Here is a 141,223-nt window from a genome sequence, read left to right as displayed (position 1 = left end):
TGGGGGGGAGGGGGTGGGGGGGTGAGGCAGGGTGAGGTTATGAGAGGGCGGGAGCGGGGGTGATGGGGTGAGGGGCGGGCAGGTGAGGGGGTGGGGGTGATGGGGTGGTGAGGCAGGGTCAGGGGGCGGGAGCGGGGGTTATGGGGTGGGCAGGTGAGGGGGAGGGGGTGATGGGGTGAGGGGGCGGGCAGGTGAGGCAGGGTCAGGGGGCAGGGGGCAGGGGTGGTGGGGTGAGGGGGCGGGCAGGTGAGGGGGTGGGGGTGATGGGGTGATGAGGCAGGGTCAGGGGGCAGGGGTGGTGGGATGAGGGGGTGGGGGGGTGAGGCAGGGTGAGGGGGCGGGGTTATGAGGGGGCGGGAGCGGGGGTGATGGGGTGAGGGGGCGGGCAGGTGAGGGGGTGGGGGTGGTGGGGTGATGAGGCAGGGTCAGGGGGCAGGGGTGGTGGGGTGAGGGGGCGGGCAGGTGAGGGGGAGGGGGAGGGGGCGGGGGGGTGAGGGGGTGGGGGTGATGGGGTGATGAGGCAGGGTCAGGGGGCAGGGGTGGTGGGGTGAGGCAGGGTGAGGGGGTGGTGGGGTGAGGGGGGCAGTGAGGGGGTGGGGTGGTGGGGTGGATGTGGTGTGCATGAGGCAGGGTCCAGGGGGCGGGGGTGGTGGAGTGAGGGTGGAGGGGGCAGGGGGGGTGAGGGGGTGTGAGGACAGGGTGAGGGCGGCGGGGGTATGAGACGGCCGGGAGCAGGGGTGAGGGGGCGTGGGCAACGGTGAGGGGGAGGGGGTGGGAGGATGAGGGGGCGGGGGGTGAGGCGAGGGATGAGGGATGGCGGTGATGAGGCCAGGGTGTCAGGGCGGCAGGGGGTGGTGGGGTGAGGGGGATCAGGGGGGCAGGGGGGCGGGGTGAGGCTAGGGTTGAGGGGAGGTGGGGTGATGGGGTGATGAGGCAGGGTCATTGGGGCCAGGGGTGGTGGGGTGAGGGGGAGGGGGCGGGGGGGGTGAGGCCAGGGTGGGGGGGTGGTGGGGTGCCGGGGGCGGGCAGGGTGAGGGGGTGGGGTGATGGGGTGATGAGGCAGGGTCAGGGGGCAGGGGTGGTGGGGTGAGGGGGAGGGGGCGGGGGGGTGAGGGGGTGGTGAGGCAGGGTGAGGGGGCGGGGTTATGAGAAGGCGGGAGCGGGGGGGAGGGGGCGGGCAGGTGAGGGGGAGGGGGTGGGAGGATGAGGGGGCGGGGGGGGTGAGGCAGGGTGAGGGGGGGTGGGGTGATGAGGCAGGTCAGGGGGCAGGGTGGTGGGGGGGGAGGGGGGCGGGGGGGTGAGGCAGGGTGAGGGGGTGGTGGGGTGAGGGGGCGGGCAGGTGAGGGGGTGGGGGTGATGGGGTGATGAGGCAGGGTCAGGGGGCGGGGTTATGAGAAGGCGGGAGCGGGGGTGAGGGGGCGGGCAGGTGAGGGGGAGGGGGTGGGAGGATGAGGGGGCGGGGGGGTGAGGCAGGGTGAGGGGGTGGGGTGATGGGGTGATGAGGCAGGGTCAGGGGGCAGGGGTGGTGGGGTGAGGGGGAGGGGGCGGGGGGGTGAGGCAGGGTGAGGGGGTGGTGGGGTGAGGGGGCGGGCAGGTGAGGGGGTGGGGGTGATGGGGTGATGAGGCAGGGTCAGGGGGCAGGGGTGGTGGGGTGAGGGGGAGGGGGCGGGGGGGTGAGGGGGTGGTGAGGCAGGGTGAGGGGGCGGGGTTATGAGAAGGCGAGAGCGGGGGGGCAGGGGTGGTGGGGTGAGGGGGAGGGGGTGGGAGGATGAGGGGGCGGGGGGGTGAGGCAGGGTGAGGGGGTGGGGTGATGGGGTGATGAGGCAGGGTCAGGGGGGCAGGGGTGGTGGGGTGAGGGGGAGGGGGCGGGGGGGTGAGGCAGGGTGAGGGGGTGGTGGGGTGAGGGGGCGGGCAGGTGAGGGGGTGGGGGTGATGGGGTGATGAGGCAGGGTCAGGGGGCGGGGTTATGAGAAGGCGGGAGCGGGGGTGAGGGGGCGGGCAGGTGAGGGGGAGGGGGTGGGAGGATGAGGGGGCGGGGGGGTGAGGGAGGGTGAGGGGGCGGGGTGATGGGGTGGTGAGGCAGGGGCAGGGGTGGTGGGGTGAGGGGGCGGGGTTATGAGGGGCGGGGGCGGGCAGGTGACGTGGCGGGGTGAGGGGGCGGGGTTATGAGGGGGCGGGCGGATGACGTGGCGGAGTGAGGGGGCGGGGTTGCGGGGCGACGTGGGAGGCTGGGCGAATTGAGGGGCCCGAACAAGTGGACGGCAGCAGCTGGGCCGGCGCGTACGGCAGTGAGCGGTTTCCTAGGTGATGGGGGCAGCGTTGCGCGCAGGCGCAGAGCTTCTGGCCTCGCGGATTCTCACGTGCGCAGCCTGCGCTCTGTCTTGGCCCCTACGTGCTTCCGTAGAAAACACGGTGACTAATAACGGCCTGCGCCTGAAACCCCGCCCTCCCGTGCCCCGGGCCGTGCAGCAGTCCCATAGGTGGACGTGCCCAGCCGGGTTCGGAGGGGGCGGGGCACAACCTGCAGCTTCGCCCCCTCCCCCCCCCCCGTGTGTCGCAAATTCCAGTCCGGGCCGGCAAGGGTGGGCTCGGTACTTCCGGGGCGGGGGTGGTTGGGGACTTGCACCGCCCACCCCCCGCCCGCCGTGTGAGGCCGGAGAGCGACCGCCTCGGAGCGCATGCGCGGTGTGGGGCTGCAGCGAGGCGCTGTTTCCGGCTCGCAGGGAGCCAGTCTGGGAAGCTGCCGCTGCCGGGTAATAGCGGTTCTGGGGCGGGGCGGGGCGCGGGGCGCGGGGCGGCCTTTTCCTGCCGCCGGGCCGGGCCGGGCCGCGCCGCTCGGGGCGGGGGGCGAGGAGCCCGCGGTTTCCTGTCCAGGGAGCCCGGGGCTCCTGCTCCGCTCTCAGCGGCAGCGCCCGCCACCGCTCCCGTGTCCCGCGGTGGGTAGCGGCCCCGGCCCGCCAGGGTGCTCCTCGCTAGGCTCCTTGTCACCAGTCAGGCGAAGACTTTGTCTCGGCTAATGTTTAGTGAAAGTCAGGGGCGGGCCAGGGCAATAAACACAAATTCAGGGAAGCCCCTGGCCCGTCCCTGACTTTCACTAAACATTAGCCGAGACACAAGGGGGCTGGGGCTGAGCCCGAGCCCTGGGGAGGGAGAGGGGGTCCACCCCCACCCCCACCCCCACCACTCCGGCTGGGAGCTCCAGGGTCCCCCTTCGGCGCCCACAGCGGCGGGGGGCGGGAGGGGTCTGGCTGGCGGACAGCCCCAGCCCCACTGCCCTGAGGCTGAAGCGGGAAATGTCCTGGATTCTGCGACCTCATCTGAGTCTTAATCATCAACTCTGCGTGTCTGACCAGACAGCCTCTGCTCCTGCGTGTGCTCACTGGGCAGCTACTGAAACGTAACAACAAGGGGGTGAGGAAAGCTCCAAAGTGCCTATGTCTCGATTCAGGATGAGGCTTAGGCTACTTGAATCACGTAGGTATTTTTGAAAATGTTACACAGACTCATTTTTGATTTGGTAGCGCCAGAGGCATCTTAATTTAAAACAAGGACCATACCCAAACACACGAGACTGAGACACCATGGCACAGTAGGTCACAAGCAGAAAGCAGAGAAACACCATGAGACAATGACAGCACTTAGCATTGGCCCACGTTACATCAAATTGTTTTGTGGAATTGCATTGTGAGGGTGAATGTCATTCTGTCATCTTTTTTCCCCTTTCAGGTATTAACTATTCATCTGTGTACCTGATGCTGAAATTTGTTCCTCTTTAAATTGAGGAGACCATTGTTATGATTCTCCGTGACTAAGTACCATTCCCCCCATCGTTACGTTGCGTTACATTATATGCCAAGCTGATACAATGATGAATTCTCAAAGTTTCTCATTACCAACAATGGTACCCAGTAGCTCTGTTATTAATAGCTCCATGACTAGTAACTTATCAACAAACAATCCACCCAGCAAATCAGTTCTCATTAGCAAACCATTTAAATGCTCTGAATGTGGCAGGTCTTTTGCCCAGCTGACAGAGCTGGAGCTTCATGAGATGTCCCACGCTGCGGAGCGACCGTATCACTGCGAGCTCTGTGGAAAGACCTTTGCCCAGACATCAGCTCTGGTGAAGCACCAGCGCGTTCACACAGGAGAGAAGCCTTACAAGTGTCCCATGTGTGGGAAGACCTTTGCCCTGTCCTCTGGCCTGGTACTGCACAAACGCATTCACACTGGCGAGCGACCCCACACCTGCCCGCTCTGCGCCAAGAAATTCATCTCCTCCTCCCACTTGGCCCTGCATCTGCGCTCGCACACGGGTGAGAGGAAGTACAAGTGCAATGTGTGTGGGAAGCTCTTCCTACAGTCCTCGCACCTTGTGAGGCACAAAGCAATCCATACGGGGGAAAAGCCCTTCAAATGTGAGGACTGTGGGAAGAACTTTGGGCGTGCCTCACACCTGAAGACTCACCGACGTGTCCACACAGGGGAGAGGCCTTTCAAATGCACCCAGTGTGAGAAGGCCTTCACACAGAAGGCAGGACTGATCCTGCACATCCGCCTTCACACTGGTGAGAGGCCCTACAAATGTGAGAAGTGTGGGAAAAACTTCCGTTCCTCCGCTCACCTCATGTCGCATCAGCTCCTTGAGTCTGGGGAGAGGAATTTCAAATGTACCACATGCAGTAAGGCCTTTAAACAGGCCTCATCTCTCAAACAGCACCTAAAAACACATGAAGCCCGTGAGCCTCACCGCTGTTCTGTTTGTAGCCGAACTTTTTCTAGGTCCTCTTATCTCCAGCTTCATATGAGAACGCACAGTGGGGAGAGGCCCTATCATTGCATGGTTTGCAACCGGACTTATGCCAAAATGTCTACATTTGAGAAACATTGTAAAAAGCATCAGCAGGATGAAGAGGGATGTGACATCAGGCCCAGAGCAATGACTACAAGGGCAAAAGCACTGGCTGAAAAGAAAAGGCAGGAACAGAAACAGCAGCACCAAGATGACCGCCCAGAACAACAACATCATCAGCATGACAGAGAGCAGCAGCAAGATGGAGAGCAGTAAATAATCACTAAAATCAAAATTGGTTGTGGTTCCCTGTGTCCCCACCCCAAATGGGAGAGGGAGTGGCTGAGTTAATGTCTATCAAATAAAAGCTCTGTGTCACACCAGTGTTGTTCAAGAAAACATTCTGAAGTGGAATTCTGCATCCTAAAGGTGCAAGGCAAACACTTTTCTTTGTCACACCGGATATCTCTCCAAGAAGTCTCCCAATGCTCCATACAATCAGTGTTGTGTTCAAAATGTTACACGGTTATAACAGAGTTTCACAGAGTTCATCCTTACCTATTTTGTTTTAAATAGGTAGGATGCCTATTCTAATCTAGAGTCATAAGGATTACCATTCAGCCAAAATGATCAATTTTATAGGGATTGTTTTAAAAAAAAAAGGGGGGGGGGGAGGGGTGAGTCTTTGGATGCAAGATGTAAATTGAGATCCCGTGGGTGAAGATTAAAGAAAGTGACATTCCTGCCCAAATTGGAGTCCAACTTCTTGCTTACACTGGTACCAGAAATTGGGTAGGGAAAAATTAATGGAATTTTAACCTGTGAAGTGCAATTTGTTTCTAAAGCACTGTAAATATCTAGAAAATAGTGTCTGAGACTTTTTTCTTACTTTCCCAAGGAAAAGGAAAGTTCTGCTCAGCATCCGAGCACTGCTTGGTGTCTTGAGTGAGATATGTTTGAAGAGTGGCATGTCTTACTGTGTGATGTTGAAGATCAGCTTTTTTTCATTTCAAAAAATAAATAAGACAAGTGGGGCGAATCTGTAATTCAGGTTAATTTGAACAACTTTGAACTTCCAAAACATCATTTTGTATCAAAGCTGAAAGAGTAATTTTTTTTTTTTAATTTAAGCTTTTCAGAATAGAAAATTTGTTGGTGGAGAGAGATTCTAATCTCTGACGTTTTTTGGCCAAATCAAGTATACTATTAATGTATTGCTGTCTTTGGTTACTGAACCTATTACATTGGGAAAACTTGGAAATAACTTGATTTGACTGCGGTCATTATGGTATTTCATGTTAAATATGGCCAAGAGATCATCTTTAACAGAACTGAGATGACATTCTACAGATTCTGAGGAGCGTTAAACATAGTTTTAAAGTAAACAAAAACGAGGGGAAAATGTGGTGCCTTTATGAAAGCATAGCTCTTCTTAAACTAGTGCTTCATCCTAAATTCCTGTAAGTTTTAAATCATTTTAGCAACACCATTATAGAACCTGCTTTAAATGTTTACTTATCACTTATTATTACACAAAAAGTCACTTATGCCAGGGAAAAAAAGGAAGAAATGGTTTCCATACTTTGAGCATGTTTAAATGAATGTTCCTATTTTCTATACTGAGTGCATTGACTTTTTCAGACTAACTATATTTTCATGCCGTTGTGTGGAAACGCACATTTTGCACTTTAAGGATATATTTAGAAAGGCATGTGTCTTTGGTTCTCTGTTGCATACTCACAACTCCATGTTTTTAGGCCAAAAATGTACTGTTGCAGTTGGAATGAAAACTTATGCATTGTAAATATATCAAAGAATTGAATCAGATGAATTATGCTGTGGGGGAATTGAATTCAATTTAATAGCACGTTCACAGTTAACAAAGCTGATGAAAGAATCCTTTGACTTGTCTTCAGAATTTACTGTACAGTGGATGACCTGAGGTACAAAAAGTCTTTCGCAGACCTGATATTTTTATATAGCTGAATTGTGCACTTGCAGTATTCAAACAGAGAAATAGAACTTCTGATATAAGTCAGAGTTTATTGTCATCGTAACTTATAATGCAAACTTTTGCTACAGACTTTAGATTCATTCTGTTGTGAACTGTAATGTTCTTTGAGAGGGACCAGACTCACTGGGATATATCTGCAGTCGTGTCATGCAGCAGTGCCATACAAATAGAGTTTATCTTTTTGTACTTCAATATGCCTATTAAAATAACCAGTATAAATGGCTGTCTATTTTTCCATCCTGACACTTCTGATTTTACCCTAAACTATTTGCTGCCCAAAGTAAATTGGAAATCACTAGTAGTTTAGCTTCCTTTAAAACTTTTAAATTGTTTTAGCTAGCTACATAATGTTTCTCTGCTAGTCGTGGTATTCCTCTTACAAAATGTAGAAGTCATTGGTACGCTACGTTCTTTCTTGCAATGTAGTGTACTTCCATTCAGAATTCAAAGATGATGACAAAAGAAACTTTTTAAGGACTATCTTATTCCCTCCATGTTGCTCCTTTGTGCTTATTTATTTCCATTTTACATCTTCCCCCCCCCCCCTTTTCTTTTTTAATCTTCCCCTTTTGCTTTTTCAGTTTCCTGCTCTGTCAGCTGTCTTCTCCCAGTGACCAGAAGCCCAGGATGCAGGATCGACCCAGAAATTGTAAATTAAAAAAACAAGTTCCAGGAGTATTTCAGAGTGGAAAAATGAAAGTATGCTCTATTATGCCCTGAATGTTACACTAATGTAAGTAAGGCTGGGCAAATCATGTAGATTGAAATATAACTCTTAGGAGAGAGCAAGTTCAAAGATGTGATTAACAGAAATAATGCCAATCCCTGTATTTTTCAGCCTAATGCACAAAATTGTTTTCATGTCTCCTCCCTCCCTCCCTCCCAAAAATGAAAGTAACTTTCCATACTGAAGTAACTTGTAGTACCTGATTCTAATTACTCATGAATTTCAAGATCCATCCAATGGTGCAATGAATTGGGGTTTTTTTTAGGAGGGTAGTGTTTTCCCTGTTGGAGGTGGGAAAGCTTTTTTGATGAAGTGCCACCTTCCCCATGGAACGGATTCACCTCCTTCCTGCTTTCTCTAATCATTTGTGTGTTTAGAAGAGATTGGGTCAGTCCTGACACATGGCCCTTATCCTAGCCCCTTATCTTAGTCGTTTGCTGAGAAAATAGTAATGGGGTTATTTACAATAGAGCAGTTTCCCACCAAAGTAGGATTCAGATGTCCAAAGTGACACAAGCTTGGTCAGTCTCATTCATCACAATGCTCCTCTAATTCACTCATCAGGCTCTAAAAAAATTGCAGTTTGTGTTTCATTGTAAAGGAACATGGCTAAATAATAATAATAAAAGACCTTGTTTCCCTTAAAACAGTGGTTCCCAAACTGGGGTTCGCAAACCCCTGGGTGTTCGCAGAACGTTACAGGGGGTTCGCCAGAAAAATTTCACTAATGGCTGCCAGAGGACCCCAGACATTCGAGGCAGCAGGTGGGATCCAATTGCAGGGCTGGCAGGCCGAGCCCCAGGGAGAGCGGGGCCGGGCGATTGGGGCTGGCAGCCTGCGCCCATCATCGGGGGAGCCGGCCATCCGAACCCCAGCGCTCCATGCAGGGCTGGCAGCCAAAGCCCCAGGGAGAGCGGGGCCGGGCAGTTGGGGCTGACACGCTGAGCCCCGGCGGTCAGCGGGGACCTGCAGCCCGAGCTCAGTGGAGCTCAGTTGACCAGGGCAGTCAACGGGGTTTAGCAGCAGGAGTCCCGTGGAGTGCGGAGGAAATTTAAACTTAAATCCCTGGAAATATTCATTTTTAGGAGGGGGTTCACAAGATTTCACAATTTAGTGAAAGGGGTTCGCAGGCTGTTAAAGTTTGGGAACCATTGCCTTAAAACATTCTAGTAACATGCCTGAGATTGGAATGGTTTACAAACTGAAAGCCCAGTGACATACATCTGTAGCAGTCTCAGTGGCTGTTTACAGTGGGGGACACTGTGCTGCTGGAATGAACACTTAAATTGGAGCAAACAGCAAATACCAGCCTAGGAGAATGAGGGACCAACAGATGTATGGATTTAATCCTTTCCAGATTAATTTTGTTGCTATCAACGTACAAATTCATAGCTTTCCTTTGGCTCTCTCCTGAGTGCACATACCATTAACGATGAACAAAACCATGCATTTTTGTAAGAATGCTGTTATCAGGATACCAATACAAGACACTGCTTGAAAAAACATATTGATGTGCATAAATAAGAAACCTTCTACGGGTGCTGATAATTTCATGTCTAGGCTGCTTTAGTAAAAGGGGAGGGTTCTTAGTCCTAAAAATACTTGGTCTGTCTTTGAGGAGTGGGGGGAAGAGCTAAGATGTACAGCAACAATTCAGATAGTAAAATCACAGTGCAGAAAGCAGTGGAACCGTTTGAAAAGACAGAACTAACTGAAGAGAATTACAAAATAGTATCAGTGAACCAAACTGCTCCTATGTTAATGTTTCTTTTTCAATTTCTGCAATTTGTATGGAAAGTCCTTTTTATACCATTCACAATCCACATAATCTTGCTGTAATTTTGTCCAATTATTTCTCCTTTCCAATTAACTTATGATTTTGTTGATAGATAATGCTCCTCTCGGCAAGGTAAGGACTGTAACATCTGAGGACTAAAGCCACAGACACCTTCCTTTCTACAACAAGTTCTGTCTAATTTGCATATCTGGGCTTAAAATTGGGAAACCTTAAATACTTACTCCTCTTGGAGAGGTAGAGAAACTTATTTGCATTCTGTTCTGGTCTCTGATATCACTTTAGTATAAAAACACCAGCATTAAATAGGTTAGTAAAACTGTCTAAACAAGATGGCTTACCCTATTGTTCTGGAGAGAAGGGTGGCAGGAATCGTGTCTCCAGTATCAGTAGATAACATATTTTAAGGATAGGTTGGGTCATTCAATAGACTGGAGATTAAAATAAATTCACCTTCCTTTACCACCATAGTTTTTAGCAACTTTGCCTTTTTTCCCTCCTTTGAGAGAATCAGAGACATGAGAGGTAGAAAGGACTCATTAATTCATCTGATCCATCTCCCTGTCTCCCTACAGTATATTAACCTGAAAAACAAATTTTAAAAAGTCCCAAATGAGGAAGCTACCATTGCTTTCTGGGGATAATATCCAACTGCTCAATAATACATAGTCCTGTCAAGAACTTTTTTAACAAATGCTTCCCCTTTTAATTTCATCCTGCTGCTGTTAGCTGCATCTGTTGTGCAACCCTAAATAAGTTCTCTTTGCCCTTGGTATGTATCCCTTTCAAATGCCTGTAGATTTATCAGATTTTTCCCCCTCTTTTTGTCACCTTGTTTCTCCTTCTACTCCATCCAAAAATATCACCAAGCAATCACTTCCCTACAGTGCACTGCTTCCAGCACTTCCTCTGCACTATTCAAATGGTAGGACTGGATTTGTTTGACAGCCGTCGCTTCCTTCCCCACGTGGCTTCCCTGTTTCCTTGTAAGGTCTGAGCTCTGTTTGAAACTTTTGCCACAAAGTGTGCCTGTGCAGGTTTCACTTGTGTGAGGCAAGTGCTGATGAGCTGGTTACAGTGTGTCCTGGTGCTTGTGGTTCCTCTGGTGCCGTATCAGGTTGGAGTTCTGGCTGAAGGCCTTCCCGCAGATCGGGCATTTGTAGGGCCGCTCCCCTGTGTGCACTCTCTGGTGAGTGATGAGGTGGGAGCTCTGGCTGAAGCCCTTCCCGCAGGTAGGGCAGATATAGGGCCTCTCCCTGGTATGCACTCTCCGGTGTCTGAGTAGGGTCAGGTTCCGGTTGAAGCTCTTCCCACACTCGGGGCACTGGAAGGGCCGCTCCCCAGTGTGGATACGCTGGTGTTTCACCAGGAGGGAGCTGTCACTGAAGCACTTTCTGCACTCGGGGCACTGGAAGGGCCGCTCCCCTGTGTGGCATCTCTGGTGGGCGAGTAGCTTGGCAGGATTGGTGAAGCCTTTTCCGCAGTCAGTGCACTGGCAGGGCCGCTCCGCGCGATGGTTCCTCTGGTGAGTGCGGAGGTGGGAGCTGACGGCAAAGCGTTTCCCACACTCGGTGCAGTGGAAGGGCCGCTCCCCAGTGTGGACCCGCTGATGCGTGAGTAGGTTGGAGCTCTGGCTGAAGCCCTTCCCACAATTGGAGCACTGGAAGGGCCTCTCACCTGTGTGCGTCCTGCGGTGCTGGGCTAGTGCCGAGTGCACCCGAAATCTCTTCCCACAGTCTGTACAGGTGTAGCACTGCTCCTGTGCGTGGGCTCTCTGGTGCCTGCCCAAGGCCAAGGAGCTGTAGAAGCCTCTCTGGCAGACCCCACAGGGGTAGGGCTTGGCATGGGTGCGCTGATGCTTGAGGAAGTGGGAGTTGAGGCCAAAGCTCTTCCCGCACTCACCGCACTCGTAGGGCCGCTCCCCGGTGTGGGTGCGGTGGTGTCTGACCAGGTTGGAGCTCTGGCTGAAGCCTCTCCCGCAGGCAGGGCACTTGTAGGGCCTCTCACCCGTGTGGGTTCTCTGGTGGATGATCAGGGCTGAGCTCCAGCTGAAGACCTTCTCACAGTCTGCACATGGATAGGATTTCTTTCCCATCGGGGCTCTTTGGCAGCCATTGAGGCCTGAGCCCCTGTTGTACCTTTTCTCACAACACTTAGTGTTCATTGACTGCCTTTGGTGACAGCTCTCTGATGGACAGTGGTGCTTTGATATTTGTGAGGTCTCATCCTCATCCTTTCTGTTTTGGAGGGTTTACCCACTGTCTTTCTGGGCAGTTACAACTCTCATGGGCTCTTTCTTGATCAGGATTCTGGAAAACATTCTCTTCAGATCTCCCTGAAATTGTTCCATCTGGTTCCCCTCGCTCAAGTCCTTTCTGCTGGAAGGTTCTCTGCACTCTCATTCACGATCCAAACATCTGCTGGAAAAAAGAAAAAAACAGACACCACTCATTCTCTGTGTTCAGGAGAAAGGAAACTGCAGAGGGTTCATCATGATTTTTGTCTGTTTTAATTCAGATTGAAATTCAGGAGCCAATTTCTTTTAAATCCCTTCTCCAGAGGAGAGAGCATTGCAGTGCCAACATCCCATATCCTCAGCTCTACAAAGGCCGAGTGAAGGGAGGTTTTACTGGCTTCTGGAAAGATCTCCGGGACATCTATGAGGGACATGAGAGAACAGCTGTTTATAGTATTGAAATTGATGAAGCACAAACGTGAGAGCTCACAATGGCTAGGTTGGGACTTCAGCTCTTTTTTTCACTTAGTAATGGTTTCTGACTTGAATTTCCTCCTCACCTGTACAGGTATCACTGGTATCTTACTTTCCCCTGATTCCAGGGACCCATGGCTTTTCTCCTTGTTCTGTGCAGGAGATCTTGCCAGGTTTAGGTGTCGGAAATCCTGGTCACGGAAAGCAAAATGGGAGTTCCAGGTTGGTTACAAAGACTGTTCTGTGATTTTTAAACCCAGTGTCTTTCTTTACTGGTGCTTGTATTATCTAAATGGATGGGAAAGAGTTTGCTGAGTCTCTTGGGAAAGGCAGTGTTCTGGTGTGAGATGTGACCGAGAGAGATTCAGACTGAGTCTCCACCCGTTGCAGGACTCAGTGATTCAGCTGAGCTGCAAACATTAAGCCACTTGCCCATTACTAAACCTTCAGAGTGTCCAGAACACACTCAGAGGATGAAGTGGAGAAATACAGTGATTAATGTACATAAATGACTCTGGACAAATAAATATAATATCTCTTCCCTCAGTGCAAGCTCTGGCTCAGGGGAAATTAGCACTGCCATTGTGTTTCTGCAGCTTTTTTTCCCTAGGAAGAGGTGGGACTGTGGCATTCTCTCTCTCGCACAGTTTTGTGCTGATTGCCCAGAATTCTAAGGGACTTGGGAAGATCCCTGTCCAGAAACTGACCTATGTCCTTCATAGAGAGTGCAGCCTTCTCATAAGTGAAGGAGAACAAGCCCTTACCCAGGGAGATCAGAGTCTTGTAATTCTCCTGCACGACATCCCTGTAGAAGACCCTCTGATGAGGGTACAAAAGTACCTACTGCCCTTTGGTGCAATAGACTGTCACCTCTGATGCAGTGAGCTGTAGCTCACGAAAGCTTATGCTTAAATAAATTTGTTAGTCTCTAAGGTGCCACAAATATTCCACTTCCTTTATGGTCACTGGTACCTGAAAAAAGAAGCATCTCCCCCTCAATACCTTTTGCCCTTGAAACAATCCCACTACTGATCCTGAGAAGCCCCAGGCCAGCACTTCCTCTACATTCTCCCATATTTCACAGGCTTCAGAGATCTGCTGACCTCTCCCTGTTATAGCTGTAAATGCTGCCAGTACTGGGAAGCTGCAGCTGCAGCGAACCACTAGAGGAACAGATCTGTCTTTGTCCTGAGCGCCCTCTGTTTCTCTTTCTCTGCCTCACTTCTTGCAGGTGTTGTAGGGCCCAGGCTTGGGCCTCAGCAGGGCTGAGAGGTTCTCGCTCTCACTTCTTGGGATTGCCCAGACTATTATTTACATCTGGGGGGTGGGAAACAATTCCCAGAGGTCCCTGTCAGTCACAGCGGTGCTAAATCCCAGGCTAGAAGCCTCGGGCATTTCAGGGCATTAGATTCTTCAGTTTTGTGGATTTCCCCTCCCAAGGTGTCTGATCCTAAAAGGTCAGGTTCCAATAAGCCACCCCCACTGCTCTTCCAGGCCCCACTGCTCCTCCAGGCATATTGTTCAGGTGCATGAGCAAGGAAAACCCATTCTGATTCAGCTTCTCTCTCCAGCACCATCCTGCCCAGGAGCTGAGGTCAGTATCGGCTCATTTTTACAGACAGAAAGATGTGCCTTGCCTCCCAGTCCCATTTCTCCATCTCCCTCTATTTCGCCATCTGTTTTCTCTCTCCGTGCCAGTCTCTTCCATCTCCATTTTCCTCCTTTCTCTTAACACCTCACCTATCCCTGTCCTTGGGGTACTCTCCCTGTCCCGCCATGACCCCTTTCCCAATTTGTTCAGCTCATACGTTGTATCCCACCCACCAGGCCCCTCTTTTCTATAACCTCCCAGCCTTGGCAATCCCCTCCTAGAATGGGATTAGCTGCTGCTGAGGGCCACCAATGTGAATGTGCAGGGGTGCTGGTGGCCTCCCCACAGTCTGTCTTACCTCCCTAATGCTTGTCCTGCCATGCTGTCAGGAGAGGCAGAGTGGGGCCAGGCTAGAAGTGGGGCTCAGCTGCTTGCTTAGTACTCTTAGAAGCGGAAAGCAGAAGTTTCAGGATAGCCTTGATCACCACTGTCTGAATGGCATTTGAGCAGGGAGGAGTGATGGGTGGGGCCAGCATGTGGCTGTCTCACCAAGTGAGTGACTTGGCAAGTCTCTCCTCCCAGCAGGTTTAACAGACAGCTTCAGCCCCACAGTGTATTTACATCCCCTCCCCTCTGCAGGACACACCCGTCCCCAGAAATCCCCTACCTGAGCGTCTCCCCTGTGGTCATTTCCCATCTTCATCAGAGGAGGGTAATGGGGAGTGAAACGTGGACGCTATTCTGCAGCCTATCAGGGCAAGATGAGCACCTGGACATTCACGCCTGCCCCTTTCAGTCCCTCGTATTCCTGTGTCTTCCCTTCCCCTGGGAGAGCAGGTTATTGTCTCAGCTGTGGCTGTGCTGCAGCCTGGAAATTAAACCCAGGAGCTGTCCAGTCCCTGACCCTTGTGTTCCTTATCATCCACTTCCTGCCTCCCCTCCCCTTCTCCCAGCGTAGAGCTACAGACACCATCAGCTACTCCATCCCCTTCCTGTGTCCCCCATACCAGCTCGGGCTGCAACATTCACCATCTTCAGGCCTGATCTAGCCCCTAGAGAAGCCCCGTGGGCTCTACGGACATTCACCCAAGCCACAGACTCCAGGTAATTGAGAGAGGGAAAGGACGTGATTGCACAAGCCCCCTCCTTACCAAGTCCCAGAGCTGCTGCTGTTACTGACACAGGCTCTTTCTCCCTATAGCACTTGCAGGAGCTGATCCAGCTCAGGGAAAGAGACTGCTTCCAGGAATGGGACAGTGACCAAGTGTCCCAGCCAGAGAAACTTAAAGGGGCAGAAGAAGAAGGAAGGAGCAATAAAAGCTATCTAGGTAACTAAATATCCATCTATCTGAGTTTTACACTGCTGCCCATCACTGTAGGTCAGAGCATCTGCTGCATGTAGTGGCTCTCAACCTTTCCAGATAACTGTACCCCTTTCAGGAGTCTGATTTGTCTTGTGTACCCCCAAGTTTCACCTCATTTTAAAACTGCTTGCTTACAAAATCAGACATAACAATACAAAAGTGTCACAGCACATTGTTACTGACAAATGGCTTCCTTTCTCATGTAATTATAAAATAAATCCATTGGAATATAAATATTTTACTTACATTTCAGTGTATAGTATACAGAACAGTTAAACAAGTCATTGTATGACATTTTCATTTGTACTGACTGTACCTTCATGTTAGTGCTTAGACTGTTAGTGCTTTTTCTGTAACCTGTTGTAAAACTAGGCAAATATCTAGCTGAGTTGAGGTACCCCTGGGAGACCTCTGCGTACCCCCATGGGCACACATGTTCAGACTGCCAAATCATTATGGAATTGCTGTGACTGATGTATATGAATGTGGCAAGCATGAGTTCGGTGTGGCTTGTTATGTCTGAACTTGCTAGAGGATTCTGGGAGCAGGACTCTTAGCATTTGATAAATGGAGTGGAATACTACTGGAAGTGCTGAAACTGCACTGGAGTGGTTAACAATGGCTCGATGAGCATGTGTTTTTTAACCCCGAATTCGGGAATATTTCAGCAGCAAACCCGCTCACAAAGTAAAGAACACATAAGATCATGCAATCAGTGAGCCTGGTGACATGGCTGACATGGGTCAGTGTGAGGTTATCCAAAAAGGGTCATTCTAAGAGCTTAAGTGAATGATTTATGAGAGAGTAAACTATGGCTGAGCTTTGGTCTGTGTGTCTGCTTTGCAATCCCTTCCAAAATTATGAAGTAAACCAGTAATAAACACCTATGAGGCATAATTCTGGAACATGTGACTCCTTGGAGAGGTATATATAAAAGGTATATAAGTGCTAAGCAAAGTAAGTGAGTCAGATTAAGTCCCCAATTAATATCCGAAGAGGTTCGAGACTGTGAGATAGAAGTCATCGGGGTAACCAAAATCCCGCCTTGAGGGACCTTTTCAAGATCTTAGAACCAGAAGTCGTCAGGGTAACCAAGGTCCTGCTTCGAGGGACAGACCAAGTGCCTGAGAGGGGAAAGAAAAGAAGTCTCCATCTAGAGCTGGTAGTTATACCTGCTTTGTTGGCCAATCAGGATACTGTGCAAGGCCAATATAGTTCCTGAGGGTTTATGCTTGGGGAACTAAGGCTTATGGAAAAGAATGTATACCATGTAACCGTAACTGCTTGTATGATTCTCTCTCAAATAAATGACTGTGCATTAAGCATATTGGTTTCCGAATTCTCACTGGTATCGGTAAACACCTGCCCAGCAGTGAGTCGTTAAAAGATCCGTTTCAACACCACGTACCCCTAGTTACGAACCACCTAGTGGACTTCATGGAGTTCCTGCCACTTTTCCCTGTGGTGTATAGATCTGAAAGCTCTTAAAGGGAGAGGATTATATTTTGCTTGCGTGGCTTCTTTTGTTAAAGTTCCCAGACTCGTCTAGGTCCATTTACTGCATCATCTCTGGGGAGATTTACTTTCCTTTAAATAAGGTGAGAAAGAGAGAGGGAAAAACCAGTTGCTTTCCACTGCCTAGTAACTAAGGGAATATACTGTCCTAGGGAACACGCCAAAATGAGCTTCTGATTCTGCTCTTTCTAGCTTCTGAATCTGCTCTTTCAGAGATTCTGGTACTGGGAGGGTTTCAAAATGTCTCAGTGGGTTTAGTCCTGCTGGAAGGAGCCAATTAGGTCTGAGCTGTAATAAAGTTTGGAGAAGCAGGTTGCAGTGCCCCGGCATTAGTTAATATTAAACACAGGCTATAATTAAACCTCACAATGTGGTTGACGTTGTTCCATATACTGGACTGGACAGCTGAAACTAACAGTGCCTTCCTTTGTGTCAGTGTACAGCTTGTGCAAGTCTAGCGGGGGAGGCCTGTGGCTGCATTACAGAGCTGTTATGAGAACAATTTCATTTCTGACTGCAAAGCTATGAAGTCTGCAGAGGTGTGCAAACCATTGCTAATAAGACCACCTTGTAGCTTTCCTTTGCAAAAAAGTGAAAGACAGTGACTAAATGCTTCAGACGTGATATCACACAAGGCAAGAGGAGAGCAGTTGAGAGGAGAAAGGCTTTTTAGTCAAACTGTTTAAACGCTTTCTTTTTTGTTTTTAACACACAATTTAACTCTAGTGATGAATGAACATTTTGGATAAAGGAATCTTTGTTAAAGATTAAACACCCCATCAATTAAGGAGCTCATGAGATCCAGGGTCTGAAACATCCAGCAGGTTTCCCAGCAAAATTAGGGAAGGGCCAGACCGTGGGAATGTAGAAAACCAATAAACCCCTCTTTATACATCAAAACAGACCAAAAGAGGGCACAAGGCGGGAGGAGGAGATGTATTGCTGGTGGTAGAGTGGGTTTTTTGCAGGTCATATGGGATTTAAAATCTGGCCCTGAAATATATAGTGGCCTCTGAGGCTATGCAGAAGTGGTGAAGGGGCATTATAGATGTATCTAAACAACCAATGCTGGCCCATTGTTGGCCAATGATAGATCCAACCTTGCTGTAAATCTTTAGCCGATTCCCAGCTCACACCTGTCTTGTTGGACTCACTGGAGACAGGCTTTCAGGAGTAGTGCCAACTCTTCGTGCTCCATGGCCCTAATTCCATCTGGCAGAGGAAAGCCTTGCTCTAGCAACATATCAAAGCACGTACTTAACTTTATGCATGCAAGTTCTACTTAGTCACCCACACACTTACGTGCTTTGCTGGACTGGGGCCTAAATCAGGATTGGGACTTGTAGAACCAGCAATAATGGCAGGAGAAGGCCCATTATTTGCATTGAAAAGGGCAGCTACTAACAGCCGCATGTGCCAAAACAACTGCTGTCCATGGCTACCAGGGCTGGTGAAATAAAACATTGGTGTCTTTCCAAGAGCTCATCCTGCACCGCGAAAGGCCCATTTTTACTTGTGCTTTTGCAAAATAAAGACTACATTTGGCTGACATTACTCTTTATGGAAAGCAAGAAACAGCTTAGATCACAGAACGCAGCTCAGCACATCTCATTTCGGAATTAACCAAGAACACTGCAGTGAGTGGATCTTGCCATGGCAGGCAATAAAATCAAAGCTGAAGGAATCGTGCAAGCAACTGGAGAGAGAGAGAGAGAGAGAGAGAGACTGATGCGCCGTTAGATAAAAGGAAAGGATTAAACACTAGTAAGAATTCACAGACAAAAACTAAGCTGGAGTTAAGGCTGAGAATTCATACCACTGTGTTGTTATATCGCAGTTATCAAAATAGCACTCACTAGAGAGGCAGAAAATTCAGACTTCAGATTGCAATTAAAAGAAACAAACATTAGGAAGGTTGGGAACTCACAGCTAAGGCACCCAAAGGATGCCAACTTCCCAACATCCCTGTCTTTGCTCCCTTCATACCTATTTTTTCTCAGATGAGTAATTTTTGGTTCAGGGCTGTCATAAACCTTCCTCTCTCCCCTGTCTCTGGGAGTGGATGTTGTGAGTTTGGAGAAGTCCCTGGACTTCACCAGTTTTATCATGCAATGGTAAAAATGTGACCCACAGAGCTTTGGTTCCAGAACAGCTTCTCATAATAGGTTCTTCTGAGACTTTGTCCTCAGATAAATCTCAGTGAGTGTTATGATTTTATGGCCCGGGTTATATGTGCCCCTCCTCCCTTGTTGCCATGTGAGGCCCTGAATGGCTATTAAAATCCAAGGGACTTTTCACAGGAGCACAACACTTTGCTCTTCTCTAGCATCTCCCATGCAGGGATCTCAGTGCATGCTGTAGCTATTCATGACAATGTCTAAATGGAGCTAAGGTTGAAGCTAGGGTCCTTCAGCAAAAGAATTTCACTGGGGTTTGGATTAGAAAGCAAACTCGGGAGAGGAGCCTGCTGAAGGGCAGAATATAGATAGGCAATGAGAAATATGAAGAGGCTTCTCAGGATCAGTAGTGGGATTGTTTCAAGGGCAAAAGGTATTGAGGGGGAGATGCTTCTTTTTTCAGATACCAGTGACCATAAAGGAAGTGGAATATTTGTGGCACCTTAGAGACTAACAAATTTATTTAAGCATAAGGTTTCGTGTGCTACAGCTCACTGCATCAGAGGTGACAGTCTATTGCACCAAAAGGCAGTAGGTGCTTTTGTACCCTCATCAGAGGTGGGTGGGTTCTGGGGATGATAGGCCTTAATGCACCAGAAATCCTATAGAGCAGGAAAAAACCTGGGCTAATGCCAGCCTGGGCACTTCATGGACCTCACAGCTTTTAATGAATGAGGGAAAACAAGCCCTCATCGTGTGAGCTCAGCATCTCCTCATTCTTCTGTGACAGGGCCCTCGGTTGGATACACAACCTCTTTTTCGAAGGTCACTGGCACCTAACTCAAGAATCTGCTGCTCAGTTCCCCTGCTGCAGTGACCATCATGACGACCCGACTGTCACATTTGTGCTGTTCTCCCATAGTGCATGTTATGCCCTTTGGTGATGGTGACAGTTCTGTAGCCCTGTTTTAGACCCAGCTTCCAGGATGCTCCGAATTCTAGGACCCCCCCCCCCCAGCCCTGCTGCTGTCCCCTAGACATTGAGGCAAATTACTGTCAGCACCAGAAGCAGCACCAGCAATGTTGACTCTGGAAAGTGGGACCCCGTGTATTTACAGCTCCTCCCTCCTCCAGGACAAGTCCACCAACAACTCCTCCCAAGTGGCCTATGAGCCGGCTCCCGGGCGGCCGTTCCATGGGACGACCCAGAGCGAGACCTGGCTGTGCCCGCGAAAAGGGCAAGAGAGGAGTTTTCAGCATTTTGGGCCCTGAGCCTGTCCATTTATTCTTTTACATAGAGACTGTGCGGATTGGCCAATGTACATGGCAGAGGGGCATTGCTGGCACATGATGGCATATATCACATTGGTAGATGCGCAGGTGAACGAGCCTCTGATAGTGTGGCTGATGTGATTAGGCCCTATGATGGTATCCCCTGAATAGATATGTGGACACAATTGGCAGCATGCTTTGTTGCAAGGATAGGTTCCTGGGTTGGTCTATCCAGCTATACTCTTAGCCCAGCAGAAGAATCTGTCCTATCTTGGGGCCTCTCCGTCTGCTCCTCCACCCCCACGAACATGATACAGTTCTGTGGTGACCTAGAATCCTATTTTCGACATTTCCGACTCAAGGAATATTTCCAACACACCTCTGAACAGCATACTAATCCACAGAGACCTTCCTACCAATGCTACAAAAAGAAGGATTCTGGGTGGACTCCTCCTGAAGATCGAAACAACAGACCAGATTCCTAAATAGAGTGCTTCTGCCGACATGCAAGGGCTGAAATTGTGAAAAAGCAGCATCACTTGCCCCATAACCTCAGCCATGCAGAACACAATGCCATCCACAGCCTCAGAAACAACTCTGACATCGTAATCAAAAAGGCTGACAAAGGAGGTGCTGTTGTCATCATGAATAGGTTGGAATATGAACAAGAGGCTGCTAGGCAGCTCTCCAACACCACTTTCTACAAGCCATTACCCTCTGATCCCACTGAGGGTTACCAAAAGAAACTACACCATCTGCTCAAGAAACTCCCTGAAAAAGCACAAGAACAAATCCGCACAGACACACCCCTAGAACCCCGACCTGGGGTATTCTATTTGCTACCCAAGATCTATAAACCTGGAAATCCTGGACGCCCCATCATCTCAGGCATTGGCACCCTGACAGCAGGATTGTCTGGCTATGTGGACTCTCTCCTCAGGCCCTATGCTACCAGCACTCCCAGCTATCTTCGAGACACCACTGACTTCCTGAGGAAACTACAATCCATCAGTGATCTTCCTGAAAACATCATCCTAGCCACTATGGATGCAGAAGCCCTCTACACCGACATTCCACACAAAGATGGACTACAAGCCGTCAGGAACAGTATCCCCGATAATGTCACGGCTAACCTGGTGGCTGAACTTTGTGACTTAGTCCTCACCCATAACTATTTCACATTTGGGGACAATGTATACCTTCAAATCAGCGGCACTGCGATGGGTACCCGCATGGCCCCACAGTATGCCAACATTTTTATGGCTGACTTAGAACAACGCTTCCTCAGCTCTCGTCCCCTAATGCCCCTACTCTACTTGCACTACATTGATGACATCTTCATCATCTGGACCCATGGAAAAGAAGCCCTTGAGGAATTCCACCATGATTTCAACAATTTCCATCCCACCATCAACCTCAGCCTGGACCAGTCCACACAAGAGATCCACTTCCTGGACACTACGGTGCTAATAAGCGATGATCACATAAACACCACCCTATACCGGAAACCTACTGACCGCTATTCTTATCTACATGCCTCCAGCTTTCATCCAGATCACACCACACGATCCATTGTCTACAGCCAAGCTCTACGATATAATCGCATTTGCTCCAACCCCCAGACAGAGACAAACACCTACAAGATCTCTATCCAGCGTTCTTACAACTACAATACCCACCTGCTGAAGTGAGGAAACAGATTGACAGAGCCAGAAGAGTACCCAGAAGTCACCTACTACAGGACAGGCCCAACAAAGAAAACAACAGAACGCCACTAGCCATCACCTTCAGCCCCCAACTAAAACCTCTCCAACGCATAGAATCATAGAATCATAGAATATCAGGGTTGGAAGGGACCCCAGAAGGTCATCTAGTCCAACCCCCTGCTCAAAGCATCATCAAGGATCTACAACCTATCCTGAAGGATGACCCATCACTCTCACAGATCTTGGGAGACAGGCCAGTCCTTGCTTACAGACAGCCCCCCAATCTGAAGCAAATACTCACCAGCAACCACGTACCGCACAACAGAACCACTAACCCAGGAACCTATCCTTGCAACAAAGCCCGTTGCCAACTCTGTCCACATATCTATTCAGGGGACACCATCATAGGGACTAATCACATCAGCCACACTATCAGAGGCTCGTTCACCTGCACATCTACCAGTGTGATATATGCCATCATGTGCCAGCAATGCCCCTCTGCCATGTACATTGGCCAAACTGGACAGTCTCTACATAAAAGAATAAATGGACACAAATCAGATGTCAAGAATTATAACATTCAAAAACCAATCGGAGAACACGTCAATCTCTTTGGTCACTCGATTACAGACCTGAGGGTGGCTATTCTTCAACAAAAAACCTTCAAAAACAGACTCCAGCGAGAGACTGCTGAATTGGAATTAATTTGCAAACTGGACACCATTAACTTAGGCTTGAATAGAGACTGGGAGTGGATGGGTCATTACACAAAGTAAAACTATTTCTCCATGTTGATTCTTCCGCCCCTATTGTTCCTCACATGTTCTTGTCAAGTGCTGGAAATGGCCTACCTGGATTATCTCTACAAAAGTTTTTTTTTCTCTCCTGCTGGTAATAGCTCACTTTACCTGATCACTCTCATTACAGTGTGTATGGTAACACCCATTGTTTCATGTTCTCTGTTTATATAAAATCTCCCCACTGTATTTTCCACTGCATGCATCCGATGAAGTGAGCTGTAGCTCACGAAAGCTTATGCTCAAATTTGTTAGTCTCTAAGGTGCCACAAGTCCTCCTTTTCTTTTTGTGGATATAGACTAACAAGGCCGCTACTCTGAAACCATCTATTGTGAGACACGTGATTAAATCAGAAGCGTTGGCAATACTGGAATATTCCCTGGTCTTTGTGGGCCAGTGGGTGTTTTGCAGCCTGGCCAGGGCTGAGCTGGTGGGTTCAATGCTGAGCAGCCACTGAGTGGGGGATGCTGGATGTCTCAGGGGCCTGTGACTCCAAGGTGGTGGCCATGTAGACAGCAGAGCTTTCTGACCCCTCATTAGAGGACTCACTCCAGGGATGTCATGCAGGGGAAAAATGAGAGTGTGCAGAGACAAAGAATTCAGCTAAATTCCATGTCCCTGCCCCACTGCCTTTCTGCAGTGTAAGCACGTAGGTTACAGTAACATTTGTAACGAAGACAAGCCCTAAAGGATCAGGAAAACTCACTGAGCAGAAGCACCCCTGGCTCTTCAAAGACACCTCCGGTAAGGCCATGTCTACACTGCGCACTGCTGGGAGAGCTCTCCCAGCCACAAAATAAAACCACCCCAAATGAGGGCAGTAGCTTCGTTGACAGGAGCTCGGCTCCCACCAACAAAGCACTGTCCACACAGGTGCTTTTCATTGTTAAAACATTTGTCATTCGGGGGGTGTTTTTTCACATCCCTGAGCAACAAAAGTTTTAACGATGAAAGGGCCAGTGTAGAAAAAGCCTAAGATAGCAGGGCCGAAAACGTCTATAATATCTACACTTACAGCGGCATGGTACCGATACAGCCGTGCTGCTGTAAGATAGCTTGTGTAGCCACATTGTTCTGATGGGAGAGTGTGCTCCCGTCGACATAACAAGCGGTGGTAGCTATGACGGCAGGAGAGCCTCTCTCGCTGACATAGCGCTGTGCACACAAGTGCTTATGCCGGCAAAACTTATGTGGCTTGGGCAGTGGCTTTTTTCACACTCCCAACGATGAAAGTTTTGCTGACGTAAGTGCTAGTGTAGACAGGTCCTTAGTTAGAAGGGCCCTGAGGCGGGTGTGGGAGTTAGTGGACGTGTTCAGTAGCTGTTTTTGAAGCTGTACAGACAGATTCCGCTGAGGTAAAACAGTCTTACAGGTTTCCCACATTCACCATCTGCAGATGGCGGAGATACGATTGCAGTAAGAGCAGACGTCATGCTGACAAACCCTGGTTATCAGTGGGCGGGATCGAACTGGGGATCTCTGGAGCTTAGTGCATGGGCCTCTACCACATGAGCTAAAAGCCAACTTGCTGTTAGCTAAGGCTCTAGAGCAGACTCATTAATTGCTCTCGAAGGGGGTCTCAGTGCCACTAGATAAAACAGAACACCACACTCGGAAGGTGTATGGGTTACACACACACTCTAGCTTTACCACTGCCAGCATGGCTAAAAAGTGCAACAGTGTGGGCTGCACATCCATAACTTTCCTGTCTTTTCCAGGGTTCAGACAGAAGTCTTATTCCTGTAGTTGCAGCTGCTGTTTCTGCTTGCTCTGTGTTGACAGGGAACATTCCCAGACAAGGTGGCTTGAGAGAGGCTCAAGGGACTGCAAACAAGGGGTTGCTATTTCAGCACGCTAGAGGGAGTGCAGGAAGTTGTTAACCAGCTCAGGAGCTGTTTGGAAGCTGGTGTGGAAGTTTTCATTAAGGGCAGACCCCTTATGTGTCCCCTGCATGTGTCTTTAGGTAGAAGCTCAAAGCTCCTTACCAATCAGTAGTGAGTTCTATCAGGGATTGAAAACTGGCAACCATTTGAGCACCTGTAGATCCAGGCCAGCCCAGCAAGGAGAAGATGGAGCTGCCAGGGGTAATGTAGACTGAATCTGTGGGTTGGATCTCAATAGAATTTCCTGTAATTTTACAGGTTGGTTGGACCTTATTGGTCTGCAGCATTTATATGTTCACGTCTTTAATTCCAAGAACGAAAATAAGTAATTTCTCTTCCTTGAGTAGATGCAGCTATGTATTCCAATTAGGTGTGTGCGCACCTAGAGCCCGGAGCCAGAGAATTTTACCAAGCAGTATCTGTAGAGGGGCGGCCCGTCCCCCAGCTACATGAGGGCCTGACCCACCACAGTTCCTTCTTAGTGCCCATGAATGGAGTCAGAGGTCTGTGTGGTTTTCATCCTCAGAGTCCTCTATTCAGTGACTTTTCTCGAGTTGCATATAGTTCATTAATACTCCTAGTATAGAGTGTGTTAGCTGGAGTTTAAGTGTTCCTGGGTGACGCTCTCCCCAGGGGTTAAACATTGTTTGGGGCAGGGGAAGGATGGTCTCCACACCGGTGCTAGCTGAGGCCTACAGCCAGGAGCAGTGTTTGATTTGCAGCTCGTTCCCCAAACGGACTCATTGAACGGGCCATGCGGCCTGCTTCAGCACGAGTCCTCATTGGCTCGGAAGTTGCCTTTGGGGTCGGAAAGTGCTGCTGCTTCCCGTCCTGGGGCTGGCACCTCCCCAAAGAGTCATTCCCCATCAAGTATGCCATGGAAAAGGTCACATGAGACCAACTGAGGCCGCTCCAGGTCCCATGGGGACTCGTCTCCCTCCTCCAGAAGGAGCGTGGCTTGGCACAGCGTGAGTGCCAGTGTGCAGCATGGAGCAGGATTTGTCAACAGCTTCCCAGCACTGCGCAGGGAGGTCAGAGATCCCTTACCATTGACTCCGGTTCTGGCCCCAGGGTGTCCATTGACCCCGGTGCCGATGAGGGCGATGCTGGCCCTGACTGTTTTTGTATCGGGCAGCAGTGGACCTCCTCTGCCTTTCTGTCCTGACCTCCCACTCGGTCCAGGACTTTGCGAGGCTTGCATCGTTTACAGCCCTGCTGACTGGGCATGCTGCTGAACCTATGGGTCTGTCAGCGCCACACCCCAGAGTTTCCTTTCCACATTCAGTGGAAATGGGGCTGGTACGGGACTCCCTCCTCGGCACGGGGAACTTCTTCAGTATCCTGTGGCTGGCGCTGCCAATGTTACTGTGCCATCAGTCACCGCCCTCCTCTTCATCACTGTTAGATACTTCGGTACCGATGCTGACTTTGGGGTCAACACTGCTCCCAGCACCGCAAACCACGGAGGTGTACTCAGTGCCGGTGGTACCATTTCTACCATCGGCACTAGCCCCCTCCGTTTTCTTGGCTACAAACAAATTGGACGGGCTGGGATTTCTTGGTGTCTGAGTCAGGATCTTACTCCTATTCTCCAGGCAGCTAAATGTTTGATCTAGTTGTCAGTGTAATACCTAGGCTGAGCCTGCATGAAAGTAGATGATCTTTGTTTGACAAAAGTCCCAACCTCCCTTATTTTGTGAGGTTTAAATATAAATATTTTAGGGTGTAGGCTCTATGCTATATTCTTCATTTTAAAGAAAAATAATGCATCTCTCGTTGGTGATGTTAATCCAGCTAGGCTTCATTGTAACTGCTGTGCTGTACTGGTTTGTCTTTGGAGTGTTATTCAATAGAAAGAAACAAATGGGGGGAAAAGAAATTTGAAACTGCTAATTGCGTGTGTGTGTGTGAGTGAGTGAAACTGTCTTATGTTGAAAACCGGTACTGAATTCTTAAGAAGCAGAAAAAGGAAGCAAATCCTGTTACAATTTCCACTTTTTAGGATTTAGAGGGTTCCTATAGAAAACCCAGCTGTAGTCTCCAGCAAGGACATGAGTTCATGGTCTCTTCAAATACATTAAGGCAGAGGGTTCGTAGCACAGAGCTGGTAAGTAAATTGCAACCAATGCAAGCACGGACTCACCGCCTCTCTCTGTAGGCTGCATAAGCATAATACCCACGTCAGCACATCCTGCACCGCTACTTTCAGCCGTGCAGCGCGGGCTAGTTACGTCTAGCTGATCTGCCGTTACACACCTGATTGGAGTAAAGACATACCCAGTATTGCCAACTCTGGTGATTTCATCACAACTCTAGTGATTGGGGGGATGGGGTTCCTGTCTCATGAAAACATGGCAAAAGGTGCCAACTCATGACTTTTCCCTGATTCAAAATGCCCATCTCCCCTTACTGTCAGTGCAGCTGAAGCCTGCAAGATGGCTGCCATCTTCGAATGTGAGGCTACCCTTCATAAAATTAGCTGCCACCTCCCACTGTTTTCCGTGGGATTGAAGCCAGGCCCACAGGTTGAAGGGGCTGGACAAGACACAGGGACTGTGAGGAGCAGTAGAGACTCCGTGACAGGGGATAGGGAAAATGAGAGCGGCAGAAGGGCAGTTGAGGGAATGGGGGGGGGCAGGAGGGAGGCTGAAGGGGTGCAGAGAACACTCCCCTTCCTGCAGCCAGGGGAAGGCAGTGTTGCCATCTCAAACTCTCAAAAACTGATTGAGAGTCTAGGATCTTGGTCCCTGCAGGAGTTGTCACACTGACTCAAAAAGTCACTGCAAACCCACAGTCTTCTGGGCTGGGCATGTGGGCAGCGTTCTGTGTGAGTGCTGTAGGGCTGAGGATTCAGATCTGACCTGTATGGCCCTGGAACAGAGTGACGGGCCTGGGGGAATGGGAGGCAGGGAATGGCGAGATGGATTGTGCTGCTGGGACCCAGGTAGAGGAGGGAGCAGGGGGACTTGGGTAATACAAATTGGATGGCAGTTCCTCTATGATAGAGGTGAGAAGATGGTAAATGGAGTTGCTTGCATGGTTATGTCCATTAAAGGTTGCCTTTTCACGTGGAATTCTGACACCCCCAGTGGCAGAGGAATCGAGGAGAGTTAAAAGTCAAAAGACAGATGGAAAAACAGGGTTTGATATAAATAACCCCTCCTGATTTTTGGTTTCTGGAGGTTGGCAATACTGCGTATGCGGAGAGCTGAGCCAGATGGGGTTCAGGGGAAAAGGCACTGGACATAGCCAGGGGCTCAGCGGCTGGCTGATGCAGACCCCTATGGCTCTGAGCACTGAGAGCAAGCTCAGGAGTTCTACTGTTGTATAATATCTTGGGAGATTTTTGTGAGAGATTCCACAATCATGTAATTTACCCTGATGTGTTTTCTCCCTGCCCTGCCCAGCCCAGCACCGTGTCTAATTACCGATGTGATCTCTCAGATGGAACTAGGGGAAGAGCCTTCGGTCCTGGAAAGGGAGAACCGAAGAAGCACCTGTACAGGTAGGGAACATGGGAGACTGATGTCAGGAATCTGAGGTGAGGGAGTAGAAAGCTAGGATTGTATTGGCAGGTGCCGTATCCTTGTGATTTTCCAGTAATCCTGACTGCCACCTTCTGGTAATTCCCTCTTGTGGCCACCTGTCCTCCACAGAGTTTGGATGGCACGAGGTGGTAGAACCAGTCCCTCCTCATTCCCCTCGGAGGAATGGCTGGGGGGATTTTGCTCCAGATTCCTCAATGTCCCAAACAGTTATTTTGGTTTGCAACCTCCCTGCCCTGTCTGAGGCATCCTGGGAGCAACTCACTTCTGGCTTACTCTCTCTATTCCAGCAGGTCAGGGGACAGTGAGTGAGGATAAGAAGGAGAGTCCTCAGCAGGGAGATCCTGAGCAAGTGGAACTTCACGGTACGTTACTTGGAAGATCCAAAGAGAAGGGAAATTTCTGCTCTCTTGAGCAGGGCAAAGCTTCTGAGAGTCCAGGTAGGTCCAAAAGTGAGCAACGAAACCCTCCAGCAAAGAGACTGGGGAAATCCATCCGACTTGGGGGAGGTGACCTCAATGACCTCACAATCCCGGAGAGACCCCACCCAGGAGAGGGAAAGAACACATGTCCCGACTGTAGGAAAAGCTTCCGTGGGCGCTTAGGTCTTACTAGACATCAGAGGATCCACTCGGGCAAGAAGCCCTACAGGTGTCCTTTGTGCGGGAAAGGCTTCACTGTCAGCTCCACCCTGGCTAAGCACCGGCACATCCACACTGGGGAGAAACCCTACCAGTGCCTCAGCTGTGGGAAGAGCTTCATCCAGAGCTCGCAGCTCATCACCCACCAGAGAACCCACACGGGAGAGAAGCCCTACCAATGCCCCGAATGCGGGAAAGGCTTCAGCCGGAGCTCCCACCTCATCATCCACCAGAGGTTCCACACGGGAGAGAAGCCCTACGAATGCCCCCAGTGCGGGAAGGGCTTCAGCCAGAGCTCCAACCTGGCCACACACCAGAGAGTGCACACGGGGGAGCGGCCCTACCAGTGCTCCCAGTGCGGGAAGGGCTTCACACAAAGCTCAGACTTCACCGCCCACCAGCGGCTGCACATGGGCGAGAGGCCCTACCACTGTGCCGAGTGCGGGAAGAGCTACACAAACAGCTCTGCCCTCATCAAACACCAGAGGAACCACACAGGGGAGCGGCCCTACAAATGCCCCAAGTGCAGGAAGGGCTTCAGTCAGAGCTCCTCCCTGCTTGCCCACCAGCGGATCCACACAGGAGAGAGGCCCTACAAGTGTCCTGAGTGTGGAAAGGGCTTTTATGCGCGCTCCCCACTTATTGCACACCGGAGAACCCACACCAGCGAGACGCCCTACACGTGTCCGGAGTGTGGGAAGGGGTTCCGCAAGAAAACCAGCCTGAATGTGCATCAGAGAGACCACCCGGCAGAGGAACAATGCCCTGACCAGGGCTGTTCCCAGTGAACGGCATCCATGGCCACTCCCACAACACATGGGGGTATTTGGCTTCTCAGCACCATCCATCTGCACATCTGTTGGGTCAGCTGACTGTGGGAGCCACCCCTAAGCTGACTGGTGGTGATCCTCTAGCAAGTCCTAGGCAGAGGAGAAGAAGCCCGCATCATCTCCTATTTAACTGGTGCATCCCCAGCTGCAAAGCTGCCAAGCTCTCTGTCTCTTGTCAACATGGGAGGAGAGAGGAAAATCCCTCAAGGAGCCCCTTTTTCCTCAGGTGGGAGAGGCTGGGAGAAAGCTACATGGCTCAGGCCCTAAACTGACTCAGGAGACCTATCGCCACCCACCCCCAGACTTGGGCTGAGCTGGGCTCTCAAACTGATCCAGAACTGGAGCTTGATTTTGCCCAAATAACCTTAATCCTGGCCACTTGTGCAAATACATTGTGGTACAATTTTAATTTACACTGTCACATACCATTTTTCCCCTCAGGGCTCCTACCTCATTCAGTGCCCAGAACGGATGTGTCGGGCAACTTGAACTATAGGGTTCAGAGTAGCAGCCGTGTTAGTCTGTATTCGCAAAAAGAAAAGGAGTACTTGTGGCACCTTAGAGACTAACCAATTTATTTGAGCATAAGCTTTTGTGAGCTACAGCTCACTTCATCGGATGCATTTGGTGGAAAAAACAGAGGGGAGATTTATATACACACACACAGAGAACATGAAACAATGGGTTTATCATACACACTGTAAGGAGAGGTTTCAGAGTAGCAGCCATGTTAGTCTGTATTCTCAAAAAGAAAAGGAGTACTTGTGGCACCCCAGAGACCAACAAATCCATTAGAGCATAAGCTTTCCTGAGCTACAGAGCTTATGCTCTAATAAATTTGCCAGTCTCCAAGGTGCCACAAGTACTCCCTTTCTTTTTACTGTAAGGAGAGTGATCACTTAAGATAAGCCATCACCAGCAGCGGGGGGGAGGGGGGGAAGGAGGAAAACCTTTCATGGTGACAAGCAAGGTAGGCTATTTCCAGCAGTTAACAAGAATATCTGAGGAACAGTGGGGGGTGGGGTGGGGGGGAGAAATAACATGGGGAAATAGTTTTACTTTGTGTAATGACTCATCCATTCCCAGTCTCTATTCAAGCCTAAGTTAATTGTATTCAGTTTGCAAATTAATTCCAATTCAGCAGTCTCTCGTTGGAGTCTGTTTTTGAAGCTTTTTTGTTGAAGGATAGCCACTCTTAGGTCTGTGATCGAGTGACCAGAGAGATTGAAGTGTTCTCCAACTGGTTTTTGAATGTTATAATTCTTGATGTCTGATTTGTGTCCATTCATTCTTTTACATAGAGACTGTCCAGTTTGACCAATGTACATGGCAAAGGGGCATTGCTGGCACATGATGGCACATATCACATTGGTAGATGCGCAGGTGAACGAGCCTCTGATAGTGTGGCTGATGTGATTAGGCCCTATGATGGTATCCCCTGAATAGATATGTGGACAGAGTTGGCAACGGGCTTTGTTGCAAGGATAGGTTCCTGGGTTAGTGGTTCTGTTGTGTGGTGTGTGGTTGCTGGTGAGTATTTGCTTCAGATTGGGGGGCTGTCTGTAAGCAAGGACTGGCCTGTCTCCCAAGATCTGTGAGAGTGATGGGTCGTCCTTCAGGATAGGTTGTAGATCCTTGAGGATGCGTTGGAGAGATTTTAGTTGGGGGCTGAAGGTGATGGCTAGTGGCGTTCTGTTATTTTCTTTGTTGGGCCTGTCCTGTAGTAGGTGACTTCTGGGTACTCTTCTGGCTCTGTCAATCTGTTTCTTTACTTCAGCAGGTGGGTCTTTTTGCGAATACAGACCAACACAGCTGCTACTCTGAAACCTCTCCTTACAATGTGTATGATAAACCCATTGTTTCATGTTCTCTGTGTGTGTGTATATAAATCTCTCCTCTGTTTTTTCCACCAAATGCATCCGATGAAGTGAGCTGTAGCTCATGAAAGCTTATGCTCTAATAAATTTGTTAGTCTCTAAGGTGCCACAAGTACTCCTTTTCCTTTTGCGAATACAGACTAACACGGCTGCTACTCTGAAACCTGTAATTTCTTAGTTGCTTTTGAAATTCTATTTTGGCTAATAAATGGATACATTTACCATACTTCCCCGGTCTGTATTTTAGCTGAGGAACAGACATAAAAAGAACCTGAGGGCTTGTGTGCTGCTGTAGTGCTTCAGTGCAGATGCTGCCTGTTCCAATGGGAGGGGTTCTCCTGATGGCGTAGGTACTCCACCTCTTCATGTAGAAGTAGCTAGGTCGACAGGAGAATTCTCCCGTCGACCTAGCGCTGTCTACACCAGGGGCTAGGTCGGTTTAACTGCGTCGCTCATGGGTGTGGAATTTTCACACCACTGAGTGGTGTAGTTATATCGACCTAATTTTGCAGTGTAGTCTAGTAGATAATAGGTTAATTAAATTAATTGTCCAATATGGTTTAGAATGTGTATTTCTTACATCATGCATCTTAATGAGGGATGAAGTTCAAAGTCTAATCGCCAATGCTAATATGAAGTGCAGGCAAACATACTTGTCTTAAACCCAAATTAGTTATATATAAAAAGCAAGATTAGTGCAAAACTAAGGCTGCTTGTTTCAGATGAATGCAGAGAAGAAAGATGGCTCAGGGGTTAGGGTACTAATATAGCCCTTGGGAGAGACTGGTTCAAGTTCCTGCTCCATCATAGATTTTCTGCATGAACTTGGGAAAGTCACTTGGGCCCAGTTCCACAAAGGTGTTAGGAGCCTAAATCCCTTTGTGGATCTGGGATTCTGGGCCTCAGCTCCCCATCTGTACCATGGGGATCACAGCACTTTCCAACATCACCAGGGAGTTGTGAAGAGAAATACATTATCAAATGTATATTATTGTATAAATATTATTATACAAATACATTAAAGCTTGTGAGGCTCTTCCATATTGCACTAATGGGGACTATATAAGCACTTACGATAGATAGAACTGCAGAAGCTAAGATTTCTATAGCAGGGTTTGCTTAGCTATGTAAATCTGTATTTTATGATATAGTGATGTACAAGCACCAGAAGGGTTAAGGAAGCCTGAGAGTGTCAGTAACCTCAACCTCACTGATTGCACCTGGGGAGGGTGTGGTCCGAGGAAGGGGGTGGACTTAAAAGAGGAGAGAGAAGGCATTTGGGAGAGGAGAGTACGTAGTGTACTCCCTCCCTCCGGGAAGTAGGATGATAGATGGCTAGAGAATCATAGAAATGTAGGGCTGGAAAGGACCTCAAGTGGTCATCAAGTCCAGATTGATCTGCTAAGGACCAAGTAAACCTAGACCAGCCCTGACAGATGTTTGTCCAACCTGTTCTTAAAAAGCTCTAATGATGGAGATTCCACAGCCTCCATAAGAAGCCCATTTCAGAGCTTACTAGCCTTCTAGTTAGAAAGTAAAGGGGTACTTGTGGCACCTTAGAGACTAACAAATTTATTAGAGCATAAGCTTTCATGAGCTACAGCTCACTTCAGCTCACGAAAGCTTATGCTCTAATAAATTTGTTAGTCTCTAAGATGCCACAAGTACTCCTTTTCTTTTTGCGAATACAGACTAACACGGCTACTACTCTGAAACTAGTTAGAAAGTGTCTCCTAATATCTAACCTAAATCTCCCTTGCTAGAGATTGAGCCCATTACTTCTTGTCCTACCTTCAGCAGACATGGAGAAAAACAGACAGGCTGCCCCTGAGGTGAGCCAGCAGAAAGATCAGGAGCTACTGAGGGACTCTGGACCCCTGGGAAGGCAGAGAACTGTTGGGCCCTGACTGTGGCATGGAGTGAGGATGCTGATGATGAATGAGGCTTGCCTGCACAGGAACGGGATGGCCAGATGAGCCTGACTGGGGCTGAGGATTTAGTTATGATGCTCTGGGACGTGTTAAAGGACTCTGTGGTCCCAGAAGGGGTCAGACTCTTGAACATGGCATGGTCGGAGAGTCAGGCCACCCCTGCGGCTTGCGGCCAGAACAGGCTGAAGAACACGAGGGAAAAGGAAGCACAGCTGCTGCAATGCCAAATCGAGAGGTGTGTGTGTGTTGGGGCAGCAGTTTTGCTGCAGATATATATATTTACAACTATTAAAATCAGATTGCATCTTGAACAAGACAAATGGTATGGAAGTGTTCTAAGGAACCTAAAAGAATGGTAATGCAAAAGCTACCTTAGTGATGTAACTTTCATGTAGCCCTGCTGATATTTTGCAATGCCTATGACAGTTGCATTACATTTTTGTTCACATTTAACTTACTGAGATGATGTTGAATCAGTAATGGAAATGTAAAAATGTTAGTGACAATGGCAATGAAAATCTCGTATGTGCAACATTTTTGCTTGCAATGTGTTTTATATAGAAGTTTATGTTTGGTAGGAGGAATCTCACCCCCCCCCCACCAATGACAACAGTTGTTCTTGTTTTGCTCAGTTTAGGAATATAGGAAGCGCCATGCCGGCTCCGCCTAGCTCTGATAGCAAAATATCTGAGGCCCACTCTACACACAGGTTTTGTACCTGTGTATAACTATTTTGGTTAGGGTTGTTTTTCCCAATAATTGTACTGGTACAATCCTCGCATGGAAGATGCCTTATACTGGTATAGCTTCCTTCCCTTCCTATACAGGAATACACTACACGATTATCCTCATCTTTGTATTGGTATGTGGGTGTCCACACCAGGGGATTGCTACCACTTTAACTATACCAGTATAGTTGCACCTCCAAATATCAAAATATTGCTACATGGAATTAAATCTCCTGGTATTTGTGTAGCACTAATTTTTGTTTTCTAGTTTTGATAATTCTGAACTTTAGAGCATGATTAAAAAAGTAAAACTCCATTCATGCAAGACTATTCTGCTGACTAAAGGCATTAGAACATGATTATGTTATGTAGAGATGCAGAAGATGGCTATAGTAAGAGACAGAAACTAGATCCTCTTCCCATTTGTCTTCTGCCCCGAATATGTGAATCAATATAATTTACAACTGGCTCAGCTGTGAAGCGGTTACACTGAAATAAATGGAACTCTGAAAGGTACTGCAAACACCAGACCCCCAGCCCTGTTCTGTGCGATAGGGAATTTAATATAAACAAGTTCCAAAGGATTCGATAGATAAAGAAAGATGATTCTCTTTTTCGGGGGAAGGAAATGGACCTCGTCAGATCTCTTTGTAGCTAGATTATTTTGTGCCGTACTGCAGCAGAGCCATGAGAGGGAGCATGAGACCTAAAACACTGGCACCTCTTCTGAAAGCCTGAGAAGCACCCAGGGTTTGAGTCTCCATTGCTGTCCTTCATGCCCGTACAAAGTGAGGACAGGCCTCTGCCAGTGCTGATTTGGTAGTGTTTGCACTCCTCTTGCGTTGGTTTAAATATCTGAGCAGGGCATTGGAGAATGAGGCTCAGACGTAGAAATGCAGGTTAAAGCAGTGTTAGGCCTTGTCTACCCAGAGACTTGCTCAGGTTTAAACAACCATAGGTTTGTTTTTAAACGCATTATATAAGGGCTTTTATTTATTTAAACTAACCCAATGCCGACCAGATTTCAGATGATTTAGGAGGGTCCCAGTGTTGTCAACTTTGCCTAGTTTATTGCAAGTCTATTCATATTTGTTTTCCTAAAGTGTTCACAATGCCAGCTGCTGGCACACACCCAGGCCATAGGCGTGTTCCCTGGCTAGCCTGGGAGCAGCAACGTGGTCTTGTGCTACCCGCTGCACAGCCCCAGGGGCAGGCCTTGCTGGGGAGGCTTGTGACTGGTAAGCTCTGGCTTATAGGCTGTGGGAAACAGCTTTAAGGAAAAGCAGCCTCTGGGGCCCAGGATTTAAGAGATTGAAAGCTGATATAAAGCCACTTTTACCTCAACCCCCCACCAGGCTGCACCTCCCGAGACATGCAACTCAGAATACCCACTGCCAAGGTCTTTAGCTCCTAACCCTTCAATGTCAGAAAATAAAAACACTCAGTCATTGCCTTATCTGCACTTCTGCCCCCTGTGACAAGGTAGGGCCAGGTACTGTGCTCGACTGGAGGGTTAGGGAGAGCTCTATGGCCTGCCTGTATGCAATGGCAGGCCCAGGTGGAGGGGCAGGATGGATCTGAGCCCTTGGGTCTGAGCCCTGGCTCCACCCTTACCTTAGCTCTGGTTTTGTGTGTGCACCTTGAGGTGTTTGAGCACCGCTGTCTGTTCATCACAGACAGGCAGAGCCATTCCTGGGGTATGGCGAATCGGAGCGACTGCCCTGGGCCCCATGCTTTGAGGGGCCCTGCAGGAGGTGGGCAGGCGATTGGGTGAGGAGGGGGGAAGAGGTGCGACAGGCGAGTGGGGTGGAGAGGCAAAGCTGGGGTGGGAAGAAGCAGGGTGGGAGTGGAGCCAGGACGGAGCCAGGGGGAGCACCCCACGGCAGTTTAGAAACTTGGTGCCTGTGTCCCGGGGTCCCCCCGCCCCCAGGGACGGCCTGCATACAGGGCTCACAACTGCTTCCTTTGCAGCCTGGGCTTTGGATACTACTGCCTGGAGGGATTCGGATTCCTGGAGCCAGCAGCAGCTATCCTAGGCTGCAACTAAGGGCTGATAGGAAAGCACTCATTTGTAGAAATAGCATTCTCAGGTGACTGGCGCCTGAAGTAACTTTGGGGCTAGTCGGTTCCCTGGGTGGTGGCAATGCCGGGGGAGGCACAGGACCCGTTGCAAGGATCCCCTTCTCGAGTTTCCATCCTCCCCTGAGAGAGAGCAAGGGTTCTGCCCACAGACCTCCAGGCCACATCAGCATATCCATCCTTAAGGTGGAGTTCTGCCTATAATCCTCCCTGCTGCCAGCTGCTCTGGGACCCATTAGAGTGGGGGCTCCCCAGCATGGAAGAGGGCCTAGAAAAAGTCGCTCTGGCTGTATCTCTGCAGAGCTAGTGTGCGTTGCTCCCAGCCTCCCCACGTGTTTCTCCACAGAGCTGCCTGCGGGATGTAGGAGGGGAAATGCTACTACAGAGGAAGCAAAACCCCGACCTGCAGGAAGGGAGGGGAGATCCCAGGTGCATGACTGAGCCCTCAGTGAACAGGTGGGACGAGACGACCTCCTGAGGTCTCTTCCAACCCCAGCCTTCTAGGATTCTAACAGCACTGCACTAAGGAAGGACACGGGCAAGTGTTGTTTCTCCAGTAATTTAGGATTTGTATGTTATTGCTTATGAAACCTTCCCAGAAATGTGACAGTAATTCTTTCCCTATTGACTGGCCTTTTATATTTAACAAACATTTATTCCTCACGTCCCCATATTTTTTGCTTAGTTCTGTGGTCTTTGGATCAGGTCCCCAGCAAGGAAGAGAGTGAGTCGTTCCATTGATTTCAACGGGCTTTGGATCAGGCCCAGGCACGGGGGCCAGCCCATCAGCACGCTTACTATGGGTCCTTATAGTCCAGGGCGTCTACGTGGGAGTCAGCTGAGAATTCCACATTTGTTTTTCTGGTTTTGTATGTTTTAGAATCAGCCCGGCAGCTACAAAGGGGAAGATTACACAATGAAATTAGCTGTTAGCGGCAGCTGGATGTGTTCTGCCCTTGCAGAAGGTGTTTTTCCGGGCAGCTGTGTTTGCAAGTGAACCCCTGTGATTAAACTAGAAGCCAGTGGCACATACCCCTTCTCCCCAAGATCTCCTGCTCTTGTTTCTTTTCTCCCATAGCAGAGTAGACCTGCCAGTTACTATCCCGTTGTCAGGCAGAGCCTGGTGCGCATACGCTTATAGAGAACAAAGAAATAAATTGGCTCTCTCATCTGCGGCTGCTATAAAAAGGCCTCGTTGTATTTTTATCAAGAAGAGGGTGGGCTGCAAACAGAAGAGTGAAATATTTGACATAGCACAATTTCATGTACTGCTCCCTGTTCCTGTAACCATTAGGGGATGGATCCTCAGCTATACTGAATTTAGACTGTATTGAAGAAAGTGGGGTAGAGGGTGGGGACTAGCTCCAAGCCACCTTTCTGTTCCACTAATCCTGAGCACCCCAAACTTGAGGTCACTTGACAATGTTGGCCATCTATTTTAAAATAACATAGTGTCCCTTTAAAAAGCAATTAGGTATGTAATCCTGAAAGCGATGAAGTAATAGTGCTGGCCAGGCCAAGAATAGCAGTTTGGCAGTAAGCAATATTTCCGCACCCTCCCCCCCAACCCCCTTACCGTTCAGTCTGGACTGTACCCAAGCTCGAATTGCCAAATGTGCAGCAATGTTCAGTAATGTAGAAAAACGTTCATTAGTGATCTGGGGCCTGATCCAGAACCCAATGAGGTCACTAGGAGCTGCAGCAGGCCTAGAAATCCAACCTAATTTTTCATTCAAGCTGTCCAGAGGTAAAAAGTCAGAGCATTATCCCATAGTAACACCAACGCCTTCCCCTTACAAATATGCTTTCAAGACCAGAACACCCAGGACTCACTGCCTTAGGCTGCATACTGCCCACAACTGAGGCTGATGAGCCCAGTCCAAGTCAACATCCAAATTAATCACTCTTCAGAGCATCTTCATTCTGCAGGATAGTATTGGGGCCCATCTTTGCCTGAACCAGGCTGCTAACACTTCTAGATGAAACTTCTTAATAAATCTGTCTTTTTTCATTATTTTTTAAGAGTTATTTATGGGGCAGAACAGTTAGTTGCACAATGGGGATATATATAACTAATACTGCTGGCTGTTTTCAATGTGGTCCTGATCGAAAGCCTGTTGAAGTTATTGGGTGGCTTTGCCAGTAAGTACAGAAGCTAAGAACAATTCAGGGTGGAAAGTGAGAGTAAGTGGGAAGAAAATATATATATATCTATTTAAAAACAGTCAGTATCTGTTAAAATTCTCTTCATCTTGCTAGGAGTCTCAAACATAATGTTCCTCTAGGTTCTAGCTAATTTGACTATCTGGAAAGCAGCTTTCAAGACTACTCCATGCCCAGTCAGGAGCAGTCTATCCCCTCCTGCTAATCTGAGCTGTTAAAAGCCTAATGCCCAGGTGCTTTACAATGGCTTTACAACTGGTGCTTGTGAGCTATCGCTGCAGTAGTAAAGTTCTACCAGTGCCTTGTTTATGGGGTATGTGGGGTTTTTGCTTTTTTAAGACACGGCGATAACTGATCACACACAAGAATAAGAGGAACTGGAAGTGGCTGCTAACCTTTTTTTTTTTGGGGAGTGGGAGGGGGCTTTAAAATGACCTATAGTCAATCTATGATAGGATATATAAACCCCACCCTAGTTAATCCTGAGTTAACAGCAGCTTGAGCCCAGTTAGGCTTCTGAGTGGCAGCTGGAGATGTATTAGGCATAACTGGTGATCAAACCCCACTAGGAGGGAGCTGGGGCTTCAGAAAGGAGGGTGTGTAGGGCAGTGGGGGAAAATGCCAGGGAGGACTCAGCTGGGAGTTTCGTTCCTCTTTTGGGCTAAAGGTGAAGAGATGCATGGGAAGCCTGAAGCTTGGAGCCAGCACTAGAGGGTTCAGAGGCAAGAGAAAGGCTCTGGGCAGTGGAGGCTGGGGTGAGAGGTGTGTTGTCCTGTGCCAGGAGGAAGCTGGAGATGGTGACACCCAAAAGGCAGTGACCCTAAAGCCTACGGGGGTTGGACTGAGGTTTGGGGGCCTGGGGGGGCGGAGCTGCAGTAAGGGACAGGCTCCTGGGGCAGGGAGGAAGCACTGCTCTGAAATAAGAGCAAGAAAGAACTTTGCTGGTGTCAGGTTCTAAGAAGTCGAGCGGGCGCGGCCCGGGGAAGGAAGCTGAGGGTGCCAGGGAATGCTAGTCGAGGCAGGGAAAACCCTGGGTAGGGATAGTGCTACAGGCGATGGTGGTTTTTACTGCAGCAGACTAGTACAGAGCAGAGACTTAGGAAAGACCATGACAGGGAAATGAGAGTTCTTATGACAGTGGTGAGCCTGAGCCAGAGTATGGAAAGTATAGGGAGGGCTGAGTGAGACTTGAAGGCCTTGAGTTTTCTGTGAGTGGCCTTCACTGAAGATCCCGGGGGAGGACCCATGGGTCCTAGTAACCCCCAGAAAAGGGGCTGAAAAGGCTGGAACTTTGAGTATTGTTTTATGTGGTCTTGGCACTTGACTACCCTGACATGGGTGTGGAACTAACCCCCTGACCTGGCCAGCCGAGGTGGACCCCCACAGGTTTGGAGTGACCACTGAGATGGGGCACTAGACAGGAAAGAGCTGGTAGACTGTGCCTGGCCAGGAGGGGGCACACCAGCGGTGCATCCACCTTTCCATACAACGTAAGTGCAATAGCAAGAAAGTCCCACAGAGTATGTCTGACTTATAGCCCAGCACACTAACAGAGAATGAAACAGTATGTCTGTCTGCCTGCATTACTCCTGTGCATGTCCTGTTGAAACAATTCCCATTTCAGCCATTTTTAGGAAGGTGCAGTGTTCTAGACAGAGGTTTCTCTTGCAAGCATGGTTGGCTTGTTTGGGTCTCTGTACATTTTGCTTCATTGAACTTACTGGCAGTTGTGACCCAAACTAATCCTGATCCTGAAGGCCTTGTCTACATTTCTGCTTTCCTCAAAATCTCCCACCATTGCATTATCGCCACAGCAGGGGCGCTAGTGTAGACATGCTACACTGTTACACCACTATGCCATCTAACCCAGCTCAGAATCCTCGGATTAAGGGGCCCCCAGCCCTAGAAATGAGAGTTAGTTGTAAAGGTGCCATGAAGCATCTGCTACAGAGCATCCTCCACCTTTCCCTCTTCCATTCTGAGGAAGGGTTACCTTACCAGGAAGGTTTCAGAGTAGCAGCTGTGTTAGTCTGTATTCGCAAAAAGAAAAGGAGTACTTGTGGCACCTTAGAGACTAACAAATTTATTAGAGCATAAGCTTTCGTGAGCTACAGCTCACTTCATCGGATGCATCCGATGAAGTGAGCTGTAGCTCACGAAAGCTTATGCTCTAATAAATTTGTTAGTCTCTAAGGTGCCACAAGTACTCCTTTTCTTCTTACCAGTAAGGTCTGCATGGGGGAAGCAGGGATAATAGAAGGAAGGACAAAACAGGAAACTGGTTTAGGAATTTAAACCTTGTACATTGATGCATTGCCTGGCCAGTGGAAGAGAGAAAATAGTGAGATAGATTAGCTATGACTGAGGAAAAAATACAGTATTTTTTCCGGTTTTAGAGTAGCAGCCGTGTTAGTCTATATTCGCAAAAAGAAAAGGAGGACTTGTGGCACCTTAGAGACTAACAAATTTATTTGAGCATAATCATAGAATCATAGAATATCAGGGTTGGAAGGGACCCCAGAAGGTCATCTAGTCCAACCCCCTGCTCAAAGCAGGACCAAGTCCCAGTTAAATCATCCCAGCCAGGGCTTTGTCAAGCCTGACCTTAAAAACCTCTAAGGAAGGAGATTCTACCACCTCCCTAGGTAACGCATTCCAGTGTTTCACCACCCTCTTAGTGAAAAAGTTTTTCCTAATATCCAATCTAAACCTCCCCCATTGCAACTTGAGACCATTACTCCTCGTTCTGTCATCTGCTACCATTGAGAACAGTCTAGAGCCATCCTCTTTGAAACCCCCTTTCAGGTAGTTGAAAGCAGCTATCAAATCCCCCCTCATTCTTCTCTTCTGCAGACTAAACAATCCCAGCTCCCTCAGCCTCTCCTCATAAGTCATGTGCTCTAGACCCCTAATCATTTTCGTTGCCCTTCGTTGTACTCTTTCCAATTTATCCACATCCTTCCTGTAGTGTGGGGCCCAAAACTGGACACAGTACTCCAGATGAGGCCTCACCAGTGTCGAATAGAGGGGAACGATCACGTCCCTCGATCTGCTCGCTATGCCCCTACTTATACATCCCAAAATGCCATTGGCCTTCTTGGCAACAAGGGCACACTGCTGACTCATATCCAGCTTCTCGTCCACTGTCACCCCTAGGTCCTTTTCCGCAGAACTGCTGCCGAGCCATTCGGTCCCTAGTCTGTAGCGGTGCATTGGATTCTTCCATCCTAAGTGCAGGACCCTGCACTTATCCTTATTGAACCTCATTAGATTTCTTTTGGCCCAATCCTCCAATTTGTCTAGGTCCTTCTGTATCCTATCCCTCCCCTCCAGCGTATCTACCACTCCTCCCAGTTTAGTATCATCCGCAAATTTGCTGAGAGTGCAATCCACACCATCCTCCAGATCATTTATGAAGATATTGAACAAAACGGGCCCCAGGACCGACCCCTGGGGCACTCCACTTGACACCGGCTGCCAACTAGACATGGAGCCATTGATCACTACCCGTTGAGCCCGACAATCTAGCCAGCTTTCTACCCACCTTATAGTGCATTCATCCAGCCCATACTTCCTTAACTTGCTGACAAGAATGCTGTGGGAGACCGTGTCAAAAGCTTTGCTAAAGTCAAGAAACAATACATCCACTGCTTTCCCTTCATCCACAGAACCAGTAATCTCATCATAAAAGGCGATTAGATTAGTCAGGCATGACCTTCCCTTGGTGAATCCATGCTGACTGTTCCTGATCACTTTCCTCTCCTCTAAGTGCTTCAGGATTGATTCTTTGAGGACCTGCTCCATGATTTTTCCAGGGACTGAGGTGAGGCTGACCGGCCTGTAGTTCCCAGGATCCTCCTTCTTCCCTTTTTTAAAGATGGGCACTACATTAGCCTTTTTCCAGTCATCCGGGACTTCCCCCGTTCGCCACGAGTTTTCAAAGATAATGGCCAAGGGCTCTGCAATCACAGCCGCCAATTCCTTCAGCACTCTCGGATGCAATTCGTCCGGCCCCATGGACTTGTGCACGTCCAGCTTTTCTAAATAGTCCCTAACCACCTCTATCTCTACAGAGGGCTGGCCATCTCTTCCCCATTTTGTGTTGCCCAGCACAGCAGTCTGGGAGCTGACCTTGTTAGTGAAAACAGAGGCAAAAAAAGCATTGAGTACATTAGCTTTTTCCACATCCTCTGTCACTAGCTTGCCTCCCTCATTCAGTAAGGGGCCCACACTTTCCTTGGCTTTCTTCTTGTTGCCAACATACCTGAAGAAACCCTTCTTGTTACTCTTGACATCTCTTGCTAGCTGCAGCTCCAGGTGCGATTTGGCCCTCCTGATATCTTTCCTACATGCCCGAGCAATATTTTTATACTCTTCCCTGGTCATATGTCCAACCTTCCACTTCTTGTAAGCTTCTTTTTTATGTTTAAGATCCGCTAGGATTTCACCATTAAGCCAAGCTGGTCGCCTGCCATATTTACTATTCTTTCGACTCATCGGGATGGTTTGTCCCTGTAACCTCAACAGGGATTCCTTGAAATACAGCCAGCTCTCCTGGACTCCCTTCCCTTTCATGTTAGTCCCCCAGGGGATCCTGGCCATCTGTTCCCTGAGGGAGTCAAAGTCTGCTTTCCTGAAGTCCAGGGTCCGTATCCTGCTGCTTACCTTTCTTCCCTGCGTCAGGATCCTGAACTCAACCAACTCATGGTCACTGCCTCCCAGATTCCCATCCACTTTTGCTTCCCCCACTAATTCTACCCGGTTTGTGAGCAGCAGGTCAAGAAAAGCGCTCCCCCTAGTTGGCTCCCCTAGCACTTGCACCAGGAAATTGTCCCCTACGCTTTCCAAAAACTTCCTGGATTGTCTATGCACCGCTGTATTGCTCTCCCAGCAGATATCAGGAAAATTAAAGTCACCCATGAGAATCAGGGCATGCGATCTAGTAGCTTCCGTGAGTTGCCGGAAGAAAGCCTCATCCACCTCATCCCCCTGGTCCGGTGGTCTATAGCAGACTCCCACCATGACATCACTCTTGTTGCACACACTTCTAAACTTAATCCAGAGACACTCAGGTTTTTCCACAGTTTCGTACCGGAGCTCTGAGCAGTCATACTGCTCCCTTACATACAGTGCTACTCCCCCACCTTTTCTGCCCTGCCTTCATTGGTCACCTTTTCTGCCCTGCTCACTTCATTGGATGCATTTGTGAGCTGTAGCTCATGAAAGCTTATGCTCAGATAAATTTGTTAGTCCCTAAGGTGCCACAAGTACTCCTTTTCTTTTTAGTATTTTTTCCCCAGCTGACTGCTTTTCCCTTCACTTATATCCTGTACGTAAGTGAATACAAACACCCTTGAAAAATGGGTGGCATGCGGTTCCTGCCAAATGCTGACAGCTATCAAAACCCACTCACTAAAAGCACTCAGATATCCCAGAGGTCTGAGAGCATAGATGATGCTACATTTTACAATTCAATTAATGGATACAAGATCAATTTGTATAACAGACTGAATTATCGCTTCTGCTATTAAAAGAAAGTGTAGACTCGTTTAGTTTTGCAAGGATTTAGCTTTCCCAAAACCTGAGACCCTGCATGTGGGAACTGCACTAAGTTTAACCTCTGCGTGGTGAAACTGAAACAAGAGATTCGACTGTTACCTGCATGCTCACACCATGTCTCATCTGCAACAGAATGATCTAAAGGATTCTCCAGGTTTTCTTTTCCATCCATACATTCTATTTTCCCTATCTTTTCTGCACAAAAAGGAAGTAATTAGGAATTGAAAGCTTATAGCTCATAGCAATAAGGAAGCACTTTTTCCTGCAAGTTTTTTGTTCAAATCTAAATTCAGTAATGACCCAAACCATCTGAAGACTGTTTAGTGGGCTATGTGAAAGCAGATGGTGAATAGAGGCTATTTTCCCTTGGACAGGTATCTACATTATGAAAACCATTTCAAGCTCACCACTCTTCATATATTGCATTTAGATACCTCTTAAAAATCTCACCCAAGCGGCTCTAGGCACTCCAACAACATTTAAATATAAAACCCAGATTAACAAATGCATAATAAGCATCCCATACAAAGCAACCCAAACTAAAAAGTACTCTCCCCAAATCATCAATTTCCCCATTCCATATGACAGATGTTAGTCACATCACTTAATGTGCTATTGGAAGATGCCCAGATCCTACAGGGATGAGGGGAGGATAAGAACCATTATAAAATAGATTAAAATCTGTAATATGGGGACAAATAACACTTTCTTTTGCCTTTTGTCTCATCTGTTTAGATTGTAAACTCTTTGGGGCAGGGATGGTCTCTGACCATGTAACCTGGCTGGCACAATGGGGTCCTGAGCTCAGATTAAGTTCTTTTAGACTCAGGCCAATATGACCACATAAGCACTTTAATATCTGTAGATTTAATTGTCACTCTGGAATTAGGCATGAACCTTAGCTCTGGGGAACACAGGAATTGCTCAAGGTCCATCCAGTCCAGTATTCTCTTTCTGCCAGTGGAAGTTTGTTTTTAAATGAAGGGAAAAAAACCCTCCCACTTTTTCCTATCCCCAGTTATCTAATTAACTGCACTGATGTCTAACTCTACCAAATGCTATGGTGTTTCACCTTTGCCTCACTCCTTTTTCCCTCCATTTCTCATCCCTTCCCTTCTAGCAAACCGGAGAGGCAGTGGATGTCTCTCTGGCATACATTCATGATGTAGCCCCCCGAAGTACTTTTGCTCCTTTCCCCCCAACTTTTGCTTCTCTGGCCCCTCCTATTTCTCCTTCTGAATATATGGCTTTGCTCCCAGGGGCAGATTCTGACATCAGGTGAGGGCAAGAGCTTCCCTGTTTGTGCACATGCCCCAATCTCTCAGATGGGCACATTAACAAGGGAGGGGGAAATTAGGACCTGCCACCGCACGGCAAACACTGAAAACAATAAGAAAAGGAGTACTTGTGGCACCTTAGAGACTAACAAATTTATTAGAGCATAAGCTTTCGTGAGCTACAGCTTAGTGAGCCGTAGCTCACGAAAGCTTATGCTCTAATAAATTTGTTAGTCTCTAAGGTGCCACAAGTCCTCCTTTTCTTTTTGCGAATACAGACCAACACGGCTGCTACTCTGAAAACTGAAAACAATGGAAGTGAGACAGAAACCAGCGGAGCCAGAGCCTCTTACCTCCTGCTAGGCAAGAGGGGAATGAACTTTTCGACCCCTGAGCCAGCTGCAGGGGCTGGGGCCGGGAAATGAAGTCTCTCACTTACCAGCCCTCCTGTGTGTTATCTCATGACCACAAGGCACAGTGACACACACTGTGGGGGCAGGACGCTATTCCTGTGCTCCACGGCTGCTTGGGAGAATGGGTGAGAAAAGGGGCAGCAAATGAGCTGGGGCTGAGAGGGGTAGAGGGAGTATCACAGGGTGGGATGGTCCTATAAAAAAGTGGCTTAGTGGCCCCCCCCCCCCGACTGATTAGCTGCTTCCCATGTGCTGAGTTTGATGCCAGGGATCAGGTGATAGCTGCGGGGCACCTTGTCCTCAGTAAAAGGCCAGCTGGCAGCAGCAGTAGTTAAAGGAAGACTCCTGCAGGAAGGGGCCCCCGTTGAGGTGCAGTACCTGGCTGGGAAACCTGCTGGCTGGATGGGGCAGGATCCTCGTGAGGAAGAGACCGGAGGAGAGGGCAGGTGGGCAGGCAGCAGGCCCTGCTGCATGTACTTGATTTGTATTGGACAGTTTTGAAAAATAAACTAATCCCTAAGGAAAGAGACTGAAATGTGCTGCTGTGGGGAGCTTTATGTGCCGTGCTGCCGGGTGAGTCGGGCTTATGGGAGGCCTTTGGGTGCAGCTGGTTTCTCTATTTAATGCATCCGATGAAGTGAGCTGTAGCTCACGAAAGCTTATGCTCTAATAAATTTGTTAGTCTCTAAGGTGCCACAAGTCCTCCTTTCCTTTTTGCGAATACAGACTAACACGGCTGCTACTCTGAAACCAGATCTCTATTTAATGTTATCTGCCCTTAAAACAGACTTACAGCAATCTCTGCTCCAACCCCATCTGCACAGGGAGTCTCAGTCTGGCCTGAGGCTGTCACTTTGCAGGGCCTTCAGAATATTCTTAGTCCTCAAGGCCTTCTATCAGAGCCTTCTGTCTGTAGGGTCCCTGCAGTATCCCCAGGCCCAGGTCTTACCCTGGGGGGGTCCCCCAGCCTCACGAGTATTTGGGGCCTTGCAGACCTTCCTGAGGGTGACACAAATGTGGGGAAATGAGGATTATTCCCATGGGATGCTTATAAAAGCATGTGCTCTGTGAGGGAATTGAGATTAAAATGCCACAGGCTAAATTTCTTTTGCAGAAGGCGTATTGTCTGTAACCTCGGTTACTGAATCCTGCATTTCCCTTTTAAATACATGGGACATCTTGCTACGTGGAGAAGAATGTGTCTAAAATGAAAGACAGAGCTCACAATGAGGGATTGTTGTGTTGAATGCCCCATTTCTCTGCCCCATCAGTCAGGTGGGAAGGGGTGAGACTCCTTCCTCATTTGGTTTCAATTTCAGATATTTATAGTCTCTGCCTGGGGGGAACAAGGATTTTGCTATTTCAACAAGATGCTTACCAGGTGCAAGTGTATCTTTAAAACTGTCCTTCAATCTGAGTTAGCACAGCTTGACACAGGCAGCCATCAGAATGGGACACAGGGTGGCTCACAAGTTGAGAATAATACAAAAATCTTTAAAAAGTAATATTAGTGTCTTTAGTGCAGTTAGCACTCGTAACGCTGCTATTGGTTATGAGGACAAAGTGATTTGTTTGTTTTTCGCCTTCAGAAGACTCCAGAAGAAAAGAATCTTCATTCTCCCTGAGTCATTGTGACCGAAAGCACCCCTCTATTCACCCCTTACTCACTACTGTAATAATACTTGTAAAAAAAAAAACATGCCCTATGGGGTATCATTTGAAAACTAATACATTGCTCATCAGTAATATCATGGTGAAGTGTGTGTATATATAAGTAATAAACAGGGTCCTTCGGGCAGCAAAAGTGGGAAATGGCAGGAGACAAGGCAAATCTGCATTTCAGTGTGCAAAGGAAAGAAGAAAGAGCATAGGGCACCTCCATCATCAGACTCCATGTTGCCTTCTTTACTGTTTGAATAATCTTTGCTTTGAGGGTAAGCTGCAAAAGAATCCATTTCAAAGAGTGACTGGACTACAAAAGTGAGGGGCAAAAATTCCCCAAGGCATATCTTCCACCTTCCTCCAGCCCCTTCCCCTAAGAAGACAAAGGAACCAGCCCTTTGACTTCGAAAGGAGATCCTAACCTAAGAATTGAGTCAGCCCTTTTGCTGGGACCATCTGGTAAGGATATTGCCTTGAACCAAGTCTAGCTTGTTAAGTTTTAGTTACTAGAAAGTGTTTTATCTTTATTTCTCTTGTAACTATTTCTGACTTTAATACCTTATACTTGTACTCAAAACCTCTCTCTTTGTAGTTAAATAACCTGGTTTTATTTTTAAAATAAAAACTAATCCAGTGTTGTGTTTAAACTGAACTGTTTGGGTAACTCCAGTTAAAGTAGCTGATTGTTGAATATTGACCCCTTGCAGGGAGAACAGACCTTTAATACCTGAATAGCCCAGAACACACATTTTGGGGCAAATCCAGGACTGGGAGTGTGCTGGGGTCACCCTGCAAGTCGTAACCCAGGCTTGTGGAAGCCAGAATGGGACTGGAGTGTTGCTGACAGGCTCTGGGGTCATTGCTGCTGGGCCAGGGCTATTGCTATACAAAGACGCTCAGGGTGAGACCTTCATGCTGTTAGGTTGTTTGAGAGCTGCCCAGGCGGGGAGCTACAATGACAAAGCATTGTGAGGTGCCCAGGGTTATGGGGCAGGCAGTGACACAACCCCTCACTGGTCTGGATTGCACTCCAGAATGTGACAGCCATAATTTCTGGTTTCAGACTGTATAGAGGCCATGGGATTGGAATGAAGTATGTCTGACTCAGTCTTGCACCATTTCTGGTGGATCTGCTGGTAAGGGGATGAGATTTGACTTTAAAAAATCATGAGAGAGAGAGAGAGAGAGAGGAGAAACCTACTTAAGAAATGGAATAATATAACCTAATTCTATGATTCAATTTTGACAGTTATCAATGTTTATTTTTAAGCTTTGTTTAATTTTTATTGATTTAAAATTTCACAGTAGTGAGTAATCATGGGGAGTCAGACAAAAGGGAGATTAGGCAATAATTATTTAACAACAGATGTTGAGATTCAAAAAGTTAAAAGCTTTAATAAACATTAAAACACTGTCAACATCACAGGTCAAACTATACAAAGCAAATATCCTTCTGTCAAACTAATGAAATTCTCAAGCAGCATTTTTCTTACTTTGCCAGTCTGTAAATTTTGATTATTACCGATGGAAATATTTTTCACGAGTTTATATGTTGGTGAAATTGACCTTTACTGACATTTATGGATGAAAAAATCTGACTTGTTCTGAATCCACTGCACTGAATAAGAATGCAATAAAGTCCCTGTGAAATTATGGAAATATTGATTCAGTGGCGCTGAGAGAGCAGCACTGAAGACTTTCAGGATCAATAATATGTCACAGCCTTGATTCAGACTCGTTTTCAAGACACAGCTTTGCTAGGCACAAAAAGACAATTGAAGTCTATGAAAATCAGCTTTGTTCTGCATGTGATCTGTGATTATCAACCTCTACTTCCCTTTGTATATCCAGAAGTAGCAGGAGGGGGAAGAACTTGTGGGTTTTCTTTTTTGTGCTTGGTTGCTGGTATTTACATGAAGAAAAGGAGTACTTGTGGCACCTTAGAGACTAACAAATTTATTAGAGCATAAGCTTTCGTGAGCTACAGCTCACTTCATCGGATGCATTTGGAATGCATCGGATGCATTTGGAAGTGAGCTGTAGCTCACGAAAGCTTATGCTCTAATAAATTTGTTAGTCTCTAAGGTGCCACAAGTACTCCTTTTCTTTTTGCGAATACAGACTAACACGGCTGCTACTCTGAAACCTGGTATTTACATGGTGTCCCACCCAAACTGCCATGTTTACAGTGAAACATCCACTTTGCTGCATTGCAGCTAAGTTTTCTCTGACAGGTTTCATTCTCCTATGCCATCCAAAGCTATACACACTCTTACAAGAAATGGTCCTGAGCTGGAACGAGTGTTTACAGGGACTTTTGTATAACAACAAATTTAAAGTCCATGATGTTTAGTTATTGCAAACACAGCTAGTGTCAAGTGACTCCTCTAGCTGGCCTGAAGCCCATCTGGGTTGGAACTCAGACATCCACATGAAAGCAAATTAGATAATGAATCTGTTCTGTATTCTTTTGGCCCCTCTGCATATACAGACTACTTCTCTACTTGTCATATTCCTGTACGCGCCTGGGCTGTGAGCAATAATATTAACGAGGGGGTTTCAGTTCTTCTGATGAAGAAACAGAAGATATTTTTCGTAGCTGTGTTTGAATAAAAAGCTTTGGCCCACCCCAGGCTCTGCATGAGGGTCTGCAGGGCCCCCATTCTGACTCTGGACCACATAGCAACTGTGCTTCTGAACCTATACAATCAGAAAGACCTTGTAGCCAGAAGTTGCTCTTAGGAAGGATCTTTGCTGCATGTTGACTGCTTTTCTGTTGTGCCTTTTTGCTGCTTCTCCATGAATGACTTCTGTTGCTTTGGCTCAACTTCTGGACCACATCTATCCCAGCTGCCATCAGCAGGATAGGAAAACTTGTGTTCAGTTCACAGTTCTATCCGTATCAAAAAGTGTGAGTCAGTGTGAACCCTAGCAGGAAAGCTGCTCATTGCAGTGTGGGTTGATGGTAATATCAGAGGTATTACAGGTGACAATCATATATTACAATTCAGGTTAAGTACCACATGGCAATGTTAAGATAATAGATATCATTGCTAATACTACTGAAGGGAAACCATATGTTGCCCTTTTAGATGAATGTAAAATATACGGCCACAAATAGCAGCTGCCGGTGTGACGGCTTTAACAGGAGAGAGAACCAGCCCAGGGAGCAGAAGGTTCTGGAAGGATCCATAACTGTTGGAGGCCAACTGTCCATTCATAGACTGTTGAGCGCCGGTAACCTTGTTGCATGGCGTAGGGAAATCGGATTGGCTGGGAAGCCAGCACGTAATCCCTCTCAGCCAATAGGGCCTCAAGGAGGGAGTTTTCTGCCCGGGGAGGAATTCCCAGGGCTTGGTGGTTGCCTCCTAGGAAAGCTGGGGAAGCGGCAGTGATGCCTCTCTCCGGGGGGGAAAGGATAGTGGGGTGGGGGGGGGGATATGTCTCTGGAGGGCTACAGTTCCCTGGGAAGATAGGAAGTTTTGAGAAAGAAATGGGAAAGAGAGAACAGGGTAAGGCCTAGGCCAGGAACAGAAGGATAAATGAGTAGGACCAGGAAAACTAGTTCGTTTATTCATCTATAACTATCATTTTAAACTCACTTTGGCTGAAACAGAGCTCTGAATTTTCCTTTACAAATCCTCCCCATTCCCTCCTTTCTCAATCACTGTGGTCACCATCATTCTGCCTGTCACTCATTCTGTAACCTGGGCATCCTTTTCAACTCGCATCTCTGTATAGATCCTCCCATCCAGGCCATGCCTAAGTCTTGCTGATTTTCTCCAAAACATCTCTGACACAGCCTTTCCTATCCACCCACACAGCTCATCCAGGTCTCCCCATCCCAAGGCTCCATTAATGCAACATCCTTTTCTAGCCTTGCTCATGTCCATTCAGAATGCTGCTGCTGCAGGTCATTTTCCTAGCCTGTCACTTTGACCATGTCATATGAAAACAAAACAGCCAGTCTGGGTCAGACCAAAGGTCCATCTAGCCCAGCATCCTGTCTTCCGATGGTGACCAATGCCAGGTGCCCCAGAGGGAATGAACACAACAGGTAATCATCAATCCCCTGTTGCCCATTCCCAGCTTCTGGCAAACAGCGGCTAGGGACACTGTCCCTGCCCATCCTGGCTAATAGCCATTGATGGACCTATCCTCCCTGAATTTATTTAGTTCTTTTTTGAACCCTGTTATAGTCTTGGCCTTCACAGCATCCTCTGGCAAGAAGTTCCACAGGTTGACTCTGCATTGTGTGAAGAAATACTTCCTTTTGTTTGTTTGAAACCTGCTGCCTATTAATTTCATTTATGATCCCCTAGTTTCTGTGTTATGAGAAGGAGTAAATAACACTTCCTTATTTATTTTCTCCACACCAGTGATGACTTTATAGACCTCAAATGAAAGCTGCTTGTCTGCACTTTCATGTCCCTTTGTGGCCTATCCCCACCCCGCTTGTCATCTCTCAATCAGCCCATGCTGTTAGCCTTCATTGCCCACTTGTTAAATTTTCAGCCACCTTTAGGCTTTCTCACATACTGTCCCTCATGCTTTGGAGAAGCGCCCCATAAGCATCTGCAAAATTATCTTATCCGCCTTCAAAACTCTCCTTTGCCGTGATGACTAAAAAAAAACTTGACAATGATTAGGCCATTGGTATGCTGATAATACTGTCTATCATGCTGACCAATATGGTTTCCTTGGACTTCCTCATCTATCTGTCTCCATCTTTTGTCACTTGGTCTTATACTGAGGCCAGGCCTACACTATCACTTAACTTCAGAATAATTTACGTTGCTCAGGGGTGTGAATAAGACCCTCCCCCCCAAGCAACGTAAATTACACCAACCTAAGCGCTGGTGTGGACAGCTTCTCCCACCACCATACCTACCACCACTCAGTATGCCGATGAGAAAGCGCTCTCCTGTCAGCATACAGCATCTTCTGCAGATGCAGCTGTGCCGATGTAGCGCTTCCAGTGTGGACAAGCGCTCCAATTATAAGCTCCCTGGGGGGTAGAAACTGTTTTTATTCTCTTTGTATAGCACCTAGCACAACAGGGTCCTGGGCCATGAGAAGGACTCCTAGGTGTGTGATGATACAGATAAAAATAATAATTAATAATCAAAGGCCAGAGTTATACAGGGAAAGAGTAGGAAAGGATTTTTTATCAGTGATAGCAGCATCTGGATGCAGGCTTTATATCTTATGTGTTAAATCTGTGTGCCTGCCTGGAGTCTGATCTCTCTGAAAGCCTCGAGTCTGGTAAATGGATAGACATCTGAACAAAGGCCTCCTGTCAGCTGCATTGTTTGTTTAGTGCTAGAAGCATTCGTACAAATGATTGTGCAAAGTGAAAACACAGCAGTATGCACTGGGGTGTGCCTGGTTATAAGACCTCAGCCCCAGGGGAGGCTGGAAGGCATAGCCAGATAGTAACTGGTCAGGCAGCTTAGCAGCATGAATCCTGGTTTTGGTATATTAAATGCTTGGGAGGTCTCTCTTTCATTGACTCGAGAAACGATTGGTGAATTGCTGTTAATTAGTGGGCCATGGATATGAGGTCGTCTTGGATAAGGCTTTAGTTTGTGGTGACACTTGTGCTGAGGTATGTCCGGTATCAGTAGAAATCCGATTCTTTATTGCTTTGGGCAGGAATCCCTTATGTTGAAGTGGTTATTTCATCGCCCGCTTGCCCCAAAACATGGACTAATTTTGGGAGTATCAGCAGGGCTGAGGTATAGGAAGGGGGTGGGGGAAGCTTTAGAATCTGGCTGAGATAGAAGCTGCCTCTTGCAGTCAGGCTCAGTTTGGAGGGTGCAGTTAAAGGACTACAAATATCCCAGCAATGGGACTCTTTTTTTACTTGGGCCCTGGATGGAGCATTTATGGGCTTTCATTGAGCTGTGTAGGGCTGCGGGGACTAGATTCATAGATACTAAGGTCAGAAGGGACCATTCTGATCATCTAGTCCGACCTCCTGCACAATGCAGGCCACAAAATCTCACCCACCCACTCCTATGAAAAACCTCACCCATGTCTGAGCTATTGAAGTCCTTAAATCATGGTTCGAAGACTTCAAGGAGCAGAGAAGCCTCCCTCAAGTCAACCATGCCCCATGCTACAGAGGAAGGCGAAAAACCTCCAGGGCCTCTCCAATCTGCCCTGGAGGAAAATTCCTTCCCGACCCCAAATATGGCAATCAGCTAAACCCTGAGCATATGGGCAAGATTCACCAGCCAGATACCCAGGAAAGAATTTTCTATAGTAACTCAGATCCCATCCATCTAATATCCCATCTCAGGGGATTTGGCCTATTTACCCTGAATATTTAAAGATCAATTACTTACCAAAATCCCATTATCCCATCATACCATCTCCTCCATAAACTTATCGAGTAAAATCTTAAAACCAGATAGATCTTTTGCCCCCACTGCTTCCCTTGGAAGGTTATTCCAAAACTTCACTCCTCTGATGGTTAAAAACCTTCATCTGATTTCAAGTCTAAACTTCCTGGTGGCCAGTTTATACCCATTTGTTCTTGTGTCCACATTGGTGCTGAGCTGAAATAATTCCTCTCCCTCTCCTGTATTTATCCCTCTGATATATTTATAGAGAGCAATCATATCTCCCCTCAACCTTCTTTTAGTTAGGCTAAACAAGCCAAGCTCCTTAAGTCTCCTTTCATAAGACAAGTTTTCCATTCCTCGGATCATCCTAGTAGCCCTTCTCTGTACCTGCTCCAGTTTGAATTCATCCTTTGTAAACATGGGAGACCAGAACTGCACACAGTATTCTAGGTGAGGTCTCACCAGTGCCTTGTATAACGGTACTAAAACCTCCTTATCCCTACTGGAAATGCCTCTCCTGATGCATCCCAAAACCGCATTAGCTTTTTTCACAGCCATATCACATTGGCAGCTCATAGTCATCCTATGATCAACCAATACTCCAAGGTCCGAGATAGATGTCTCGGTACAAGGCCTTTAAATCCAATAACTTGTTCCTGTGCTTTATTGGTGTTTTCCTAAGTCACCACAGCAATACAAACGCCACACTTGAGAAGGGCAATTTGATTACTAAAGGTAATGGGGACCGTTTGGGCTGCTTTAGGAGTACTTTGCAGATGTTCAGATAAAATACTCCCAAATAAAAATGAGGTTTACACACAACCCAAAGTGAAGGCCAAAACTATAACAGGGTCAAAAAAGAATTAGATAAGTTCATGGAGGATGGGTCCATCAATGACTATTAGCCAAGATAGTCAGGAATGCAACTCCATGCTCTGGGTGTCCCTACCCTCTGTTTGCCAGAAGCTGGGAGTGGGAGACGGTATGGATCACTCAGAATTGCCTGTTCTGTTCATTCCCTCTGGGGCACCTGGCATTGGCCACTGTCAGAAGACAGGATACCGGGCCAGATGGACCTTTGGTCTGACCCAGCATGGATGTTCTTCTGTTGAACATTTCAGTTATTAAAACTATCAACCAGTATTGACAGGTTTCAGAGTAGCAGCCGTGTTAGTCTGTATTCGCAAAAAGAAAAGGAGTACTTGTGGCACCTTAGAGACTAACAAATTTATTAGAGCATAAGCTTTCGTGAGCTACAGCTCACTTAGTGAGCTGTAGCTCACGAAAGCTTATGCTCTAATAAATTTGTTAGTCTCTAAGGTGCCACAAGTACTCCTTTTCTTTTAACCAGTATTGAATGACATATCAAAGACTCGTCTTTTTGTTTTTTCTTCAGCATTTATATGTAAATGTATTTTGTTTTACTGCTAAGCTGCTCCTTCGTTACTACTCTCTCAAATATATTTTTCTACAATGCAATGTCTTATCACTATTCCATACTGATATATTTTTGTTTCTTTTTCTGCCATAGTGATTTTTTTAAAAAAAAAATAAAATATTTTCTTTAAAAAAAGATTAAAAATATTCTCTGCAGCTCAGATTCCTGATTCCCTGGCAGTTAACTGTTGAGGCAACTCCCGCACTAGAATGTGAAAACATAATATAGAAAGAGAAAAGCAACTCAGATATTCATTATGAAGGAATTCTAGAAAAGGGTATGACTTTTAACACAGATTCAGGGCAGACATACAGAGAAATCTAGATTCTTGGTGAGTTGTGTCCATTCAAATAAAACCAGTTTTAATACAGTTGAATTCAAGGCCATAGATATAGAACAAAGAATATAGGCCATACCTTAAGAATGGGGGACTGTATCCTGAAAAGCATGGATTCTGATAAGGATTTAGGGGTCATGGTGGACAAGTAACTCAATATGAACTTCCTGTACAATGCTGTGGTGAAAGAGCTAATGCAATCCTTGGATGTATAACAGGGCAGTAATAAGTATGGAGGTGATTTTACCTCTGTCTGTGGCATTGGTGAGACTGATGCTGAAATACTGGCCTGTTCTGGTGTCAGCTTTTGAAAGGTTGAGAAATTGGAGATGGTGCAGAGAAGAGCCACAAAAATTATTCAAAAGCTGGAGACTTAGAGCTTAATTTGTTTATCTTGTTTTTTAAAAAAGATTTAAGAGGTGACTTGATTGTGGTGTGTCAGCACCTTCCTGGGGAGAAAATTCAAGGTACCAAAGGGCTCTTTAATCTAGCAGAGAAAGCCATAACAAGAGCCAACAGTTGTAAGCTAAAGCCAGACGTTTAGAGTAGAAATAAGGCATGCATTTTTAACTGTGAGGCTGATTAACCTGTGGCACAGGCTACCAAGGGAAGTAGTGTATTCTCCATCTCTGGAAGTCTTCAAGACTAGATGACTGTCTAGAAGACACACTGTAATGACACAAGGGCTCAATACATGAGTGAAATTCTACTACTAGAATTGTGCAAGAGCTCAGATTAGATGATTGAATGGTCCCTGCTGCTCTTTGCCATAGATTTCAATGAGGATAGGATCAAGCCAGACTGCCCTAACTCACACCGCCTCTGACTATTCTATATTCCATAATAATTTAAAAACAACTCTGAGCCTAAATATCTTGCAAGCATTCCAAGACTTGTAAAGGGACCATAATGATCATCTAGTCTGACCTCCTGTATAACACAGACCACAGACTTGCCCCACAATAATTCCTAGAGCAGAGCTTGTAAAAAAACAGCCAGTCTTGATTTAAAAATGGCCAATGATGGAGAATCCACCATCACCATTGACAAATTGTTCTAATGGTTAATTACTCTCATTCTTACAGTTACGTTTTATTTCCAATCTGAATTTGTCTCAGATTAGATAGTAGTTGCAACTGAATTTGTTCAGCGTGAGTATATGTTTCTTGGGAAGTAACCAAGATCAGTTGTTGAAGAGATTTTAGTCCCTTTTCCAACCTCAATTGCTATGCTAAAAAAGAGCTGTTTTGGCAACTGTAAACGGGTAGGCAGAAAGCAGCTGCAAGTCAATGAATTCAGTTTATTCACCATTTAAAAAAACAAGAAAACCAGCAGAGGCAGCAGTATTTGATATATGTGTTAACTAGATAAAGAGAGAGGGGAACAGTGGAAGCATTGTACTGATGAGTAACAAAAACACATAATTCCTATGAAATCTCCCAGACACAGCAATGTCAATACTGTTATGGAAATAGCCTTACTTCCATTTAAAACCACTACAAAATTGTGCCATATCTTTCTATAATACTCTTCCATAACACCTTTCTATAGAGATATTTCAGGCCATGGGAACTGGGAACCATTTATTCTGTGAGAACTTCCCAATAGCAGATACATTTTTTTTAAGTTCATTACCTTATAGCTACGGCAATAGGGTTATATTTTACTCTTGTAATTTAAAGTCACTGTCAGCATTCACAACTTTCGAATATTAATTCCTAAACCTCTCCTCTGCTCTATCTCAGCAGGTTAACTGATGTAACCTTTCTGATATGAGATCTGTGTTCGCCAATGTATCCATAACATAATGTGGTGTGGCAGTGAGGTCTATTGGATGGAACACTGGAGTGAGGTGCAGGAGACCTGGGTTCTGTTTCCATCCCTGTCACTGGCCTGCTAGGTGACCTTGGGCAAGTCACTTCACCTCTGTGCTTTGGCTTCCAAATCTGTAACGTGAAGCTAATGACACTTGCTTCCTTTGTACAATGCTTTGTCACCTCCTGCTGGAAACTGCTCTGGAAGTGGAAGGTGGTGGTGTTAGATCCAGAAAGCCCTTTTTTTTAAAAAAGCCTCCTCCTTGCCATGTATAACTTTGGAGCAGGGACTGTCTTTCTTGAGTACCTAGTCGTGGGCATGACTTTAGTGTGCTCCTGTGTCCTATGGAAATACAAATTCATATTACATAATTTCCCCCTGTGATATTCAGATTTGAGAAGTGAATAATTAAACCCCTCCAGCAGTGAAGGTTGTAAGTGAGTTGGGGTCTCTGGTTTGATTTACCTTCCATGGTAGTGAGCTACAACAAAGAAAACAACCCACAGGGGTACCATTCAAAATAAGCTAACAATGTTTTCTGTTGGCAGGTAATCTTTCTCTGGCAACAATTTGGTCAGGAGTCCCTCATAAGGGAGGTGCCACGTACTTGCCAGAGGTTTGGAAGCCAGGCAACTTTTTCAGGCAAGGAGGGTCACAGTGACCTTCATCTCTGCTCCTTTGGTCATGTCCCTGAACAGAGAGACCCTTCCATAGCCATAACTCCAAACCAGGTGCATGCTACAGCTCCAGTGTGGCACCCACTCTTGGACAGAGAGGGGAAAGGCAAACAGTTATTGGCCACTGTTATTTTAGGGAAAAGCCTAGAGAGAACTAAGTTAGGTGGGCTCATCTGAGAAGAAAGGGAGGGTGATCCTTTCACAGCAGGGAAGGATCAATTTTAGCCAAGCTGTCATTTAGGGAAAGGAGATTAACAGGTCAGAAGAGGTTATTTCTCTGACCTGTCCATGGCCAGGAATCTTGACAAGTGGGATGTTACTGACAGAGCAAGGAGAGTGGGGAACGAAAACTCCAGCCATGCCATTCCAGGGTTGGGTGTTGGTCGGGGATAATTTCTGTATAATTATTTTACTATTTGTCTACAACCGTATTGTGGCCATCCCTGGGCACCCTGCCAAAGGCTGTGTTGGCTGATGCCCACCTTATGTAAGGGGGTTTGTTGATGAACTTATTTCATGGGTATGCCCTTCTAGCCTAGGATAGAGCTGCAGGTGCCATGCTTCAGAAAACAAGCTATGATGGCAACCCTAGCCCACATGGACCCAGGTATCTGGTTTTCGACCGGAATGCCCGGTTGAAAAGGGACCCTGTCTGCTCCGGTCAGCACCACTGACCAGACTGTTAAAAGTCTGGTCAGCAGCATAGCAGGGCTAAGCAGGCTCCCTGCCTGCCTTGGCTCTGCACGGCTCCCAGAAGCAGCAGCATGTTCCCCCTCTGGCTCCTAAACGTAGGGGTAGCCAGGGAGCTCCACACACTGCCCCTGCCCAAGCACCGGCTCCGCAGCTCCCATTGACCAGGAACAGCGGCCAATGGGAGCTGTGGGGGCAGCACCTGCGGACGGGGCAGCATGCAGAGCTGCCTGGCTTTGCCTCCATGTAGGAGCCAGAGGGAGGACATGCCACTGCTTCCGGGAGCCACCTGAGGTAACTGCCACCCAGAGCCTGCACCCCTCTGTACCCCAAGCCGCTACCCCAGCCCTGATTCCCCCTACCACCCTCCAAACCCATCAGCCCCAGCCCGGAGCCCCCTCCTGCACCCCAAAACCCTCAGCCCCAGTCCCACTCCAGAGTCTGCACCCCCAGCTGGAGCCCTCACCCCCCCTTGCACCCCTTCCCCAGCTGTGATCCCTCTTCTGCCCTCCAAACCCATCAGCCCCAGCCCGGATCCCCCTCCTGCATCCCAAAACCCTCATCTCCAGCCACACCCCCAGCCAGAACCCTCACCCCCACCCACATCTCAACCCTCTTCCCCAGCCCAATGAAAATGAGTGAGTGAGGGTGGGGAAAGCAAGGGGGGCTGGGCCTTGGAGAAGAGGTGGGGCAGGGGCGGGGCAAGGGTGTTTGGTGTTGTGCGAGTAGAAAGTTGCTAACCCTAATATGGACCTAATGTTGCTACCACTTCAGCAAAAGGGAGAGTGAAGGAAGATGCTGTCCAGCAGAGCCAGTTTTAGGGTCCTTTTATTGGGGAGGTAAGATGTTAAGAGTTACAAAAATTGGCTACTGTGGCAGTATTTTGCTGTGATGATTTATCTAAAGGATGAAGACTCTCCCATCTGCTGCTGTTTTAGGTAACCTTTTCTGTATCCTTGTGTGAATAACTGGAAACACTGGTTCTATGTCCAACTCATGAGCCATTTCTTTGTTTTCTCAAGTGCTATATAAAAATCTGACTCCCAATAATCCTGGAAGATTGCTGCTGTTGTTTCTATGAATCTGCATGCTTTACTAAAATCCAGATAATTTCCCTGCTTGTCAGTTGTGCTGCTTTCTTTCAGCACCTTGTACCACCCAGTGGGGATTGCCATGAAGAGATAAGTAGAGTTTCTCTTGCAGTGATTTTTGCCTCTGAATGAACCATACAGTCAGAGGTACAGGTATGTAGCTCCAGGAGTGCATCACAAATCTGGGGGAGCTGTTAATGAACAGCTTGCCTCTCATCCTCTTTCAGAGAGGGATTGCAGGGAAATAGCTACATGCATTTTTAAAATATCCTACCTTTTTAGGAGATCCCCCAAATAACATATACAGTCTTTGTGGTATACCAAATACATTCTTGGGAAGTAGCAGCAGCATCAGAAATCAGCAAGTTCCAGTTGGGACTACAACACAGCACATACGTGGCATGGGAGTTAACTTTCCTAATTTATGCCTGTAAAACCTAGTGCTTGCCCCTCCTGGGTGAGCCATTGTCATAACACTGAGCTCTGCAGTCTGTTGTTTTCAGTCCATGTCTTCTAGTTGCTTTAAAACATTTTCAGCAAGTTCTGCTCCAGTAGTGCCTTTGACATTCAGAACAATAAGAAAAGGCTCTTGAATAGATGCTTCATCTTCATTCACTTTTACATACTAAAGAATTAAAAATATTTGTTCCATATGAGAACAACCCAGTGTACAATCAAGCAATGCATAGTATTTTGCAGTTTTTACTTGCATCAGAATTTGTTTAATTTTTTGACCCAACAGTTGACTAAGCCCATCTGATTGTCTTTACTAAGATCATGCACATTTGCACCTGCCTTCACTTTATCTGAATGACCTGCCAAAACAGGAATATACTTAACTCAGTCACTCCCAGGACTGTCTCCCCAAGTGTTCAACATCCCCTTGAAGTAGCAGATTTCTCACCAAGAAATAGTATGACATGTAGAAGTCTCTGCAATATTAAATACCAATCGTGTTTCTCGACTTCCATTTCCTGCAGCAGCTTTTCATCAATAATCACAGAATTCTTGACAATTGTGCAGTTCTCTTCAGACCAAGTAACAGTTCATATGATCCTCTGATGCCTCATGCTTCCTTAGTTTAGGTTCCAATTTCTTCCAGTCTGACACACCACTTATGAAATCTAAACAATGGAGAAGCTGTCTTGGGAGCTGGAGATAGCATGGAAACCAGAATATCATCTACTGCACAGACACACACCGTCCAGCTTCAAACAACAGCTTTGCCATTTTCTAGTGCTCTTTTTCTATTGGTCATCGGGGAAATGTTACCTGCCATTCCGCATGGAAAATTAAAAGCTTCATATGTCATTTGAATAGATACTTTCTCAACAAGAAAGTTCAGGGGACGTGGCCACATTACTGGATCCTGCCCCCAGCTGTCTTGTGATGAGCTGTTGCGTGGGACTTCTTTCTGGACTCTTGGTGAGAATGTTGAGCTCATAGATTCATCATCCATCCTCAAGACAAATAGGAACAGATGGCTCGTTTACATTGCTTATGCTACCTCTCCCAGCTTTGGAAGTGACAGAAGTGTTCATCTCATCATCAGTAAGGTTCTCTTCTGAATTTTAATGCAGACAGACATTGTGGCCATTGATGGGAGGGTATAGGTTTATCTGGTCCTGCCTCAGCACAGGGGGCTGGACCTGATGACTCTTCAAAGTCCTTACAGCCCTTCATTTCTATGATTTTGTGCAGGACGTCCTACATGATCTTTCTCTTTTCTGACCCCAGGACCAAAAAGCCATTCAGCTAGGCTGGCCTGCTGATGTTGCATAGCATCAACTCTGGTAACCTGGGGTGTTCTCTTTTCAGCCCCTGGCAGAGATTTCTGCTTTTTGATGGTAGCACGGTTGAAGGTTCCCATGTTAACAGCAACCCTGTTAATCACACCTTTCTGTTGGTGGTTACATTTTGCCTGTCAGCAATATCATCCAGTTGACTACAGCATTAATTGGATATTGGCAACAGGCTTTCTGGTTATTGGCAACATTTTTTTTGCTGTGCAAACCTGTGGGCCCACAGTACTCTCACTTCATGTGAAAGCCCAGCTGCCAGTAGGTTTGTGAGCTGGCAGCCAGGGATAGAAGCAGTGGGTCCCAGGCTGCAGGCAGGGCTGCTGCCCGGATGCTGGGGCTTTACATGTGGAATGGGGATGCTGGGGGCCCACAGGGTCACATGGTACTGCTCTCTGGGCTGCGACCTGCCCTGACACTGGGGACCTGGGCTTGGCATGTCCCAACATTTGCATCCCTGGCTGGAGCCCCATAAATCTGCTTTCCATAGGGACTGCAGCCACGGATGAAAGTGCTGGGATGTTTGGAGCCCTGACCCCTGGTGCCAGGGCAGCCCTCAGCCTGGAGAGCAAGTATGCAGGGTGGCAGCCCTGGAAGGAAGCTCTGGGATTTTTCTGGGAGTTTTCACCCAAAGAACTACCAGTTTTGCTAATCAAAAGAATAAGCAAGAGAAATCTCACACAAGCTCTTCTCATTACCTTCTTGGCCCAGGAAGAAGGCATTTAAGATTTGCCCATGGTTACTAGTGTGTGTATATCAATCTCCCCTCTGTTTTTTCCATCAAATGCATCCGATGAAGTGAGCTGTAGCTCACGAAAGCTTATGCTCTAATAAATTTGTTAGTCTCTAAGGTGCCACAAGTACTCCTTTTCTTTTTGCGAATACAGACTAACATGGCTGCTACTCTGAAACTAGTCTGATACTGTTAGCGTAGTAATGAGCATCCTTCTTATCCTTATTCTCATCAAACTGATGAAGCAATAAGCATCTCTCTCACTTCTCATCTGTGAAAGAATAAACTGAAATGGATACTTCAGGACTAACCTCCTTTTTGAGGTTGAAGAATTGGAGACGCATTGGAAGGTGTGGAACTGGAGGCTGCTTATAACTCTATTTCCAACTGACTCAATTTCTTGCTGATGTCCCTTGAATATGAAGAAAAAATGCCCCAAAAGCACATTGTTTCCTGGTTGCCTTGGAAGGCAGAGATTTTTCTAATACCATACAAGTAGGAGTGTTATAGAGGTTGGCATCCTGCCTCCATGTAGCTGGGTAGTGACAATGGGCAATGGCTGGTTTAAATTTAACAGCACACAGCTGGGGGGTGCGGGGAAGTGGCACACAGGGCTACTTGAAACTCTGTGACCCTTTCACTTTGTTCACCAAGAAGGGTGCTTGTACTATGTGTCCCCTAACATCAGTGTTGTATATTTGGATGTATATATGGATATGGGGAAAGCAGTGGATGTGATATATCCTGACTTGCACCCTCAGCAAGTTCCCAGATGACACTACGCTGGGGGGAGAGGTAGATATGCTGGAGGGTAGGGATAGGGACCAGAGTGACCTAAATAAATAGGAGGATTGGGCCAAAAGAAATCTGATGAGGTTCCACAAGGACAAGTGCAGAGTCCTGCACTTAAGATGGAAGAATCCTGTGCACCGCTACAGGCTGGGGACTCGGTACCAATGTGGACACAAGAACAAATGGATATAAACTGCCCATCGGGAAGTTTAGACTTGAAATTAGATGAAGCTTTCTAACCATCAGAGGAGTGAAGTTCTGGAACAGCCTTGCAAGGGAAGCAGTGGGGGCAAAAGACCTATCTGGCTTCAAGATTAAACTCAATAAGTTTATGGAGGAGATGGTATGATGGGATAACATGATTTTGGCAATTAATTGATCTTTAACTATTCATGGTATATAGGCCCAATGGCCTGTGATGGGATGTTAGATGGGTGGGATCTGAGTTACTACAGAGAATTCTTTCCTGGGTATCTGGCTGGTGAATCTTGCCCACATGCTCAGGGTTCAGCTGATCGCCATATTTGGGGTCGGGAAGGAATTTTCCTCCAGGGCAGATTGGAAGAGGCCTTAGGGGTTTTTCGCCTTCCTCTGCAGCATGGGGCACAGGTCACTTGCTGAAGGATTCTCTGCACCTTGAAGTCTTTAAACCATGATTTGAGGACTTCAATAGCTCAGACATAGGTGAGAGGTTTCTTGCAGAAGTGGGTGGGTGAGATTCTGTGGCCTGCGTTGTGCAGGAGATCAGACTAGATAATCATAATGGTCCCTTCTGATTTTAATATCTATGAGTCTATGAGACCTGGGGATTACAGTGGACGAAAAGCTGGTTATGAGTCAGCAGTGTGCCCTTGTTGCAAGAAGGCTAACGACATATTGGGCTGCATTAGTAGGAGCATTGCCAGCAGATTGAGGGAAGTGATTATTCCCCTCTATTCATCAATGGTGAGGCCACATCTGGAGTATTGTGTCCAGTTTTGGGGCCCCCATTACAGAAGGGATGTGGACAAACTGGAGAGAGTCCAGCAGAGGGCAACGAAAATGATCAGAGTACTGGGGCACATGATGTATGGGGAGAGGCTGAGGGAACTGGGCTTGTTTAGCCTGCAGAAGAGAAGAGTGAAGGTGAGATTTGGTAACAACCTTTAACTACCTGGCGGGGGGATTCCAAAGAGGATGGAGCTCAGCTGTTCTCAGTGGTGGCAGATGACAGAACAAGGAGCAATGATCTCAAGTTGCAGTGGGGGAGGCCTAGGTTGGATATTAGGAAACACTGTTTCACTCGGAGGGTGATGAAGCACTGGAATGGGTTACCTAGAGAGGTGGTGGAATCTCCTTCCTTAGAGGTTTTTAAGGCCCGGCTTGACAAAGCCCTGGCTGGGATGATTTAGTTGGGGTTGGTCCTGCTTTGAGCAGGGGGTTGGACTAGATACCTCCTGAGGTCTCTTCCACCCCTAATCTTCTATGAGTTTATATTTGGGACTCTAACTAAAAAGTCAATTGCTGCGGCTTGTTTTCCATGTTGAGTCTTAACTCCACCAGTTCCAGCTAAATTTACCTTGGAAATTCCATATTATTAATAGGTTTATGATAGTACCTCGTGGTCTTCCCATTGTGCTAGGTACCATACAAACACATAGTAAGACAGTTGTTGCCCCCAAAAGCTTGAAATCTAAATCTATACCACCTTAACCCGTATGTTTAAAACTATTCCATGAGATGAGGTTAAAAATTACTGCTAAGTCATGACTTACAACTCACTAGGATTATTCATTGAAAACCACTGTTTATGGGTATTATTGCATTTTCTTTAATAATCATTGGAATGCTTTATTAAAATAGAACATTTATAAATACACATCTTCATTCATAGATTCCAAGGCCAGATGGGACCCCTGTGATCATCCATTCTGCCTCCTGTATAACACAAGCCAGAGAACGTCCCCAAAATAATTCCCAGTGCAGAGATTTTAGAAAGATCCAATCATGATACAAAAATGTTCAGTGATGGGGAATCCCCCATGACCCTTGGTAAATTGTTCTAATAGTTAATTACTTTCACTGCTGAAAATTTATACCACCTTTTCAGTCTGAATTTGTCTAGCTTCAACTTCCAGCCATTGGATCATGTTATATCTTTCTCTGTTAGACTGAATAGCTCAAATGTTCCCTTTGTAGACACTTAGACTGTAATCAATTCACCATTAACCTTCTCTTTTGTTAATCTCAGTAGATTGAGCTCTTGGAATCTATCACCATAAGGCATATTTTCCAATCCTTTAATCATTCTTGATGCTTTTCTCTCAACCTCTACAATTTATCAACATTCTTCTTAAATTGTGGCCACCAGAACTGGATCCAAGATTCCAGTAATTGTTGCATCAGTGCCAAATAGACAGGTAAATTAACCCCTCTACTCCTGCTCGAGATTCCCCTGATTATGCATTTCAGGATTGCATGAGCTCTTCTTTGAGTGGGCACTCCACTTCAGATGCACGTGAACCCCTCTGCCTTTGATCAGAGATTTTTGGTAGCAGTTCCCCTTTTGGTCTTGCACATCCTCATGCCCTGTACCAAGGCTACATAGGACTGCACAGGTGAACCTTCCTCCGTTCCTTCTCATCTTCCTTTGGCCAGAAACAGAGTATATTTGTAGGCCTGTTCCCTCTTTTATTAGTATTTTAGCTTTGCTAATTAGTTCTTAGTACCTTTATAGTTGTTGGAACATTTGTTTTCCCCTTTCTTCTTTTCTTTTCTAAAAAATATAATACACACACGTGTGCACTCAGTTTTTTTCTTCTTCTCCTATTGAGGGGCTTGAACAAGTTTTCTTCTGTTAGCGATGCTAGGTTCCCAGGGCTTTAAAAGGCACCTCTGTTGTTGAGAAGCAATCCGTTAGTGAGTGGCACTCCCAGTACTGCCCAGTAAGTGCAATGTACTGCCCCAGTCCTCCCAGTTACCTCCTTTAATGCCAATCTCCTTACAGAAAAGGAGTACTTGTGGCACCTTAGAGACTAACAAATTTATTAGAGCATAAGCTTTCGTGAGCTACAGCTCACTTCATCGGATGCTTAGAGACTAACAAATTTATTAGAGCATAAGCTTTCGTGAGCTATAGCTCACTTCATCGGATGCATTTGGTGGAAAAAATTTTTTCTAATAAATTTCTCTAATAAATTTGTTAGTCTCTAAGGTGCCACAAGTACTCCTTTTCTTTTTGTGAAAACAGACTAACACGGCTGCTACTCTGAAATCTCCTTAAAGGTTGTGATAGAGAGCCCTGAGTTCTTCTGGCTCCCACCTCCAGCAGGGTGCAACTTCCTTATTTTCTTCCCATAGGAATTTATTTGGCGGTGTCTCCACCCCCCACACTCCTTCCTGGCAGGATCACCATGGCAGCTCGGAAGGAAAATTCTAACCATGGGGTAACCTCCACTTACTTGCCAGATAGCTGGAGACTCCCAAGAAATACTACAAACATATAATTATATAATTCCTCTGTTGAATATATAATATATATAATTATAATTCCTCTGTTGAATAATATAATATAATTCCTCTGTTGAATGTACAGACAGGGAGGAAATATAACAGAACAGGGTAAAATATGACTCTCGGGGTCACTGATTATCCTCATGAATTTCCCCAGTCACATGACTGGATAAAGCAAGAGTAAAATTTAGCATCCCATTGGCACATGTACTTCATAGGGGCTCTTGATGTCCTGTGACAACGATATCGTCTGTAGCATTTTGGGTGACTTGGTTCAGTGCAGCCCAAGGCACTCACACGTGGGATAAGATAGTGAGTCCCTCCACAGGTTTCATAGGCAGTATGTAATAAAATCCCTAAATCCTTAGCCCCTGGCTTGAGGACACAGTTCAGGGAGTAGGGGTCTCCCAAGCAATTCCCGGACTATCTAACTACAAGATTGTGACTCACAACTTCGCGAAGCATCCTCAGGGTCTGAGATGAAGCTAGAGTCCCCTGCAGTGGCTGACAATCACAGCTGGCAGGTGTCCTCTTCTTGCAGGAGTCACACTGCTTCTGTTCCCAGGATTTCCCCTCCCCACACAGGGATGCAGGGCTCAAGGTGCAGATTATAATAACTACCTAACTCCTGATCTCCTACCCTAGTGCTCCGCTACTCTCACAAACAGCAGGCAGCCCTGAGCTAGCAGCCGGAGTAGAACGTGCCACTTGCGAACTGATTTATCTAGGTGCTGAAGGGCTAATTCAGTTGGGGGGGGGGCGGGGGAGGAGTTTTCCCAACAAAACTCTACTCACTGAGTGTCACCTTGAAAAGGCAAAGGCCCAGGCTGAGGGGGTTGCTGCCAGACCCCAGAAGACAGTTCTCAGGGGGACTAATAAAATCTAAAAAAGCCCAAACAATGCCTTGACCCTGAAAAAGGAGAAGTGCCAGACACTCCATGAAGTCCACTAGGAATTTTGCTATTACTATCGATTTTATGTGGAAGGTGCAGTACAAACCCCTAAAATAAGCTGTTCCTGCAAGGATTTCAAACTGATTCTCTCTCATGGCATTTCTTTTCTCAGGCTGGGCAAAGCAGGAGATGCAGAGGCTAATGATGTGGGGGTATGTAACAGATATAGTTAACTAAACTGTTTTTTACTTAAAAAATAGTCAGGTTGGATTTGAGTTTTAAGTACTGGTCCAGCCAATGTTTTATCTGAACCCCTTTGGCATCCCTTAAAAAATGTCAATTAATTTTAATTCCCTTGGCTCTGGTTGATGTCCCACAGTACAGCAGATCTGCAACTGCAACACTGCTGTTTATTGAGAGTTATTAGCATTGGTAACTATTGAAAAATAAATGTGTGATCCCTCTGTCATTCTTCCAGTTTTAATCCTTGCCTCCACTTTGTCACCAGAGGGCTGGCATATACATTCTATTGCAGTTAGCTAATTCCTCTCCTTTATTTTGTTAATAACAAGAAACCCAGCACAAACTTCTTGTTAGGAATTAAAAAGCTGATTGTCTACTTTTCCTTACAAGAGATCTTTCTTTCGCTGGTACCAGTGTATCAGTTAGCAGTTCCCAGAGCAAACTGATGTGGGATAACAGCTTGCTCAATGCACCCTTGTGTGTATTTCCACCCATTCCAGGAAATCAGGTCCAAGAATCAGCTGCCCCTTCCTACCCCCACCTCCTCCTCCTCAGGTCCTCATTGGCTGCTGCTGTTCTGCAGAAGTACAGCATCTTAGTGGATGGACTTCTCCACTCCCCCACAGATGAAATAAGAAGCTTCCCCCTTGCTGACTTAGAAGACATTGCTCTGGTTCCAGCAAAAAGTGGGCACAGAAAGAAGGTGAGTAGCAGAAATAATACAATGGTGTTTAGAAGGAAATGACTTTGTTAGAAAATGCTAATTCTGAATATTTATGCAGGTGGGTCACATACCAACCTAATTATTGAAGTAGGAGTGATTTCCCCCTCTCCCCCCCACACACACACTTTGGAACCTTCAAACCATTGGGGTTTTGTCAATCTAAACACTTTAAAAAAAATAAGGTGGGGGGGGGGGAAGCAGCAGCCAAAACAGAGTTGAGGCACACTTTTCATGCATTTTGTTATGTCTGCAAACGTCATCAAATTAGACAGTGATACAATGTAACTGTGTCTGTCAAGCAATTTCCATTACAACATGAGCAGGGAATATTGATTTGAATAAATGAAGAGCAGTGCTAGTTACTGGCTGTAACTTTTCCAAAGAGCATTAATTGTATCTAATTTAAGCTGATTTGCTTGTTCTCTTGCTCCTGTGGCTGAGAAAGATAGGTCTATAATAGAGAGTTACATCATGAGGCAAGTCCTTCGCCTCTGATGTAGTAGTTCCTTTCAAGTCAATAGAGCGGTGCTGACTTGCACCAGCAAGGATCTTCAAGCACCAAGTTTTTTTCCCCAACAAAAGCAAAGTCTGATTTTATTTTGTTAAGAAAGGTTTTAGTTAATATCAGAGTACTGTGAAACTTTTGGGGCTGATTTTTCTACATCTTTTCCCATTACATCATAATCTTTTAAAGGGGGTTTATTATCTATATGAAATCTATAAGAAACCTTGAAATCAAATATTTATGTAACTTCAGGAGGTAAGGACATACATCACTTAAATTCTATCGCTAGCATATTAAATAGTGTATCAGAAGCAAGTGCAGAATGAAGGGAAATGAGCATATTTGCTTGCACTTAGTACTTATGAAAACTGGATCTCATAATGTACTGTTGGTTCAGTGGGGATTAGAGATGTTCAGTGGTCAGGTAATAAAGACAGAGCCAACCAAATCTGAGAAGTAAAAGAAAGAAAAAGCTGGAGAATAAAGATGATTACAAAGAAGTTTGTGAAGCACTGTAAACAAAAATGTACAAAATCCAGCAGACTAAAAATGGAGTAAATCAGCTGCTCAAAGACTCAACATAAGAAGTAACAGTAACACATGCTACAAACCAAGAAAACTCACGTGTAAATAAATATTTACAGTCTGCAGTTCCCCCATGCTGTGTAATTGACTAAGACAGATTCTTGTGATGTGACAAAAATTGTAAGCTTTTTCCTTTTGAAGTAAGATAGGATGCTTTTTGCTAAGACAAGGTCACACTAGAGTAAGAACCTAAATAGATAAATCGCAGCACAGGAAACTGGAACTGTGATTCTGCAGCAAATTTGGGGAAAAGATACTGTGTTGGAGACATATACACTGTTTTCATACTGAGGGCAGTATTTTCCATATGTGATTACAATCTCCAAAGGGTGAAAAAACCAGAACCTTAAAAAATACCATGATTGAGATAATGTGTTGCTCAGGCAATTGGTGTAAGTCTGTAGTTCCCAATTTGTGGGCTGCAGACCGTGGTTCATGGAGCATTCCTGGTGGTCTGCAGAAAGCTGGCGATTCCAATGGGGCTGGTTGTCCTTGTTCCCAGCTGTTAAATTGCATTTAAAAATAGCTAAAAATCCATTACATACTTTCCTATGTAAGCAATGGCTGTAGTTGCCACGGGAATATGTTACATGGTCACAGATGGTTTCAAAGATTAGTTCTTTTGTAGTGTTAGTAGTCTCTGGATTGAACAGATTTTTATTTTAAAGAGCTAGGCTTGAAACTGAAACCTGGCCAAAATGTCTCTTTGAAAATAGTTTTGTGGCACTTCAGTTGACAAACTGTTTTTCAGACCTTCACTTGCTGCTTTTTTCCCCTTTTTTCTGTCAATGCTGAGGATCTTCCCTGACAACTTGGGGTGAAATGCTTCTCTGTGGCTTGGTGGCCCATCCTCTGAAAAGCAAGGCAGTCAGTACCATTTTACAGAAAAAAATCAATTAATCATTGATGTATTGGTGAGGGATGTGTATTTTGACTATGCCATATTTAAGTCTTTTAACAGCCTGCTGGCTTTTATTGTACTCTGCCAAAGTGGAGATCAAGGTACAAAACTTGTGTTCAAACATCAAGAAGTCTGGGAATTTTCCAGACAGATAGCAGCTATTCCCTCCCCAACTCCCCACAGTGCACTCTTCTTGAATGTAATTGAAAAACCCCTATGGCTAGGTTACCCAGTAATCCTCCCTTCAGAATGTTACTTTTTGTTAGTGATGCTGACAATAAGCTAATGAATATATGGACCATCTAGTACTGCAGGGTACCTCCTTTTTAACAATAGGTCTGTGCTGACTCTGTTTTGGCAATATACAAATATTCTGCTTGTTACCCAAGGTTTTAAAGTAAGAACAATGTCCCAGATGGTGTTTCCCAACCTTAAGCTACATCAATTGAAATAAGTTTCCACAGATGGTCGGCTCTTTGCTGGCATTATTTCCTTAAGTGCTCATTTGGGGCCTGATCCAAAGCCCATTGAAATTTATTGGCATCTTTCCACTGACTTCCATGGGCTTTGGATCAGGCCCTTGTGGCATAACACTGTTGGGCCAAGGGTTGTATTGTTGCACAGAGAAGGCAGAAAGGCATTTAAACCCCCTACACGCTGAACTTAACACGGTGTTTCCTCCCCATCCCTTTCATTTTAGGCGAGTGCAACTGTAACAATGTCTGCTCTGGAAAAGGCCATGATTGCCATCATTGAAGCTTTCCACCAGTACTCGGGAAAGGAGGGAGACAAACACAAGCTGAAGAAATCTGAATTAAAAGAGCTCATTAACAATGAGCTCCCCCATTTTTTAGGCGTGAGTATTGCCTTTTGAACAATGAATTGCCCTTTACTCTATTGTGTACCAAATGTCGAGATGCCTGAAGATGTTTACTGTAGCCTTCAACAGTTCTCAGCGCTCATGTTGTTTGTTGAAATAGTTTTAGCTAGCAGGCTGCTTCCCGTGGCAATGGGAACAGTACATATACTCAAGCTGTGACTGTCAAAGGGCTCAGTGCAATGGACTGCTTCCAGTACTTCAGCCTTTGTCTTATACTGTGTTTCTTGGGAGTAAGGAAGAGACTGTCCTGATTTAATGGCTACTCAGAGGGTGGGCAATAAAAGGGAGTTAGCTCATTCAGAAGGCAAAGCATATCCCTTCTGGATGGCAGGCAGCTCTCTCTCTGTGGAATTATCTATTTGCCTTTCTTGTGTATTTCCCAGGTGCTTATATGTGAGAGGCCAGACTGTACGTATCAAGGTCCAATCACCTGTGGGGTGAAGCACAAGGGCCCAGATCCCAAAATCTAGGTACCTAAATTGCAGCTTTAGTTGCTCCTGTGATCCACAAAATCCCTGATCAGGTGATGCCCAATCCTATAGATGCCTAAATTTGTACTCTAAAAGCCCCCTAGGTGCCTATGTTTTTGCCTTTGTGCATGTGCACTGCTGCTTCAGGCAGGCGTCTGGATGCCTGTCTCATGCCTAAGCCCCAGCACCATGCTCGAACCCAATGGAGGGAGGTGTTGCTCACCTGTAGGGGTGCTCAGAGCATGCATAACTCCACACACGTGGCAGGAGGAAGAGGCAGGGACTCCCTTCTAACCTTTAGCGCAGTGGTTAGGGCACTCGCCTGGGCAGTGGGAGACCCAGCTTAGTTCCAACCTCTGCCTGAAGAAGAGAAGACATTTGAACGGGGGTTTCCCATGTCTCCGGCAAGTGCCATAACCCCTGGATTATAGTCTGTCTCTCTCTGGCCCAGTGCATACTGTATTTAGTCATTGATACACAGTGGAACAGCTTCAACAGGAGAGATTGAGAGAGCCCCAGGTGAAAATATCTCCTTGTCCAGTGGTTAGGAAGCAGAGATGGGAAACAGCTGTTCAAATCCTTTCTCCTCATCAGTTGGGGGTTGGAAATGAACTGGGATCTCCCACATTCCAGCTGAGTACTCTAACCACTGGGCTAAAGCTAAGGGAGGTGTCCACCGCCGCTCTCCCCACCCTTCTGTTTGGTGTGGAGTTAGGTGTGCACCAGGGCCATTCAGGTGCTGCCTTCACCCCTAACCCCTTCACTTCCCTCCCCCCTGCACCCCCAACCCACCCTGCGCTGCCAGCATGCCCTGCTACACCGCCCTCCTGCCCAGTATCTCCCACCCCCTTATGCCCAGCAACCCCCATGCCCAGTGGCCCCTCACCCAGAGATCTCCACTACAGATCCCTATGCCCAGTGATCTCCCACCCACAGCCCTCCCCAACTGCTAAGCCCCCCATATTCCCGAGGGAATTCAGCACCAAAAAATTTAATTCTGTACACCATATTTTAAAATTCTGCAAATTTTGTCAATAAATAAATGTGGAGGCTCCAGCATGGCAGTGGCAAGCATAGGCCACTGGATGCATGGAAGTGGGAGATCACCCTGCAGCCTTCCCTGTCCCCTCCTAGGATAGGGACTTGGCAGTGAGATACCTCTGTGTGCATGTCAAAAGGCCACAACGAGGCGTTTTACATGATGGCTGGGATGTTAGCCATGACCCAAAATCCATTTGAATGACAAAAAAGAAATAGTCACTGCATGGTGACTTGTCTGCCTGGTGCAAAGGTTGCAGATCTCTCGAGATATCTAGACAGACTTATGTGTAGTGCTGGGGAGGAGCCGGTGGTCGTGGTACATGTACATACCAGTGACATGGGGAAGGATAGGAAAGAGGTCCTAGAGGCCAAATTTAGGCTCCTAGGTAAGAGATTGAAGTCCAGGACCTCCATGGTAGCATTCCCTGAAATGCTTCCAGTTCCACGCACAGGGCCAGTTAGACAGGCAGAACTGCAGGGTCTCAGTGTGTGGATGAGACAATGGTGTAGGGAGGAGGGGTTAGATTTATTAGGAACTGGGGAAGCTTTTGCGAGAGGAGGAACCTATACAGGAAGGATGGGCTCCACCTAAACCAAAATGGGACCAGATTGCTGGTGCATAAAATTAAAAAGGTTGTAGAACAGTTTTTAAACTAATGGCTAGGGGAAAGCTGACAGGTGCGGAGGAGCGTATGGTTCAGACATCCCTTAGGAGGAGAGGATGGAAAATGATAAAATACAGGGAGGATCTAATGAGAAACAGTCAAATGATAAAAAGTCCCATTCAATTACATCATATGGGGGACAGCCGAAAAAATGACAAGTTTTTAAAATGCATTGTTAGAAGTCTAAATAATAAGATGGTGAACTAGAGTGCCTAGTATTAAATGAGGATATTGATATAATAGGCATCACAGAAACCTGGTGGAATGAGGATAATCAATGGGACACAGTAATACCAGAGTATATAATATATCAGAAGGACAGAACAGGTTGTGCTAGTGGGGGAGTGGCACTGTATGTGAAAGAAAGCGTAGAATCAAATGAAGTAAAAATTTTAAATTAACTAAATTGTACTATAGAATCTCTATGAATAGTAATTCCATGCCTATGTCGTAATGTGTGTTCTTGTATTAAAGATCCTGGGAGGACATGATTCTTCTTTGGAGACCCAGACTGCATTCAGTTCGAGTATCAGTCATGTTAGGGCCATGATGTGTTTGCAGTCCTGTTCACCCTTTCTGCCTTTGCTTGCTCTCATTTTTCCTTAAGGTATCACTCCTATTGTATTGAATAATAGCCAAATTGTAGCCCATGTGTCGATCATTTAAGAATGAGCTTCTTTTCTGCTGTTACAGCATTTCCAGTCAGATTAGATTTAAATGTCCACCACCTTAATCCTTCCATGGAAAAACAAACCGTTATTCCAAAGTGGTTTTACATACTGGTCAATGCAGTAAACAAAGGTGGCTGACCGTTCCTACCTCATGTGCATCTCTGTTGCAAGGAAGCTGCATAAGGAACCTCAGTCCTGTGCCAGTGCTTGGAAGGCAGCATGGGAAACGGATACATTACGAAAGGGAAACTTTCTTTGGACGTGTTTTGAATAAACACTGAATGATGAGACTACCCAGTATGGTGACATCTACTATTCTGTCTATTAGCTCCATTTGAAGACAACCAGATTGCAAACCAGGACTCCTAAATCCTATTCACAGCCCTATCCCTTGTTCACCAGCTTTAACTGCTCTTCCTTGTTTTGGTTAGGAAATTAAAGATCAGGAGACAGTGGATAAGGTGATGGAGACACTGGATGCCGACGGTGACGCTGAATGCGACTTCCAGGAATTTGTAGCCTTCATTGCCATGGTCACTTCTGCTTGTCATGAGTTCTTTGAACATGAGTGAAACATCAGAGGAGCAACCAAGAACCTGCTGTGTGTGATTTTAAAGATAGAATATGAATTCTAACGTAGAGATACCGAGCCAGTTTAGGGGCTACTAGGAGTGAGTCTGCTAATCCTAAGTAGTTTTAGTAAGATCAGTGTGCTTTGTGAATGGAAACATACAAATGTCTTTTAAAGGGCTGTTTGCCAGTGCCTGCCTAGCTCTTAAGCAGCATGTGTATTGTACCTTATCTTTAACTAGCGTACACAGCATTCTCCTGCTACATGCCTAGATATATACGTAGATTCAGATGCAAATAGTTAGACCTTCCAAAGTCGTCCAAGTTTTATAGTAAAGGTTGGTTTTGTTTTTTTTTAAAAGGGGGGGTGGTATCAGTTAGTAAGTAATAAAGGGACTGGAGAACAGAGACCTAATTGAAAGCTCATTGAACTAAATGGCAAGACTTCTGACTTCAGTGAGCTTTGAATCTGACCCAGTGGACAATACTAATGGTGAAAGAACAATAGATAGGATGCTCACTAATTACTCAGTGGCCACACTACACTTGCATGAGCATTTTCATTTCTCAGCAACTTATTTATCTTTAACAGTATTGTTTTTAAAAGTCATAGCAGGTAACATTCTAGGCTTTTTCTCTTATTTTTAAGTCTTCCTACTGTTTAACTACTAGCAGAAATAGGTGCTGAGGCACACGGGGCACATAAACCTACTGTGATAATGAGAGAGCTGAAAAAATTAGGCTAGAGACAGCGGTACATTTAGACAGTGTCCCCCATATAAAGTTACCCTGACTGATCGCTGGGAAAGAAGGAATGAAAAACACTATCACATTATTGTTGTGAGCTAGTAATATAGCTATTTTATTGGGTTTTGTGTTGGTGGTGGGTCCTTGTATCCCTTTCAGAGATCCAGGAATCTAATATCCTTCACCCATTTTAAGCATGTTTATAAAAATCCTGTTCCACTGATCCTGACTGGTCAGAACAAGATGTAAATCTCCATGGACCATCTCAGAATACTCTATAGACTAAGGCTTGGTCTACACTTGGAAGTTATATTGGCATAGCTACCTCAGTCAGGGGTGTGAAAACTGACATAACCCCCCAGTGTAGATACAGCTCTGTTGACAGAAGAGTGCTTCTTCCATTGCTCCAGCTAATGTTCAGGGAGGTGATATTCCTACCCCTACAGAAACCCCCCTGCTGTGTCTCAATTACAGGGCTATGCTGCATAGTTTATGCTGATATAGTCTCCATAGTGTAGACATACCCTAACTTTCAAAATGTGCTATTGAATTCATGTTGCAAGCAAGCAAACTCCGCTCAGAAGAGTTGGCTACAATTTAAATTTCCCTATAGCTCAGCAATGGGTCAGGACTAATGAATATTGAACAGTAAAAAATTAAATTAAATTAGGGAGTCACTTCAAGTTTGCCAGTATGATATTATCTGGATGGCCTTGATTTCTATATTAAATATGTGTATATTTAATTTCTTGGATGTTTAGAAACAGTGTTTCAAATTCTAAATTTTGTATTTGGATATAAAGAATGCAGATTGAGGTTATCACTTTATACATTTTAAATGTTCCATAATTTGATTTTACAAAATGCCCTATGTTTTATGGCAATGCAGATATCTCTTTCCACCGTTCCTTGCAACTGTGGAAGGAGACCTTGCTAGGGACATGCATGTAGGAAAGGTACTGCCCTACATTTGGATTCAAATTAAAGCAGCAGCTTTAACCAAGTGATTGTGGGGTTTATTTTTAAGTTCAATTCTTTAGAAAAAAGTAAATTTAGCATTCAGTGTTCCCACCATCATATTTTTGACATCTTTGGGAATATTTGGTTCTATTATATTTCAGCCCTTTTGATAGCTAATGAAGGCCCCAATCCTGCAGCAGGATCTATGTGGGTGCAGCCCCGCTAAAAGGTATTTATCATTCAGTTTCTGAGTGTAGGATACATGTGTGTCCCCCTCATTAACTCAGTTTGGGTTTTGTCTCCCTCAAGTGGCTTTGAGTCTGCTACAGGCTCCAGCTATCAACGGGATTTAGTCATTTAGCTCAAGCAGTAGCAGTTCATGTGTGACCCTTTTTAGGTTGGAGAGCTCCAGGTCAGTCCTTGCTGATGACCGTGGCAGGCAGTTTTCATAAATGGTGACCTGGGAAATGCATGGTGATGGATCACTGTTGTGTGGAGCATCAGACTCTCGAAAATAGCAGTTCTGTCAATCCTTCCAGCCTCGGGTTAGTCATTGTCCATAAAGTACCAAAAACCCCACTGAGGGACCATTACAACCCTTTCAGTGATTACATCTATCTCTATCTACAATGTTTACAATAGTGCTTCTAGACCCGTAAGAACTGAAGGTATTATACATTCATATTGCCCCCTGCAGGTACTGTTTGACTCATAAGTACCAAGTCAGCAGAACAGATGCACTATGGGGTAATTGTTCTGTCTATTTGCATGAACTGGGAAAGAGAATCAATGCAATTAATATGTAGAGACCTCTGGGTACCACATGCACTTATAATATATTCCTAGTAAAACCAGCACTTAAATACAATCATATACAGCCACATCAGGGTTGAAATGCACAAACTGGTGAGCGGTGCATTGCAAGACGAAACAGGTTAGTACAGTAAGTGAATGGTCCCTTCCAAAAATGGTTCAATTGCATATTATACTAGTGGGGGGAAAGTCTGATCCAGATTTGCTGGACTGTGCTCAGGGATGCTTCACCTGCCATCAGCAGAACAGTCATGATCCCTTCTGCCTGGCCGCGCCCCTTATGCTTGGTGGAGAGGGACGGCACAGGAGCTGCATCGCCAATCATATGGCACCTGGGAATTCCCCTGGATGCCAATTACACTGTCTTTGGGTGCACTGGAGGGGTGCAAACCAGACTTAGAGTACGAACCCTGATCCTATCTGAATAATTGTTGCTAATGAGATGTTTCCCCACTCTAGGCCTGACATTGTCAGCAGTCTTCCCTTGACTCTTCAAATTGAAATAACCCTAAAAAGAAGATGCTATGCTGGTAGGAGCATTAATTATGCATTAGCCCTATTTACCTACCCTTCCTGGGAGGCAGCCAGGGCATGTGACTGTGAATTAGGAGCCAAGACTTACAAGCAAGTCCCTTAGCCTTTCTGTGCCTCAGTTTCCTTGTCTATAATAACTGAGTCTCACCACACTTGATTAATGCATGCGAGATATACCAAGCTGCTCAGCTGGCAGGGGTTGTAAGATTGTGTGAAGTTAACAGAGGTCTGGACTGTGGGGTATTTCTTAGAAAAAGATGTATTATGCAAACAAGCCACCTAAAAAGAAGGTTCTGCTGAGTAGATCACTCGGCTGCTTTGTTAAAAGGTTCTGAATGTCCAGGCAGCTGAGTGAGCTGACTGATTTGTACTGTTTGACTTCAGTGCTGGCTAGAGCTGGTAAGAGTAAATAAGAATCACACCAACATTGGGAAGAACAGTGACTTCACAGTTCTCAGCCACTGCTAACAAACTCCTGCTCTGTAAGTTTTAACTAGTTTTTCAAACCACTGGGAAAATGGAAAGAGAGCAGAATCCCCTGTGCAATGTCCGAGTGTGTTTTAAGCAAGTGGTGGTAGCAGACATTTCCATTGCTAAGGTGCCATATTGGTCGAACAGAAGGGCTTTGATCCTTGCACTAATGGTGACAAAATAAAGTAGGCAGAAAATTGGATTCTCCAAGGAGGGTTTTTACTCACTGGAGCAAAACACCAAGAACCAGACTAAATAAATCACAGCATGTACAGCATGGCTGCTTTAGGACAGCAGGCAGGCTGGATCAGTGGACTGTATTTTCCCCTGTTAGAGAAGGGAGAGGTAATGTCTTATGAGACCAACTTCTGTTGAGACAAGCATTCGAGCCACCCAGCTCTCTTCTTCCGAGGACAACCATTCAGATTTTCCACTGGTACCTTGAAAATTGTGCAGGCACTTTCCACTGATTGAAAGGAGAGAACTGGTGGAGCCTCTGAAGAAGCCTGTCTAGTCAGGAACAGGATGACGTTACTTGGAGGGGGTCTGGGAGGAAGCCCTCAGCCAGGCACCAGACGTGCCCGGGAAGGGCAGGCCCCAGACAGCTCCCAGCTGCGGGTGAAAGGCTCCAGCCCATGAGGCCCAGCTCAGTTCTCCTCACACTTCTGGGTGGGTGAGCACAAGCCCAGCACTGACCCTACTGCCTAGCCGGACCCCTGCAGCCCCAGCTCCCACTGCCTGTCAGAACTGGCCCTGGCTACGGGGAGGAGCAGGACCCAGGGGTAAAGGTCACTCACATCAAATCCCAGGAAGCAGGTGGGGAATCGCAGCAGGGCGGTGCTGCTCCTTGCGGCCCTGGCTCTCCCTTGGCTCCGGACTGGATCCAGAAGTCGACGTGCTGTGGGAGAAGGAGGCAGGTCATGGTCAATGTTCGGTACCAGTGAACCCCTTCCCCTCCCCCACCCACTGGGGCTGATCCTCAGGGGCCAGGGTGAAATATGGGACTTCCTGAGAGAAGAGCCTTAGAAGGACTTTTGCTGCTCTCAGGATTTGGCCTGTGTCCTTTGGGTTTTGTCCCACTTCATCAGAGCTTGGGACGATACATGGTCAGGCATTGCGGATCCATCCCCTGCTTCCATCATGAGGCAGAGGTTCACAATCTCTGCCCACATCCACAGCTCTCTGAGTGATGGGGCTGAGAGGAGAGATTCACCAGCTTGTTTGCTGCTCCCTTAAACCCATTTCTTTAAGGGACTAAGTCATGGAACAGGGTGGGCTGGCCCCCAGCCCCGTCTCCTCCCTAACTGAGCCAGATGACCCAGTGGCTTGCTGCTGCTCATGCTCTGCCAGCTATCACATGCACAGACCCTGTGAAGGGGCAGGGGTTGTTCACAAAGCAGGAGAGAGTGTCCTAAAAACACAATATCCTTTTTTAAAATGTCATGATCTTGGGGCCAATCTCACAATTTTGGGGAGTCTGACTCATGATGTTTGCTCTGAAAGTTGGCCAGACTGGGCTCCAGAAGGCCTCTCCCCACTCCCTAGGGTAATTCCCTGTCTTGGCTAATGTTCCGTTTTCACTCCAAGTGGGTTCAGGGGTTTGCAGTTGTCTCTGATGGTTTCCACTGATAGACTTGTGGTGGAGCTAGGCTACACAGGTAAGCCTTGCATTACCTCACCAGCTAACAGGGGAGCAAGACAACATAAGAATGGCCATACTGGGTTAGACCAAAGGTCCATGTGGCCCAGTATCCTGTCTTCTGACAGTGGCCAATGCCAGGTGCCCCAGAGGGAATGAGCATATCCCCCTTCTGCCAGGTGGAGCCAGCTGAAACCAGGGCCAGGTTCAATATCTAGGGGTCCTTTCCATTGATACAACACAGAACCAGCTTGAGCCCCCACCCCATAACCTGAAAAATTTACACATCAGCCCTGGGCACCTCTGAGAGGCAATACTTCCCCACTCACAAGCACAGAGTCTGAGTGTAGAAAAAACTTGTAATTAAAGGAGGGAAGTAACTCGCATTAATTTGGGGAAACACCACAAACAAGATTTATAAACATAAACCATGAGTAAAAGACCCACCCCCGAGTAGGTTGGGCAGTGTCCTTTTCCCCTCAGGTTCTTAAGTCCAGCAACCCAAAAGTCCCTTTCATGTGCCCAACCCTTCTCTGCACCCCACTCACAGTTGTTGTCCTTAGTCAGCGCAGGTCCAGAGGTGCATCTGCAGAATTCACACCCCCCCCCGGGGCGGGATAAAGAGGTACCAAACTCACAAGGCCCCTCTCTGACAGCTACCCAGCTGGCCACTCACGCCAGCTGCCTGCTCACCATGCCTCTCCACCAGCTGCCCTGCTAGCCGCTCACTGTGCCTCTGAGCCTCTCCACCGCACCAGATACTCATTCATCAGCTGATTATCAGTTACCTTCTGCTACCACCTGCCTCTCTCCTGGGACCACTACACAGCACTCTTAATAATTTTTAGCTCTTTGTAGGCCAGGAAGACACACTGCCCTCTCTCAAATGATTTCAGCTCTCATTGATTTTTTTAGCTTTTTGTAGGCTAGTAGAAACACAGTCCTATCACAACTGATTTCAGCTCTAATTATCTCCTAATAAAGTCTATTTAGTTGTATTATTTGAACTGTGAGAAAAAACAGATTAAACCAGGACTCTACAGAATATGCAGCCCCTTAACTAAAAACATCTATCCCCACCCTCTCTTATTTTCATAGGGCTCTCACATTTGAGCTCCAGACTTAACAAGGCTCTTTCAACTGAGGGTGACAGGTTAAGCACAGTCCTGCTTTCCTGTATTCCTACAATAATTACAACATTGGTAACCATATTTCACTACCCCTGCATTCAGTACTAAGGTGATTTGTACCCAACACCAGCCAAAGTTGATCACTTTTTGCTCAATATGTAAGCAAAGCAGGAGTAACCTGTATTTACATAAACACACCCAAGTCTCTCCCCCTCCCCACTAGCTGTCAGGGAAGCATTCATTCAGATCCTGCTTACAAACAGAACAGATAATCATCAAGAGATCCATCCCCTATTGCCCATTCCCAGCTTCTGGCAAACAGAGGCTAGGGACACCATCCCTGCCCATCCTGGCTAATAGCCATTGAGTGACCTATCCTCCATGAACTCTAGTTCCTTTTTGAACCCTGTTATAATCTTGGCCTTCACAATATCCTCTGACAAGGAGTTCCACAGGTTGACTGTGCACTGTGTGAAAAAATATTTCCTTTTGTTTGTTTTAAATCTGCTGCCTATTCATTTCATTTGGTGACCCCCCCACCCCCGTTCTTGTGTTATGAGAAGGAGTAAATAACACTTCCCTATTTACTTTCTCCACACCAGTCATGATTTTATAGACCTCTATCATGTCCCCCCTTAGTCGTCTCTTTTACAAGCTGAAAAGTCCCAGTCTTATTCATCTCTCCTCATACGGCAGCCGTTTCATACCCCTCATCATTTTTGTTGCCCTTTTCTGAACATTTTCCAATTCCAATATATCTTTTTTGAGATGGGGCGACCACATCTGCATGCAGTATTCAAGATGTGGATGTATCTAGAGGCAATATAATATTTTCTGTCTTATTATCTATCCCTTTCTTAATGATTCTCAACGTTCTGTTCACTTTTTTGTCTGCCGCTGCACATTGAGTGGATGTTTTCAGAGAACTACCTACAATGACTCTAAAATCTTTCTTGAGTGGTAACAGCTAATTTAGACCCCATCATTTTATTTGTATAGTTGGGATTATGTTTTCCATTAATCTGCATTTATCAACATTGAATTTCATCTGCCATTTGTTGTCCAATCACCCAATTCTGAGAGAGATCCTTTTGTAGCTGTTCACAGTCTGCCTGGGACTTAACTATCTTGAGTAGTTTTGTATCTTCTGCAAATTTTGACACCTCACAGTTTACCCCTTTTTTCCAGTTCATTTATGAATATGTTGAATAGGCCTGGTCCCAGTACAGACCCCTGGGGGACAGCACTGTTTACCTCTCTGCAGTCTGAAAACTGACCATTTCTTCCTACCCTTTGTTTTCTACTTTTTAACCAGTTACCAATCCACGAGAGGCTCTTCCCTCTTATCCCATGACAGCTTACATTACTTAAGAGCCTTTGGTGTGGGACCTTGCCAAAGGCTTTCTGAAAATCTAAGTACCCTATATCCACTGGATCCCCCTTGTCCACATGCTTTTTGACCCCCTCAAAGAATTCTAGTAGATTGGTGAGGCATGATTTCCCTTTTCAAAAACCATGTTGACTCTTCTCCAACAAATTACATTCATCTATGTGTCTGACAATTTTGTTCTTTACTATAGTTTCAAACAGTTTGCCCCAGTACTGAAGTCAAGCTTACCGACCTGTAATTGCCAGGATCACGGCTAGAGCCCTTTTTAAAAATTAGCATCACATTAACTAGCCTCCAGTCATTTAGTACACAAGCTGATTTAAATAATGGCCTGTCACTGAGACACATTATCCCCATGGTGACTAACTTTTACTCCAAGACCATGAAGCATACTTCCAACACAGTTACGTTATTCCTTAAATATAACCCAGACATGCCAACTCTCATGAACTGAGTGTGAGAGTCGTGATTTCTGAATAAAATTAAGGCTCTCACTCATGATCATGCCACAGAATGCTCAAATGTCCTGATTTTCTTTTTTCAGCAGCGGCACAAATCATGCGTCTCCAGTGAAACAGGCGTTACCCTCCACAAACAAAGGAATGTGGTTCCTTCACTGGGCTGTTAATTCCAAAGTACTTTGAAAGACAATGAGAATTCATTTACAAAATCAGATAAACAGAGCTATCAAGCTAACAAGTTAGAGCTGGCTACATGCCAGCAGGGAAGAGACACTTTACTGGAGATAGAAAGGGACAGGAGGAGGCAACCCTCAAATAAGCATCAACTGAAAAAAAATTCTGACATTTGAGAGCTCTAAAAGTGAGGCTTAAGTTTACTTAGAAATTCTGTCAGCCACCCTGGGCAGCTGCTCCCCTGCCAGTCTGAAAAGTGGGAGAGGGGACCCCACTGCAGCCCCCACCCCTGGCCTGGGGAGGGTGAAGAACCCTAAGGAACAGAAATGAGGCTGGGACTTCCAGGGGGGCTGAGCAGATGGGCAGATGTGGGGGTAAAAGTTTCTGCAGCAGGGGCCAAACTCACCTGATCCGGTACAGGTGGGAGAGTGGGCAACACAATTGTCACATGCACACACCTTGGGGATGGGTAGAGGGGGTTCAAAACATCAAGAGACTCAGCTAAAAACACTATTTTAAACAAGGCTTATGATTTTGGGGCTAATCTCATGACTTTTGGGGGGGTCCAACTCATCAGTTTTGTTTCTTGAACTTGGCTATACTGTATAGCCTGCACATACAAATGATTATGAATCTGGATAAGCCACCAGCTTTCTGAAGATACCTTAGATGGTACCATGTAAGGATAAATACCCTGAAGGATATGGGTTGGATGTAATGAGTTTGTCAAGTCTTTGTTTGCACAGAAGAGCGGACCCCTTGCCAAATGGCCTCAGTGTTACAGTCGATTCCCTAAGGGTCTTCCTAGAGAGGAGCCAGTGACTCTTCTCAAGGGCATCTCCTGGATCTAATGGGTTTGAGGACTTTGCTGCCCAAACCAGCCTGAGGCCCTGTGACTGGTGCTTAACAGAACCGTACAGAGGTTTGAGTTGAAGTCCCAGCTCCCCTGGCCAAGACGGCCCAATGGGTTCCGAACAAGAGGACAGCAGGGAAATGCAGATCTTCCAGGGTCTCCTTTGCAGCCCCCACAGGGTTCAAACAGAAATCCCCTCATCCCCTGGCCTCTCCCCATCCTGCTCACCTCCGAGACGTGTTGCAGCTGGTCCGTGTTGGGGTGGCTGCCAGCAGGCTCCTCAGCATTCTATCCAGAGTCACAACTAGGCATTAGGCAGAGCCTGAGAGGAGAGAGAGCCCAGGGTCAGGGGCATGGAACCATGGGTGCTAAGGGGAGCCCCAATGAGACCCCCAAACACACAGCCCAGCCTCTCCTGTTCAGATCCCTCAGCGGGCAGCTGGCCAGAGTTCATGGCAGGATGACAGCTGGCCCCTCCTCAGGCCTTGATCTTAGTGGTTCTCTGCCAAGGGCCTGGCACACAGCAGGGTGGCAGAGCCAAGCAGCTGTGGATGGGAGCTGGGCTTGTGGCCAGGCTCCAAAGCACAGAACATAGAAGGAAGAAAGGGGCTCCCATGGAGGGTAAAGGAATCTCTGATGGAGGAAGGGCCTCTCCCTGCCCCTCTGTTGACCCTCCGGTCTGTTCCCAAATCTCCTCACCTCATTCCCTATCTCAGCAGCTCCAAGAGCAGAGGGAGTGGGGCCCAGAGGCTGCTCCTGCTCCTCGGAAGGTCCTTGTCCATGCCCATGGTGAACACGCTACGCGTGGTGGCCCACAGGAGGTGAGATTCCAGCTCTGGATCCAGGGCTGGTTGCAGGTTGCTGGCAGGAGAGAGGAGCCGGTATTAGACTTTCCAGTGTGGGGCTGGGACTGGCTGCAATCCCCTCCAGGCTTAGAGCAAGACATCAGGAGCCACCAGCTCCCAAGGGCATTACAGTCCAGACTCCTGCTCTAATCATAGATGACAGATACCCGCCCCTGAGACAGGCAGGTCCGGCCTTAGGGAAAATGGCACCCTGGGCCAACTTGCATTTTGGCCCTGTAGGGCAACACACACATTAATAAGCTTTTATGACAGGCTGTGATGAAGTGGGGCTGTTCTTAATGTTCTCTCTGAATACTGTGTGGGTGCCTCAGTTTCCCCTATGCAGTGCTTATGTATCTAGGTGGGGGGATAAGGGTGTGTGATTGTTGCAGAGCCCTACATGGCCAGTGTGAGGCTGTCTGGACAGAGAATGGCCGACACCCTGTCTCCTGGCAAGTGATGGCCTGGACCCCTCCCCTGCAAGGGTGCAACTGAAGGTGTTGGAGACCAAAGAGATCAGGTGACCTCCTGGCCTGGGAAAGAGACAAAGGCCAGAGAGGAGGGGCTGGAGACGTTCAGTTTGGAGCTGGCTGGGAAAATGGAGGGGAGACCAGACAGACCTCCTGGCCTCCCCGGCCCCCCCAAGATGGACCTGACTGAGGGGGTCCTGTTGTCTGTACCTGCAAGACCTGTCTTGGACTGCGTTCCTGTTGTCTAAATAAACCTTCTGTTGTACTGGCTGGCTGAGAGTCATGGTGAATCGCAGGAAGCCAGGGGTGCAGGGCCTTGTCTCCCCCAACTCCGTGACACAGGCTGTGACCCAAGGGGCACGTGCAGTTCACAGCCTAGGCCCGGCCCAGGGCGGGAAAACAAGGGGCATGCCGGGCTCCCAGGCTGGGCCAGCACCGCGTCTCACTCCAGGAGCCGTCTGCGGCCGCCCGGCTTCCACGTCTGGCCCCACCCACCGCCCAGCTGGTCAGGGGCTCCAGTCCCCGCTTCGCCCTCCCTCGCCCCGCTCTGGCAGCCCAGGCCCACCAGCCTGTGGCAGCTGGATGGTGCCCCCTGACCAGGGCACCCTGGGCTGTCGGCCACGTCGCCCTCCCATAAGGCCGGCCCTGGACACGGGGTAGAACCCAGGTGTCCTGACTCCCCGCACCCGCTGTAATCCCTGCACTTCCCCCGTCACCCGCTGTGAGAAAGCCTGTGTCTTTGTTCTGAATTGTGGCTTGGCCTTAATACAGGGTTGAGCTCTGCGTTGCTGATGGAGGCCGAGCTGGCAGGGGGTGGCAGGGGCAGGAACGCAGCCTCTGTCCCTGACCTGTAGCAGCCTGTGTCTGAGTGAAGTGAGGCCTATCCCCTCTCTCACTGCCTGTCACAGATTTCCTGCAATGTCCGGATGTGATGGCCTTCACTCGTGGGGAGCGTTGCCTAGTGGCCAGGGGGGTTGTCCCTTGGAAGTGCGGAGGGGTGGTTTGGTAAGGGAGCCAGGGCCCTCCCCCTCCAGCGGGCTCCAGCCCAGGACCCTGCGAGGGCTATCAAAGTCTGACACCCAGGAGCCCCTTAAGGCTGCCCTCGCTGGGCCACTTCCCACCCCGCTGTTGCTCACGGTCTGTAGCAAGGTGGAGTGAAGGGGGTCAGCTCACCACTGGGCGCCTCCTTGTGGCCAGGTGTGGCCGTTCTCTCTCTCAGGGCCGCAGCTGCCTGCCCCTGTACCTTGGCCCTGCGGCCAGGTGAGGGCCGCCAAGTCTCTCCCCTGCTGGGGCAGTCCCTAGACCAAACCAGGGAATTAACACAAACAGATGGAGTTCGTATGAGAAGAAGGGGAATACACCCTGCCAGGGAGGCATCTGAAGCAGGTCCTCCCTTCCCTCAGGAAGGGACCTGGGGGCAGTTGCTGTAGGGAGTGCCTACCTGCTCTCAGCCAATTCCTCGGGAGCTGCGAGTTGTGGGTCTGCTCTCAGCCCTGGCCTGCCCCCCAGTGAGCAGGTCTGCTCCCTTTTAGCTCCTCCTCCAGTCTGTGCATCTCTCGCAGGTGTGGCCAGGCTGGCGGGCTGGCTGGCTCCAGAGCAGCTGCTTCACCCCGGCGGCCCTGTGTGGGCTTTGTAGACCCCAGCACACCTCACCAAACCTTAGTAAATGAAGATATACAATATTGAACTAAGGTGTAGTGTTTTAGGAGATCCTTGTATTAAAAATGCAAATGTTTCTGTTTTATTGTGGGACTATATGGAAGTTCTGTAAAGAGGAGACGCGGCTAATGTAAACCTTGGGAAGCATTGTGGGCTTGAAAGGACTGTTTGAAACCATGTGTTGGACAAACAATGTTTGGCCACCCCTGGTCTATAGCTCATTGTCATTACAGATGAGGATTGTGAACCAGCAAGCTTTGCTGTCCAAATATGATTTTCTCAATTGGTTTGCTATGTCCAAGTTTGTGGATCACTTGCCCAAGCCCTCCTGTGAGGAGTTCCAGGGTTGCTGTGCTGGGTTCCCCAAGGTACATTCTGGAAGTGGGTTACCGCTGAGCCCTCCGTCCCACCAATCTGAGCTCCCTGTCACACTGTGCTGCTGTGTCAAGCTGCAAACCTCTGGCAAGTACTGTACTTACACAGACATCCAAAGCCAGGGACACACCCAGCTGAGTTACATGAATGCTCTCTCAGCCATTCATGAACCAACAATAGAGAGACTCCAGCCAGTTCCCCCCAGCTCCCCAGCCTAAGATCTCAGAGCTGTAGTGCCTTGTCCTGGTCAGAAGCCTGACCAGTATAAGTTTATTACCCAGTCCGCCCCTCTCTCAATGTGGAGGGGACATACACAAGCCTTTGTAAATGAGCTAAGATTTAAACCAGCACTTCAAACAAAATACACTGCTTTAGGTAAAATATAAAACAGGTTTATTAACTACAGAAAGATACATTTTAAGTGATTTTAAGTGGTAGGCATAAAAGATCAGCTATAGTTACCAAAGAAAATAAAAGATAAGCACACAATCTAAATCTTAAACGTTATAGATTCATAGACTAATAGATACTAAAATCAGAAGGGACCATTATGATCATCTAGTCTGACCTCCTGCACATCGCAGGCCACAGAATTTCACCCACCCACTCCTGCAAAAAACCTCTCACCTATGTCTGAGCTATTGAAGTCCTCAAATCGTGGCTTAAAGACTTCTAGGAGCAGAGAATCCTCCAGCAAGTGATCCGTGCCCCATGCTACAGAGGAAGGCAAAAAACCTCCAGGGCCTCTTCCAATCTGCCCTGGAGGAAAATTCCTTCCTGACCCCAAATATGGTGATCAGCTGAACCCTGAGCATATGGGCAAGATTCACCTGCCAGATACTATAGAAAATTCTCGCCTGGGTAACTCAGATCCCACTCCTTCTGACATCTCATCACAGGCCATTAGGCCTATTTACCATGAATATTTAATTACCAAAATCATATTATCCCATCATACCATCTCCTCCATAAACTTATCGAGTTTAATCTTAAAGCCAGATAGATCTTTTGCCCCCACTGCTTCCCTTGGAAGGCTATTCCAAAACTTCACTCCTCTGATGGTTAGAAACCTTCGTCTAATTTCAAGTCTAAACTTCCCAATGACCAGTTTATATCCATTTGTTCTTGTGTCCACATTGGTACTGAGCTTAAATAATTCCTCTCCCTCTCCAGTATTTATCCCTCTGATACATTTATAGAGAGCAATCATATCTCCCCTCAACCTTCTTTTAGTTAGACTAAACAAGCCAGCTCCTTGAGTCTCCTTTCATAAGACAAGTTTTCCATTCTTTGGATCATCCTAGTAGCCCTTCTCTGTGCCGGTTCCAGTTTGAATTCATCCTTCTTAAACATGGGAGACCAGAACTGCACACAGTATTCTAGGTGAGGTCTCACCAGTGCCTTGTATAACGGTACTAAAACCTCCTTATCCCTACTGGAAATACCTCTCCTGATGCATCCCAAAACCGCATTAGCTTTTTTCACAGCCATATCACATTGGCAGCTCATAGTCATCCTATGATCAACCAATACTCCAAGGTCCTTCTCCTCCTCTGTTACTTCTAATTGATGCGTTCCCAGCTTATAACTAAAATTCTTATTAATCCCTAAATGCATAACCTTACACTTCTCACTATTAAATTTCATCCTATTACTATTACTCCAGTTTACAAGGTCATCCAGATCCTCCTGTATGATATCCCGATCCTCCTCCGAATTGGCAATACCTCCCAGCTTTGTATCATCTGCAAACTTTATTAGCACACTCCCACTTTTTGTGCTAAGGTCAGTAATAAAAAGATTAAATAAGATTGGTCCCAAAACTGATCCTTGAGGAACTCCACTGGTAACCTCCCTCCAGCCTGACAGTTCACCTTTCAGTAGGATCCGTTGTAGTCTCCCTTTTAACCAATTCTTTATCCACCTTTCAATCTTCATATTGATCCCCTAGGCAGTGTTTAGATCAAACAGTTTTCTCACCCCACTGGAGGTTACAGTTCTTAATACACAGGCTTCACTGGGACCAATCTCCTTCAGTTCAAGTTTCTGTCTCGTTACTTCCAGAGTGGTTGGGGGAGGAGAAAAGCCAAAACATGGGGCCACTCTCCCCTATTCTATATCTTTAGTCCATATGCCCTGAAGAACTTGCCCATGCACGTCCTAGTGGGCTCTGCTGCATCACAGTGATCGAGTAAACCCCCATTGTGTGGACTTGTGCAACTGAGTCATAGAGTTGATTAGTGGTCAGTTAACACCCACCTGGCAGTAGAGTCTCAAACTTACAACATGTTTCGGCATCAGCCATACAGCAGAATCTCATAACTCACACACACCAATGATATACATATTTGGACAGAACAATGGGTTTCAGCAGATCATGACCTTTTATATGACATCTTACACGGCATGCTTTGTGTCAGCTGGGTTGCCTGGGGTAGCCCTCACTGGAAATGCTAAGGTCAGGGCAGGCTGCAAAAAGGAGAGAGGATACTCCCAAGACTGGTGCGCAACACTGAAGTTAAACTTCCCAACCACTCACAAACTGTGCTTCTGATCCCCACACTGGTTATCAGGAAGCCAAAAAAAAGAAAAGAAAAAGAAATCACACAGCCTCTTTTATTGCATTCCAGTTCTCTAGCTCCTAATCAGCCCCTAGGTCCAGTACAGTGAGGAGTTATTTAAAAATTCTGCTCTCTATACAAAATGTTCTCCTGAACCCCAAAAGGCCAGCCACATTGCCAGGTCAATATCAGGTTGGATCTTACTCAAAATACCATGCTGCCAGACAGTCCTTTAGTGTCTAAAACTAAAGGTTTATTAGAAAGACAAAAGCAAGAACAAGAAGAGAGTTGTGAAGAGGGCTTCTACATCCATAGTGGCTAGGATGGTGTTTTTAGGAAGATCACCAATGGATGTAGAAGCCCTCTACACCAACATTCCACACAAAGATGGACTACAAGCCCTCAGGAACAGTATCCCCGATACTGTCATGGCTAACCTGGTGGCTGAACTTTGTGACTTTGTCCTGACCCATAACTATTTCACATTTGGTGACAATGTATACCTTCAAATCAGCGGCACTGCGATGGGTACCCGCATGGCCCCACAGTATGCCAACATTTTTATGGCTGACTTAGAACAACGCTTCCTCAGCTCTCGTCCCCTAATGCCCCTACTCTACTTGCGCTTCCTGGACACTACGGTGCTAATAAGCGATGGTCACATAAACACCACCCTATATCGGAAACCTACTGACCGCTATTCCTACCTACATGCCTCTAGCTTTCATCCAGATCATACCACTCGATCCATTGTCTACAGCCAAGCGCTACGATATAACCGCATTTGCTCCAACCCCTCAGACAGAGACAAACACCTACAAGATCTCTATCATGCATTCCTACAACTACAATACCCACCTGCTGAAGTGAAGAAACAGATTGACAAAGCCAGAAGAGTACTCAGAAGTCACCTACTACAGGACAGGCCCAACAAAGAAAACAACAGAACGCCACTAGCCATCACCTTCAGCCCCCAACTAAAACCTCTCCAACGCATCATCAAGGATCTACAACCTATCCTGAAGGACGACCCATCACTCTCACAGATCTTGGGAGACAGACCAGTCCTTGCTTACAGACAGCCCCCCAATCTGAAGCAAATACTCACCAGCAACCACACACCACACAACAGAACCACTAACCCAGGAACCTATCCTTGCAACAAAGCCCATTGCCAACTCTGTCCACATATCTATTCAGGGGATACCATCATAGGGCCTAATCACATCAGCCACACTATCAGAGGCTCGTTCACCTGCGCATCTACCAATGTGATATATGCCATCATGTGCCAGCAATGCCCCTCTGCCATGTACATTGGCCAAACTGGACAGTCTCTACGTAAAAGAATGAATGGACACAAATCAGACGTCAAGAATTATAACATTCAAAAACCAGTTGGAGAACACTTCAATCTCTCTGGTCACTCGATCACAGACCTAAGAGTGGCTATCCTTCAACAAAAAAGCTTCAAAAACAGACTCCAACGAGAGACTGCTGAATTGGAATTAATTTGCAAACTGGATACAATTAAGGTTTCAGAGTAGCAGCCGTGTTAGTCTGTATTCGCAAAAAGAAAAGGAGTACTTGTGGCACCTTAGAGACTAACAAATTTATTAGAGCATAAGCTTTCGTGAGCTACAGCTCACTTCATCGGATGCATTTGGTGGAAAAAACAGAGGAGAGATTTATATACACACACACACACACACACACACACACAGAGAACATGAAACAATGGGTTTATCATACACACTGTAAGGAGAGTGATCACTTAAGATAAGCCATCAGCAGCAGCAGGGGCGGGAAAGGAGGAAAACCTTTCATGGTGACAAGCAAGGTAGGCTAATTCCAGCAGTTAACAAGAATATCAGAGGAACAGTGGGGGGTGGGGTGGGAGAGAGAAATACCATGGGGAAATAGTTTTACTTTGTGTAATGACTCATCCATTCCCAGTCTCTATTCAAGCCTAAGTTAATTGTATTCGCAAAAAGAAAAGGAGTACTTGTGGCACCTTAGAGACTAACAAATTTATTTGAGCATAAGCTTTTGTGAGCTACAGCTCACTTCATCGGATGCATCTGATGAAGTGAGCTGTAGCTCACGAAAGCTTATGCTCAAATTTGTTAGTCTCTAAGGTGCCACAAGTACTCCTTTTCTTTTTGCGAATACAGACTAACACGGCTGCTACTCTGAAACCTACTCCATCCAGTTTCTCTCCATGCCTCCTTCACATCCTCTCTCCCCGTCCCTTTTCAGGAACCCCTCTCACAAGACACTGCTCATAGAGCAGGTCAGCTCTCTGTTGACATTGGAAGAGGTGGAGAAAGTCTTGCCAGAATACTGGGGTCACAGCTTTTACTCCTGGTACTTCCTGATACCAAAATCCTAAGTCGGGATGAGACCCATCCTCAACGTTCACGGCTTCAACAAATTCATCAAGTACATGAGGTTCCATTTGGTCACTCTATTGGCTGTCGTCTATTGGCCTTTCTTCAGCCCCCTGAGTTTTCACCAAATGCATGGCAGTGGTCATATCTCAGGAGGAAAGGAATCCACACCTTTCTGTATCTCAATGACTGGCTGCTGAAGGGTGGCTCCAAAGAGGAGGTTCTTGCTCATGTCAACACTATATTGCATTTACTCAATCATTTGGGAATCATTTTAAACACCAAAAGTCAACCTTGGCTCCTGCTCAAAAAATAGAGTTACTTGAGGCACTTTAAGATTCCATGAAGTCAAGAGCATTCCTACCGCTTCCAGGCAATTCAACAGCTTTTCCCCAGCCTGCAGTCTCAGCCCTCCAAAACTGTCTCAGTGTGCCTGAGCCTGTCCGATTGTACACAGGGGGTCCAGTTCACCAGCCTGCACCTTTGCTCCCTTCACATGTTGTTTGGGATGGTTATGACCCCGCCCTGCACTCCCTGGACAGATGGGTGCACCTCCCACCTTTTAGTCCTCAACTCCTGGTACTGGTGGACGTCCCCGCTCAACGTGTGTCAAGGAGACTCCTTCATTCGGCCCCGTCCAACCAAGACGGTGGTCATCGAGACCTCTCTTCTGGTTTGGGGGGGCGCATCTGGATTCACTGAAGTGCAGAGCCTGTGGTTGGAACAGAAAGCCTCACTCCATATCAATGTGCTGGACCTTTGGGCCATCCACAATGCATATTGTGCCTTCTAGGACTGTATCAGGCATTCAGCAGTTCACATACTCACCAACATTACCACTGCGATGTACTATGTGAACAAACAAGGGGGAGGCCATTCCAGATTAGAGGCGATCCACCTGTGGGAGTTCTGTATTGAAGAGGACATCACCCTGGCAGCTGTCCACTTACCAGGTGTGCAGAATTGTCTTGCCGACCATCTCAGCAGGATCTTCTCCCTGAGCCATGAGTTGTCCCTGAAGGCAAGTTGTCCTTTGGATCATCTTTGCAAAGTTTGGCATCCCCACAATCGACCCATTTGTGATAAAGGAAACAGGAAGTATCATCTATTCTGCTCTCGGGGGATTCAGCCTGGGCTCCCTTTCTACTGTCTTCCCCTGCAGCTGGCAGTCGACTCTGCTGTATGCCTTTCCTCTGATCCCAATCATTCTTCAGGTCATCACCAAGCACAAGGTGGATCAAGCCAGGCTCATCATGATCACTCCAGTGTTGCCAAGACAGTGCTGGTTCTCAGAACTCCTTGCTCTGTCAGTTCAGCCTCCCATACCAGTTCCTCTCCATCCCGACCTCCTCACACGGGACCATGGCCTCATGCTGCATCGGTCATCAGCTCCCTGCACCTTATGGCATGGCTGCTGCATGGCTAAATGAAGAAGAAGAGTGTTGCTTGGAGACAGTCCAACAGGCCCTACTTAACAATAGGAAGTTCTCCACTAGGATGACCAACTTAGCGAAGTGGAAGCGGTATTCAGTGTGGTCCTTGGGCTGTGGGACCCACCCGGTGGAGGCTTCCATCCAGGACATCTTAGAGTACCTAATACACCTTCAGAAACTGATCTTGGCCCTCAGTTCTCCAAGTGCACTTGGCAACATTATCAGCATTTCATCCTCCTATCCAGTTTTTTCCAACACCATGGTGACGAGATTTCTGAAAGGACTTCTCCGCCTGCATCCTCTGATCGGAGAGCCAGTCCCACTGTCTTAGTGCCTCTAATGAGGCCTCCATTTGAGCTTCTTGCATCCTGTTCACTGCCCCTCCTGTCTCAGAAAACAGTGAGTGGATGCAAGGAGGGTAGGTGAGTTGCAGGCCCTGATGGCCGGGCCTCATTACATTCAGTTCTCCAAGGACAAGATAATGCTTCGGCCACACCCAAAGTTCTTATCCGAAGTGGTCTCTCAGTTTCATGTGAACCAGATGGTATATTTGCCTGTGTTCTTCTTTGAGCCATATTCCTCCCAGGAGGAGCTTCGTCTCCATATGTTAGACATTACATAGGGTCTAGCCTTTTATCTGAACAGGACAGAACTGTTTTGTGCTTCGCCTCGCCTGCTTGTGTCATATGTGGACCGCATGAAGGGACAAGGGATCTCTGTGCAGGCCAGCTCTAGATGGATAACATCTTGTATCAGGTCTTTTGAAAAATGAGGTAGGGGGGTAGCATCCTTTTATGGACACCCAGCCAACCAGTTAGCTGTAAAATCCCTCTTGGTAGCTGTTCTTTGCTTGCTTTACCTGTTAAGGGTTAAAAAGTCCCCCAGGTAAAGAAAAGGAAGTGGGGACCTGACCAAAAGAGCCAATAGGAAGGTGTAACGATACTGGCTTTGGTGGGACCCAAATGAGAGTGTCAATTCAGGACAAATTGCTTAAAGCAGGGCAGTTACAGCCCAAGGCTGGGGTTCTTTTGCACACCAAGGCAAACCAAACCAGCCAAATAGAGAAGACTTCGGTTTTACCCCACTGGCTAACCATAAGTCACACAAGCAATTCCCTTAGACACTCCAGTTTCCCATTATCACCACCAGTGCCACTCGTTATGGGGACAAATGGTTGTGAAAACCAATACCCCAGTAAAAGAAAAAGGTTCTCCTGATCCCAAAGGACCAAACCACAGACCCAGGTCAATATACAAATCAGATCTTATCCACAAATCACGCTGGTGCCAATCCTTTAGAATCTAAAATCTAAAGGTTTATTCATAAAAGGAAAAAGATATAGATGAGAGCTAGAATTGGTTAAATGGAATCAATGACATACAGTAATGGCAAAGTTCTCGGTTCAGGCTTGTAGTAGTGATGAAAAACTGCAGGTTCAAATCAAGTCTCTAGAGTACATCCACAGCTGGAATGGGTCATTCAGTCCTTTGTTCAGAGCTTCAGTTTGCAGCAAAGTCCCTCCAGAGGCAAGAAGCAAGATTGAAGACAAAATAGAGGAGTTTTCAGGGCCTTTTATATCCTCTGCCCAGTGGAAGATCACACCAGCAAAATGATCTTTGGAGTCACATGGGCAAGTCGCATGTCCATGCATGACTCAGTTCTTTACAGGCCAACGCCACTGTTTACGTGTTAGTTTGAATGTTCCCAGGAAAGCTCAGATGTGGATTGGCGTCTTCCATAGTCCATTGTCAGTTAAGTGTTTCTTGATTGGGCACTTACTGAAAATAGTCCTTTCTCAAGAAGCTGTCCAAATGCTTCACTGAGGCTTCTTAGAATCAAAACATATTGAGATACAAGTACATAGCCAATATTCATAACTTTAACTACAAAAATGATACACACATACAGATAGCATAATCATAACCAGCAAATCATACCTTTTCCATAGACACCTTACTGGACCTTCTTTGTATAAGGTTTGGTGCAACTATAGGACCTTGGTTGCAACAATAATCTATACGGTCACAGTTTATGTCAGTAATGTCACAGAAGGCTAGAACTTTTTAAAATTGGGAAAGAAACTTTCCCTTTTTCTGTTGTTCTCTGGAGAAGGAGACACTGAGCAGCAACGCTATAAGCAGGAATGCTGTGTAAAGTTTGAATCAGGTATGAAAATTCATTTTCCATACCTAGAAGGAATCATTTGGGACAGGGAATGTTTAAATACATGCAATCAGGTTTATTTTTTTATTTTGGCTTGTGGATCTCCTCTGTGCTTACCCCCAGGTATTTTTGTTTGCTTGTAACTTTTAAGCTGGACCCCAAGAAAGCTATTCGTGGTACTTAATTTTTGGAATTGCTCTTTTAAAATCTAGCAAAACCTTAAGTTCCAGATGTATTGTCTTCCTTTTTGTTTTTAGTCAAATTTACCTTTTTTAAGAACAGGATTGGATTTTTGGTGTCCTAAGAGATTTGTGCATATTGTTTAATTAGCTGGTGGCAACAGCTAATTTCCTTTGTTTCCTTTCTCAGCTCTTTCTCAGCTCGGGGGGGGGGGGGGGAAAGAGGGTGAAAGGGCTTGAGGGTACCCCACAGGGAGGAATTCCCAAGTGCTCCTTCCTGGGTCCAAGGGTTTTTTTTTTTTTTTTTTTTTTTTGCATTTGGGTGGGTTTACCAAGCCAAGGTCAGAGAAAAGCTGTAACCTTGGGAGTTAATACAAGCCTGGAGTTGCCAGTATTAATTTTTAGAACCCTTACGGGCCCCTACCTTCTGCACTCAAAGTGCCAGAGTGAGGAATCAGCCTTGACAGGTCTGTATATGAGATAACATTGGCTACACCTCCTCAGCAGATATGGATTCATTTGACGAGAGCACAGTCAACGTTGGTAGCATTCCTCAATGACATTTCCATAGTAGACATTCGCAAGGCAGCCACTTGGTCATCCATCCATCCATCCGCAGATCATTATGCTATCACTGCATTTTCCAGAGCAGACATTAATCTCAGAAGAGAAGTCCTGCAGTCCCTACTCTGATAGACTCCGAGCCCCACCTCCAACAAGGGTTATTGCTTGTGAGACACCTACTTGGAACACGTCTGCATCCATGTGAAGAAGAAGAAATGGTTACTTACTGTAACGGTGGTTTTTCGAGATGTGATGCCAACGTGTATTCCACGAAGCAGCCTCCATCCCTGCTGCATTGGAGTCTTTCCCTGGATAGGTTTCAGACTAGCAGCCGTGTTAGTCTGTATTCGCAAAAAGAAAAGGAGTACTTGTGGCATCTTAGAGACTAACAAATTTATTTGAGCATAAGCTTTCGTGAGCTACAGCATCCGATGAAGTGAGCTGTAGCTCATGAAAGCTTATGCTCAAATAAATTTGTTAGTCGCTAAGGTGCCACAAGTACTCCTTTTCTTTTTCCCTGGATATTGAGTGCAAGGGAACTGAATGGGGTGGGGCGGTGCTGCCCATATAGCCAGGGGAGGGGCTACAGACATGAGGTGTGAGTGCTACCCCTCCATGGGTACTGCTAGGCAAAAGTCTCTGGCTCCAGCATGCAGGGCGTGCACACACCTACCTGGAATACACGGCTGCATCACATCTCAAAGAACTAGAGTTAAAGTAACCGTTTCTTATAGGCTCAATACAGAATTTACTGAGTTACATCCTGTGGCCTGAGTTACACAGGAAGTTAAATTAGATGATCATAATGGTTCGTTATGGTCTTAAACTCTATTAATGACTGGTCTAGGGATGTTAGTGTGGAAGCTTCTGTTCTCTGTACCTCAGAACACAAGAACAAGGGGATATTCAATGAAATTGAAAGGCAGAAAATTCAAAAGTAATGAATAAGGCTAAGATTTTGTCATGGATATTTTTAGTAAAAGTCACAGACAGGTCACGGGCAATAAAGAAAAATTCACAGAAGCCCATGACCTGTCCCTGACTTTTACTAAAAATATCCTTGACAAAATGGGGAGCTGCAGGGCAGCTGTGGGGGCTGGCTGGGAGCTCCGAGGCCCCCCACCACCACCGATGGTGGCTCAGAGCTCAGGATACCCCACAGCTCCCGGCTGCCACAGGCAGCAGCGGGACCCTGCAGCTCCCAGGCTTGGCGGGCTGAAGTCACGGAGGTCTTTGGAAGTCACTGATTCTGAGATTTCCACGACCTCCATGACAAAGTCGTAGCCTTAGTAATGAAGGAAATAGTTTTTCTCACAACATGTAATTAGACTGCGGAACTTACTGCCACAGGTTGCTGTTGAGGCCCAGAACATAACACAAACCAAAGACAGATTTAGGGTGACCAGATGTCCTGATTTTATAGGGACAGTCCCAATTTTGGAGTCTTTTTCTTATATTTTTTTTTATATTCTTATATACTTCTTCCTATTACCCCCACACCCTGTCCCGATTTTTCACATTTGCTGTCTGGTCACCCTAGACAGATTGGACTTTTGTATGGCGATCTTGAATATCCAGGGTTATAACAGCTAATGAGTAAACAGTAAAAGAGTATTGGAAGGGAGATAAAACATCTGGCTCCAGGGCTTAATCTCTAGCTATTGGAGACTAGGATGAGATGTCTATAGGGGTAGATTATCCCATATCTGCCTTTGCAGGATTCTTCTGAAGGCCGTGGTGCTGCCCGCTGCTGGAGACAGGACACTGGGCTGGATGGACAGTGTGTCTGATCCAGTCTGGCTGTTCCCTTTTCTCTCACCATTTTCCAGTTCATGTTTACTTTTTGACTACTTTTCTCCCTTGTGTCACTGTCCCCCTTTCCCTCTCTCTGCCAGCCCACTCCTCTGCTTCTTTCTGCTTTATTCTCCCCCAGGCTCCATCATGAGAGGTCTGTCTTCTCCTCTTCCCCACTTATGGTCACTACCCTGGGGTCTCTCTTCTCCTATGCACTTAGCCAAGCCCCTCTCCTCTTGGGTGTGTCTCCCCTTTTCATCACTGCCACCTCTCTGGGGGCCAGTTCAACTGCCATCTGGGTTAGAGCATATCTTGCCTCAGCTGTTTCCTCATGCTATGGCTGGTTACCCCTCTCGACTGGGCAGAATGGTGCCATTGTCTCTCCTCTTCATGTTTTGCAGCTGACATTATGGTAGACTACAGCCATGTGGAGTGCACTTTGTCAGTCATGCAGGTGCTGAAACACTTCCAGGAGAAATTCCTGGAGCATGTGGCCCAGGAGATCAGTTACTGAGGAAGAGAAGAGAGAGGGAGGGGAAGTGAGATGCCTGAAACCTTCAATTCAGAGCTTATTGTCCCTGGGAGAGAACTTGCACCCTGGGGAGGTCAATACAGTTATGCCTGCTGATATTAACGCAAATGAATGGAATAAGCTTGTGAAAATAATAGAGCTGGTTGAATTTACTGGGTGAAGAGTAAATTTGCTAAAAATGCATTTTTGGGGGCATCAAAACTACTCCTGAATTTGGGGCAAAGTCAGCAAATAGCTTCACCTAAAACAAAACAATACCGAAAACAAAAAGTTTGGAAATATCAAAACTGTTTTGAAAAAAATTGAAATATTTTGACTCAACATTTCCTTTTGAAAAGGTCATTGTGATTTGACATTTCATTTCGTTAATGTTGGTTTCGCTTTGACATTCAAAATGATTCATTTTGACCTGAATGAATTTTTTTTTAAATTTGTTTAGTCACCAAAAAAATTCAGTTTTGGTTCGAAATGAACGAATTTTTTTTTTAAAATATTCTGGTTCAGCCACTGAATCTAAAAATCCATTCTTCACTCAGCTCTAGAAGTACAGGTAGAGTTTGCTCTACCTGGTTGGACCAGTGAACCAGGTGGTCTGATATCTTGCACCTGTGTCAGACCAGGAAGATGAACCCTCCCACAATGCATCTGATCAGTTGCGTAGTGTGACACATAGAGGAAACTATTCTTCCTAAATCCCAGTAAAGCAAATAATAAACCGACTTGTATAAGAACTGGAGCTGGTAAATGAACACACTTCAGGTGCAAGCTAAACACAACAGCATGCCTCTCTGAAACAGAGTCATTTAAAGAAATATACCAGATTAAAGTATAATCATGGATTCATGCAATATTATTTCTCTGATATATTTCTGCTGCACGTCAGATGCGAATCTGCCCACAGAAATGCTGGGTCACTACTCTCAGTGTATTTACTTCCTATGTTGCCCTTGTTCTTGCACTTGACATCAAGTCCTGTGTCTTGCGCTGGCTGCCAGCTGATTTCCAAGTGAAATTCAAGGTGGTAGTTTGCCCTAATAAACCTGACCTGCTTTGGATTCTGTCTACATGAGAGGCTGCCTCTCTCCCATGTGATACTGCAGCAGATATAGTCTCCGAGAGTTTGGAGCTGGCAAACCCTCCAGATAAAAATGGGAGAACACCCTAACATGGGCCTACCCCAATTTTACCTGGAGGATATGTCTGCTCAGAACTCTCAGGGCCTGAACCTTCTGCAGCACCACATGGGAGAGAGGCGGCCTCTCAAGTGTCAAGTTTTGTCCTGAGACGACAGTGTGTCATAAAAGATACTGGCCACAGGGCCTGGTGAGCCAAGACAGGACCTGCTGATGTTCTTACACACACTTTGTCTACTTGTTCAGGCCAAAATATTCAAATTCAAGTGCCTAAAGTCAGACACCCAGATCTGGATTTAGATACCAAAATAAACCTGGCCTGATTGGATATTTGCAACTGTAAAGAAAATACTTACATTCCTTTGTCTAGTGTGACGCTCCAGAAGGGCCTGGAATACTGTCGGAAGGTGCAAAGAGCCGATGGCTCATGGGAAGGGTGTGTAATGTTATGCAGTTATGGGGTACTGTAGTGAATTCCAAGTATAATGGGTGTTGGGGGCCATCAGACTGACTGTCAGGACCAAACAGATTTCCCAAGGAAGAACTGATAAGCATACAGTCAGGAAAGTGTAAATCCGCACTGACAACAAGCATCCAGATGTGCAGTTTACGGGAGCACAGAGCAGTGCCCGCAGAGGAGGGAGCTGGGATCCATCCTTTCCCACCCAATGGAGAGGCTCCTTCCTAGTGGTTGCTCTAAGTGCTGCGCAGGGGGCAGAGAGGAAGCAGCAGTGGCTCTTGGAGCAACTGGCAAATTGCATGTCCCGAGAGGAGATGGCTGCTTTGTGTGCGTTGCAGTGAAGTGTAACATTTATACAGCAGCAGCTCATTCCATGGCGCAGAGCCCCTGTGAGCTAGGTGCTGCTAGCTCCACATTACAAATGAGAGCAGAGGTGAACTGACTTGATTAATACCACTGTTAAAATCCAAAGTCAGGGCTGACCCGAGCTCCTTGCTGTCAGTTCCCTGTGTAGTGCACTGGAACAGACTGCCTTCTGGATCTCCTCCATCCTGCAGGGCTCGCCAATCTGTCACTTCCGCCTGCCTAGCCGCTGGGAGGCAGAGCCAGCTCTGTCCATGGGGCCAGGATCCCAGGTGTTATTGAGAGGTTCAGCACGTCTGGAGAATGTAAAGTGACCACATGGTGCAGGTGAGAACACACCTCACTCACACTCACAACTTAAATTATTTCTGTAAGCTTTGACGTAAGGGAAGGTCAAAGGAATTCTTCCCAAGTTCAATGAACGTGCTTGGGACTCGCCTGGGACGACCTGTAAAGATGCCCTGCCCTCTGCGGCCGATTTGCAATGCAGCACTGCCATCTACGGGACATGCTGGGGAACATGGCACTGATAGGAGCTGCCCTCGGATTCCCACGAGTTGGGCGGGGCGCTACTCCCTCTCTTATCTGGCAACCTGATCAGTGGAACCAACATGGCTGGACGCCCCCACAACCTGTCATAGGAAGGGTCTTGGAGCAGAGCATTGAAGGCAAGCCGCAGAACAACTGCACTCCAAGGCACAAAGAGCAGAGCCGAGCCATTGCTCTTAACTCCCCACAGAACAGCTGGGAACACAAGGTTCTGGCGCTATCTGAGTGCACAGCCTGAATTGGAAGCAACGGAAGAGGTCAGAAAGCAGTGGGGCCATGAGCACAGGAAGTTACCTTCTTGGACAGTTTTAACACACAGCACCATCCCGTATCTATGTTTAAGTTGCTAAGATCCACAAAAGTATTTAGGCACATAACTCCCTTTGAAATCAGTGGAAGTTAGGCACCTGAATAGCTCTGAGGATTTGGGCCTAAGTGAACAAGTTTGGCGGGTCACTTAGAAGTCCTAGTCATAGAGGGACTTATCTGCTTTGTGTGAATCTAGAGAAACAAGGTGTGGGGCTAGTCGACCTGGCAGAGAGCAGAAAAATGGAGAATTCTTCTTAAGCTATTGTCTTGGCTTGTGAATTTAAATCCTGTGTTGGAGGGAGACCCCAACGCTTCCTTTGTAGTCAGTAAATATGGTGTGGGTGTAGGATCTGGAACTTGAGCACATGACAAACTGTGCCTGAGTTTCACTGGCCCCTTAGTTCTCCTCATCCTGCCTCATCAGATGAATTGTATTGCTTGATCGCAGATTACAGGAGAAGTTTCCATGTGTGTTTTGGCGTGTGATCAAATAACTCATATTTGATGCCTTTCCTTTTATCTCCCATACTCCATATCCTGGCTCCTGTACTCATGGAGCTACGAGCTATTCTTTTCACTATTATTGAGTTATTTAATTATGTGGAACATATAATGGTTCCTGGATCTGACCCAGTCTGGCAGCTCCAGGAGTGTGCACCTGAGGGGCCCTGGGATATGACGTGATCCTCTCTGTGCTGTATTGAGCAATATTAGCATGTTCTTTAGCAAGGATGTAGAAGCTGGATTTCTCAAAGAGTAGGGTGTGTTTCAAAGTTCTAAATCAAGAAATTCTAGTAGTAGGGCTGTTATATTGACGGAGGATTGTGCAATAATAGACCTGTGCTTTAAGAATTTCCCAGGAGCTGGTTAGCTTGTCCAAATGAAGGCACTTGTCTCTGAGAAAGGAGAATGCTTATAGGGTGCTTGTAACCGGCAGCTGCCATGTCTTTCTTTTCCATGTGACATTTTGCTGTCATGGTGACTGCAGCTCATTACAGAGGGCAAACACACAAATGCATCCGATGAAGTGAGTTGTAGCTCACGAAAGCTTATGCTCAAATAAATTTGTTAGTCTCTAAGGTGCCACAAGTACTCCTTTTCTTTTTGGGCTCTCTTGTGTAGACTTTACTTGTGGTCTTTCTTATTGGTCTTTTCACTGTACTAGAGGAAATCAAGTAAAGCTCTTTAATACAAGTCAGTGTTGTTCTATCATGTCCAATATCTTCCCATTTCTCTGCCTTGTCCCTTCAGAGCTGCATGCAGGGAGGGGGCTCAGGTGTGCCAGTTCTTGGTCTCCAAGCAGATGGAGGATGGTGGCTGGGGAGAGGACAGCGAGTGGCGCAGATACATGCAGAGCCCCACCTCCCAGATCCACAACACCTGCTGGGCCCTGTTGGGGCTCATGGCCATCAGGTAGGAGCACCAACGCCATTTCTCAATGGCAGAACATAAAATAATGGTGTTTTGCTATCGACTTCGGTGGGCCAGGACCTCAGCCCAATTCTTTAGCTATGTGCCTGATGCTCTGATTGCACTATCAGACAGGCAGTTACCAAACTAACCCAACGAACCTCGGTGGAGACATAACCCTTGGTGTCGTCACTGAATGGTCAGTAGAACAAAGTAATAACTGGTGCAGAATAACTAATTGTCTCTAGCACGTTTGCGTCTTCATAATATGATAAACAGTTTTATTTATGAAGCCCCCTGACCACACAAGGTGCTGTACAATGATCTAAAACAATACAATATAGACTGGAACTAATATAATTTTCAACACCCGTCCTTCAAATCAAATCCAGAGTGCAAACTGCATGGGAAGAAGGGAAATGAAGGAGCTGATATTAGTCAGGTTCATCACCTTTGCCAAAGAAGTGTTCTCAGGTGTTTCTCAAAGCTGGGTGGGATGGGCTCAGATAAATGCCTGGGGGAATGACCGCCACCCTCCTTGAGATTAAAATTGTTACAAGTCCCTCATTTTTCTGTGTCCCTCTGTCTCATCAGTGGGGTCCCACTGCACCACACGCATGGGCAAGCTGGACATTTGGATCATGGATGAAGCACTCTACAGGAGCAGGGGTTATGAAATTGTTAAGCAATTGTCATAGTTTTGAAAATGATTCATTGTTCGCTGTCAGACAGGGAAAATGCCCGGGCTACTAGACTATTTTCAGCACCAACTGGCCAGCCGTCCTTTTAGAGAGGAAAGGGCGCGTCAAGATCAGGTACAATTTCTCTTCTCTGAAGTTCTCTACCAAAATGCCACTTTGGTGCAGCAGGGACGGGCACAGGCCCATTTTCCAGAGGAGGGTAATGGAGGAATAGGGAACTCTCCCCTGCAGTTCTCCACAGCTCTGTATCATGCATGAGAACTGCACCTCTCCATCCTGTGCCTTACAGGTACCCAAGTGTTGGGGTGCTGGAAAAGGGGATCAAGGCTTTGACTGACAAGCAGCTGCTCAATGGTGACTGGCCTCAGGTAGATGATGTAGATGTTACAAACGAAAAAACAAAAACCCACATCAAAATACTGTGCTGGGGCTCTCAGCAGTATTTCCCCTCCAAACTGTGAGCCCAAGGCATTATAGTGCTGGATTGGTTTGTCTCTTTTTAGTATGTTAAATTTTCTAGTCCTGGATTGACTTTTCTTGTCAGTCTTCCCTCCTCTTCCTGCTGAATATAACTGAATTCTAAGCTCCATGTACAGTGTCCTCTGTAAACATGTCTGTTTCACAGCAATGCTATCTCTGCTCAATAACCCATTTCACTGGCACATTGCCTTTGTGGAGGGGAGGTTCTTCAGAGCTCTGAACCTTGAAGAATTCCTCATTCTTTCTGTGCTTTACAAAACTACCTGCAAATGCCTTGAGTTGTGGCCACAGGTCTTCTGGCTAATGAGGACTAGATTAGGGGCCTTTCGGAGCCTGTCAGCTCTTCTTCTTTCTCTTTGTTGGCTAATGCAAGGCACTGCCCAGAACAGGAGACCTTTCCTCCCACTTCTAGGCTGACAAACAGTTCTGCCTCTACACTCCTATCTCCCCAGCTGAGTGGTGGAGTCAGAGGGACACTGGAGACCAAAGTGCTGGTAATGATTCAAAGACTGAAAGAACCTGTGTTATCCATGTGTTTGATAGACACACACACTGGATGTGAGACAACTCACTAGCAAAAAAACCTTTGGCCCAAGATGTTCTGGCCATAGAATGTCACCCAGTGTTTCCTGTGTCAAACCCAGTAACCCGTGACTAAGCTAGAAAGAGATAGCCAATCTTGTTTTAAAGACTCCATGTGATGTTGAATTTACTACATCCCTACGTGAGCTGTTCCAGTAGTTAATTTCCTTCACTAACCCAAATTTATATCTTATTTCTAGTGTTAATTTAGCTGATTTCTACTTTCAGCCTTGGTAATCTGGACACAATCAAATACATCCATTTAACACAGCCAAATGTAAGGTTGTACATCTAGGAACAAAGAAAGAATGTCGGACACAATTACAGGATGTGGCACTGTGTCCTGGACTTACTGAAGAGTAACTAGGGGTCATGGAGGAAACCAAGTGAACGAGCTATCAGTGCAATAATGCTGGGACAAAAATGGTTAACGCAGGCCTTGGAAATATAAACAGGAGAAGGATGAAACAGGAGTAGGGAGGTGCTATTACCTCTGCATAAGGCATCGTTGAGACCTTTTAAGAGTCCACACTTTAAAAGGGATGATGAAAAATTGGAGAAGGTTCCGAGTTGAGCCACAAGACTGATCTGAGGTCTGAAAAACATGTCTTCCAATGAGAGACTAAAGGAGCTCAGTCTATTAAACTGGTTGAAGAGAAGGTTGAGAGGTGACTTGATCACACTCTACAAGTACAGATGCAGGGAGAAGATTTCTGATAGTGGAGAGCTTCTTGATGTAGCACACAAGAGCAGAACGAGAGAGAGAGCCTGGCTGGGCTGAAGTTGGTTTCCCCCCAACCATCTCCAGACCCAGCAATCCACCCACCCCTTTGGAAAAACAGCCTTCTCCTGCTGCCAGCTTGCCCTGTAGCTTGCATTGTACCAGTGTGCTGCAGCACTGAAGGTTCAAACCCCAATGATGATGCTCTGTGTGTGTTAATAATTGTATTTAATAGACTTTTAGTTTAGTTTTTACATTCTTAAAAAAAAATAGCTAGGAAATTATACACACACAGTGTAAACTGTTCAAAGAATGTTATTTAGGTTGCAAAGTCAAACACTCAGAAATTGGGAAATGCCAGATCTGCAGTTTTCCATTCAACCTTAATTTCTTACCCTTGTGCGCATGCATTATGGTATGGTCTTTAATTACATGATCACATCTTATCTTACCCACAGGACCCCTGCCTCATTTGGTGCACAGACTGGATGCACAAAGGAGCAGAATTAAGGTTACGTGGGCTAGTGTAAATCTGGCTGTAAACATGTGTCCCGAAGGCAGCCCTGAAAGTGCCCACCACCTCAGTTTCCATCTTGATTCCTCAAATAAACTCAATGCAGCCTTCAAAGTATATCAATAGCCCTTTTTGCATGGCTTCCTTCTTACCAGAATCCCCCCAATGCAGTCCAAACAGTACATTCATCCCAACAGTCCAGCACCAAGTCCAGCTCTAATATCTCTACCTGCCCCAGCACCCAGGTGCAGCTCTGGCTGCTCTCCTCACACCCTAGCTTCCAGGTATGGCTCCAGTGTCTCTCACCACACCTCACCCCAGATCCTCTAGCTTGGGTGTTTCTCCACCCTGTTTCCTTGCCAGGCAAGGCTCCGTCTCTTGGCTGGAGACATCAGTGGATTCACCCCTCCATCACTCCCCAGCCTTCAGCGGCCCTCTGAGTTCAGGTCTCCGGCTCAGGGAGCCAGCAGGCATCTCCCTTTGCTGTTCTCAGCCTTCAGCCCTCTCTAGCTGTGGATTTCTGGCTGGGGGAAGTTTGTAGGTGACCCCTGCCTACCTGTCTGCAGCTTTCACCAGCCTGCTCTGGCTCCACTGCTCACTGGGGAACTGACTGCTCCCCCCTTCAGGGACAGCCCCCCTGAAAGCTCTGCGCCCAGCTCTGCCTCTGAGCTCCCGTTACTCTCTGGGTTCTCTTCCTTTCTGCTCTGGGCTCTCAACTCTCCCTCTCAGGGCAGGTCTACACTACCGCTTAAGTCAATATTACTTACATCACTCCGGGGCGTGAACAAGCCACCCCCCCGAGCGATGTAAGTTACAGCGACCTCAGCAGAGAGAGCTCTCTTGTCGGCATAGAGCATCTTCCCCAGATGCGCTTCAGTGGCACCAAAAAGAAAAGGAGTACTTTGTGGCACCTTGCACCGTGGCATTGGAGCAGCTGCGCCAATGTAGCGCTTCCAGTGTCGACTAGCCCTAAGTTCTCACAGGACTTTGGATTCAGGGTTTGGAACTTCCCTCTCAGGCATCTGATCTCTCATTTATAACTCCAGGGGCAACCCCACCCTTCTCATTACACCAAAGTAGGGTGCACCTGGACTGGAACAGGAGAGCTGAGCCCAATTGCATTTATGTGGGGGCCATATACCTTTTTATACTGGCCTTTCCTAACTGTCAAGTTCTTTCCTTTGCAACCTAAATAACATTCTTTTAATGTAGTTTTGGGGTGCAATCTGCTAAGTATGCTTGTTAGTCAATATTTCTTTTTTAAAATAAAAACACAATCTCCTGACACTTTGTGGTTATAATTTTCTATCAACAAACTTCCATTTAAGATAAAAAGAATGAGGAGTCCTTGTGGCACCTTAGAGACTAACAAATATATATGGGCATAACCTTTTGTGGGCTAAAACCCACTTCATCAGATGCATGCAGTGGAAAATACAGTAGGTGCCACAAGGACTCCTCGTTTTTTTTGCTGATACAGACTAACACGGCTACCACCCTGAAACCTGTCATCATTTAAGATAAGTTACCATGAAAGAAGTCTGTGTCCAGAACACCTTTCTTATCCTTAATTCTCCAGATAGTTTCTCAGAACTATTCCTTTTTTTTTTTTAACGTACATTTGATTTCCTGTAAAAGGGGTTTATTTCTTCAGTCTTGACCACAAGATCAAATACGGCAACTTTAAAGCATCAGTCGATGTCAATACAAACTTGAGCACAGAAAAGAAGTTGGGAAGCTCCTCTATCGCAAATGCAACAGGAGTTAGTGGTTAACAAAAATCCTCAAATCACCTCTTCTGTGAAGCACAGAGCGGGGGTTCTGCTTGCTGTAGCAGGAGTTCCAGCCAAATCCATTGAGATCATAGAATCACAGAAACATAGCGCTGGAAGGGATCTCAAGGTCATTGTGCTGAGGCAGCAGGACCAAGTAGACCTAGACTATCCCTGGCAGGTGTTTGTCTAACCTATTCTTAAAAATTCCGGTGATGGGAATGCCACAACCTCCCTCAGGAACCTATTTCAGTACTTAACTGTCCTTATAGTTAGAAAGTTTTTCCTAATATCTAAACTAAATCACCCTTGCTGCACATTGAATAGATTACTTCTTGTCGTCCTTTTGGAGGACATGGAGAACTATTGATCACTGATCTATTTATAACAGCCCTTAAGATATTTGAAGACTATCAGGTCCTGTCAGTCTTCTTTTCTCAAAGCTAAATATACCCCGTTTTTTTTTTTTAAAACCTTTCCTCATAGGTCATGTTTTCTAAACCTTTTATAATTTTTGTTGCTCTCCTCTGGACGCTCTTCAGTTTTATCCACATCTTTCCCAATATGTGGCACCCAAAACTAGACACAATACTCCAGCCAAGGCCTCACTGGTGTCGAGTAGAGCAGAACAATTACCTCCCATGTCTTAGATATGACACTTTTGTTATTACCTCCCAGAATTATATTAGCCTTTTTTGCAACTGCATCACATTGTTGGCTCGTTTTTCAATTTTTAATCCACTATGCCCCCCAGATCTTTTTCTGCAGTATTACTACCTCACCAGTTATCCCCCATTTTGTAGTTGTCCGTTTGATTTTTTTCCTTCCTAAGTGTAGTACTTGCACTTGTCCTTATTGAAATTCATTTTGTTGATTTCAGACCAATTCTCTAATTGATCAAGGTCTTTTTGTATTCTAATCCTGTTCTCCAAAGAACTTGCAACCCTCCCTGCCTGGTGTCATCCACAAATTTTATAAGCATTTTCTCCACCCCACTGTCCAAGTCATTAATGAAAATATTGAATAGTACCGCACTCAGGACTGAGTCCTGTGGGACCCTGCTTGATACATCCTCCCAGTTTGACAACAAACCATTTGTAACAAACTCTGCACATGGACTGCCTATTGGACTATAACTTTTTTAATTGATTCCAGAAAGACTTTTACAAATCAGCAGCCTCACCATATCTGCTATGAAACTGATCGAAGAACTTTACTCATATATGTATGTATATTGATGTTTTAACCATTCTTTCTTTTTTCTTTTTATTAATAAATCTTAGATTTAGTTAATAAGGATTAGCTGTAAGCATGTATTTGGATGAGATCTGAAATATTCCTTGACCTGGTGGGGAATGTGTCTGGTCCCTTGGATTGATAGAACTTTAAGTACGGTGAACAAGATTCTCCAAAAGAAAAGGAGTACTTGTGGCACCTTAGAGACTAACAAATTTATTTGAGCATAAGCTTTCGTGAGCTACAGCTCACTTCATCGGATGCATCCTTATGCGCAAATAAATTTGTTAGTCTCTAAGGTGCCACAAGTCCTCCTTTTCTTTTTGCGAATACAGACTAACACGGCTGCTACGCTGAAACCGGTGAACAAGATCGTTAGCAATCTCTCACTATACTAGATTTAGCTGCTTGGATAGGAGCCAAAGGCTGGATTGCTTAAAGGGGACTGCATTTTGGCTTTTGGGTAATCAGTGTGGTATTACAAACACTGTTTTGTTACTGGCTTGATGAATCTAAATATAGAATAAACTGCCATTTGTGGGGATTGTCTGCCTTATTCCTTGCAGTTTGCCCTGAATAAGCATTCTCAGTGTGGCCCCTCTGAGCACCATGGGCATGGGTGGATTTCCTTAAGAAAACTCAGTAACTGGCTTGGTGGCTTTTATCCAGATTCAGCAGGGCTCACTGGCAGGGCTCCTCTTTACCATATGGCTGGGAGTACTGAGAGTAAGAAGAGCCTTTCGCACCAGACAGCTGGTACATTTCTGATGGCGAGTCGGGGAATCGCCCAGATATTAATTCCCCTGACACAACAACAAGGGAGGTAACAAACACCCAGGTGAGCGTTGAACAATCATCAACAACCATCGTCTAGCGAGGGAGTTACAATTCAATGACTCACTTGCACAAGGCCACACCAGGGGAATTACTTAGCCTTGCCTGGTTTTTCAGCAATGCCCACCAGACATATCTGGACTTGTGTTCTCCAAGCACATGACTGAGGAAATAAAAGAGGAGATAGAGGCTGCACGGTTTGTCCTGTCTCCTCCCTCACCCATGCTGAAGTCAATGAGAACGCTGGACATAGGCACCAAGTCTAGGGCTGGAGCACCCATGGGGAAAAATTAGTGGGTGCTCTGCACCCACCGTCAGCCAAGCTCCCCTCATCCCCCCCCCCACCACCACCACCACCTCCTCCTCCTCCTCCTCCCACCCTGAGCATGCTGTGGCCCCACTCCTCCACCTACCTTCCAGCGCTTCCTGCCTGGCCACCGCCAAACAGCAGTTTGGCAGCCTTAGCACACTCCAGGAGGGAGGGGAAGGAGCAGGTACATGGCGTGCTCAGGATAGGAGGTGGGGAAGAGGCGGGGCCAAGGATTAGGGGAAGGCGTTGGAATAGGGTCAGGGAGGAGGCACAGGTGGGGCAGGGACTTTGGGGAAGGGGTTGCAATGGGGGTGGGGCAGGGCCTCAGGGAAAGGGTGGAGTGGGGGCGGGGCCAGGGGTCGAGCACCCATGGGAAAGAGGGGAAGTTGGCCCATATGATGCTGGAGCTGAGGAGATGGGTCCCCAGGCTAACAGGGAGAGCCTGCGCACGAAAGACTGTGACCAACCTGCAGTATCGGGGGGGGGGGGGGTCCAGATATTGCCTGGTCTAATAAGGCTGAGAATTTAGACTGCATGGTTATCTTTTATTTTGCTTTGGTAACTACTTTGACTCCTTGCCTATGCCTTATAATCACTTAAAATCCATCTTTTGTAATCAATAGCCTTATTCTAATATTTATCCTCACCCGTGAGTTGGACGGGAACGTTTGGTCAATCTGCTCAGGTTACAAAGGCTGGTGTATGTCCCCTTCCCATTGACGGAGCGGTGAACCAATTAATAAACTTTCATTGCTCGCCACAGGGTCTTGAGCCGCGCAAGAGGGTATATTGCGGTGGCCCAAGGCCGGGACCCGGGGGGATTTGGCTGGGGGAACCGGGGGGCTCTGTGTGATGGGCCGGTGCCTGCGGGGGCCTTGGGGCAAGCGGCTGGGTGCGGGGCTCCACCTGGGGCCCTTCTGCGGGGGACCAGCACCGGGCGGGCTTTGCGGCTCGTCACCAGGAAGGCCTTGTGAGAGCGGAGCCAGGGCCCTGCGCGGAGCGCTCCCGGGGGGCCCAGGCTGCACCCGGGGGGGATCCCGTCACACTCGGCTGAGCGCTGGTTTCGGGGTGCATCTGGGCCGACTCTCCCCTCGAGCCGGCTGGCGAAGAGGCTGCATGCTGGGGAGCCGCCTGGGGCCCGCGGTTTGCGGGGTGAAGGTAAAAGTGTTCGGGGGGTGGCAGGGAGGGGCCTGGCCACGCGTTGGGGGCGGGGGTCTGAGGGCTCCGCTGGCCCCCGGTTCGCGGCAGGCTGCGAAGCTCGCAGAGGCGTTGCCCGGGGCGGGCTGAGGGCGGGCGCTAGCGGGGGGGGCGGGGCTTCGGGGCCAGGCCGATGGCGGGCGTCTCCTGGGGGGCCGAGCGCGGGGCGTTTCTCTGGGAGCTGTGGGGGGAAGGGGCCCATGAGTCCCGCCACGCGGGGTGAACGGGGCGGGCGGGGGCGGGGGCGGGGCCGGGCTGGCGGGGCAGGCGGGGGCGGGGCCGGGCTGGCGCTGAGGGGCAGGCGGGGGCGGGGCCGGGCTGGCGGGGCAGGCGGGGGCGGGGCCGGGCTGGCGCTGAGGGGCAGGCGGGGGCGGGGCCGGGCTGGCGCTGAGGGGCGGGGCAGGCGGGGGCGGGGCCGGGCTGGCGGGGCAGGCGGGGGCGGGGCCGGGCTGGCGCTGAGGGGCAGGCGGGGGCGTGGCCGGGCTGGCGCTGAGGGGCAGGCGGGGGCGGGGCCGGGCTGGCGCTGAGGGGCGGGGCAGGCGGGGGGCGGGGCCGGGCAGGCGGGGGCGACGCGGGGCAGGCGGGGGCGGGGCCGGGCTGGCGGGGCAGGCGGGGCGGGGCCGGGCTGGCGCTGAGGGGCGGGGCCGGGCTGGCGCTGAGGGGCGGGGCAGGCGGGGGCGACGCGGGGCAGGCGGGGGCGGGGCCGCGCTGGCGCTGAGGGGCGGGGCAGGCGGGGGCGGGGCCGGGCTGGCGGGGGCGGGGCCCGCCGCGATTGGCCGGCGGCGCGTGGGCCCACGTCTGCCGAGCCGGGGAGCCGCGCGCCCGGGGTCTGGGCCGCCAGAGGCTGCGGGGCGGCCGCGAGATGGGGCACGAAAGGTGAGTGTGTGGCCGGGGCGGGGGGGGGGGTATCTCTGCGAGAGCGCGCGCATCTCTGCGGGTGTGTCTGTGCGTCTCTGCATGACCCTGACCGGTGCCGTTGCTGCCCCCGGTTGTAGCCTGTTTCTGTTCCAGCGGCTCCCGGAGGAGGCAGTCGGGCCGAGCCCCGTGCTCGGAGCTGTACGGCTCTGTGTAATGCTGCACAGCACGGTGCCCGCAGTAACTGGTCCATGCAGTGCAGCACCCGCCCGGCAGCAGGGGCCAGGGCGCTGAGGAATTCAGAGACATTTTAAATCCATGAACTGCCAGCAGGGAGGGAGGTGAGAGAGCGGCCACCCCTCTGCAGCGACCAGTCCCCAGGGGCCGATGGGAAGCTCTCCGAGAACGGGGCGCTCTGGTTGCTGCGAGGACAGAGTGGGGTGGGAAGGTGCCAGGAAAGGGGAGCGCTCTCCGAAGTAGCCCCCTGTATGGGACCAGTTGAGGGTCTGTCAGGTGCTTGTTTTGACAGCACGGTGGGCCGTGCTCAAAGCCAAGCAAAATGACGTTGGCCCAGCTGTTGCTCCGAGGGCTTTGCTTGCTCCTTCGTTCTTGTTGTTTTGCAAAATCTAAGTGATGGCAGCCAGCTCGTGGCTGAGTGCAGAGCTCTCTGGGTTCTCACCTCTATTGCTAATGCTGCAGCAGGCGTCTGCACTGGCCCTGCACGGCCCAGGGCACTGACAGCCTGATGCTCGGAGCCAGCAATGCTTGGTGACACGCCCGGGATTTGTCTGGTTCCCTGTGGTCTCTCCAGGTGTTTGCGGAGAAGGGGCGGCCCGTATAAAACAGAACCTGCGACTGACCTCACCCGCTGGCGACTGAGCAATGAAGAGGGGCGGCAGAGTTGGCGCTATCTGGAGGCTGATGAGGAATGTGAGAGAGAGCAGAGCGGGCTGGAGGCTCACTGCCTAGGCTTGGACACGGTGGGTGGCTGATCTTCATTCACAGCACAGTGTTTGCCAAGACTGGGAAGGGGGCACCCACCTGAACCCTATACTCTTATGGCTGTCTGTAATTCCCCTATTTCTGCCATTGTCTCCTGCCCCCAAATGTTGAGTTGTTGTCTCTGAAGCAAGGCTTCTTTTCAGTGACTGTCTTGGATTCACATGATTGCTAATTCTACAGGGCAGGCACAGGTAATGCCGGCATCAGGGGCAGCATTTGCAATCCCATGCCAACCTGTCTGTATTGGTTACTGGGGAAGAGGGGAAGTGTCACAGCCCCCTGCAAGGGGGCATCTTACAGACCTGGGACCAGAATCCGCTGGCTCTTCCATGCCTGGAGCCCTGGAATCTGGCCTCTGAAAATATGGGGAGAGACTGTTTGCCCTGCTCTTTCCCTGCCTGCTGACCCATGCTGGGCTAGGCAGGCCTGGTCCTCACTGTGGATCATGCGCTGAATGACTCAGAAGGTGCTTCAAGGCAGCAAGCGCCTTGCTTGTATCCACACTCCTCCTCTGCTTCCCTCCAACGCCCCCTTCATCCCTACGCGTGTGTCACACGGTTGCTCTGTTCTGGATTTGGTGTCCGGTTGCTGGTGTTGCTACTAAGCATTGTGTGAAAGGCCAATGCAGTGCAGGCCATGGGGGAGGTATATGTACCCGGATTACCCATGGGATTGCAGTGCCACCATATTCCACAGCACAAGGCACGTGATTCCTCCCCTGCCCTTCCTGCACCAGCTAGCGTGGTGCTGGGAGCCTGCTGGTGTCTTGGCCGCTGGCCATTCCTTGTGCGTGAGCTGGAGCATTGCTCTTTTAATTTGTGTCTGTCCCCGCTCCTCTTCCTTTCTTTGCAGAGTAAGTTCTTCAAGGCCTTGCCCCAAGCCTGCACAGCCCAGGAAGCAGTGCTGAATGGGATGAAGTTTTACTCTGGCCTGCAGGCGGAGGATGGGCACTGGGCCGGTGACTACGGGGGGCCTCTCTTCCTGCTGCCAGGTACGATGGATGAAACGGCTGCGCCGTGTGCTCTGAGCGTCAGCACTTCCCTACAGAGTTACCTGCCTAGGGATGGGATAGCGGGTGCCAAGCAGGGTCCAGCAGCGTGGCCAGGGTCTGTGGGGTCCGTGGCTCTTTGCTTAGCTGTCTGGGAATGATTCAGGGTCGGGCGCTGTTGCAGGCCTGGGCAGGGCGGCGTCTTGTCATTCCCCAGCGCACTGGGCACTAAACCTTAGTGGTCAATCATTTCCCCAACTAGTGACCTAGGAAATGCCACGGCTGCATTGCACTACAGTTAATCCCCAATGAACGTGTCTTTAATAATCAGCTGGCGTCTGTTGTGAAGCACCAAGAACTACCTAGCAAGTTAAATCCCCTGTCTGGTTTTGCCGAATGTGTGTGTGTGTGTTGTGGGGGGTCCTTTGGTGCAGTTCTGACCCCAACAGCCTGTTCCACCGTGGGGGCTGAAAACGGGGATGCTAGGGAATGTCATGTGGTTGTTACATGCAGATGTGCATTCTGTCTGGATGGCCCTGATGACACTTTTGGGTTCCAGCAGACGATGACCTTGGAGTCATTTAGCCTTGGGCTATAGCTGCTCCCTGTTAGCTATAAGTGCAGTGCTTACTTGGGACTCCTAGCTACAGTGATTTCTCGTGTCCTGTGCTGACCATGAAGAGGACACATGCTTCTCTGAACCAACTAGAGTGTCCCAGTGGCTGAAATCGGGGGTGGTTTGTCCTAAAGGGCGGACTGTTTTGTCTAACAGGTTTCCTGATCACCTGTCACGTTGCCAAGATCCCACTGCCAGAAGGGTACAGGAGGGAGATGGTGCGTTACTTGCGCTCGGTGCAGCTCCCGGATGGAGGCTGGGGCTTGTGAGTAGCAGAGAAGCTCCTTCTTCTTGCCGCGTTGAGCGGGTTGTGTGTTCCAGACTCGGTTGATCAGAGGAATGGTTCCTATCTCTCTGTCCCTGTACTAAACAGCCAGTGAAAATGGTATCTCAGAAATCTCAGAAGCCCCTCGCAAGCACAAAAACCAGTTCCATTCCTGAGATGTCTGCCTCGCGTATTGTTAATCTGCTCTAATACATCTAATACATAATATATCTCAGACATTATTGCCAGGCATTAGGTCCTGCTCCACCTGCTTTGTGCTGCCCGTCACTAGCCCACCCTGGGTCATGGCATTCCTGGGGGGGCGCAGAGCAGCTGTAGTGGCTCAAGGTGTGTTAGTGGGGTGGGCTGGCTGGGTCATTAAATACACTCAGGGAAGGAGAGCACAGAAACCAGAGCGAGGGGAGCCTTCCAGCAGGCAGGGATGGACTGCCGGGAACATTGCTGGGGTGGTGTCAGGGGTTGGTCTGCAGAGGCATTGTGCCTGTAGCCCTTGTAACGTGCATTCTGTCTTGGCTTCACTGGAGAAGAATGTCTTTCCCGTCTGTAGGAGGAGGGTCTGTAATCAGAGGCCTTGGTGAAAGGGAAAGAAATCATGGTAGAAACGTACACTTGCACTGCCAGCTCTCTGCCACTGTTTAGGCAGGTTTCCCTATTCCAGTGAAGGAGAGAGGGACCCGGGGGAGCACTAAGAAATGAGGGAGAATGTTCAAAACTGGCTCATTTTCAGTGTGTCTCACCTTCAACCGATTAAACAAAATCAATGAAATCCCACCAGCCCCCAAGCGGGCCCCTGGGAGAAAAACACTCTGATTTCATTATCAAATAAAGCCCCACTTCATCGGCATTTCCAGCAACGCGACGGTGGGGGTTTCAAAGTACTTGGTGTTGGTGTCGTTCTGCTCCCCCTTGGCTTGACGAGAGCGCTTGCCCCTGGCTTCAGCGGGGACAGGCTAGGCCATGGCTGAGTGCTTCTGAAGCTCCCGCCCCTGCCGCAGCATCCAGAGCTTGGCCTGGTGCTCCCTTACATGTGGGAAATGGCTCTGAGCTCTGCTGAGTGGGAGACTGCTGGTGCTGCAGTGCCATGGAGGCCAGCATGTGGCGTGACCAGAGCCCTTCTTCACCATGGGGAGACCTCTAGCGTGAGGGACCGGGAGCATTTCCTTCCCTTTTCCCGGCACCATGGCCCAGGGTGGTTGCTTTTCGGTTAGTTTGCCCAGTTAGCTTTAATCCCCTGCTTAGGTTTGCCCCAGTAAAACCAGTCTCGGTTGATTGCACAAGCGCTCAGCCACGTCTGACTTCCTCCCTCTCTGTATGTGGCAGGCACGTGGAAGACAAATCGACAGTGTTTGGCACAGCACTCAACTACACGTCCTTGAGGATCCTGGGGGTTGGGCCAGATGACCCTGACCTCGTGAGGGCTCGGATCAACCTCCACAGCAAAGGTCAGCATGTGGCTGGAGCTCTCTGGCATCCTGTCCTCTCACCCCAGCAGCCATAGGGCTGGGACTGTTGAGAAGGGCTTGCCCAGCTTTGAAGGGGTGAGTGGTAGGCGAGGGGACGTGTGGCCAGAGTGGTGTGAGCCTTTACAATGGCTTGTCCTCGGCTGCATGGCAGCATGTGCAGTTCGCACATTAGTTTCTGCCCTGCCGCCCCTAGCTTCTCCCAGCTTGGCCTGGCTGTCACGGCACGTGGGCCATGTCATAGCTTATGCCACATCCTGCTGTGTCAGCACCCTGCAGCGCTTACCTTCTGGGGTGATGGTGAAACCTCAACTTCTTCACCGGTTGCAGACACTTCCGTTTGGGAGGCAGGTCCATCTCTGCAAACATCTGGTCCATCTCTCAGCAGTCGGTTGTGGGTTAAATCGCCATCTCCAGCACCCCTCACGTGGCTTAGCTTCACTACATGGCTCCATGACACGATGCTGAGTGGTCTTACCAGCTGCACCTTGTACAGAAAATGTGCCTTTCCCACATGTCGTTTCTGAGTGGCTATCTGTCGGTGTGCAGTGCCCTTTGTGTGCCTGCAACTCTCCAGGGCCCCGGCCTGCCACACGACCAAACCAGGATTCAGGAGCCTCTGTTCATGCCCTGTCACGTGGTAAGGTCCGTGTCCCCAGGCCCCTGTAGCTGCCATCAGAGCCCAGATCTGTGTCTGTCTCTCCAGGTGGTGCTGTGGGAATCCCGTCCTGGGGGAAGTTTTGGCTGGCCGTCTTGAACGTTTACAGCTGGGAGGGAATGAACACGCTGCTCCCTGAGCTGTGGTAGGTGCTATTCTGTATCTGCAGAGTGTATTAATTTTCAGTCCCAAGCTGCAGCCCCATCCCCTCACAGCAGCACCTAACAGAGAGCCCGACGCTGAACACAAGGGACCCTGAGAGCAATCTCCGACCTGCACAGTCCCCCATTCTCCTGCTCAGCCTGGACCAGCAGGCTTCAGGCATAGAAACCAGGCACCATTCCTGCCAGGACCTGGAGCACAGGGGATATGCTGGGGCGTGGGCTGATGGGGGAGGGATGTTCTGTTGATGACCTTCCCTCCCCCATCCACGCTCGAGCTCCAGCCTTCCTGCCCTCTCTGCCAGCCTCCAGACCCACACCTTGCGCTCGCCTCAAGTCCCTCCCTCCTGGGGCTGAAGCCTGTGCTGGGTGCTGACATGGTTCCTCCCCATTTGGCATGCCATGGCTGTCCCCGCCCTGGAACTGGAGTGCCGCAGACTCCCCCAGCGCTCAGGGACAGCTGGTGCCCGAGCTGTCTGTGGGGCTGGGAGCAGTGTGAGGTGAGGGAGTTCAGCCATCTGGCTGATTACAGGGAAACTAGCCAGTGTCCCTGTAATGTTCCCTGTAGGAGAAGATGTTTATTCCCCTGCACCTCCCTCTGGACCCTGTTAACACGCACCGCAGGGAATCAGATGCAGTCTGTTGGCAGAGGACCCGCCCAGGATAACAGCCTTGCTGCGTTGCTGGGAGATCCCAGAACGCTTTCCTTGGGCTGGAGGAGACAGTCTCCTGGCTCCAAACGAGGGCTCCGGCTTGTCTCCCAGCTCCCCAGGAGCATGGAGCAGTGATCACCTGGGGTCTGCACATTGTCCTGTAAGGCTGCTCTGATGCTGAGGCAGCAGCTATCTTGGCCCCCGAGTGTCTCCTGGGCACATTACCCCTCTGACTGCCCCACAGCCCTGTCCTTAGCTGTGTCCGTGCCCCTGCGACCCTCCACTCCCCAACCCGCACACTGCCGACAGCGTCCCTCTGTTGTGTGACAGGCTGCTCCCGACCTGGATGCCAGCCCACCCCTCCACGCTCTGGTGCCACTGCCGCCAGGTGTACCTGCCGATGAGCTACTGCTACGCCACGCGCCTGACTGCCGAGGAGGATGAGCTTGTCCAGAGCCTCAGACAGGTAAACGAACTCCCTGAGCGCCCACTCCGCTCCTCACCCGGGTAACGGTGGCCTAGAGACCCATCCTGCCATGGCCCAGCTGTGTCTAGTCGCATGGACCCGAATCTCCTCATTGGACCGAAATCCCAGGCCCTGCAGCACCTGGTGGTGCTTTGTTGGAGATTCCTGTGGGCTCGCTGTGATGTGATCCCACGTCGGCCCCTTGTTCCCCCATCCCACCAGAGTTTCTGGGTCTTCCCCTCTGCCTGGGCACTAGCCACGACAGCCCTGAGCCATGTCCCAGCAGCCCCGTGTCTGACACCTCCGTTCCTCATGCTGCCTCGTCTCTGTTGCCAAAGAGGAGCTCTGGGGTGGGAATCTCCCCCCGTTGTCTGTGGCGAAGACTTTGGCAAGCCTGCCACTTGGCCTCTCTGATTGTTCTGTTCGCTCCCTGCTGCTCTAGCAGGGCCAGCGTCTCTCGCCAGCTTCTGGTTCTCCGAGACTTACAGAAGTTCCTATTTGCTGCTGGCCATTCCGGTTCCCTCTGAGCCTCCTTACGCCTTCCCTGTTGCAGCTGATGCTTCTGTATGTTGGCGTCGTGTGGGCTGCATTTCTGCTCCTTCCAGGGGTTGTTGCTTGACTGAGCCACGTGGCCATTCCATGCTTTCCCTTTAACTTAGGGCTGAAGTACGACTGACCCATGCTGGGTTGGCCCCTTGATGTCAGTATGTGGCCACTGGTGTGTTACCTTTGTGCAGCATCCCAGCTCTCATTAGCAGATGGAAAGGCTCTGCCATAATACGTGTGGTAGTAACCTTCCAAACAGGAGTTGCATGGAACCGATGCCCTGCTATCTGCATGACAGCCTGGAGCCCGAATCATCACGTTAAGGGACTGGTAGATCATCTCGTCAGGCTCCTATATAATACAAGCCAGAGAATGTCACCCGGTTACTCCAGACTGAGCCCAGTGATGTCTGGCTTCAGTACAGTGTGCCGTCCAGAAAAGCAGCCAGTCGGGAGATGGAGAGTCTGCCAGTTCCCTTGGCAGCTCATTCCAGTGGTTGATCATCCTCATTGTTCACTGTTCGGGCCTTATGGCTTCAGCTTCAGCCACTGGTTCTTGTTCTGCCTTTCTCTGCCCTTCGGTACCTGGTATCTTCTCCCTGTGAAGGTTCTTCTGCCCTGTGATCCAGTCTTATTTCTGATAATCAGTGGCCAGGACAGTCACGGGGGACCGGGAGTGCTCGCCTCAAATAGCCACTATAAGGCACCGCATTAATGCTCTTCCATTGCTGATAACCTTGGCTGAGGGGAGGGGAGGGGTGGAGGGAGCCCTATGGGGCAGGAATTGGGGTGGGCTTTGGGGAAGGAAGGAGAGAGCTGGGAGGACAAGGTAGGAAGGAAAGCCAAGGGCAGAGTGTCTGGGGTTGTGCAGGGATCAGACTTTCCCTGTGAATGCCATGGCACGGTACTTACCACACACTCGGTCACAATGCCTAAGGCCTGCACTTTCCAAAGGGAAGAGTGATATTTTTGGGAGGCCCTGTTGGCCCCCCAGGAGTGGTCTGATATGAGAGAGCTGAGCCCTGCCCTCTGCAAATCAGGCTTGGTGTCTCAGGCTGGGCACCTGACACCCCAGGCCTGAAGGGGAGTTACGCCTTAGGGGGCCGTCGTCTTCCTGCCCACGGGGCTGTGGGAGACCTGCTGTGAATTGGAGTGGGGTGGTGTCCTGCACACAGGCCTCCAACCAGAATTAAGTTGAACTGTTAGCCCTCCCTACTGCGTGAGCATGGTCCAGCGTGCTCCCCCTGTTCTGAGCTATGTGGGCCCTGGAGACCCCCCCCCATCTGAAGGTGCTTTCTGCTCTTGTTAAGTCTCTTTAGTGAAGGGCGCTGGGAGCAGCTCCCACATGGGACCTTTCCTGGTGGCCGGTATGGAGCCCGCAGAGCGGGCCAGGGAGCGAAGCCCTCTTTCCCCGGTGCTGCCCTGCGCGCTCCATGCTGAACTCCCCCTGGCTGCTAATGCCGCCATGCTGACAATTGCAGTTGTCTCATGGGTCTGCTCCCATGGCGTGCTAGTGACCAGCTGGCTAATCTCCTGCCTGCTTCCCACCAGGAGCTATACGTCCAGGACTACTCCAGCATTGACTGGCCGGCCCAGAGGAATAATGTGGCAGCCTGCGATCTCTACACCCCGCACAGCTGGCTTCTCACGCTTGCCAATGGTGAGTGGGGCACTGGCTGGGCCTGGCCAGGGCAGGGTGAGGGATAGCGGATGTGCAGGTTGTTTTCTGTCCCCACTGCCATGAGTCACTGGCGGAGTTGAGAGCTGCCCCATAGCCTTGCATCCGACCCCAGTGCAGCCCCCAAGCTTCCTGTCAGCCTTGCCCTGCCAGTTGGATCTCAGAGTGGCCAGGGGCAGAAGCTGGCAAGACAGTAAATTACTAAGCCGGGAAGGAATGCATGTGCCTGACAAAGCAGTGTCCGCCTTGCTTAGCACAGCGCCACAGTTACTGCCCTGCCCAGTGGGCATGAGAGCAATCTGTGTGCTGCACTGGCTTGCTTGCATCGGCCACGAGCCAGCAGCAGCCACCTGGGTCCAGCAGGTAGAAAAGGCGCAGGGCTCTGTGCTGATTGCCGCTGGAGGAGGCTGAACCCAGGGCCATCCTGAGTGTCTGGTGCCATTGGTGCCGAACCAGGGCTCATAGAACAACGCCAAACACTGCAGAGGCTGAGTCCCGTGCAGGCTGTGTGCTGGGGCACTGAGTGAATCTTAACACCTCAGGTTCTGTCCCCCATTCAGCAGCTTCCCACCTTCCCTCTGGTCCTGTCTTGGGCTGAGCAGCAGTGAAACACCCAGGGTTTAGTCCAGGTGTAGAGCGTTCTGGGGCTGTGTCCCTGGGGCTTGTGCCCTGCTCCCCCCAGAGCCGTGGCCAGCCAGGGAAGGGAAGGGGGGAGCTCTCTGGGGCTCGGGGCCAGGCCCTGCTTGCACCGCAGTTGGGACCATGCCGCTAGTAAGAGTTTCCTTGTGTCTCTCTCGTTCCCGGCTCAGCCATCCTGAACGTATACGAAGCCCACCACAGCGCTCGGCTGAGGCAGCGAGCCGTTGCGGAGCTGTACGACCACATCAAGGCTGATGACAGATTCACCAAGGCCATCAGCATTGGCCCGGTAGGCTGCTCGTTACCGCTCCCAACGAATGAACGGAGCCGGCGCCGATTCCTGCCCAGGCGCGGGAGAGCTCAGCCTGGGACTCCCCGGCTCTGCGCAAGCGCCCTGCTGCTGGCACGTAACCATAGCAACCAGCCATCCAGGCGGGCTCAGGGCGCTGCGCACAGGAGACCCCCGGCAGACGACTAGGGGCGTGAGCAGCCTCCTGGTCGTTGTCCAGTGGCAGTGGAGGCAGGGCATGCCAGCCGTCCCCCTCTGCAGAGTCCTCTGGGAGCAGCTGCGGGGCGTGGAGTCGGCTGGTGGAAGGCCCTGGCTGGAGAGTGATCTCCTGCGCTGTGATGGGGAACAGACATGGGAATGCCAAGGGGTCCGTTCTGTGGCCAGAGCCCCATGTAGACATATGTAGCTCGCTCACCTGCAGATAGCCCCCAGCCTGGGGCTTGCTCCTGTGGCTGGCCACAAGGTCAGGTCGCTCTGTGCTCTGCAGGGGAGTGATGTCTTCTCTCTCGGCAGATTTCCAAGACCATTAACATGCTGGTTCGCTGGTACGTGGAAGGGGCGAGCTCTCCAGCCTTCCAGGAGCATGTCTCCAGGATCCCTGATTATCTCTGGTAAGGCCAGGGCCATGCACCTCCCCAGCCCCGAAGACCGTGCAGGGCTCAGCTAGAGAGAGCCCCGCTGTCCTGCGCGGGAGTCCCCAGGAGAACCGGCTGCCCAGCCCTGCTGTGGGGGACCCCACTCTGCTCCCAGGGCTACCCCGCTGCCTAGGCCCCACGAGCAGGGAGCTCTCTGCAGGCAGCATGTGAACGGGGGGTCCCGCACTGATCAACAGCCAGCTCCAGACACTGGCTTCTCACTAGCAAGTCCCACTTGCTCCAGTTCTCCCAGTCAGGTGGGGGCCAGAGGGCTGGGAAGGGGCGGGCCAGGGCCCCTGGGGAATCCTCTGAAAGGCTGCCACTGAAGTGTAGTACTCCACGCCCCGGCAGCAGTGTTGTCAGACGCCGGGTGGCTGCGGGAGGTTGGGGACAGCACCGCGCTCCCCAGGCTGCTGCAATGATGTGCTCTCTCTCCATGCAGGCTGGGACTCGACGGCCTGAAGATGCAGGTACGGTGCTGTGGCCCTGGCAGCAAACGCAGGCACGCTGGGCATGCTCTCGCTGCTGCTGAGACGGCTCGCAGGGCTAGGCAGGGATCCCTCACCCAGGGCCTGAGCGTGTACTGCAAAGGGGGTCTCGCCAGGCTGCTCTGCCTCAGGGGATCTGCCACCCCTGCAATGTCTCCCTTTCCTGCCAGGCTGTTGAGAGTTGCAGGACCAGCCCTGATCCAGCTGTGTGGCTCATGGCAGTTGCCTCTCCCGTCCCTGCTCCTCCTCCTGGCTGAGGGTAGAAGGGATAGGTCTCAGGAGCAGTATGTGTCCTTGCTCTCAGGCAGCTGCTTCCCCTGCACCTCTGGGGGTTATTCTGCACTCGTCATCCTGTGCCCAGCCCCTTTGCTCTGGCTTTCCGCTCCTGCCACACATTTATTGCCTCTGGGGTGGAGCTTAGGGGAGGAGTCCCTCCTGTCCTGTCTCTGCTTCTGCGGTTCTGGCCCCCACGTTAGCGGGCAGCCCCTCTCCTGGCTGCGCTGGGGGCTAGAACAGAGCACTAACGGCTGCTTGGCCCCTGCTGAGTAGAAAGGGGGCTGCGTGCTGCTCGCCCTGGCCACGCAGGCCTGCTTCTCTGTCCCACTTCCTGCAGCTCAGTGTCTCCCAGGCAAATCATCTTCTCCTGGGGCAGTGGCGCATCCCCCAGACGCAGCTCTGCCACTTCCTTTCTACCCTGCCCCACAGCTCCCCTTGCCGCCCCCCCAGCCACTCGCACTGCTGTCTGTCTGTGCAAACAAGGACTGTTCCTGGTGTCGTGGCCTGGTCCCGGCTGACAGAGCACTCACAGATCCGCCATGCAAGTGGTCTAGTAGTGCAGTGCTCCACCGAGACCGCCTCCCAGCCTTCAGCTCCTCTGGGCTTGACTACCACACCTGCCCTCTCTGGGGCTGCCCCACAGCCCAGCCCTGCAGAACCCAGCAGGGCCCACATGCTGCTGCCCAAGCCCCCCATGTGCCTGGAGCCCCGTCCGCCCATCCCAGTCCCCTCCTCGCGCTCCCCTCTGGGTTCAGGATCTGTGGCCAAACTGACCTCATTCTGAACCCCTCTGTAGGCTTGCTGCAGCTTCTCTCCCCTTCCCTCCGGCCTCCTCTGCCATGCGAGAGCCGTGTTCCCTGCAGCTCCTTCCCTCTGGGCCAGCCTTCCTGGCTCTGCCTTGCTTCACATCTCAGCTCGGAGACCCTCTGCTCTGTGCCCAGGCCTACGGCTTGCGCTCTCCGTGCTGCTGTGGGCTCTCTCATTTCCAGTCGCTGTGTGTGGGATGCAGCGTGCAGCCTAGGGTGCTGTATACACCAACACTGGATTGGGTGAGGTGCCTGGAGCCATCCTGCACTGGGTCCATGCGGGGCTTGCAGGATCAGACCCTAAAATAGCTTTGGAGGGAAATTCTAACTCCCATCCCCCGAACCAAAAAACCCCATAACCCTGCTCCTGCTGCCTGTTTCTGCCCCAGTGGGTTCCCTTAGGCTGCAGCCCTCCCTGTGCATGAGGCCCATTGGTGCAGTGTGGTAGTGCCTGTGCCACGTGACTGTACCCAGCCAGTGTGCCCTATAGCCTTCACTGTCTACGGGGCCCATTGGTACAGCGTGATGGCAGCCTGCAGGCAGCGTGGCAGCACTTGCAGAGCGTGTCCTGTAGGGGTGGGTGGGAAGCCTGGGGCGGATGGAAAAGCTGCTTCTCAGTGCACGCTCTTCTGTTCCAGGGCACCAATGGATCCCAGCTCTGGGACACAGTGTTTGCTGTCCAAGCCTTCCTGGAGGTAATGTTTGCTGTTGTGCCAGCCTGCTGGCCGCCCCACAAGGGACGTGGGTCTCAGACAGGCACCATCCTGCACTTTCCTCAGTGCCATGGCTCTTGGGGGCCCAGCTCCCACAGTTTACACTCAGCTGCAACACTAGAGAGAGGTTTCTACAGCCTCGGGTGTCAAGACCAGATGGAACCGTTACGATCATCGAGTCTGATGCGCTGCATAGCACAGGCCAGAGAATGTCACTCTGAGCTCCCTGCACTGAGCTAGTAACCCAGGGGTGGCCACATGTAGCTCCGGAGCTACATGCGGCTTTTTAGAAGTTAATATGTAGCTCCTTGTATAGGCACCAACTCCAGGGCTGGAGCTATAGGCACCAACTTTCCAACGTGCTGGGGGGCGCTTGCTGCTAAACCTCTGGCTCTGCCCCAGGCCCTGCCCTCATTCCACCCCTTCCCGCCCCCTTGCCTGAGCTTGCCATGCCCTCGCTCCTTCCCCCTCCCTCCCAGAGCCTCCTGCATGCCATGAAACAGCTGATCAGGAGGGAAGGGAAGGCACTGATCAGCGGGGCTGCTGGTGGGTGGGAGTGTGGGGAGATGGAGCTGATGGGGGGGCTGCTGACGTATTACTGGGGCTCCTTGGCAATGTACGTTGGTAAATTCTGGCTCCTTCTCAGGCTCCGGTTGGCCACCCCTGCGGTAACCGGTGGCACAGCCAGAGCACAGCTGTTAGAGAGAGACCTGCAGGCTTGCGATCCCAAAGAGCTCCGAATGCACGCTAAGGGTGCAGAACAGCTAATGCCCCGTAGCGTCGGGTGGACGCACCTGCGTACAAAGGCAGGTGTGTGCAGGTTTGCAGGCGGACTGGCCTTTGAACGCTGGGTGCGAGGTGTCATTGGAGGAAGGCTAGAATGTCATGGGGCTCTGCACGTGTCCCGGTAGTAAACACCTGGAGATGAGCAGCACTGTCACGCCACTTGGGAACCTGCACTTGGCCAGCTGCAGGCGTGGAGCTGGCAGGTGCTTTAGGGAAAAGCCGCTATAGCTGTTCCATAGGAATGTGTCATGCTGCCAGTGATGGCCCCTGAAAATACTGTCATAACCCCCGTCAGGTGCAGGCACGTGGCCCCACGGCACTGGTGGGTAGGCCTTGACGTGCATATGGGCAGGGATCAAGGGGAGTTCCTGTTACCTTTTCCCTGCATGCACAGTGTGTTCTCTTTGGGGCACTGGTACGAAGATGGGCCATATTGCACCAGCTGTGTAAAACCCACCCAGAGCCCAGCGCTGCTCGGAGCCAGCAGTGGTGTTGGAATATGGAGACTGGGGTTTGACCGCTCCGAGCGAGCGATGGAGGTGTGTTGCTTGGCGTAGCTCCAGCATTGGGCACTGCATTGCTGCTCCTCCAGTCGCTCAGAGCCTGAGAGTTCCTGTTCCTCACCTGTACCAGCCAGTGCGAGATGTGCCACCCTAGTGCAGATCTGCTGGGTGAAACTCTGGTGTCCCGGAGTCTCTGGCTGGCCAGAGTGCAGTGTTTGATTCTTACCGGGGAGGGACTGTGCCGGGCACAGATTCCAGGAAATCTCTTCTCCTTTGTTTTTCCCGAAGAACTAAACTGATCACAGAACTGAGCAGTGACGTCTCTTTATTTTGTGTGTCTGCCTCCTTGTCTAGGCTGGCGCTCAGAATGACCCGGCATTTGCTTCTTGTCTGAGGCAGGCCCATGAGTTCCTCAGAATCACCCAGGTGAGCACTGAGTTGGGGTCACAGATGTGGGGAGTCAGCATTGACTTTGGTAAGGCTGCAGTGTCCTCCCATGCACGGAGCTGCTGCACAGCTTCTCGGCATCCAGCCATGCGGATCATCCCCTCCGTGCGCTGTAGTCGTAGGTGTGGGAACTAGGGGTGGGGGGGGGGGTGCAGCACCCCCAGGTTTCACTGTGAAACGTTTGCTGGTGCTGTTGGAAGGAAGCTAGTGTTACTTTGCAATTCTGGAGAATTCCGGAGCTGTGCTGCCCCCGTGTGGAGTGAGCGGGAATTGTGTTTTTCGCCTTGCGTTTGAACACACGGGGTTTACAGTTTCGTTAGCTGGCTTTCAGCACCCAGCACCACTGGCCGTCCTAGGAGGGAAGGGGTTTGGTACCAGACCACGGTAGGGAGAGAGGCCCAGAGTCTCAAAGATATTGAGATGCTTAACTCCATTTGGGGCTGGGGGGTCAGAGTCTCGGGGCATTTTAAAGCAGCGTGGCAGGGAGGCGAATGCTGTGCGTCCCACAGGCTAGCCCAGCTCAGGGGCTTTCGTTGTCATCAAATGCATGTGTGCTGACGCAGCCACGCCAGGGCAGCACTGGGGCGTACTGCAATAGATCAGCAGTGGAAGTCCCTTCTCCCCATCCCCTCCCAGTGCTAGAGTCCAGGACCAGCCTCGGCCCTGGGCCGATCCAGGGAGACGTGGCATGGACAAACACCAATCCCAGCGATCAGACTGTGGCAGCGCAGACAGGAGTACTCTGGGGGTGCAGCTGGCCTTGATCCCATGGCCATCGCCATAGCTGTGGGACCCTTGCCCTTTGCAGTGGGGCGTACGGGACCTCCTGCCATTCCTCCTCACCGGTGCTCCTTGTATCTCCTTCAGATTCCGGATAACCCGCCCGACTACCAGAAATACTATCGCCAGATGAGCAAGGTACAGCTTGCCACATGCCTGGATTTCCCTGGGATGATTCTCCCCTGTCGTTCCATGTTCGTTCCTCATGTGTCCGGCTGCCCCTAGCTCTGTGCTGCTTGTGGGGCAGGGAACGAACCTTTTAGACTCAAAGCGGAGCTATCCTGGGATAGCATCAGAGGGAGGCTCTGGCTGCAGAGCAACTCTCTGGTGTGCGGAGCAGTCTGCGGATGTGACTGAGATCCCAGGTGCTGAGGGGTGGCAGTTAGACAGGCTCAGCCACTGCACACACTCTCTGCCTGCTTCGAAGAAGGGCACGAGCTGGTGTTTACCTGGTAGTGCCCATGGCATGTGAAGCAGAACAGCAGGTGGCTTGGTGTCTGCATATGCGGGTGGGGCTTGGACGATACACATCACATCGGTGGAGGAGGGGTTCTGTAAGCTGAGGCCGATAGGGTGTGGGTCCAGGGGTGGCCCCCAGGCCCGTTGCCATGGAAGGAGATGTGGCACAATCCCACTAAGGCCTGTTTGGGGCTGGGGCTGGGCAGCGTTGTTTTCTCCAGTGTGGTATTTTTTGGGGAGGGAGGCCGCCTCACCTGGATAATTATGAGGGTCCCATGTAACAGGCAAAGGGCAACCAGACACAGCACGAGCTCCTGCCCTCGGACTCCTCCCCGGCACTGCCATACTGGGCTGCAGCCCCCGCTGTGCCAGCTCTGGGCCTCTCCTGCCCCAGGGCCTCCTGTTGCGCCCAGCTGCTCAGTGACTGTGTCTGTAAGGACGCCTGTCCACGGCACGGCCTGGACTTCACCTGGCACTGGCACTCTGCTTGGGACCCAGACCTAGGTTTGGTCCCAGCCTCCAGTGTGAAAACTATTGCATTAACTCTGGTGCCACCTCGCTGTTAAGGAGGGATTCCCCTGCCTCCCCAGCCTCCTCATGATGGACTCGATGGGGGGATGGTTGTGAGCGTTCTCTCCCCAATTCATGTGCACAAGTGGAGCTGTAATGTGGGGTTGCATGAGGGGGCTTCACCTTCCCTTGGGCAGGGCAGGGCAGAGCGTGGCGGGGGAGTTGCCCTCGCTCTCCATGCTCCTGGGGCTGAGTGCTGGTGCCTGACTCCCCAGGGCGGATTCCCCTTCAGCACCCGTGACTGCGGCTGGATCGTGGCTGACTGCACTGCGGAGGGGCTGAAGTCGGTGATGCTGCTGCAGGAGAAGTGTCCCTTCATAGCAGAGCACATCCCCACGGGGCGCCTCTTTGATGCTGTGGATGTGGTAAGAGGTGGCGGAGACCCAGTGGGGAGGGAGAACCTCGGAGTCAGCGCCACGTCTCTTGGAACAGCTTAAAACAAAATGGCTTCTGGGTGGGGGATGTTCTCTCTCTGTGGCCTCTGGCGTCCTGTGGCTGGGCATACGACCTGCTGGGTTTGAGCCTGGGATCACATCTGGATGTGAGCTGGGCCTGGCTGGCATGAACCCCAGGGGGAGCCCAGGCAGGGCTGTTAGTGCAGCGCCTCTCGCTGCCAACGGCTGTCGCTCCCGAGTCCTGAGAGCGGAGCAGCGCATGCAGCCTGACAGGCCATGACCGGATTGCCCTGGGCGTGGGAGAGAGCTCAGAGCTGTTCTCGGCCCCTGCGGGGGTGCGTGGAGTGACAGCGCAGTGCCTTTCCCCAGCAGGCGGGGGGGCTGCTCGCAGCCCAGACACCTGGGCAGGGAGCTCATTCACTCTGGTCTTGGGGAGCAGAAGCGAGCGTCCCGAACTGGCTCCAGGGCCTTGGAGACCAGGCAGCTATTCCGTGGGGAGGATAAAAGTGCCTCTGGGCAGCTCCTAGCAAAAGGGAAGGGAAAAAAGTGGGAAGAAATGAAGCTTCATTTAGCACAAAATGGAGATGTTGAGAATAAAATCGAGGAGCCAAAGGACATGAAGAGAAAAAATTTCTTGAATTGCCTATGCACCAATGCTCAGGGCCCAGGTGGCAAACAAGAGGAATTGGAATTGCTCATCTACGAGCATAAATGTGATCTAGCTGGCATTACTGAAACCAGCCGGGACGAGTCTCACGACTGGAAAGTTAAAATCGTTAACATTGATCGTAATGTTAAATATGGCCTATTTAGCAAGGATCCAGTGGGCAAAACGGGAGGGGAAGTGACATCTACATAAAAAATGGCATGATCTGTTCTGAGTCACTGATAACTCAGAAACCAATGATCTCGAATGCTAATAGATCAATGTTCTAACAGACAGAGCACAAGTTGGTGTTTGCTACAGACCCCAAATCACACCAGGGGCCAGGATGACCGGACCCTTATGCACCTATCTACAGTGTTCAGAGTAGCAGCCGTGTTAGTCTGTATTTGCAAAAAGAAAAGGAGGACTTGTGGCACCTTAGACACTAACAAATTTATTAGAACATAAGCTTTCGTGAGCTACAGCTCACTTCATCGGATGCATTCGGTGGAAAATACAGTGGAGAGATTTATATACACACACAGAGAACATGAAACAATGGATTTTATCATACACACTGTAACGAGAGTGATCACTTAAGATGAGCTATTACCAGCAGGAAGGAGGGGGGGAAGGAGGAAAACCTTTTGTGGTGATAATCAAGGTGGGCCATTCCCAGCAGTTAACAAGAACATCTGAGGAACAGTTGGGGGTGGGGTGGCGGGAGAAATAACATGGGGAAATAATTTTACTTTATGTAATGACCCATCCACTCCCAGTCTCTATTCAAGCCTAAATTAATTGTATCCAGTTTGCAAATTAATTCCAATTCAGCAGTCTCTCGTTGGAGTCTGTTTTTGAAGTTTTTTTTGTTGAAGGATAGCCACTCTCAGGTCTGTAATCGAGTGACCAGAGAGATTGAAGTGTTCTCCGACTGGTTTTTTGAATGTTATAATTCTTGACGTCTGATTTGTGTCCATTTATTCTTTTACGTAGAGACTGTCCAGTTTGACCAATGTACATGGCAGAGGGGCATTGCTGGCACATACTCCTTTTCTTTTTTATCTACAGTGTGTAGGGGAAAAAGCTGTGTGATCATGGGGAACTTCAGTCAGAGTGACACACACTGGAGAGCTCATGCAGCCAGTACCAAAACATCCTAGGGATTTCAAAATCTCGTTGACAGTTTCCTAACTCAAAAAGTGTTGCCACTGATACAGAAGAATTCTATATTGGGCCTCGTCTTGACAGATAAAGAGAAACTGATCACACAACTAAATATTAATGGTAGCGTAGGGACAAGTGATCATAACTTGATCACATGAGTAATGTGCAAACAGAATAAAGTCCAGACCAGAGGCATATGTACTTGGTACTTTAAAAGGACCAATCTCACAAAGCTAAACAACTATGACCCAAATCAGCTGGGAGGAAGAATTTAATCAGAGAAAATGTGGATAACTGGGAATTGTTTAAGAACAATTCGATGCCCAAAAGCTACAATCCCACAATCAAGGAAGAAGGCGGTAGTGGATAATGAAAGACCAGGATAAGAGGGGAAGTGAGGGCATCTATTAAAAATAAGAAAACAATATATAACAAATGAAAGAAAAGGGAGGTTGAAATTGGAAGCTAAGAATTGTAGAAAATGGATGAGGGAAACAAAGAGGCACAAGAAGAAATCTATGGCCCACAGAGTTAAGGACAATAAGGAGTTTAAGATATTAAGAACAAAAGAATCCTGACAATGGTATTGGTCCATTACTAGATGAAAATGATGGAATTATCAGTAATTATGCAAAACAAGGCAGAAGTGTTCAATAAATATTTTTTATCTGTATTTGGGGAGAAGCCAGATGGTGTAGTCATTATCATATGATGATAATGCATGCATTATCATGCATCCGATGAAGTGAGCTGTAGCTCACGGAAGCTTATGCTCTAATAAATTTGTTAGTCTCTAAGGCGCCACAAGTACTCCTTTTCTTTTTATCATATGATGATGATCTTTACATTCCATTAGTGTCTCTGGAGGGTGTTAAACAGCAGCAACTAAAGTTAGACATTTTAAAATCAGCAGGTCCTGATAACTTGAATCCAAGAGTTTTAAAAGAGCTGGCTGAGAAGCTCACTGGACTGTAAATGTTGATTTTTCCATAAGCCTTGGAACATTGAGGACATTCCAGAAGACTTAAAGAAAACTAATGTTGTGCAAGTATTTGAAAAGGGTAAATAAAATATTTGAGTTAATTATAGGCCGGTCAGTGTGACATCAGTCTCTGGCAAGATAATGGAGCAGCTAAGGAACTCCATTAATAAAAAATTAAAGGAGGGTAATATAATTAATGCGAGTCACCACTGAGAATAAAATTAGAATAATCAAAAATTATTTATGGAAAATAGATCCTGTCCAATTTGGTTGATAAAAGTAGTAGTGTTGATGTAAGACTTAGACTTTTGTAAGATGTTTGATGTGGTACCACACAAAATTTGGTGAAAAAACTAGAGCGATACAAATTAACATGGCAAACATTAAATGGATTAAAAACTGGCTAACTGATGGGTTTCCAAATGTAATTGTAAACGGGATCAGCACCAAGCAGTGTGTTTCTAGAGGTGTGTTCCTGGCCCTTGCTGTTTAATATTTTTATTAGGGCTGTCAGTTACCTGTGATTAATCCCCACGAGTAACTAAAAAAAAATTAATCGTGATTTTAAAAAATTAATTGCAGTTTTAATTGTACTGTTGAACAATAGAGAGAATCAAGTTTGTTTACATTTATGGGAGATAATGCTGCCTGCTTCTTATTTACAATGTCACCTGAACGTGAGAACAGGTGTTCACATGGCACTTTTGTAGCCGGCATTGCAAGGTAATGACGTGCCAGATATGCTTCATGCTTCGGCCACCATTCCAGAGGACATTCTTCCATGCTGATGATGCTCATTAAAAAAAGAATGCATTAATTAAATTTGTGACTGAACTCTTTGGGGGAGAGTTGTATGTCTCCTGCTCTGTGTTTTACCCCCATTCTGCCATATAGTTCATTTTATGGCAGTCTTGGATGACGATCCAGCACATGTTCATGTTAAGAACACTCACTGCAGATTTCACAAAATGCAAAGAAGGTACCAGTGTGAGATTTCTAAAAATAGTTACAGCACTCAACCGAAGGTTTAAGAATCTGAAGTGCCTTCCAAAATCTTAGAGAGACGAGGTATGGGGTATGCTTTCAGAAGTCTTAAAAGAGCAACACTCTGATGTGGAAACTACAGAACCCAAACCACCAAAAAAGAAATCAGCCTTCTGCTGGTGGCGTCTGACTCAATTATGAAAATGAACATGTGTTGGTCCGCTCTGCTTTGGATCGTTATCGCGCAGAATCCGTCGTCAGCATGGACACGTCCTCTGGAATTGTGGTTGAAGCATGAAGGGACATACGAATCTTTAGCGCATCTGGCATGTAAATATCTTGCAATGCCAGCTACAACAGTGCCATGCAAATGCCTGTTCTTTCTTTCAGGCGACGTAAATAAGAAACGGGCAACATTATCTCTTGCAAATTGTAACCTCACTTGTTTATCGGAGCGATTGGCTGAACAAGAAGTAGGACTGAGTGGACTTGTAGGCGCTAAAGTTTTACATTTTTATTTCTGAAAGCAATTTTTTTGTACATAATTCTATTTTTGTAAGTTGCACTTTCATGATAAAGAGATTGCACTTCAGTGCTTGTATAAGCTGAATTGAAAAATACTCTTGTTTTTTACAGTGCAAATATTTGTAATAAAAAAGAAATATAAAGTGAACACTGTACACTTTGTATTCTGTGTTGTACTTGAAATCAATATATTTGAAAATGTAGAAAACATCAAAAATATTTAAATAAATTCTATTCTATTATTGTATAACAGCACAATTAATCGCACGATTAAACATGATCAACTTTTTTAATCGCGCAATTTAATCGTGATTAATTTTTTTTAATTGCTTGATAACCCTAAATTTTATAAGTGACCTGGCAGAGGACATAAAATCGTCACTGATAAAATTTGTAGATGACACAGATTGGGGGAGTGGTGAATAATGAAGAGAACAGGTCACTGATTCAGAGCGATGTGGATCACTTGGTAAGCTGAATGGAAGCAAACTGCATTTTAATATGGCTCAATGTAAATGTATACATCTAGGAACAAAGAGTATAGGCCATACTTATAGGATGGGGCACTGTATCCTGGGAAGCAGGGACTCTGAAAAAGATTTGGGGGGCTGAAGAATCAGTTGAACAGAAGTTCCCAGTGCCAAAAGGGCTAATGGGATCCTGGGATCCATAATCAGGGGAATCTCAAGTAGGAGCAGAGACGTTATTTTACCTCTGTATTTGCACTGGTGCAACCGCGGCTGGAATCCCGTGCCCAGATCTGGTGTCCATAATCAAAGAAAGATGTTGATAAACTGTGGGATCAGAGAAGAGCCACGAGAATTATTAAAGGATTAGAAGACCTGTCCATAGATTGACCTCCTTGAGTCTATCACTGTTTAGTTTAACAACGTGAAGGTTAAGGGGTGATTTGACTCCAGTCTATAGGTACCTACGTGGGAAACAAATATTTAATAATGGGCTGTTCGGTCTAGCACAGAGAGGTCTGTCATGATCCAATGGCTGCAAGCTGAAGCCAGACAAGTTGAGACTGGAAAGAGAGGGTATTTAAAATTTGGAACAACTCAAGGGTTGAGGTCGATTTGCCATCACTGGCCATTTTAAAATCAAGATTGGCTGTTTTTTAGAGGATCTGCTGTCATTGGAAAAGACTTACTTTGGGGCAGGTCTCTGGCCTGTGCTATGTAGGTCAGGCCAGCCCTTCTGGCCTTGGGATCTAGGGTTCTGGAGAGGGATTGTGGGGGTCGTGGGGAGGGGGTTGATTTGTAGCAGGGGGTGAATGAGGCTGGTTTGGATTGTCAATCTCTTCCCTTCCATGTCTGGGCAGTTGTTGAGCATGAGGAATCCTGATGGAGGCTTCGCGACGTACGAAACCAAGCGGGGGGGCCGGCTGCTGGAGCTCCTGAACCCCTCGGAGGTGTTCGGTAAGGGTAGGCGTGCTGTGCCTCTCTCCAGCTACTGTTGCTCGCCCTGCAAGTGGAGGCAGGGCCAGGTCTGCTGGGAGTGCTGCCCAAGGCAGGCTCGGGGGGTCTCGGCCCAGTCACACAGCCAGTGCCCATCCCCAGAGACAGCCCCTCCACACAGCTCCTTGGATGGGAGTGCACCGGGGAGGCAGGGCCCCTGTCAGCGCTTGGCATTGTCCTTGAGCTGCCTGCTGGCCACGAGTCCCTGTGTGATGGGGATGCTCACTGCTGCTTCTCCTGTCTGGCAGGCGATATCATGATAGACTACTGCTACGTGGAGTGCACGTCGGCTGTCGTGCAGGCACTGAAGCACTTCCACGCGGCCTTCCCGGAGCACCGGGCCCAGGAGGTCAGGTAATGGGGAGAGGGAGCACCAAAGTGTCAGTTCAGAGCTTGCACCCTGGGGAGCTCAATAAGTGGGGCCTGCTGGGATGAACCTGGCGCGGGCCCCACCTGTATGCTCTGACCCGCAGGGCAGACTCTGCCGCACACAACTCCGGGAATGAACCCAGTAACCGAACACGGCAGCTGCTGTCCCAGCGGGTGCTGCTGGTTGGGTGCACGCCCCTGGGACAGCCCTGCCCTGGGGCAGCGGCGGGCACCCTCCTTTCCTAGCTACCCTTTCAGAACAGCCCGCCTGAGTACATCTGCTTCCTGTGTGAGGCCAGGATGTGTTTCATCTGCAGACCAGCTGGGAGGCCTCCAGCAAACGTCCTGGGGTGGAGGTCCTGTCTCCATCTGAGCCCCCAGGGGCTATGGAAGCTCAGTCCAGCTTGCAGCTTAAGGCCCTCAGGTGACCCTTTTAATAGGGACCAGGCCCCCACTTCTCAGAGGGGATTTGAGCTCCCAAGGAGCCCTCGGGTCGGGCTGGCAGGAGGATAGACGCTGCACACTAAGGAACCCCCTCTCCTCCTGTCTAGAGAGACGCTGCGCAAGGGCCTGGAGTACTGCCGCAGGGTGCAGAGAGCTGACGGCTCGTGGGAAGGGTGAGTGGCCACATACACTGCTGGTGCAGCAAACTCCCCGCTGCTCGGGACAGGAGGCGGCTGGGGTGAGGAGAGAGGTGCTGGTGCCTGCACTCTTGGGCAACCCTCTCTCCCCTTTACCTCCAGGTGTGCCAGTGTCTGGGGGACAGAGTGTGGGGGGCTGGCTCAGGGAGCCCACAGCAGTCCGGCCTGTTATGGTTGTGTCTAGGGTGCCAGTGCAGACCAGAGTCTGTGGCGCTGGGTGCTGTACAGTGAGTGACTAGCCCCCTTAGCTTGCCGACTAGAGACGAGTGAGACATGCAGCAACGTGGGATGGGATGCGACACCTGGCCCATGTGTGTGTGATAGCTCTAGTAAAGGCTCAGTGTAGCCTGAGGGGACAGACGGAGGCGACAGGGCCCTTCCCATGGTCTGTGGCGGGGAGGGACTGTACTGGGGGGGGGGGGGACTTTCCATGCCCATCTGTGGTGCGGGGGGCCAGTGGTGTTTAGACCCGCAGAGTGTTCTGTGCTGCCTGACGCTGGCGCTCTCCTCCCATCAGGAGCTGGGGCGTGTGCTTTACCTACGGCACCTGGTTTGGACTGGAGGCATTGGCCTGTCTGCAGCACACCTACGAGAACGGGTGAGTGTGGGAATCCGGCACGGCTCTGAGTGTGGGTCCCTGGCTGCCCGGGGCCTGCAGGGCATGGCCTGGAGTGGCTGGCACCATCCCTGGAGCACGGGAGGTGCTGCATCACTCTGCTGGGAGAGGAGCTTGTTCAAACCCAGAACAGCCTTCCCTGCCGGGCTCCTCTGTCCTGTCCTGTAGCCCTCCTGTCCCCCACTCACTGACAGTCACAGCCCCTTGGGGCCTTGTCCCCAGCCCGTGGTCCCTCGCTCCAGCTTGCTGGTCACACGCAGCTGGGGGCTCAGGTGTTCAGAGCCAGGTTGTGCACTCACCAGAGGAGCTCACCTGGCCGTAGGCTGCTGCTCCCAACCCCGGGGCCACGTCTTATCTCGCTGCCCCAGGCTCCTGCTAGAGCCTCACTTGCTCAGCTTCACACTGTCTCCTGCCCCTACCTGCTCCACCAGCCTCTTCCCCCAAAGCCCCATGTGGCCGCCCTGGCTTAGGCCCTTTGCCCCAAGTGACTCCCACTGCTCTGCCTTGTCCCTTCAGAGCTGCATGCAGGGAGGTGACCAAAGCCTGCCAGTTCCTGGTCTCCAAGCAGATGGAGGATGGTGGCTGGGGAGAGGACTTTGAGTCCTGCGAGCAGCGCAGATACATGCAGAGCCCCACCTCCCAGATCCACAACACCTGCTGGGCCCTGCTGGGGCTCATGGCCGTCAGGTAGGAGCACCGACGCCGCTTCTCACGGCAGAACATCGTCCTCTTCACCTGTATTCACAGAGCACAGCCCTGCCAAGGACCTTGGCACTGGGACGCTGGCGTGGAAGCCTTCATTCGCGCAATGCCTGCCCCCTGCTGTGCTCTGCGGTGTCCTCGCCTGGGCTAGCCCAGAACGCACGCCCCAGCGATCGGGAGGCGCCCGCGCCAAGAGGGGTTAGCCAATCCACGGGCTGGCTCTTGGTGCCGTCGTCACGCCAGCAGCTTCCCCACAGCCAGTGTCCGGGCTCTGCCAGGCAGCAGCACCACCCAGCGCTGCCACCCCAGCCGTGGCACAGCCGTGCTGGGTGCTGCAGGATGTGGCTGCTGTTGCAGGCCTGGCTTTAACGCCCGGTGCTTCCTCACCTGCTTGGTTGTCTGGGGCCTTCGGTGCCCACCCTGCCGGCCTGTGAGTGACACAGAGGTGGGGGGGGTGTGTGGCCATAGTGTGAGTGCTGGGGGCTAGTGGGGAGAGGAGGAGAAGAGCTTTCCTGTCCCCCCTGCAGTGCCGGGGAGGGAAAGAGGACAGCTCCAGCTGCGGCTGCACGTGCTAGGGGTCGGGGGCTAGCATGTTATTCAGAGTCAGCTCCATTGACCTCGGCCCCTTCGCTTTGCAGATACCCGGATGTTGGGGTGCTGGAGAAGGGGATCAAGGTTTTGATCGACAAGCAGCTGCCCAATGGTGACTGGCCTCAGGTATGCAGCTCCTCTTTGCTCTCTCTAATATGTCCAGCCCCTATCACTGCAGGCATTTCAGCCAGCCAGCTGCTCTCCCTCTCGTCCCTCCCAGCTGTGGGAGAAGCAGGCTGATGACTCAAAGGGTTTTGCTGGGAGCTGTCAGTGAGGGGAATCGCTGGTTGAGGATGGCTCCGTGGAATCGCTGAGCTTTGCATTTCGTTCCGGCCTGTGGTCTCTTCTGTCATGTGGCAGTGAGTTCCACAGTCCAGCTCCAGCTCCAGGGAGAGCTCTCAATACCTGTATTGAAAAGCCTCCCTGTCTGGGTGAGCTGATGGAATGCAGTTGTCAGGAGAAGTCGTGGGTCTGAGGAGAAGGGACGATCTCCCTGGTGGAGAAGGTTTGAACAGCAGCTGGAGCCCTTGCCCTGGACTCTGTGAGAGGGGAGCCGGAGCAGGGAGCAGGTACTGGCGTGACCTGTAGGGCAGAGCAGGGAGCTGCAGCATGTTGAGCCAGCTGGAGCTGTTCAGAGCATGTCGGTCCATCCCTAGCTGCAGTAATGAGCCGTAGATTTCACAGAGAGGTGGGGGGCCGGGATACGCTCTGGATGGGCCCTGCTTCTGATCAGTGCAGGCTTCGGGCTGAGGCCATGAGGTGAGGGGGCTTTCGCTGTCATGGTTACTTGGGGATCCAGGCATCGTGCAGCGAAATGCGGTGGGAGCAGATGCCCTCAGCAGTGGGAGTGTCCCAGATGAGGCAGGGTCTCTGGCTGACCTCCCTCCTCTCCCTACCACGCTGCCCCTGGGCTCCACTTTGCCAGCTGCCTGTCATCTCCCTGCTGTTCACGCTGGCAAACTAAAGAGCACCCCAAGCCAACCCTGTGTGCCCTGCCTTCCCCTGCCAGCACTCACCCTCCGCGTCATGTGGAGCTGGGGCCATTGTGGGGTTTGCTGCTCTGTGCACATGGAAGTAGCCTGTAAAATCCCTGGATGTGGATCCGTTTTGCATCCCAGCGGCTCACCGTACCGCAGGGCACCCTGGGTGCAAGGACTGTGGGCAGGATGAGGCGGCTTCTATATATCTCTGGGGTATTCCCCCTTCGCTCAGGCCGCGTGGCTTTGTGTGACTCTACCTGACCCTTCCCAGGGCCCCGTGCCCTCGACTAGCGGAGCCCTGGATCCAGCTGGAACCAGGAACAGGGCAGGGCTCGGCTCATCTGCTGACCCCTGTTGTTCAGTGGCTGGAGGTGTACGGGGAGAGGCGGGCACCGTGTGCTAAGGGGGTGGGAGTGGATGGGCAAGTGGCTGCAGGGAAGCCCTGGGAGGTGGGGAGGTCTGACTGCCTGATTCTGGGGCCAGCCCCAGCACACGTTAGAGCAGCCCAAGGACTGTTTTAGTACATGGGGCTGGCCGCAATCCCATCCAGCAGCACGCTCCATCCGTGCCACGACCACGCCACGTGCTGGAGGCTGCGAGAGCCTGATAACGCTGGCTCTGTGCCAGGCAGGGCAATCCCCACCTGGGCACTGCTGGCCAGTGTCTGGCCCCTAGGGGCCAACGGAGTGGAGTGGGGAGCCTGGCCCTGGATGTGTGCGGTGAGTCGTGCCTCAGCAGGAGTGGGCAGGAAGGCAGGGAGTGTATCCGTGTGCCGGGGTGTGTGGGAAACATGGGTGCATCAGTCATAACATGGGTGCTTGGCACAGTACCTGCAACAGACCTGAGAGAGTGCAAAGGGCTTGTGGGACTTCCCGCAGGAGCCCCCCTTGCTTGTGAGCGCCCTGCCAATCCTGCCTCTTTCTGTCTCTCTCCTCTTGCAGGAGAACATCTCTGGAGTGTTCAACAAGTCCTGTGCAATCAGCTACACCTCCTACCGCAACGTCTTCCCCATCTGGGCCCTGGGGCGCTTTGCACGCCTGCACCCTGGCAGCAGCCTTGCTGGCAAGCTGCAGCCCAGGTCCTTGCACAGCGAAGAGGAGATCCTGGCTGGAGGGAAGCGGGATGGGGTTCTGTCAGGGTCCCCCTCTGTCTGACCTTGGCCCTGCCCATGCCCCATGGCAGGCCTGCAGCCTCAGTGACACACTAGCTGGATTTGCTTGGCTACAAGGCTCTTTAAGGGAGGCTGGCAGGCCCTGGCGCTGTGTCGTGGTCCATGAGGACTCTGCACATTGATTCTAGCTCCGTGCCTACGTGTGGGCTTGGAGGGGCAGCGAGTGTGTGGGCACTGGCTGGCTTATCGTCAAACATGCTGTACGGCTGGGGCCTGGCTTGAAGGGACCCCTCTTCCCGGCTCCATTGTGTAACAAGGCGGTGTCTGCAGGTGGGTGCTTGCTGCGCAGGGCAGGCTGCTTTGGGGTGGGGCCTATCCGTGTGACCTCGAGCAGCTGTCTGCACTTCAAGCTGGAGGAGACACGCCAGCGCTCGCTGAGATGGAGATAGTGCCCTGACCCTGGGGTTCCCAAACCTCTTTCCCCGAGGCCCACCTGTGCAGCTGCCATGGGCGCTGCAGCCCACTAGAAACGCTTCCTGAGGAAACCGATTAATTTTAATTACTACATCCATATAAACGATAACACTAGAAACTATGTACTTGGTTCCTTTCCCTTGTGATCTCAACAGGTGTAATGCTGGACATCCCTAGCAGCACTCACTCAAAGAAATGCCTCAGGGACTCAGAAACCAAACCAGTTCAGTAAAGCTACGCTTTAAAAACTGTGGAGAGCAAAATGTGGTGTTCATTCCCACAAGGAAAACACACTTCGGTATAAAATGGAACAATAAGCAACACAACAATGGTAACACAACTGTTGAATAACTACGCAATGTGTTTTTTTTATTTTAAAACAAAATAGTTGGCCAACTTGGCACACAATACTGTGTGTTCTATTTTTTTTTTAGTGTAAAATCTGAATGTTTATGGTGTGTAAGTAAAGACCCAGTTCAGCTCTCTATTAATTAGGTCAAATATTGTAAATACGAATATAAAATAACTTAGACCAGGAGTCTTCCTAATGGCACAGGTGTGCCTGCTTCTCCTTGTGCTTTTTTTCCAGCTAGGGACATACGTTAGCAAGACTCAACCTGATCTCATCTTCAATTTTCAGCCTTTCAGCCAGCTCAGGGTGCAGGGAGGGAGTAGCTAGGGGCTGTGTGTAGGCAGGGGGTAGGTCATGGTGCGAGGGGGGTAGCTAGGGGATGAGTACAGGCCGGGGGTAGCTAGGGGCTGTGTGCAGGCAGGGGGTAGGTCATGGTGCGAGGGGGGTAGCTAGGGGCTGAGTACAGGCCGGGGGTAGCTAGGGGCTGTGTGCAGGCAGGGGGTAGGTCATGGTGCGAAGGGGGTAGCTCAGGGTGTAGGGAGGGAGTAGTTAGGGGCTGTGTGTAGGCAGGGGGTAGGTCATGGTGCGAGGGGGGTAGCTCGGTGTAGGCAGGGGGTAGGTCATGGTGCGAGGGGGGTAGGTAGGGGATGAGTACAGGCCGGGGGTAGCTAGGGGCTATGTGCAGGCAGGGGGTAGGTCATGGTGTGAGGGGGGTTGCTCAGGGTGTAGGGAGGGAGTAGCTAGGGGCTGTGTGCAGGCAGGGGGTAGATCATGGTGCGAAGGGGGTAGCTAGGGGATGAGTACAGGCTGGGGGTAGCTAGGGGCTATGTGCAGGCAGGGGGTAGGTCATGGTGCGAGGGGGGTAGCTAGGGGATGAGTACAGGCCGGGGGTAGCTAGGGGCTGTGTGCAGGCAGGGGGTAGGTCATGGTGCGAGGGGGGTAGCTAGGGGATGAGTACAGGCCGGGGGTAGCTAGGGGCTATGTGCAGGCAGGGGGTAGGTCATGGTGCGAGGGGGGTAGCTAGGGGATGAGTACAGGCCGGGGGTAGCTAGGGGCTATGTGCAGGCAGGGGGTAGGTCATGGTGTGAGGGGGGTTGCTCAGGGTGCAGGGAGGGAGTAGCTAGGGGCTGTGTGCAGGCAGGGGGTAGGTCATGGTGCGAGGGGGGTAGCTAGAGGATGAGTACAGGCCGGGGGTAGCTAGGGGCTATGTGCAGGCAGGGGGTAGGTCATGGTGTGAGGGGGGTTGCTCAGGGTGTAGGGAGGGAGTAGCTAGGGGCTGTGTGTAGGCAGGGGGTAGGTCATGGTGCGAGGGGGGTAGCTAGGGGATGAGTACAGGCCGGGGGTAGCTAGGGGCTATGTGCAGGCAGGGGGTAGGTCATGGTGTGAGGGGGGTTGCTCAGGGTGTAG

General features: G+C 49.0%; 5 protein-coding genes and 1 long non-coding RNA gene across 9 annotated transcripts; 4 read left to right on the top strand and 2 right to left on the bottom strand.

Annotated features, from left to right (window-relative positions):
• The first annotated feature begins 2,267 nt into the window (after window positions 1–2,267).
• Window positions 2,268–9,023, top strand: LOC122458220 (zinc finger protein 501-like). The gene is made up of 3 exons (XM_043505795.1): window positions 2,268–2,753; window positions 3,727–5,064; window positions 7,388–9,023. The coding sequence occupies exons 2-3, from the start codon at window positions 3,866–3,868 to the stop codon at window positions 7,524–7,526; spliced, it is 1,338 nt and encodes a 445-aa protein (XP_043361730.1). The 5' UTR covers window positions 2,268–2,753; window positions 3,727–3,865; the 3' UTR covers window positions 7,527–9,023.
• On the top strand, window positions 7,528–29,810 carry LOC119863168 (zinc finger protein 664-like). The gene is made up of 4 exons (XM_043505798.1): window positions 7,528–7,539; window positions 14,831–14,957; window positions 27,697–27,789; window positions 28,120–29,810. Exons 3-4 carry the CDS (start codon window positions 27,729–27,731, stop codon window positions 29,256–29,258), a joined length of 1,200 nt encoding a protein of 399 aa, XP_043361733.1. The 5' UTR covers window positions 7,528–7,539; window positions 14,831–14,957; window positions 27,697–27,728; the 3' UTR covers window positions 29,259–29,810.
• On the bottom strand, window positions 10,164–14,586 carry LOC119863415 (zinc finger protein 239-like). Of its 4 annotated transcripts, none has more exons than XM_038421849.2 (3): window positions 14,297–14,569; window positions 12,125–12,229; window positions 10,164–11,745 (listed from the first exon to the last, which is right to left on the bottom strand). In XM_038421849.2, the coding sequence occupies exon 3, from the start codon at window positions 11,490–11,492 to the stop codon at window positions 10,401–10,403; it is 1,092 nt and encodes a 363-aa protein (XP_038277777.1). In that variant the 5' UTR covers window positions 11,493–11,745; window positions 12,125–12,229; window positions 14,297–14,569; the 3' UTR covers window positions 10,164–10,400. The 4 variants fall into 4 exon arrangements, with proteins under 4 accessions (XP_038277777.1, XP_043361731.1, XP_038277776.1 ...); XM_043505796.1 differs by lacking the exon at window positions 14,297–14,569 and adding an exon at window positions 12,803–13,353; XM_038421848.2 differs by lacking the exon at window positions 12,125–12,229 and having other exon boundaries at window positions 14,297–14,586.
• A 38,030-nt stretch (window positions 29,811–67,840) lies between the features above and the next one.
• Window positions 67,841–76,101, top strand: S100B (S100 calcium binding protein B). The gene is made up of 3 exons (XM_038422714.2): window positions 67,841–68,042; window positions 70,755–70,910; window positions 74,213–76,101. The coding sequence occupies exons 2-3, from the start codon at window positions 70,773–70,775 to the stop codon at window positions 74,351–74,353; spliced, it is 279 nt and encodes a 92-aa protein (XP_038278642.1). The 5' UTR covers window positions 67,841–68,042; window positions 70,755–70,772; the 3' UTR covers window positions 74,354–76,101.
• A 1,254-nt stretch (window positions 76,102–77,355) lies between these two features.
• On the bottom strand, window positions 77,356–110,093 carry LOC122458221. The gene is made up of 7 exons (XR_006278136.1): window positions 109,966–110,093; window positions 86,280–86,496; window positions 86,012–86,136; window positions 84,223–84,384; window positions 83,752–83,845; window positions 78,674–78,774; window positions 77,356–78,382 (listed from the first exon to the last, which is right to left on the bottom strand). It is a non-coding gene; the product is annotated as an uncharacterized LOC122458221 (long non-coding RNA).
• Window positions 110,094–111,814: 1,721 nt separating this feature from the next.
• Window positions 111,815–140,002, top strand: LSS (lanosterol synthase). Its single transcript, XM_038422559.1, has 22 exons — window positions 111,815–111,935; window positions 112,726–112,894; window positions 113,769–113,907; window positions 114,677–114,785; window positions 116,127–116,248; window positions 116,973–117,069; window positions 118,069–118,204; window positions 120,301–120,409; window positions 121,237–121,355; window positions 121,869–121,966; window positions 122,433–122,460; window positions 124,199–124,255; window positions 125,917–125,988; window positions 126,877–126,927; window positions 128,034–128,183; window positions 133,845–133,941; window positions 134,229–134,334; window positions 134,901–134,966; window positions 135,508–135,588; window positions 136,123–136,293; window positions 136,947–137,025; window positions 138,821–140,002. Exons 1-22 carry the CDS (start codon window positions 111,922–111,924, stop codon window positions 139,031–139,033), a joined length of 2,283 nt encoding a protein of 760 aa, XP_038278487.1. The 5' UTR covers window positions 111,815–111,921; the 3' UTR covers window positions 139,034–140,002.
• The last annotated feature ends 1,221 nt before the right edge of the window (window positions 140,003–141,223 follow it).

The sequence above is a fragment of the Dermochelys coriacea genome, chromosome 11 (genome assembly GCF_009764565.3).
Source record: "Dermochelys coriacea isolate rDerCor1 chromosome 11, rDerCor1.pri.v4, whole genome shotgun sequence".
NCBI lineage: Eukaryota > Metazoa > Chordata > Testudines > Dermochelyidae > Dermochelys > Dermochelys coriacea.
This window is presented reverse-complemented; position numbering and strand designations above follow the sequence as displayed.

Excerpts from the sequence above, each read along its gene's own strand:
- LOC122458220 (XM_043505795.1), top strand. The coding sequence starts at position 3,866 with ATGATGAATTCTCAAAGTTTCTCATTACCAACAATGGTACCCAGTAGC. Across the intron at positions 5,065-7,387 it reads CAGCAGCAAGATGGAGAGCA|TTTCCTGCTCTGTCAGCTGT; the intron begins GTAAATAATCAC and ends TTGCTTTTTCAG.
- LOC119863168 (XM_043505798.1), top strand. The coding sequence starts at position 27,729 with ATGGAACTAGGGGAAGAGCCTTCGGTCCTGGAAAGGGAGAACCGAAGA. Across the intron at positions 27,790-28,119 it reads CCGAAGAAGCACCTGTACAG|CAGGTCAGGGGACAGTGAGT; the intron begins GTAGGGAACATG and ends TCTCTATTCCAG.
- LSS (XM_038422559.1), top strand. Across the intron at positions 112,895-113,768 it reads ACTGCCTAGGCTTGGACACG|AGTAAGTTCTTCAAGGCCTT; the intron begins GTGGGTGGCTGA and ends CTTTCTTTGCAG. Across the intron at positions 121,967-122,432 it reads AGGATCCCTGATTATCTCTG|GCTGGGACTCGACGGCCTGA; the intron begins GTAAGGCCAGGG and ends CTCTCCATGCAG.
- S100B (XM_038422714.2), top strand. The coding sequence starts at position 70,773 with ATGTCTGCTCTGGAAAAGGCCATGATTGCCATCATTGAAGCTTTCCAC. Across the intron at positions 70,911-74,212 it reads AGCTCCCCCATTTTTTAGGC|GAAATTAAAGATCAGGAGAC; the intron begins GTGAGTATTGCC and ends TGTTTTGGTTAG.
- LOC119863415 (XM_038421848.2), bottom strand. The coding sequence starts at position 11,492 with ATGAACACTAAGTGTTGTGAGAAAAGGTACAACAGGGGCTCAGGCCTC.